Source organism: Nothobranchius furzeri, chromosome 16 (genome assembly GCF_043380555.1).
Source record: "Nothobranchius furzeri strain GRZ-AD chromosome 16, NfurGRZ-RIMD1, whole genome shotgun sequence".
Classification (NCBI taxonomy): Eukaryota; Metazoa; Chordata; class Actinopteri; order Cyprinodontiformes; family Nothobranchiidae; genus Nothobranchius; species Nothobranchius furzeri.
Window position 1 is genome coordinate 62,479,104 of NC_091756.1, and position 143,742 is coordinate 62,622,845.

The 143,742-nt window shown below is 43.4% G+C and overlaps 6 protein-coding genes and 1 long non-coding RNA gene across 15 annotated transcripts in view; 5 read left to right on the forward strand and 2 right to left on the reverse strand.

Annotated features, from left to right (window-relative positions):
- chst7 (carbohydrate (N-acetylglucosamine 6-O) sulfotransferase 7) overlaps positions 1-1,763 on the forward strand; it is a 3,681-nt gene extending 1,918 nt beyond the window's left edge. For both annotated transcript variants that reach the window (XM_015975780.3, XM_015975779.3), the window contains exon 2: positions 1,448-1,763. The gene's annotated coding sequence lies outside the window, so the exon portion shown is untranslated. The remainder of the gene's footprint in view (positions 1-1,447) is intronic.
- Positions 1,764-6,400: 4,637 nt separating this feature from the next.
- Positions 6,401-39,008, reverse strand: slc9a7 (solute carrier family 9 member 7). The gene is made up of 17 exons (XM_070545908.1): positions 38,595-39,008; positions 36,085-36,287; positions 35,937-36,014; positions 27,225-27,301; positions 27,023-27,135; positions 26,842-26,947; positions 23,114-23,255; positions 22,890-22,995; positions 22,459-22,547; positions 21,950-22,063; positions 21,070-21,181; positions 20,843-20,998; positions 17,205-17,271; positions 14,061-14,124; positions 13,192-13,274; positions 10,814-10,919; positions 6,401-6,887 (listed from the first exon to the last, which is right to left on the reverse strand). Exons 1-17 carry the CDS (start codon positions 38,860-38,862, stop codon positions 6,630-6,632), a joined length of 2,142 nt encoding a protein of 713 aa, XP_070402009.1. The 5' UTR covers positions 38,863-39,008; the 3' UTR covers positions 6,401-6,629.
- A 7,732-nt stretch (positions 39,009-46,740) lies between these two features.
- rp2 (RP2 activator of ARL3 GTPase) lies at positions 46,741-51,711 on the forward strand. The gene is made up of 5 exons (XM_015975782.3): positions 46,741-47,059; positions 47,616-48,284; positions 48,998-49,112; positions 51,236-51,321; positions 51,426-51,711. Exons 1-5 carry the CDS (start codon positions 46,904-46,906, stop codon positions 51,507-51,509), a joined length of 1,110 nt encoding a protein of 369 aa, XP_015831268.3. The 5' UTR covers positions 46,741-46,903; the 3' UTR covers positions 51,510-51,711.
- Positions 51,712-54,969: 3,258 nt separating this feature from the next.
- jade3 (jade family PHD finger 3) lies at positions 54,970-73,391 on the forward strand. The gene is made up of 12 exons (XM_015975781.3): positions 54,970-55,130; positions 58,039-58,092; positions 58,162-58,221; positions 58,290-58,372; positions 58,468-58,625; positions 58,744-58,934; positions 59,450-59,661; positions 59,793-59,960; positions 60,048-60,164; positions 64,306-64,764; positions 65,189-65,306; positions 72,378-73,391. Exons 3-12 carry the CDS (start codon positions 58,173-58,175, stop codon positions 73,166-73,168), a joined length of 2,346 nt encoding a protein of 781 aa, XP_015831267.1. The 5' UTR covers positions 54,970-55,130; positions 58,039-58,092; positions 58,162-58,172; the 3' UTR covers positions 73,169-73,391.
- Positions 73,392-76,619: 3,228 nt separating this feature from the next.
- Positions 76,620-104,775, forward strand: LOC129154720 (uncharacterized). Of its 6 annotated transcripts, XM_070545902.1 has the most exons (15): positions 76,620-76,662; positions 76,800-76,947; positions 79,025-79,167; positions 79,259-79,387; positions 80,433-80,588; positions 82,837-82,984; positions 85,052-85,194; positions 85,286-85,414; positions 86,460-86,615; positions 91,590-91,737; positions 93,805-93,947; positions 94,039-94,167; positions 95,213-95,368; positions 102,241-102,421; positions 104,319-104,775. In XM_070545902.1, exons 2-15 carry the CDS (start codon positions 76,824-76,826, stop codon positions 104,561-104,563), a joined length of 2,130 nt encoding a protein of 709 aa, XP_070402003.1. In that variant the 5' UTR covers positions 76,620-76,662; positions 76,800-76,823; the 3' UTR covers positions 104,564-104,775. The 6 variants fall into 6 exon arrangements, with proteins under 6 accessions (XP_070402003.1, XP_070402001.1, XP_070402002.1 ...); XM_070545900.1 differs by having other exon boundaries at positions 76,654-76,947; XM_070545901.1 differs by having other exon boundaries at positions 76,654-76,947; positions 104,337-104,775.
- Positions 104,776-120,361: 15,586 nt separating this feature from the next.
- Positions 120,362-128,522, forward strand: plcxd1 (phosphatidylinositol specific phospholipase C X domain containing 1). The gene is made up of 6 exons (XM_070545909.1): positions 120,362-120,581; positions 122,038-122,174; positions 126,754-126,882; positions 127,679-127,834; positions 127,913-128,096; positions 128,168-128,522. Exons 1-6 carry the CDS (start codon positions 120,497-120,499, stop codon positions 128,455-128,457), a joined length of 981 nt encoding a protein of 326 aa, XP_070402010.1. The 5' UTR covers positions 120,362-120,496; the 3' UTR covers positions 128,458-128,522.
- On the reverse strand, positions 121,345-124,726 carry LOC139063583 (uncharacterized). 3 transcript variants are annotated; one of them, XR_011516961.1, is made up of 4 exons: positions 124,635-124,726; positions 124,493-124,562; positions 124,361-124,395; positions 121,345-121,435 (listed from the first exon to the last, which is right to left on the reverse strand). It is a non-coding gene; the product is annotated as an uncharacterized lncRNA (long non-coding RNA). The 3 variants fall into 3 exon arrangements; XR_011516962.1 differs by lacking the exon at positions 121,345-121,435 and adding an exon at positions 124,079-124,168; XR_011516960.1 differs by lacking the exon at positions 121,345-121,435 and having other exon boundaries at positions 124,308-124,395.
- Positions 128,523-143,742: the final 15,220 nt, after the last annotated feature.

Consider the following 143,742-nt stretch of genomic DNA (forward strand, 5'->3'; position numbering starts at 1 on the left):
TCATCGTTAACTCCTTCCTCAGTTTGACTCGTTTGGCTCAGTTCAGAATAACGAGTCACATGTTGGGTTTGGACTGAAAACAGCGGCCGGACCAAAGGAAGAAACGTGTCTGAACCGCATTTGAACACTAGTGTTTGTACCCTCGCCTTTATTCCTGTCACATTTAAATGTTTCAGATTAAAAACATCTCATTTGAGTGTCAGACAACGATAATCTGAGTAAATACAACATGCAATTTTCAAATGATGAATTATTTATTGAGAGAAAAAAATATTTCCAAACCAATTTGGCTCAATGTGAAAACGTAATCAATCGATCCATGAAGTCAAAAACCACTCATGGCTGCAACAACTGCTACCGAGCATTTGTGCTAACTGGTAATGAGTCTCTCCCGTCACTCTGGAGAAACTTCGTCCCACTCTTCTTCACAGAAAAGTTTAATTCAGCCACATCTGAGGGGTTTCCAGGATCAATGGCCTGTTTAAGGTCAAAGGTCATACATTCTCCCTCAGGATTATCTGCCAGAGAGCAGACTTCATTGTCCCATCTTTACATTAAAGCTGCCCCAGACCATCACACTACCACCACCATGTCTAAGTGTTGCTATGATGTTCTTTTGTCTGAAGCAGTACGTTTAGATGGAACTGGACACACACCTGCTAGGAATTTCCCCTTTGACCTCATCAGCCAGTTTCCAGTCTGCTGAGGATTTTACCCTGAAATGCTCCCATGCCCAGCCCAGATGCCCCGATTTGGACCGTGCCACTTCCGTGGGATAACGGTTACAGGCTCAACAGCAGTACCCCGCCAACAGGAGCCAGTCTTTGACTCGCACCTGCCTTACTGGTCCGCCGATCTCATTTGGCTAGTTTGTGATTCTTGGATTTCTTTACAAAGACGTGTGATGTGTTGCTTTTGAGATCTTTTAGCCTTCTTCTTTTTGTCAGAGTATTTGTTCGGCTGATCTTTGATATTGGTCTGATGATAGTAATCGATAGTAATTACTAAATAAAAGCTATAAACAAAAATCTGGAAGGGCTCAAATATGTCTTCACACCACTACATAGTGATAATCATAGTGAGACTATCAGGAATGTCTCTGCCCCCCATTTGGCTGTTTCATAGAGGACTCGTTGTGTTCCTGGCATAGCCCCCCCCCCCCCCCCCCCCAGCTGGCAGCAAGTGGCTGGGCCTTAGACTGAGCTGTCATTGTTCCTGGTTGTCCGTGATGGGATCAAGCTCCTGAAGGGGGGTTACAACCAGGCTGTCACCACCAGCTTCTACGAGCAGCTGAGCAGCCTGCAAGCCGTTAACACAAAGGGAGGTGCCCACTGCCCCCACCCTGCACCACTGATAGGGTTCAACCTGCCTGCATATCTCCGTGGTTCTTCTGCTCCTGCATCATTTGAGTATTAATAAATGTTTTTCCTATTTCTCTCCCTTTTAGGGTCCTGGTATTCACTACCAAGGGCAAAAGGTGGACTAACGACGGGGGCTGCAGAAAAGCGGCCCCCTAGGAGCCCTCTACATGCCTCTGGGGTTGTTGTCTCTTCACCCGAGTCAGGTCGATGAACTGGAGAAAACCACAGAACTGAATGGTGGGAGAAGAGGGGAGAAAAAAACAAGTGGAGAGAGAGCAGCCAGTCACATGCAGAATGGTTTGAAAAGAGGAGAAGGTAGCTTGTTTTCCCAGCGCTGCCTGGTTGACACCAGCAGTGTTCGTGGAGACAGAGCAGTAGGGGAGGGGGCTTAAATCAAGAGAAGAGGCTGTTGTGTGCTGCTACACAGGCCTATCCTTCTGTCCTTTTAGTAGCACTAATCCCTCCTCAGATCCCTCAGTGAGGGCCATAAAAACCCGAGATGGGTCTTTGAATGGGACAGGAGTCCAGAGAGGCAGGTTGGTCCCACCTGTCCAGCCCGTGACTGGGAAAGGACACGTTCTGGATCTCCAGCTAAGAGCTCTGAAAGAAGAAACTGCAGTATTTTCTGAAATCCAGGCCTGGTTGAGCAGCTATTGTTCCACCCCCGTTCCCTCAGGAATCCAGACAGCTGCAGCGCCCCCCCGACAAATCCCTCACATGGGCGTGAAGTTTTCTGATAACCCACAGACCGTTGGAGATCTGTCTCTGTCCCCTGGCAGCGGACTCTCTTAGCATTCTCTAGTGGTACGGACTCCTTTAAAAAGCTATGATATCCCTCAGGACTATACTGACGGGGAGGGGCTGTTTAGTTTTACCAGCGTCCAAGTGTTTGACTTTATAAGTTGGTTTAATTTAACTTTTCTCGTTGAGATACTCGTAGATGTGTCAAAATCAGAAATAACTAAATTATTTAAGCTGACCTAGGTAAATTAAAACGTGTTTGATTTGTAGATCCCTTCATAAACTCCTTAAAGCTAATTGTTGACCTGTGGTACAGTTTGTACTGTACGAAGGTACACATACAACTGGAACATGCCTTGGTGAAATACATACAGTAATGTGTAAAAATATCCGTCAGATTTTTGCTTTTTTCCAACATAAAGCTCTTATTCACTCTTTTTTTCAATACATTTGCTGTGGTCGCTAGTATAAATGAATGCCTTGTGAGTGGATCTCTGTGGGAAAAAGCTCTAGCTCTCCTTTTCAGGAAGTAAAACTTGGCCAGAGCAGAGGTGAGCAGAACACCTCAACGGCAGGATTGGAGTCTTACTTCCTGTATTTGGACATCTCGCCTCTGATTGGCTAACAGCAATGCGACTCACTGAATATTTGCTTTGCAATGTTGATGTTTTATCTCTGCAGATCACACAAGCCTGAAGTTCGGCTGGGATGTAGAGTTGCTAATGCTAACAGTTAGCTTCTATAGCCAAAAAGTTGCCTGCCGTTTCCTGGACGCTAAACCAACAAGAGCCTTCCCCGTCACAAGGCAAGATGGGCGGGTCCATGAATGCTGATGTACATTGTGACGTAGATCTGAGTAGCTCTTTCTCACACCGGGGTTTCCATGTTCATTTACTTTTGGCGGCTAATGCAGGAAACTTCGAGTGGTTGATTGAATTTCAAAAAGAACAAGTAAAACAGTTTCTCAGTGAACTTGCTCTTTAAGTAATTGTCTTCTTTTTTCTTATCTAACACGATGTTCCTTTACCTTCGGCTCTGTTTCAGATCAGCGTTTAGAACCCAGCAAGCAAACCTGAGTCTGTGTTTGAGCAGAAGCTCTGGTCTGGTGCAGTCTCACCATGGTGCATTTCATTAATCACTTCATTTAACGGCTTTATGAGTGAGCACAGCTAGCTGACCCAGAACTGGAGGACTTCTGATTAACATGTGGACATGCACTCGAAGCATCCAGCTGTGACTAACAGGTGCACACACGGACAATCAGGCTGCCACTCAGCTTTCTCTCAGGTGAAGAGTACTTAAATACCGCCGGCGGGACAACTGATGGCACAGCAGCGTGGGGATGGACAGCGTGCTCATGAAGGTTACATAAGAGTCCCAGCAGTGTCCTCTGCTTGCAGTTAAGCGCCTGTCTCTGGTCATTTACTCGTCCTCCACAAGGTCGCTGTCCACGTGATCCCACGGTTTTAGGAAAAATGCTGGATCTGTCAGTCAGCGTTAGCTCGTATACCGCTGCTTAGAGAATAAAGCAACAGAAGGGAACGCAGCATTCAATAGACAAGTCTTTGTTTTTTCATGTTAGAAACACGTTTTTTACCTTTTTATGATCATTCTTTTAAACCAAACGTATCTCGTTAGACGGTGACAGTCGAAATAAGACCGTTCCGTTTGGCTGAACTTCTCTCCAGCAGAGTTTCAATGACCTACTCTGCATAAGGCTCGGCAACAGCTTACACGACAAGATTCAGTTCCTCTTGGAGGCCCCCAGCGGGCCGCCAGACTCGCACAAAACTCTCTGCGGTGTAAAAGCCTCAGGTCCAACTCCCTCAGTCATGTCGTTCACACCTGCCCTTATAAATGCAGTGGTCACTCACTTTGTGTTGTTGGAGAGGGAATAGAACAGGCTGCAGAGGGCGTGTAGAGAAAATAAAACAGTTAAACGGTGAAAATGTGGCCTCGGGAAACCAATCAGAACTCTGTTTCTGCTCCTTCACAAGAGCCAGGAGTGAGTTCAGTTTTTAAGTTTCAAGAAAATAGCATCTGTCCTTGCTTGAGGTCAGGCCATAGGATGAATTATTCACAGGTCAAAGAGCGATACGATGTCAAGAAATTAATACAAAATAAAACCTCAGTAGAAAAAAGTTAAATATAGACATGAGCCTCTTGTTGAAACGTCTTTAGTGTATGAGATTAAATCAGCAACATCCCAAAATCTAATATTTATAATGAATAAAATCAACACCTGAAAAAGTTACCAGGTGTATTTTTTACTTTTTAATTAGCAAAAACATTTATTAGCATAGAAGCTTGTTCTGAAACTGGATGGTTGATCAAGAGGCTCATACGTTCAAACCATTCATAGAATAATGTTAAAAGATTATCCACGATCATTTTCCCTCCTCTTTTCTGTCTATATTTGACATCTCGTGTTTCATCTATTGGATTTAAATACAAAAATGTGTTATGTGATATATTTAGACATAATATATATTTTTGGCATCTTATTCGATTTAAAGGAAACTTGACTTTTTCCTAAGTTATATTAGTTCTATGGTCCATACAGAACAGGGTTATGAAGTTCTTTGCAAAAAATCTCATGTGAAGCTATTTCAGTTTCAGTATTTTCCAGAATACGTCGCTTCAGGGCTTCTTCACCTCGAGGAAACTAGCTGGAGCTGGCCACGCCCACTGGAGGAGGGGTGGGTGTGGCTATACAATGAGCACATACGAACCGTTAAACTACACAATGACATGTTTTTTTTTTCCGTGCTTGGAGTGTTTATAAAAGCGGTAGAGACCCACGCGGCAGCACAAAAAGATGCAAAAGGTGAGTCTTGCATAATGTTCTCTTTAAATATAAAAAAAAGTCACTTTTTATGTTAATAAAACATTCCAGACTTGAGCTAAAGGCTGGTCTTAAGATGCCTTTTCACATTTGAGTGACAAGTTTGATGGGTTAGGCACGAGATGGCCTTACAGATTTCCACTCCTGCAAAGGGTTAGGGTTAAAAGGAGCCTGGTGCGTGGTCAGGATTTATGCAGGTCCGAACGTCAGACTTTCATCTGGAATTCTGACTTTGGGAGACGGATTAATTTTACTTGGAACTCCAAATGCAAACTTCTCATTCCAAATGGAACTTTCTATTGGAGATCTTATAGAAAACCAAACCAGCCAACTCCTCCCTCCTGCTAATGCTTAACTCAGCATCCACCCACTTCACTCTCGTAGGGCTGAGGGCAGCTGGTCCCCGACTCCAGAGGTCGTAAAGAGGCAGCAACACCATAGACATGTCACCTGTCTGTCACAGGGACACGTGGAGACAAACAACCAGTCACACACACTCACACACCAATTTAGAGGTTCTAATGAAGCCAACATGCATGTTTCTGGTCTGCGTGAGAAAACTCATACATGCATGAGAACATGCCGACTGCATGCTGAAAAGTTGCGCAGGCAGGATTCAAACCATTAACCTTCTTGCTCCAAGGCAATAGCAAGGCCATCTTGCCCTTTAAATCACTGTGTGAGATTTTATAAACGCTTCAAAATAGATCTAAACAATGTTAAGAAGAAAGTGTCCCCACCGACTAAATCAAGTCATTTCAACAACGATTCAAATAAAAATGTTATTTAAAGCATTCAATAATATTTTATCATTCAACTTTCAATATAAGTTGACAAAACTGAGATTTTGCACAGAAAATGCTACGAATGCCCGTTCTTTATTTCACAGTGCAGATTGTTTTATACTTGAGTTCATGTCCTCATTTGGGAAGTAGAATTTAAAGAGGCGACATTCCTGTGTGTGTTGTCAAAAGCAGTCCAACAGAAAATGATCAGGGCCAACTCAAACACAGCATGATTGAATAGTTTCTGTAAGAGGAACACGCCGACACACACAGCTCAGCCAAAGGCTAACTCCCCTCAGCAGCATCAGCAGCATCAGAGCATCCACACATACAGAAGTACCCCCGCATCTGCCTCACACACCCAGAACGGGTCTTTTAGCAGCTTCACGTACATTTCACACACACACACGTCTGAAGAATAGTTAAAGCATTTGGACAACGTTGGCAAGTGAATGGTGAGAACAAGCTGGAAACATCACATGATGGGACTCGTCCTTGTTAGCTGAAGTGGTTTTGTTCACTGATGCAGAGATTCTTGCATCTTTAACCAAATCCTCACATCCTGCTTGCATCTCTGGCTCGGCAGTGGAGGCAATCTGTGAAACAGCCTCAGTGTTTTCCCTCTCGACACTCTTGAGTTCCTTCAGAATAAACTCCTCCAACGAGAACAAAATGCTCCTGGAGCTCTGCCTCCCTCCCAGGGATCAAGGGAGCCAATAGTCACTGTGAGCTCTTCCCTCCCGTCCACCACCGTATCTCCAGTCGGTCTCATCTTTGACGGTTTGGGGTTTCGGCCAACATGGAAGTGGAGAGAGCTGACTGTGAGACGGTCTATGGGTCAGGCCAGGAAGGACGGCAGTTCAGGCGGGGGAAGGGGAAGGGAGGGGGAAGGCAGCGTCAGGCGTTTTCCTCAATGGGGAAAACCAGGCGTGTGCCTCTGCTCAGCAGCTCTTGCTCGCGGGAGTCTAGCTCACGCTCCAGCTCCTCCTCCGATGTGCTGCTGCTCCTTTTCCCATTTGCACTCCAGCCCAACCCTCCAGCAGCATCCGTCTTGCCAGCGGACGCCCCGTTGGCTGTGATGGTCGCATCGCCAAACATGAAAGTCAGGTCAGCGTCGGTGTGGATCAGGTCAGAGTCCCGGAGCTGCTCGTGGTTCTGGAAACGAAGGCAGAATGAAGCATGAAGGATGGAGACACAGTCCCAAATGAAGGACACAGCAAAAGCAAACACGAGAGTAAAAACAGAGTAAAGGCTCATCAGGGCCCCTTCATTTAGAGAAGGGAAGGGAGGAAGCGTTCGCTTACAGAATCAAGCAGAGCGAGTCGTAGAAACACAACAGGAAACCACAGCCTGTTACGCGTGACACATAAACCTGAGGTGCACAAGCGTGAGCTGACAGGTTCAGAGGAAAGAATCGGTCAGCGCTGCACACTTGATACAAAAACGTGTGTTGTACTTTGTGTGACCATGAACCCGCTCTACAGCGTGAAGTCCGCACAGCTCTGACTCGGTCATCAATAGTCAACTCGTGTCCCAAGGGAGGACAGGGACCGTCCAATGCCAGGTCAATCAAAGGATCAGTTAGATGTTGGGATGAAAATTAATAAGTTACATAACCACGGTCTTCCTGGCAACACGTCTGAAGAGAAACAGTAAAACTAACGTGAATTATTTCATTTTGTGTTTTAAAACTTAGAAAAAAGTTACATTAAAACATAAGAATGATCCAAAATGCTGCACAGCGTCCTCCCGAGTATCACATACGCACAGAGAGCTGCAGCATCTGGCAGAAATGGTCCCGTTGGAGTCCTGTTCATGGAAGCCATATATCTGTGACCCATTTTCTGATTGGCCGGAACAGCGGAGTGTCACAGATTAATCAGATTAATGTACTTTTAGTTTTACGCTTTACCAATCCTCTCACATGACTACAAAACATTTACAAACAAGTTTGTCATTCAGTTCCGGCTAAGAGGGATTTAGCCCGCTCTACGTTTCATAACATCCATAACCAGAGAGGGAGCAGGCGATGAGCTTTACTTAATCCTGCCTCTACCCAGCTGGTGAACCAGAGCTCTGGACCGGCCCGCTTAAACAAACAGCACTCTACATTCATGACTGGCGTGGCAGGCGGCGCGGCGCCGGCAACCCTACAGCTGCAAGCCAGGAAGAGACGATGTCTCTGACTGCAGACCGTAGCAGATATGTGATAGAGAGAGAAAACTTAGTTATACCGCTCAAGTCAGAGCTGTTTATCTTTCAAAGAAAGCAGACGCCTCGCGTCATGCATTCCACATGAAATTCATTTATGAAAAGGGCCCAGGCAGCGTGACTGAACCTTCAGTAGGTATTTTTGTGTTTAAATATCAGAGCGCAGCGCCGGTCGGAACAGCGGTCACCATTCAGACGGAGCTGAAAAGAGCCCTTTGTGCAATCTGAATGCACCGCTCTAGTTTTTCTCTTGAGGGCCTTAGTTCTCGGCATGTTTACTGGCAGGCCTCAAGAAGACTTTGACCATTTTAGTTTTCCTCAGTATTCACAGACTGGCTTCCTGGGGAACCGCGGAGGACTGAATGCAAGCGGGGGGAAAGGCTTGCAGAGAACAGCAACCGAGCGGTTTGTTGCAGATGGCTTCCTGACATGCTTCAGTGCTTAAAAAGTGTTCATGTCCTCCAGGACTGAGAAGCTAACGGCTAGTTGGAACACCGCCATCACATTAACTCATTAACTGCCGATGACAGCTAAAGTCGTCATTTGCATGTTTTTACTGTGTGGGCGTGGGAATGAGCCCCCGCACCGCGAGAATAAACATGCTAGCTCTAAAGCCGATCTTCATCTGCGGACGTCACGTGATCAGGAAGCAGAAAATCCACGTGTTAGATTATTTATTTTTACAGCAGCGGCCCAAAACAAATAAATAAATAAAACTAAAATAAAAAAAGTGAGGCGCGAATCGGAAAAGCTTCTGCCGATCACAATTTGACAACGGGTTATGAAAGAACGGACAACGTACGAAACGCGCGGATGCTTCCCGATGTAAGAAGCGAGTCTACTCTTTTTTGGCGTTGACATCATCCTGGAGTGCAACGTTCTGTGACCCTTAAAAAAAGTGAAAACGCTGAAAAACGCCAGCAGCGAAGGGCTTTACTGATCAGGACACGGCTGTCAGTATCCACGTTTACATGCGCATATTTAATCGGATTGAACGCCCAATCAGATCGAAAATTCTGCATGTAAACATGTCAGTCGGAATATTCTGATCCGATTCGGCCCGATCGGAGGTGGTTTATTCCGTTCTTCATTCCGATTGACGTGCATGACACAGCCAGTGAATGAGTTAACTCATGTGGGATTATTTTAGGAACATTTGCAGTGCTGTCAACTTTACACGTTTAACAACAAGCAAAGCAGCACAGTGCAACAGTCCAAGTGCATCCTGGGATCACGTCGTGTGGCGGGAGACAGCAGCAAGCTACACTCAGACTAGCCGTTAGCTTGTCGGTCCTGTCAGGTATAAACTACTGGAAGTGTTAAATCCGGTTTGAAGAAAAAACGTTGAATTTGTGACGAATATAAAATTATAATAATTAAGCATCCATGCCCAAATATCCATTCTAATCTTTGTTCACTTAATGGCCAGTGTTGGGTAATCTTTACTTTCTCCATAACCCGTTACCTGAAACAAACACACCAAATACAAAGAGGAGTTCAATTTACACCGTCTCATCAAACAGCGGAGAGGAGGCGATGCACAACTCCCTCCGGAGCCGTTTTCCATCGTCTCCCCACCCCTCTCAGCTCAACAGAGGTTTTTATTGAACAATGGGATGGAGGGCGGGCCTTCCTCGAGTTTCAGAGTTACAGACTCATCTCCTAGGAAACCATATTCCAGAGATAACAGCACAGCAGGCTTACAGAGGAATTACAGTCAAAACACACACACAACTCCTCAGCTGAGCGGGAACTTAATCAACACATATGGTTGGACCTTCATCTTGTCTCGGGAAGTTGGGTGATCACAGAGGCCATTCTTCACCACTCTAAAACGTGATCCAAGAAGATCCATGACCTTTCGTTTAAACAAATACGTATCATGTCCTGCAACGTTCTTCAGGCCTCAAAAAGGTACATTAAATAATGAAAAAGTCCTATCAGCCAGAAAGGATCCATTTTCACCCACATATCGACTTGCATACATACTGATATAATTCCATTTTAAAAGGGGATTTTCTATTCGGTCCTCTAAAGCCCAGGATGCTGCAGCGCTCGTTGGCATTCAGCCGTTGTCCCCAAACAAAGCTTTCCTCTGATAAGACTGCAGGATTCCTCCCTCTGAATGAAAAGTGAACTTTTACAACTCATAAGTTAAATAATCATTAAATAAATCATATGGTTGAACGAACCAGATGTTACATGAATAATAATAATAATAATAATGTTTGAATAATCTGTGCCTAATTCAGTGACGTTAAAATGAATATTTACTATGCATCTAATGAACATTGTGTATGAGCGTAGATAATGACTCACTTGTTAAATCAAACATTACTGATCATAACATAAATGTTTCATTGTAAATATTCATTTCAACGTCACTGAATTAGGCACAGATTATTCAAACATTATTATTATTATTATTATTATTCATGTAACATCTGTTTCATTCAACCATATGATTTATTTAATGATTATTTAACTTATGAGTTGTAAAAGTTCACTTTTCATTCAGAGGGAGGAATCCTGCAGTCACCGTTTGACCTTGCTCTACATTCGACTGTCTAAAGTACCAAATGTAGTCTTAGTTCTCACAAAATAGGTTTTCTCTGCACCCTCACTCTGCCATAAATGTCAGCAGCATGTTGCCATGGCAATCCCACCACACATGATGGCACCACAGCCAAGATCTTCAACCACTCTCTCAGACCACATCAGGATGCTGCAACAATGATGGCGTGGGTCGCAGCCTCCATTAGTGTCCGTTATGGGCACGCTGGTGCATGGGGATCTCACATCCTGGACCCAGATTCTGCCACGGTGTTAAGGCCATTCAAAGCTGTTGAAAACATTTGACCAACACTCACTTCACTTACCCGCGGACTGGTGAGACAGCTGGCCAGTGGCCCGCAGTAGCTGGGCAGGGTGGAGGTGAGCGGTGGACCGCTGTGGGTCAAGATGGGCTTCAGGTAACTGAGAAGTTGTTAAGGAGAATTCAAACTGAACAGTGAATTAAATCAGTGAAAGCATGTACCACAACCTTGAAATATTATTGTTAATAATAATAATAATAATAATAATGAGTACATCCACAGAGACGACAGGGCAGCAAGCCATGTCCACTGGAAGATCTGCAAGCATTTCCATCTACCAGCTGCAGATAAGTGGTATGACCACCAACCACCAACAGCGACTGTAAACAACAACATCACAGTGTTGTGGGACATGCCGATCAACACAGACAGAAATCATGGCTAACAGACCAGACATAATCATCAAAAACAAAGAAGAGAAGACCATCCCATCGGAAAAAAATGTCACCACCAAGGAGCTTGAAAAGCTTTCAAAGTACAAGGACCTGGAAATAGAAGTCACGAGAATGTGGGGGATGAAGACAACAGCAATACCCGTCGTAGTGGGCGCACTTGGCCTCATCGAGAAGGGACTGGAAAAGAGAAAACAGATTCCTGGAAACCCAACAGTCCAAGAAATCCAGAAGATTGTTCTTCCTGGAAGTGCCCACATCATCAGAAGGACGCTTTCCATAAACCAACCCTGAAACTGCCTTAGAAGCATGGATTGGTTCTGGCACTTCAGTGAAAGCGTACAAATACACAAAAAATATAATAATAATTATAATTATTATTATTATTATTATTTTGTTGCTATTAAACTGGCACTAAAACAACTCAATTACACTGAAACTTGTGAAATAGTTAAATGAGCTGAATTCTAACATTTGGACGAGTGACTAATGGCCTAATGGTTTAGACCAGGGGTGTCAAATATGCGGCCCGCGGGCTGGATCCGGCCCGCAAGCGGGTTAAATCCGGCCCGCGGGATGGTTGTGTAAACTTTATTTTCATACTTTACAATGTAGAGTGAAAATAAACGTATCTTTGTGAGCAAGTTTTCTCTGTAATGAGTATAAATAAAACAAAGCTGCGCTCAAGGCTCACACAAGAACTTGAGTCCCATCCTGAAGATGGCCGCCACTCAGGATGTGACTTCTGATGTTGATGTGCTGGTGAAAGCTAAAAGGTGTAAAGTAAAATGAGTCAAATATACTTTAAGTGCTGCATGAAACTGATCCAGCCATGTGATCTGTAAGCTCTTTGAATCACTAAGGAATGTTTTTTTTTATTTATTGATTTTTTCTTTTTTTCAAATTTTCGAGTACACATCAGGTGTTGTACTTGTATTATTTTGGATACACTGTCCTCAGGCTCCAGCCTTGTTTTATATTGATTGTATTAAAACAAAGAAAACAATCTGAAGTTGTTTTTAATTTACCGGTCCGGCCCACTTGGGACTAGATTTCTCGCAATGTGGCCCCTGAGCTAAAATGAGTTTGACACCCCTGGTTCAGACGTACTGATCTCTGCAGCGGTTCTGTCGGCTGCAGCTAACACATTAAACCGTGATGGCTGACAGCAGCAGAGGGAACCTGTGGCTTCCCGGGCCTTTTGTTTGCAATTATTGGCACGGAAACACTTGGCTTCATCTTACTCTGCTTTTGGGTGCGACGGTGGCACGGGAGTTAAGCGCTCGCCCCGTAATCAGAAGGTTGAAGGTTCGAGCCCCGCTCAGTCTGTCGCTGTCGTTGTGTCCTTGGGCAAGACACTTGACCCACGTTGCCTGCTGGTGGTGGTCGGAGGGACCGGTGGCGCCAGTGCTCGGCAGCCTCGTCTCTGTCAGTGCACCCCAGGGCAGCTGTGGCTACATCGTAGCTCATCACCACCAGTGGGTGAATGTGTGTGTGAATGGGTGAATGACTGTGTTGTAAAGCGCCTTGGGGGTTTCCATGACTCTAGAAGGCGCTCTATCAAATACAGGCTGTTTATTTGACATTTAGAATGATGGATGACTTGTGTCAGTCCTGAGAAATGAGCAGACTCCCCCTGCTCTGCTTGCTTCAGAGTGTTTGTCACCGGGGGGAGAGGTCCTGCTGGAAAACAGCTGCTACACTCAAAAATAGCCACACAACAAACCACCAGGGGAGATCATTACTCAGAGATAAAGAAGAAGGATGAAATGCGAGAGTGAGCTGCTAAACGTATTACGTAGCAGCAAAAACAAATATGTTGTACGTAGTTCATCTGATCCCAGAGACGGATGATCTGACAAAAAGAGAATAACCACCAGACAATCATCCCGAGACCTGCAGCGGGCACAAAAACCACACAGATGCCGACTCTGTGGTCTGATCACAGATGATGCACGACACCCACGTCTGCAAAGATACTTGTGGTCGAAGCTGTACCACAGTCTAAAGAGCCGTGCACTCTCCTGTTTGGTTTTGCTTTGTCCCTCATCCTGAGCGCCATCCTGGAGAAACACACACACAAAACACACATCTTCATATTCCATCTGCAGCAGATGAAGAAATTAAGATAAAATGACTTCAGATAATGACATTCGCCTGTGTCAGAGGACACATTTGTAATAACGGATAATCATTTCCTCTGGATAATCGTGTGATTGCACCGATGTGAGGCAGGTGTGCAGGAGAGATCCATGCAAGCACCGGTGCTGCAGCGTTGGAATAGATCTTCCACAGGGTCTATTCCCACATGCCTAGCATGTGCTACAATCAAAAAGGCATCACAAACCAACTAAAACACACCAGCGGACGCGTTTTCACTTTAGAAGTGGGGGAGGGAGGGGGCACAACCGGCATGAGGACCCGAGGGTATCTGGACATTATATGTGTCGGGTTTAAATGTATAGAATTACAGCCTAGAGGCTCTTTTATGCCGTGTCAGGAATGCAGAACTATCGAGTACACTGGTGGCAGGACCGGCCAATCACACGTTAGAACGTATCAGCAGAGCCAATAGATGAGCTTCTGGACGGTTCTAATGGGAAACCTAGTCCTAGTGCTCCACCAGGGTCTTTCATGTAGGCTAATGTTGTTCTGGGATGGTAAAAAGTGCAAGGGACAAAAACCGACTTTGGGAAAAAAATTATTCATGCCAGAAAATGATGATCATGCCAGTATTTGTTAGTAAAGTCCTTTACAACCGTTCTAACCAACTTTCCAGATGTTCAAATCTACAGACCACACACTGCATTAACATCAAACACCAGAACAATGCAAGTCATGATACTCACGCCCTGCAAGACCTGAAAACTGTCTCCAGAGGACTGCAGGTCTTGATCTGGATCCACACCAACCCTGCAACAGGAGAAGAAAGTGGAAATTAATGTTGTAAATGTAATTAGAAACAATAACTCAGCTTTACAGTAGACGGTTTAAGGGCCGAGAGGAAGCTTGTTAATGGTTTTACAGAACAGTCTGCATGCATGTCTGCAGGTTTGGAATGCGGCCCCCCAGAAACACACCAGGATGTCTGCTATGATCACAGGCCTTTTAGGGATGTGGTGCCACAGATGATTGCACCATTGCCTCGCAACAAAAAAGGTCACAGGTTCAAATCTGAACTGTGGACAGAGATAGCGGGTTTTCTCTGGGTTGCACAGTTTCCTCCCACGGGTCAAAAACATGCATGTTAGGTTCAAATCGAGTCACTTTATAAAAAAACATAAAACACAAACGTAAAGAACTAGAAGTTGCAGACTAGTTTCCATGAGAATAAATAACGCCCTTTAACCCAAAGCAGATTAAGAACCAGTCAGTGAGGAATGTGTGCTCCAAGCTTTTCGGCAGGTCACTGAAAACCTTCTACTTTGAAGTGAGACAGAATAACAGCGTTGCACAGGAGCCACCCGTGCACCTCTGACCCTTAGAAGAGACGTCACGTAGGAAATAACAGAACAAGGTCAGTCTTCACGAGTGCCGACTGACCCGACAGTACCGTTACCTTGAACTGAACCTTATTCTCCTTAACAAGAGGATTTCCCACAGCGGGATCAATGAAGTCTATTCTATTCTAATGGTTATAATCAAAACACAAAGCTTCTAGAGACTTTACTGTGGAAATGCAACCTGAAGACAACCACTAGCTTTGACGGGTTGAAACCCAAACAGCAAAAGTTTTCAGTTTTGGTCGTAAAAGCGGCCCACAAAACTGACCCGGACTGCAGCCGTCATGGTCCCTCTTCAGCTGCAGGTCTGTGGGACAACAGAGCGGTACAACTGGGGCGGAGCAGCTGCCAGCACACACCACAGTCCGTAGACTGGGGAACTGAAAAACGTCACTGCTTACAGAAAGTGTAACACACACAAGGGTGTTGCTGTTTCTATCATTTGTACACAAAAGTGAGAAGAAGCTAGCAAGTAGCATTAGCAAGGTTTGTTTAGCTTCAGAACTACAAAACATTCCTCGCCACCATCAGCCATAGCCACATATTCAGGCTCAACCCCGCCTGCCTCCAGAGAGTCCAGCTGGCAATCAAAATGCTCTCCTGAAAGTACCAACCCATCCTGACCCATGACGACCCGTCCTAGATCCTTCAGTGGAACCGAAGCTTCAAGCTTCGCTCTAGTTATGCCTTTATACCACCATTCTCCATTTGTTGTGTACACAGAATTCTGCAGTCGATGACATGAACGTCAGCTGCAGCGAGAAGTATAGCGGACTGTGAATCCAGGAGCCCAACACGAACTTCTTGATATGAGACGGAAAACAACAAAAAGCTAAATAATGTTTGTTTTTAAAACAACATTTCATGAACTGCCATGAAATTTCAGAGATTGGAGCCATTTAAGACAACACCAATGCACTTCAGTCGCGACTATGATTGGACTAGCCATTAGCTCGTCACTCCTGTTGGTGGTAAACTCTCGAAACTGTTCAAGAAGCCGTCTGCAACGGCAAAGACAGCATTTATTTATAGCTTTTACTGAGAGACAGAGAAAATGGTCAAAAATATTCCTTTGACTCATGCAAAAAGCTGAGCTCTTCGCTTGCTCAGTCATTTCAAACGTGCATATGGTCATAAAAACTAATAAAAATGAACCTAAGCACCTTAAAAACAGGGTCAGAGTAACTCATTAGTATTTAAAGGGGAAGCTAGTGCTGCTCTAGTTCCAGCTAAAACTGGTTTCCACCACTAGGTGAAACATTTTCTAGGTTTTTAATAAATAAAAACACTTTCCAGCATCTCAAACTTTACTACATCACTTATTTCAGTTAAAACCTGACATTTCAGCATAAAACTACAAACGAGTCACTTTAGTGTGATTTTCTTTTTCCAGAGCTCAGTGAAACAGCAGCTAATGCTATTGTAACGCGTGACCTACTGCTTATTTACTGAAAAGTTTGGCTGAAATCTCTTCTTAGTTCTGACTAACAAAAAAATATTTCCTCAAATATTTACATGAGCTGCCTTTAATCCCCACTGATAAAGGCAGAAGAGACGCATCACCCGTCACAGATATGGGCTCAGCTATGTTTGACATGGTCCAACTTGCAACATGCGTCATCGTCTGATTATAACAGTCGTGCAGAAGAAGCATCCTTCCGCTGTACAAGGAGTCACTGACCTCTGCGGTTCTGCTTTTAAACTCGAACGAAGAAACAAATGCACGTCTGTCTTTAAAGGAGTTCCCCTAAAAACTCACCAACAGGTTCAGTGGGTGGAAGTTTGCAAGGGGTGCCAAAAGCGCCTGCAGAAGGCATGGTGATGCAAATGCAGCAGGAAAAATCTGAGAGAATTAGATGCCCCCCCCCCAAAAGGAGCACATTTTCCATGAGGGGAAAAACAGACACACATACACCATCTCAGCTCACCCAAAAACCTCTAATCTTTAAGGCTCAAAACTTCCACTCCTCCCTTTTACTCCATCCAACATCCCTCACGAGCCGTTCTGTTGGTCCTCCAGTGATCGGGGAAGGGGGAAGGGTGCGTGGAGGCAACATTCTTTACACGGTTCAAATTTAAAGTTCTTCCTGAACATGACTTTCCTCTTTTCACACATTCTAAACGTGCACGCAAGCTTCAGCAACTAAAAAATAAAAAATAAAACGGTTTCTAGAGTTTTAGTGGAAAAGCCCACTAACCAGTCAGCTGAGACTCAAAAAGAGGAACTAACTTTTACACCACAACAAGCTAATAGGAGAATAGCATTTTACTGCATCCTGTTGAGGTCGGTAGTCAAGCAGCAACACCTCCTGAGCCTGGCTGGTGTACAACACCATCCCTCCGCATGGACGCGTTTGTTCTGAGGCCTGTTGGTGAAGGTACCCACAGCTCGCCCTTCACCAGAAGAAGGAACAAAGCAGCCAGATGCAGGAGACGGAAGGACAGATGACCCACACCAATCACTGTAGAGTTCATATTCACATACGACACCTGGAATAATTCCACTTTCCATGCCGACATTGCTCTTCCTCAAATCTTTTGATGTTTCCAAATCTATCATAAACACATACATGATGTATTAAGATGTTGTGCAAAATCCCATGAAATTATAAAGCATGGATTATAAATCAGACGTCTTTAGGTGTTAATTTCCTGTTGAGCTCAGGACAGAAGGTACATTTCTCCATGATACACCACCTTCATCGGAGGATGCTTCAAACGAGTCTAGAATGGGGGTTATGGCTGGAAACTGGCAACAGAGTAGGCTGAAAATAGTTCTGTTTGGGGACATGGAATGATCCTTTTAACACACACACACACACACACACACACACACACACACACACACACACACACACACACACACACACACACACACACAACACACAACACACAACACACAACACACACACACACACACACAACACACAACACACAACACACAACACACAACACACAACACACACACACACACACACACACACACACACACACACACACACACACACACACACACACAGTTATATAGATTTTCAACTACAGCTTTTGAGAATATGAGTTTGATTTTCATACTAATTGTGAAGCATGAAGCTTATTAAAGTTAAAGTTCCATTACTCATCATCACACACGGGTGACATCTCCACATGTGACCCACCCCCGCAGGGAGCGGTGAGCTGCAGCAGCGGCTGCACTCAGGAAATGTCTGGTGGTTTAACCCCCCCAATCCAACCCCTTAAAGCACAGTGTCAAGCAGGGAGGAATTGGGTCCCAGTATTAAAGTCTTTGGTCCCACTTGGACTTGAACCCTGACCTCCCAGTTCCAGGGCGGAGACCATCACCAGGCCACTGAGAAGGTAATATTAGAATTAAATTAAAACAAGTTATATTTACAACATTTTTTTTAGATATTCCTGACATCCTTCCTCCAAACAAAATTTTTTTTTCATAATTTTACATCTATAAATACTTTATGGTCCTCACAGCTGCAGTATTCGGTTTCTAAAAAGTTTCTAATGACGTCCCGCTCGGTAAGAAACAGAGCAGGGAACCATTTCTGTAAAAACCCGGTGTTTGAGTGTGGTCATAAATATATGTGCGTGCATTTTTATTCAGCGGTGCAAAGATCGCGGACAGCAGCTGACATTTGGATGCCACGCCAAACGTTACGGTAACCATGGCGTTGGATTGATGGGGAGGCCTTGGCAGAGCTCTAAACCTTTACCAGCAGTGGTTCTGCCCGGTCTGAGGAGGTACCCCTCACGTTAAACAGAGCTGGTCAGACTGCTCAGATATATAATCGGTCATGTGTCAGGGGTTTCAGAGTCAATGATTTAGTTCAGCAGCATAATGACAAGTTTGTTTAACAGAAGACCAGTTCTCCCAGCAGCAGCAGAGGACTCTGGCCCCACCTCCTGGCAGCCCACCAGTATATTTGGAATGAAGAGTAACTGGCAGAAATAAAGTGGTTTTCCTTCACTAATTTTAAAATTTACATCAAAAATGTACTTTAATACGACGGGAAAGAAACCTAAAACACATTAAGGCATTTTTTAACTCACAATTATTCGATGCCTCTCCAAATCAAAACTCATTTACACAAAACGAGCATTTTGAAACCGTTTCAGAAAAGGAATCCAGCCTTAATGGACTGAACCAACTGGATGATGATTCTGGTTCAGAAACCCATTTAAATGTGTGTTTTTACAGGCAGTTCTCATTATATATATATATATATTTATATTTTATTTCAGTTCAGAATCATTTGAAGCTGCTTTAGAGGTCGTCACTGAGAACTGATTAGTGACGGGAAGGGAGCAGTCGTTAGTCGGTCGCTTAACTCAAAAGCCGTTCAGAGACTGGTTCGTTTGAATAGAGCGGAGCCGGGAAAGCGGGGTGGGGGAGAAATGTCCCTCCGAAATCCGTGAGTGCAGAGGGGGGGAAGCATTCTGCTGGTGTCCATGACAGGTCGTGGTGCTACTGGAAGACCAGAGGAAAGGTTTCCACAAGGACTCGGCTCTCGTCGTTCACTTTGAAAACCTTTTTAAACGATTAGATTTGTTCACGAACGTCACATCACTCAAACTGGGCTGTGCTCGCGGGGGCGGCAGCCTGAGGCCCAGACCTCCCTCTTCCCAGCCTCTTGGGCCAGCTCTTCCGGGGGAATCCCAAGATGTTCCCTGGCCATTAGAGACATAGTCCCTCCAGCGTGTCCTGGGTCTACCTTTAGGTCTCCTCCTGGCTGGACGTGCCCGGAAAACCTCACCAGGGAGGCGTCCAGGAGGCATAACCACCTCAAGTGGCTCCTCTCAAAGTGGAGGAGCAGCGGGGTCTACTCCGAGCTCCTCCCAGATGACCACGTTTCTCACCCCATCTCGAAGGGAGAGCCCAGCCACCCTGATGAGAAAACTAAATTTGGCTGCTTGTATCCGTGACCTTGATTTTTTTTGGTCACTACCCAAAGCTCGTGACCGTAGGTTAGGGTAGGAACGTAGACTGACCGGTAAATCGAGAGCTCAGCTCTCTTCACCAGGACAGATCGGTCCAACGCCCGCATCACTGCAGATGCAGCACCAATCCGCCCATCGATCTCGCACTCCAGCTTCCCCTCACTCGTAGTGAACAAGAGACTTGAACTCCACTTTGGGCAGGACCTCATCCCTGACCTGGGGAAGGCATTCTACCCTTTTCCGTCTCGAGACCATGGTCTCTGATTTTGGGGAGCCGATTCTCATCCCAGCTGCTTCACACTCCGTTAGAACCGCTCCAGCGTAAGCTGGAGATCATGTTCTGGTGAAGCCAACAGGACCACATCATCTGCAAAATGCAGAGACCTGATTAAGCACCTTAAACACCGCCTCCCAGACTCGCCCTCTGTCCACACACAAGTGGTCTGGTTACTCACAGGTAGAGAGGCACATGAGGGGTGGGACTAGCCGGCTCACACAGTGCTGCAGACAAACATGGCGTCTGGCGACAGCGCAAACATCTGCTTTAAGACTTTTAATGCTTCTACTTGTTGTTTTGAAGACGTCTCCAAGTCATTTAGAAGAGGAAAGAGCCGCAGCAAACGCCGCTTCAGATGCAGTCTTTGTTGCTTATGAGAAACTGAGCGTTTCGGCATGTGACGCATGCTGCTCAGAGCTGATTGGCTCAGTTAGAAATTTCAGGGGGCGGGGTTATTTGAATAGGAGCGTTCCCAGCCCCGATGCTTCCCAGAAGAAGGCAAGGGCCTGGCTAACAGAGGGCAGCCTCGGCAAGGTCCAACTCTTAAACCACCAAACAGTTCCCGAGCACAGCCACTGCTGCAGCTCACCGCTCGCCATGAGGGTGGCTAGAATGTGGATTTGTAATTTCACCAGTATGTGATGAATGGGACTTTAACTTTATTTAGTTATTATTATTATTATTATTACTAATATTAGTCCTCCTCAGGAAAGAGTCACAGGGTTTAAAGGAAGCACCTTTTGTAACAACAGGCTTAGTTTGTTTGTTTTTCCAGGTTAAAGATGATTTAAAACTACGGCGGATTTAATTATCTTACATCTACGACTCATGTCTGAATCTCTGAGCTATAAATAAATCTCAATCCTACGGATTTTTCTCCCTTCAGGGTCAAAACGGTTTTGTCACCTGATGTGTAGCCAGGACAGCATGGGCGTGGTTCCCCCGCCAAAGACCCAAACAGTAAAAAAGACGATGAGCAGAGTGGTGGTGAACATCATCTGGCGAGCGTAGGTAGCGGTGTCCCGTATCGCCAAGGCAAACGCCATCGCCCCGCGCAGCCCTGCAGATAGAAAAGCATTATAGATCACCAGGCTCTTGGCCTGAAGCAGTAAAACTGCCATCTTTCATCACCTGCAAACATCATCATGTGCTGAAAGTTCCCTCTGATCTTGTCTCTTCGGCCGAGGTTGAGAAGAAAGGAGAGTGGGTAAATGTTGAGCGCTCTACCGATGAATATGGCCACCTAACGGGTCGGTCAAAGCTGTGTAACAAACTCGGAACGGTCGTAAAGTTCCCCATGACTCGAGAACGTCTGTGTGTGTGTGTGTGTGTGTGTGTGTGTGTGTGTGTCTGTGTGTGTGTGTGTGTCTGTGTCTCTGTGTGTGTCTGTGTCTGTGTCTGTGTGTGTGTGTGTCTCTGTGTCTGTGTCTGTGTCTCTGTGTGTGTGTGTCTCTGTGTGTGTGTCTCTGTCTCTGTGTGTGTGTCTCTGTGTCTGTGTCTGTGTCTCTGTGTGTGTGTGTCTCTGTGTGTGTGTCTCTGTCTCTGTGTGTGTGTCTCTGTGTGTGTGTCTCTGTCTCTGTGTGTGTCTCTGTGTGTGTGTCTCTGTCTCTGTGTGTGTCTCTGTGTGTGTGTGTGTCTCTGTGTGTCTCTGTGTCTGTGTCTGTGTCTGTGTCTGTGTGTGTGTGTGTGTGTGTCTGTGTGTGTGTGTGTGTCTGTGTGTCTGTGTGTGTCTGTGTCTCTGTGTGTGTGTGTGTGTGTGTCTGTGTCTGTCTGTGTGTGTCTGTGTGTGTGTGTGTGTCTGTGTGTGTGTGTGTCTGTGTGTGTGTGTGTCTCTGTGTGTCTCTGTGTGTGTGTGTGTGTCTCTGTGTGTCTCTGTGTGTGTGTGTGTGTCTCTGTGTGTGTGTGTGTGTGTGTGTGTGTGTGTGTGTCTCTGTGTGTGTGTGTGTGTGTGTGTGTGTGTGTGTCTCTGTGTGTGTGTGTGTGTGTCCTCCTCGGGAGACAGAAAGGATACGAAGGCTCCGATGATGAAGATGGGGCTGAATATGTGGTTCTGGAAGGTAAAAAGTGCGAGGCCCATGTAAGAAAAGATGAAATTCTCAGCCAGGAAGTGAAGAACCTCAAAGAGCTGTGGAGGAAATATTATTTTAGTCTGTGCTTTAAAAATGACAAACACACCACGAGAAGACAAGGAGCTTTAAAGGGGAGAACATGACAAAGAGAATAAAAACAGGGAAGAATGAGATTATTTGTTGTTTTAGTCTAAAGGTGAGTGCGTCAACCATGAGAGTGGTCCTTGGAAACCAACAAGAGCTCGTCTGTGGCACGTGGCACGTTGTCTACGTGCTAATCTGCAGCCTGTCGTCAAGACTGAACCCCCTCTGGGAAACGGAGCGCTCATGTCCTCAGACGGCCCCGATTAAGGTCACAGCAGGCTGATCGCACCGCCATCTGGCACCAGCGCCCGGTTCATCCAATCGGGGGGTTCAGAGTGAACAGGGCGGCAGGAGGGGGGTGCACTACCTGCTTGGTGCGCTTTGTGGACTCCTCTGAGAGGTTGTTGTAGGTGTAGTGAGCCTGTGTAATCCCACAGAACAGCACAGCCACGACACCTGTAGGGCAACAGAAACACGGTCAGGGGCTTCAGACTCGCTGCATCACAGAGGAAAACTGATAAAAATACACACGATGGCACAATTCACCCAGAAACATCAACTCTTTCATGAAATGAGCGTCTACCGTATGAGCTGCTGCCGCTTGTTACAGGTGTGTAAAATGCCAACAGTTATAGAAGTTTTCCAAGAAGGGAATGAAGGAACTGGTCGTATTTTTATCCATAAAACAACTTTCACACAGATTCACTTTTTACACAAAAACGAGAATGCAAATGTTTTTGATGTTCACAATGAAATATCAGCAATCTAATACTATCAATTACAGTTTAATAACCGGACCTGTGAACCCGCAGGCCTCAGCAAGCAGGAAGGTGCTCCAGGACATGAGGAAGAAGAGAGCCGTCTCCAGCAGAGGGAAGCAATGCAGCTTAGTAAACTTGGTGACGTGGAGCAAAGTTAAAGAACAACATTATTTTAAACATTCATTAACCACAAAAGAGAAATGCAGGATAATCAGAGCAGCGCGCGGTTAAACATCAGATGGTGCGTGCAGAGAAGGATATGAGAGCGGTGACGAATCCTGTAGCGGCACCCATCAGGAAGGAGCCACTGAAAATACCCAGGAAGACCCCCACAGACTTGAAAAAGGCGGAGGCATCAAACTTGTGTGTGTTTGCACCAGAGGGCTGGTAGGCCACAATAGACCTAAAAACACAAGGACACGCGTGAACAGTGTGTTCACCACGATAGCATGTAGACACAATTATCATCATGGTGACTGAATTTAAACTTTATATGTGAAAATAACATTAAAACTTTATATGTGAAAATAACGTTAAAACTTTATATGTGAAAATAACGTTAAAACTTTATATGTGAAAATAACGTTAAAACTTTACATGTGAAAATAACGTTAAAACTTTACATGTGAAAATAACGTTAAAACTTTATACGTGAAAATAACGTAAAACTTTATACGTGAAAATAACGTAAAACTTTATACGTGAAAATAACGTAAAACTTTATACGTGAAAATAACGTAAAACTTTATACGTGAAAATAACGTTAAAACTTTATACGTGAAAATAACGTTAAAACTTTATATGTGAAAATAACGTAAAACTTTATATGTGAAAATAACGTAAAACTTTATATGTGAAAATAACGTAAAACTTTATATGTGAAAATAACGTAAAACTTTATATGTGAAAATAACGTAAAACTTTATATGTGAAAATAACGTAAAACTTTATATGTGAAAATAACGTAAAACTTTATATGTGAAAATAACGTAAAACTTTATATGTGAAAATAACGTTAAAACTTTATATGTGAAAATAACGTTAAAACTTTATATGTGAAAATAACGTTAAAACTTTATATGTGAAAATAACGTTAAAACTTTATATGTGAAAATAACGTTAAAACTTTATATGTGAAAATAACGTTAAAACTTTATATGTGAAAATAACGTTAAAACTTTATATGTGAAAATAACGTTAAAACTTTATATGTGAAAATAACGTTAAAACTTTATATGTGAAAATAACGTTAAAACTTTATATGTGAAAATAACGTTAAAACTTTATATGTGAGAATAACGTTAAAACTTTATATGTGAAATTAACGTAAAACTTTATATGTGAAAATAACGTTAAAACTTTATATGTGAAAATAACGTTAAAACTTTATATGTGAAAATAACGTAAAACTTTATATGTGAAAATAACGTTAAAACTTTATATGTGAAAATAACGTTAAAACTTTATATGTGAAAATAACGTTAAAACTTTATATGTGAAAATAACGTTAAAACTTTATATGTGAAAATAACGTTAAAACTTTACATGTGAAAATAACGTTAAAACTTTATACGTGAAAATAACGTAAAACTTTATACGTGAAAATAACGTAAAACTTTATACGTGAAAATAACGTAAAACTTTATACGTGAAAATAACGTAAAACTTTATACGTGAAAATAACGTTAAAACTTTATACGTGAAAATAACGTTAAAACTTTATACGTGAAAATAACGTTAAAACTTTATATGTGAAAATAACGTAAAACTTTATATGTGAAAATAACGTAAAACTTTATATGTGAAAATAACGTAAAACTTTATATGTGAAAATAACGTAAAACTTTATATGTGAAAATAACGTAAAACTTTATATGTGAAAATAACGTTAAAACTTTATATGTGAAAATAACGTTAAAACTTTATATGTGAAAATAACGTTAAAACTTATATGTGAAAATAACGTTAAAACTTTATATGTGAAAATAACGTTAAAACTTTATATGTGAAAATAACGTTAAAACTTTATATGTGAAAATAACGTTAAAACTTTATATGTGAAAATAACGTTAAAACTTTATATGTGAAAATAACGTTAAAACTTTATATGTGAAAATAACGTTAAAACTTTATATGTGAAAATAACGTTAAAACTTTATATGTGAAAATAACGTTAAAACTTTATATGTGAAAATATCTTTAAAACTTTATATGTGAAAATAACGTTAAAACTTTATATGTGAAAATAACGTTAAAACTTTATATGTGAAAATAACGTTAAAACTTTATATGTGAAAATAACGTTAAAACTTTATATGTGAAAATAACGTAAAACTTTATATGTGAAAATAACGTAAAACTTTATATGTGAAAATAACGTAAAACTTTATATGTGAAAATAACGTTAAAACTTTATATGTGAAAATAACGTTAAAACTTTATATGTGAAAATAACGTTAAAACTTTATATGTGAAAATAACGTTAAAACTTTATATGTGAAAATAACGTTAAAACTTTATATGTGAAAATAACGTTAAAACTTTATATGTGAAATTAACGTAAAACTTTATATGTGAAAATAACGTTAAAACTTTATATGTGAAAATAACGTTAAAACTTTACATGTGAAAATAACGTTAAAACTTTATATGTGAAAATAACGTTAAAACTTTATATGTGAAAATAACGTAAAACTTTATATGTGAAAATAACGTTAAAACTTTACATGTGAAAATAACGTTAAAACTTTACATGTGAAAATAACGTCTTTTTGAGGTGAAAGCAATAAAAGATGAAGTAGTTGTTTTGTAGTTTTCCAGCAGGGGGCAGCAGAGATGTGTTTGTGAAGAGCAGCAGAGGTGGAAGTGGTGCTTTATGACACACACGTTATTAAATTCAACAAGGATGTGAAAACCACACAGGCAGGAACTTTCATCTGATGCAGCAGAATGAACTGAAGTAAACGTGGCTTCAAAACTGCCGGTGAAGTTCTAAAAAAGGTGGTTAAACCATTAGATCAATAATTTCATATGTATTAGTGCCCTCCACTGCCTTTGTGGGAGCCCAAGGCGCTGTACATAAGGTACCGTAAATATGCAAAAGAACAAACAAATAACTAACCAATTAGAAATTATTAAAAACAGAATAAAATTTCATAAAAGCCAAATGATCAAAGTGAGTCTTCAGGAGTCTTTAAACCCTGCAGTGATGGCGAGTCAGGGCCATAACCGAAAAGCCCCGATTGCCTCTGCACCTTTACCTGGCTGTGATTATATTCCATGACGATGCACGGAAGTGCATGCTGCTGGTTTTTGGTGCATGACCTGGATGCAGCCTGGGTCGGACCCCCGGCTGGGAGCACAGCATTACTTCCATAAACAATGACGAGACAGCAATTCACCTTGAACTTGATTCATGTATAAAAAGCAGAGAGTATAAAAACAGGCCTGGACTCCCTGGATCGCCTCCAGAAAGTAACGAGAGCTTCAGCTGACATAATCTTAGAGCGGTGTGTCAAGACAAGGGATGTGTGAGTGACAAATGCTATCCTACAAGCACCAGCTGGGAAAACCACGGGTGTCGCTGTATGTAGTCTGATTGTGGAAAGGTCAAAGTGTTCTAGCCTTGGACTGGAAAGATAGAAAATGGAGAGAAAGGACCGAGGTCACGACTCGAAGAGCAAACGAATGGTCCAACAACATAAATGTAATGAAGTAAATGCAAAATACAAAAGATCAGTGAAACAGTTCTCACCCCGTGACCTTCTGTTCAACCCACAAAACTAACTCTCAAAGTGTTTATAATCACTTTAAACTGTAAACTGTTGTTTGAAAAGACATTAAAAGTCAAAATGTTCATGCAAATGTCTTGATTTGCAAAGCAGCTGCGAACTAAATTATGAAGTGTTGAGTAACATGAAGTAATGGAGCTTTAGCCCAAATCTGCTTATTCTCATTCCCCAGCTGGATAAAGCAGAAGTGAGACTCACGAGGAAAGCACAATGGCCACGGCGTCATTCATAACACTCTCTCCAAACAGCAGAGCGTAGAGATCTCCATCAGCATGGAGCTCGTTAAAGATGGCCAGCACGGTCACTGTGCACACAGGAAAATAGATGAATTCATCCTAAAGAAAACTCACAGCAACAAACCGTTTCCTGTGATTTGTACCTGGGTCTGTGGCGGAGATGATGGCACCAAAAAACAGACAGTCTGTGTAGTAGAACTTGTCCGTCAGCTGTCCGACCACCTGCATCAGCTTCACCACACCGTACATCAGATTCCTGAGGAAACAACACATAATCTAAGGTCAAATGAGATTTTGCATTCATGGATTTTAAATGAAAATCTGATGAACAGAAAAGAGACTTGCCCAATAAAAAAGCAGGAGATGGCTGTGCCAAGAAAGGCGTAGGTTATTATGGAGCCCAGGTTCCTAAAAAAGTGTCTCTGGAAAAGGAAGGTAAAAAAAAACACAAAGAAATATTTTGCATGTGAAATTTCAACAAATAAATTAAAACCGACAATTCACATATAAAGCTGTGTGCCTGTGCTGGACTCTGAAACTTTCAGGTCAGTTACGGCCACAGCTGGGTGAGTGATGCAAAACACACATCCAGCTGTTTGACTGGTTTTAAAACAAACAGAAGCAGCAGAACACGAACGCTGCTCCAGATCACAACCAAACGGAGCGTTTCCAACTCCGCACAAAAACTGTTGACTCAGATTTCTGCAGGAAACGTGCCTTTGCCCCACATGAAGTCTGTTTTACGTTCAGAGAGAACACCGAGCGGTGACAGCTCGTCTGACACAAACCTGACCACCACAAGCTCCAGGTGCATTTTTAACTGTGTTGAATAAAAGCCTGCAAACACACTTAAGGCCAACGGGACCCTCTTCTTCATATTACCAAAGGATTGTAGTTTGAGTCATTAAGCCCCATCCTTTCACACATTTGCATAAAAAAATACTAAAGCGCGAGGTTGATTAAAATAAAAGAGAAAGGAATGCTGCTGCTGCATAGCTAAAGTTGATAATCTGCTCTCTTGTAGCTGAAACTCAAAATTCTTCACATTAGAGAAAATGTAATAAGTTTTATTTTACAAAGATATTTTTTATTTTAAAAAGCCAAAAGTAAAAGATGGAAATATAACATTTTTGCCAATGGCCATTTTTAATCTGGCTATGTTTGCTAGTTTCTGAATCACACATCAACAACATTTTATTTGGGTTGCATAAAAGGTTCATGTGATTTCATCTTAAATTTATTTTTTCTATTTGTGTTTTTGTGCAAAAGCTATAAATAATAGCATCTTACCTGTAGTACATCACATACTGCAGGACAAATGACACTTATGTCTTAAAAGATGATGAGCTAAGGGCTAGACTGAAAGCAGTCAAACGTATAAAGCTGTTCCCTTTAAACAGCCATCACACACACACACACACACACACACACACACACACACACACACACACACACACACACACACACACACACACACACACACACACACACACACACACACACACACACACACACACACACACACAATTCCTGGATATAACAGAGGAGCAGCATTTTGCAGCCAATGATATTAAACTTGTAAATAACGATGAAACTCAGTTTAATGGTAAAATGGCCGACTGGTGTTGAATTTTACAAACACTCAAATGATGTTTTCAACACTAGAGCTGATTTAAGCCATACTACACAACGTCTTCATATTTTTAAACATTTCTCGAGTAGGTGTGTGCTAAAATAACCCTCGACATGTCATGTGACTCAGACCCCACTGCCCCCTGTGGTCAGAATACCACACTTGCAACTTCTGTGTAGCGGACCGGTCCCTGTTGGACTGAAGCCTCTTAGGCTGGCTCCACTCAGCGCAGCCAGCCCCAGCCTACCCCTGCCTGGCCAGGTTGATTACACACATTCTTAGGAATGCAGATGTGGCTGAGCAAATGGTTGGTCTCCAAGATTGGCACAAGCATGTGGGCAGGGCACATGGAGGAGTCTGCAGTGTCTCCCTAAAATTAACCAAAGGCGGCCGTAAGCAGTGCTGCTTTTGGAGCCGTCCTGCTCTGCTGTGTCTGTCCTGGCGCAGCTAAAGTGGAGCAGCATGGTCTGTGTGTGAGTGCTCCTCAGAGAGAGACGCAGAAACAGACGGCTTCACTCAGAGGTGTTGTTTACGTCACAGTACCCAGCATGATAACGAGCTGCGCGTGCTGGAAGCCCCCCTGGCTGATTCCATCTGCTAATCTGATCATCCCCCTAATGGGAGGCGTGAATTAGAGCCGGCCAATCAGTCAAAAGTGGGTGTGTTGGACCAGTTCAGCCTGAAGCAGACCGCCTTGGAGAGAGGACTGAAAAATGCAGAAAAAAATCCAGGCTATGCAGATGTGAACATGCCCTACCTTATGCTGAGTGGAGCTCCTGTAGAAACTAATGAAGGCTGAGAAGACATTTCAGCAGTTATTATGGTATTAAAAGATGAACACACAGTGAGGGGATAAGTTTCACTAAGGAGGTGCTAAAAGCAAGCCACACTGCAACGTACCCCTTTAGAGATTGCAGTAATGTTTTTTTAAACCTAAGCCATTACCTCATCCGTCCATTAGGACACATTTATTTAAACAGAGGAAAACAATTTTAAATAATTCAAATATCATCATTCATACACACATTACATTATACATGTTTTAAAGTAACACACTTCCTGCTTCTCCGCTCTACTTGTTGAAAGCAGGATTACGACCCTGCCACAGTACCACCACTGTGTTTCTGGTCCATCATGGTGATGTAGTGCGGTTGATCTAAAGATGTGTTTTACTAAAGTAACATTATGTGTAAATGTATGAAATCATTGTTTTTGTGTTACTTTACAGTTAGATGGAACAAGACTTTGATCAATTATTGTATAGTTGGATGTAATAGCGTAAGCTTAAATAATTAAATAATTAGACATCGCTTTAATAAAATTCTGACATTTAAAAATCTCCAGCTTTGAATAAAATGTTTCATATTTAATGTCCGATGTAAAATAATAAGGTATGCTATCAATCTACAGTCGCAGTTACACACTCAGCCCTTGAGGTGCTTGAATTATTTGATCTTCAACAAAATGTCCGTAATCAAACACACAATCTGGGACGGACGCTCGTCTTATTCATAACTAAAGATGTAGATGCGATGAATATGGCTAAGGGTGTGGGCCTAGCGGACCCTTTCTGTGTTTGAGAGGTCCAGTTCACCTGCTACACATTACACCTCGGTTGCATCTGGGTGATCACAGTGCATCAGTTCTATAGAACGTATCAATACACCAACAAGTCTAAAATCCAGCTGTGCCGATTCAATTTTAAGTCACTTCAACTGCAAAACTCTTGAAGTCGTTGACACCATTGTACCTGAAAAGGTCAAACTTATCTCTGGCAAACTAAAAGTTCCACGGAGGTTCACTAAATCAGCTGTTAATCAGAAGAGAGAACTGAGGAAAGCGGAGCATCAGTTCAGAGAAAGTAACCTCCCAGATCACTATGAAACCTCCAAAATGCAGCTGCGCTCTCACAACTCTCAATCACAGAAGACGAGACGAACCCTTTTCTCCAAAGTCATTCGTGATGATATAAACTCCCGTTTTCGGTTTGCTACCATTGAGAGGTTAACGAACCTCCCAACACAGTTAAACCCTGATTTCATTTCCCAAACCAAGTCTAATGAGTTTGCATCCTTTTTCAAAGAGAAAATCATAAACATCAGATCAACCATTTATTTTTCCACGTCGACCAACACAAGCAGACCACTCCTACAGCCACAGCAACAACCTGGCTAGAATGCCAGCCATCAGTGTGATTAGTGCTAAAACACTGAAGAACATGGTTTAAACTCATGTACTTGCGGTCTGGACACCCTGCCAACCAGCTGCTTCAAAACTGTTTTTAGCGGTTTGAAAAGCTAATGCTTAATGTTAAGTAATTTTCCTGAATCATTGAAAACTGCTGCTGTTAGGCCTCTTCTAAAGAAAAGGAAATTAGATCCCTTAGTGTTGAATAATTACAGACCAATCTCGCTTTTATTGGAAGAATGATCGAACAAGCTGTCATGATCCAGCTGAACAACTTTCTGGAGACAAAACAACCTGCTAGATAGTTTTCAGTCAGGCATTAGACACCACCACAGCACGGAGACTGCACTTATTAAATTATTAAATAATATTAGTCTACAGATTCATGCACAACACCTGTCCTGATGATGCTCAATCTCAGTGCAGCTTTTGATACGCTGGATCACAACATCCTTATTGATAGACTCGTAACCTGGGTGCGGCTTTGAGGCACAGTTCATAGTTGGTTCTAATCTTATCTTTAAGAAAGAGGTTATGTTGTTTCTATTGGTGATCACAAATCAAAGCTGATCACCATGACATGTGGGGTCCCCCAAGGCTCAATTCTTGGACCTTTGCTCTTCAATCTCTACATGCTTCCCCGGGTCAGGTCATAAACAACATAGATGTGCAGACGACACCTAGATCTACCTAGCTCTGTCACCTAGTGACTGTGGTCCTCTAGACTCACCATCACTGTTTGGAACAAGTCAGTGACTGGATTCAATCAAACTTCTTCTTCGTCTTAGTCTTCCTCCGCTTATCCGGGTCCGGGTCGCGGGGGCAGCATCCCAACTAGGGAGCTCCAGGCCGTCCTCTCCCCGGCCTTGTCCACCAGCTCCTCCGGCAGGACCCCAAGGCGTTCCCGGACCAGATTGGAGATGTAACCTCTTCAACGTGTCCTGGGTCGACCCGGGGGCCTTCTGCCGGCAGGACATGCCCGAAACACCTCCCCGGGGAGGCGTCCAGGAGGCATCCTGACCAGATGCCCAAACCACCTCAACTGGCTCCTTTCGATCCGGAGGAGCAGCGGTTCTACTCCGAGTCCCTCCCGAATGTCCGAGCTCCTCACCCTATCTCTAAGGCTGAGCCCGGCCACTCTACGGAGGAAACTCATTTCGGCCGCTTGTATCTGCGATCTCGTTCTTTCGGTCATTACCCAAAGCTCATGACCATAGGTGAGGATTGGGACGTAGATCGACCGGTAAATCGAGAGCCTGGCTCAGCTCCCTCTTCCCCACGACAGATCGGCTCAGCGTCCGCATCACTGCAGACGCCGAACCAATCCGCCTGTCGATCTCCCGATCCCTCCTGCCCTCACTCGTGAACAAGACCCCGAGATACTTAAACTCCTCCACTTGAGGTAGGACCTCTCCCCCGACCCGGAGGTGGCAAGCCACCCTTTTCCGGTTGAGAACCATGGTCTCAGATTTGGAGGTGCTGATCCTCATCCCAGCCGCTTCACATTCGGCCGCGAACCTACCCAGCAAGAGCTGAAGGTCAGAGCTGGATGAAGCTAGGAGGACCACATCATCCGCAAAAAGCAGAGACGAGATTCTCCTGCCACCAAACTCGACACACTCAACACCACGGCTGCGTCTAGAAATTCTGTCCATAAAAGTGATGAACAGAACCGGTGACAAAGGGCAGCCCTGGCGGAGTCCAACCCTCACTGGGAACAGGTCCGACTTACTACCGGCTATGCGGACCAAACTCACGCTCCTCTGGTAAAGGGACTGAATGGCCCTTAACAGAAAGCCACCCACCCCATACTCCTGGAGCGTCCCCCACAGGGTGCCCCTGGGGACACGGTCATAAGCCTTCTCCAAATCCACAAAGCACATGTGGATTGGTTGGGCAAACTCCCATGCCCCCTCCATCACCCTTGCAAGGGTATAGAGCTGGTCCACAGTTCCACGGCCAGGACGAAAACCACATTGCTCCTCCTCTATCTGAGATTCAACTATCGATCGGACCCTCCTCTCCAGTACCTTGGCGTAGACCTTTCCAGGGAGGCTGAGGAGTGTGATCCCCCTATAGTTGGAACACACCCTCAGGTCACCCTTCTTAAAGATGTGGACCACCACCCCGGTCTGCCACTCCCTAGGAACTGCCTCCGATGACCACGCAATGTTGTAGAGACGTGTCAACCATGACAGCCCTACAACATCCATAACCTTGAGATACCCAGGACGAACCTCATCCGCCCCCGGGGCTCCGCCGCTGTGTAGTTGTTTGACTACCTCAGCAACTTCTGCCCCCGAGATCGGACAGTCCATCCCCAGGCCTCCCAGCTCTGGTTCCTCCTCGGAATGCGCATTGGTGGGATTGAGGAGCTCCTCAAAGTATTCCTTCCACCGTCCGACTATAGCCTCAGTTGACGTCAGCAGCTCCCCATCCCCACTGTAAACAGTGTGAGCGAGTTGCTGCCTTCCTCTCCTGAGGCGCCGGACAGTTTGCCAGAACCTCTTTGGAGCCGATCGATAGTCTTTCTCCATGGCCTCACCAAACTCCTCCCACGCCCGAGATTTTGCCTCGGCAACTGCCACTGCTGCACCCCGCTTGGCTATCCGGTACCTGTCTGCTGCCTCCGGAGACCCACAGACCAGCCACGCCCTGTAGGCCTCCTTCTTCAGCCTGACGGCTCCCCGAACCTCTGGTGTCCACCAGCGGGTACGGGGGTTGCCACCACGACTGGCACCGGCCACCTTACGACCACAGCTAGCAACAGCCACCTCGACAATCGCAGAGTAGAACAAGGCCCACTCGGACTCAATGTCCCCCACTGCTCTCGGGACGTGGTCAAAGCTCTGCCGGAGGTGGGAGTTGAAGACCGTCTTGACAGGTTCTTCTGCCAGGCGTTCCCAGCAGACCCTCACTATGCGTTTGGGTCTGCCAGGTCTACGCGGCATGTTCCCTTTTCAATGTTCCATGATCAATCAAACTTCCTCCAGTTAAACAAAGACACGATGAAGCTATTGTCTTTAGAAATAAGGATAGGATGGAGGTTAATGCTCAGCTTGGATCCAGAGGAGGAAAGACAAAGACTCAGGTTAGAAACCTTGATGTAATGATTGATTCTGACCTGAGCTTCACTGGTTACATTAAGGCTATAAGTAGATCAGCGTTTATCACCTGCATCAAAAAGCATGACTCAGGGGTCTCAGGTCCAGACAAGACCTAGAGAAGCATATCCATGCATTCTTCTCCAGCAGGCTGGACTACTGCAGTGGTCGTTTGACTGGTTTTCCCAAAAAAAAAAAAAAAAAAGCTGTGAAGCAACTGCAGCTAATTCAGAATGCTGCTAGAGTCTTAACAAGAACCAAGAGAACCAAACACATCACTCCTGTTCTTAATCTCTACACTGGTTACCAGTAAATCTCTACACTGGTTACCAGTAAACCACAGAATCTATTTCAAAGTGCTTTCACTAGTTTATTAATCACTCAACGGCATGGTGGCTAGAATACATGTTAGATCTCTTCAGGTATCTACACCCAGCAGGGCTCTCAGATCCTTAGGAAACAGCTACGGATCTGCTGGTAGAACCTCGGGTCAGAACCAAATCGGGTGAATCTGCTTTTAGCTACTGTGCTGCTCACAGATGGAATCAGCTTCCTCGTGACCTCAAAGTCACCCCAACTCCAGAAACTTTTGAATCAAAATTGAAAACCTTCATGTTTCATCAGCTTTGAATAAATGTTCTTAAGCAGCACCTTCTGCCCTGCGTTTGCTCACCCTCGCATTCTGTCATGTTGATTTTAATGTTCTGTTATTTCTAACAGAAAGCACATTGAATTGCCTCTGTATGACATGTGCTATATAAATAAAGCTGACTGACCTTGCCTTAAGAGGTCGCCGTCTCAAAAACAGTAGAACTGTGAGCCTGCAGTCGGCTTAAGTCTGCAGCAAGCGTGAATCTGCGGCCTCCAGGTTTGCAGCCACATAATGTTGATTTTCAGAGTTAATGTGAAGTTTTGTCTTATTTTCTCATCTTTTTCTGCCAACAGCCAGCTTTTGATCCGTCACCTCCAAGCTCCTGAGAATTTATAAGCTGCTTCTGCTGCTTGGGGCAGCCTGTTGATTAGGCGGCAGGCTCAGGCTCTGCTGCCACCTAGTGACTGGAAGCATTCCAGAGTGAAAAATATGATAAATAATGGATTCTCCTGCCTCCTGTGGTCTCCAACAGTTCCACTAATTCAGAAGCACTGGTCTAGTTCAAGCATTCATTGCTTCGGGTCCAAAGACATTACTCTCTTCCTTTTACTTCCAGGCTCTGCCATGATGCCAATAAAAATAAATAAATAAATGAAAATAAAACTTCTTGTTCTTCTTATTGATCAGCAAACTGAAAAAGCGAACTGCTAGCTTTCAAATGAGCCATCAGCACTGTAAACTCCCCCGCAGCCGTTCTCCGACTCCCACTACTGAACCTAATCGAACCACTAAGTTGTTCAGTACAGTTTCTGGCCAGCAGAGGGCAGTAGAGTGCTGTTCCAGATTAAGCTGCTCACGTTCAAAAACCACTGAAACCAGTTAGAAAGCAACAGCTTAAAATGTTAACAAATATTTAGTGACATTATAAGGAAGTGTTTAAACACAAAAGCAAACATCACAAATGGTCAAACCTTAAATATGTGCATCATTTGCCAAGTCGGTGTTTAGCCTGAAGTTTGTGCGAAGCCGAAGGACCCCTAATCACTCATCTCCTTGAGACTATTTGGGAATTAACTCATCAGCGAGAACCACGACAGCAAACCAAATCACATTTCAGAATCCTCTCTGGTGAGAATCTCGACACCAGAAAATCTTTTATTCCTGATGCCAGCTAAGGCTGTGCCTCAAAGTCACACTGTAAATACTGTAATGAGAAGCAAATCTATGAAACAAAAAGGCGACTCGCTTTGAGGCCGTCAGCAAAACATTACAAGAGTCAACAGCAGAAATGGCCCAAACCGTTGTGTCTCCTGAGTCAGCAGAAAGGAAACAAAAGACATCTCCTCCGGACGTTCCCTTAAAGGGGTCACGTATGCCGACTACTCTCAGTCTGGCCAATGAAAGTTCATCTGAGCAAACCATCCGTCCAATCAAACAGCTGCTTGTGTCAGCAGATGCTGCTCCCGCCGGAGACGACAGCACATCATGCTTCTGGTTCTTGCAACAGCCACAAGTGCTTGACTTCAAATGTAAGCTCTCACCTTCTTCAGGCTGTAGCCAGCGTGGAAAATAATGGGAGGGAGTAATATGTTGAAGAAGACCTCAGGGTCAAAGGTCACCTGCAGATGATAAATTTAAGAGTTCATACGTGTCAGAAAGGCTCAGATGAGGATTTATTCTTACAGTTACCTTGCGCAACATATCATTCTGCTCCACATTGTGGATCTCCCTGGAGTTGATCTCTCCTTTGAGGGTGTACTCAAAGAACTTGCCGCTGACGTTAAGCAGCAGGGTGCTGGAAGGTCCCTCCTTCATGGAGCAGCTCAGGGGCGTCTTATTGTGATAGCTGGTGGCAGGAATACCATAACGCAGAATAACACCAACTAACAAACCTGGCAAGAGAGATCAGAAAGAAAAATATCAATTATTAACGTCATCGGTTTCCTCACACACTCCTGGTTTACTAGCACACTGATGAGTTAGGAGCAACGGGGCAAAGAAATGCAAAATGGGAAGTTGATCTGGGAAAGAGTTCCTCAGGAATAAAGAGATGAGGCATAAATCCTGCGATCAGACCAGCGGACAAGTCAGAAAGAAGCTGCCAGCGCTGCATGGCTGATCGTCTCTGCTACCATTTTAACCATCACGGTGCGGCTTTGGCCAAGGCTCTCAAAACGCACGACCAAGTTGGCTTCATGCAGGGACAGAACTAACCTGCTGTTTCACCTCGATACTCTGGAGAACAACATTTGAGGAAACAGATTTTAGGTTCTTTCCACACTCACCAGAGGTGCAGGTGTGTTTTAGCTCATTTATACGAGCATGCGATGAACACTTCATCAGCTCTTTTTGGGTTCAATGAGTTCATTCTTCTCTAAATCTGGTATGTTCTCTAAACTAATCAGGGTTAGCGATAGCCTGGCAAGCCATCCTCGATATCTAAATATATAAACTGGACCGTGGGAAGAATCCAGTCGTGGGTCGGAATCTACGATTGACTTTTAAATCGTCTCTGCACGCAATTGGACAGATCTAGGCCCAATCAGAGCACGGACCTCAACGGCATATTCATCCCTACAGAAATCAGTCCACAGGGCAGTCTGCTGTACATCAAACAGCAAATACATCCTTTTTCAAAATAAAGCACAAACTTCTAGCTGCTCACGTCTCGGAAAAAAGCTAAATTCTTAACAGTCTAAAGTTGATACCAAAGCCATTTTAAAATAAGCGTAATTACTGAGCAGACGCCATCTTTGCAGTTTTTGGGACTGCTTTGGTTATACATGATTTTCTGTTTTCATTTCATCGTTGTTGTTTATGTTAATTATTTATGTGTGTGTATATTATTCACCTTTTGTCAAGCTTGCTATTCATGGCTATAATACACCCGTTTCTTCAGAAACTTCTGCAGTCGCTCCTAGCTCTGACACATTCATGCAGTCACTTAGTGTGTTACAGTACACCTGCGGAGGTTAAAATGAAGTGTGGCTAGACCTACCATAGTCTTGCTCCAGCTACGGTTGGTCTAGATTTCTAGGCTAGGGTGAGGGAGTTTCCAAAGACTTTGAAAAAATTCAGGAAGTTTCTTAATTTCCTTGTGCCGATTGTTGGGCCTCACTGTAGTGTTGCCAGACTTTTGAATATGTTCAGTTCAGCTGTGGCAAGCATCAAGAGCCCATGTAGAAACCCCAATGCTGCTTCTCGTTAGACTTTGAGACAGAATGTGACAAAAGTTAGACAACTTGAATGGTTGGTGTTCAAAATGCAAATCAAATCAAAGCTTTATTTATAAAGCGCCTTCCACAACCCTGTCAGGAAGCCCAAGGCGCTGTACACACAAATAAGTGTGCAAACATACTGAAACAATTACATTTTGTGTTAAGGCTGCAGAATTAGACCTGTCTGTCAGTTTTAGCCCCAAAGAGCACAAACACATTGTAAATGAAAGTGCCTCTCATCTTCCTTGGTTGCAGTTTTACTTTGGCGTCATTGACAACCTTACAATACCAACAAGGACATCTGCAGGAGTCACAGCTTGTTTGTGAATACATCATGTCCCGAGTGACCTATAGCCACATTCAAATTTCACTGCTAAAGTATCTTAGGACGATTTTAGTGCAGTTCTAACTGAAAATGTGTTTTTTCATGTGTGTGTATTCAGCGTGTTGCAAACACACACATCCAACTGTTCCAGGCCCACTGAGTCAAGCCAGAAACCAGGAACTTTTCACATTCCACATGAATCATATCATACTTTATTATTTATAATAGGCTGTGCACGTGTGCGTTATCCAACTGAACATCAGGTTTAAATAAATGAATAATTAGGCAAGTTGGCTTTTGAAAGGAAAGACCTCCCTCTCTGATGTGTGTGTGTGTGTGTGTGTGTGTGTGTGTGTGTGTGTGTGTGTGTGTGTGTGTGTGTGTGTGTGTGTGTGTGTGTGTGTGTGTGTGTGTGTGTGTGTGTGTTGCGTTCAGTGTATTGGAGCAAAGACAAATGCACCGAGATCAGCGTAAACCCGGTCGGTACTAAGCTGCGTGCGGAGGCCGAGCAGCTCAAAGCATATTCTAGAAATGAGCACGAGCCCAGCCAATTAAGAGTTATTAGAGCGCGTGCAGCTGCGGGGGTCCAGATCACCTGCGAACACACACAAGGGAAAGCATGCAGAGGAAGAAGCGCCGAACCCAGGAAGCCTCACCGTAAATCATCGCCAGTCCGGTTTCGTGGAGGAAGCGAACCCGTCTGTGCTTGAAGAGCCAGATGGTGAGGATGGTCAGCGTCAGCAGGAAGATGAATGTCAGCAGATTGACGCTGTCCTGTCGGTGACTTTCCTCTGCCTCCTTCTCGGTGACAAGTTCTTCCATTCCTCCGTTCTCCGCCTTCAGTCCGGACACCAAGATCAGCAGGATCCAACCGGGCACCAGCAGCGCCGTCCCGCGCGAGCGGCACCGCGGGAGAGCCACCATGGTCTACGAGGAGGATGGTGGGGAGGATGCTGCAGCTGAGAGCGCACACACTCGTTCTGCCATGTCACTGCCGGAGAGAACCTCTAAGCTGAGCCAAGACCCGATCCAGACCGGCGAGCTCAACCTTTTAAAGGCACACGACTTCATTCCAGTCAGGGAGAGAGAGAGGCTGCGGGATGATAACGCAACTGAGTCAGAGATTCGGATGATTGTGCATTTCTGTTTCTCTTCAACAACAGGAAACCGTGGCTGGTCTGACTGGACCGAGGAGAAGCAGAGTCAAAGACCCGGTTTGGATATGCATACATTAGCATACATTAGATTTGAAGCACTGGGTTGTGTTTTAATACAAATATAGTACATAATCCATTTGGGAACTTGGTTCCCTTGAGCTCACAGTTGAGGTCAAACCTTTTTTTAATTTCTGCCTTCTCCAACTTTTTCAGCAGCTGCTCTTTCTCGTTTTCCAGCCCTCCTGCATGCGGTGTGTATTTAAAGGGCAAACAAAGCCATTTTGCTGTGGGCATGCATATTTGGTTAACCTGTTCTACCTGGATCTTGGCTGTTTCAGAAGCAGAGAGATGCCATCAGCTAGACCACATTCTGTAGTGGGTTAGCTTCATTAACCTTTCAGCGTAAGGTGATCATGTTTCTTTGCATGTGTGTAAATCCATTCAAATCAAGTTACACCTGCTCAGTCCCTTTCAATTACAATGCCAGGATAAAAACTTATGTTGTCACCTGGATTTAAATAAGCAAACAGGTACAAGACTCCTATTGGATAATTACTGCATGAGCAATTTTCTTAAAGGGTCAGTCACAGGGTGGAGACTTTATTCATCCACACTTGTTAGAAAAAGGAGGTATCACCCAGCAGACTGAGAGAGGCACTGAGGCAGTGGTTGACAGCCGTGCAGTCCTGGAGTTTCTCAGTCGAAAAACAGGTTAACAAGCGTGCGTGCACGCACACACACACACACACACACACCGCTCAGCAGAAGAGCAAACACTAAAACTGCTACAGGCTCGAATATTTGATGTCTACTGCAATCACTTGAAGATAGAGGGGAAGAGTACGTTTAAGGGGGCGAGTGACTCCAAGATGGTAACTGGCTGAGCCAGCAGGAGGTGTGGCCAGACTGAGCTGGAGTCCAGTGCAGCCATGAAGATGGAGATCTATTAAATTTTAAGTAAGTTAGGGTTAGGATCCATGCTCACATGCTTGGGGTTAATGACTGCACATGTCTACAGCACTATTACACACTCATCCATGCAGGTTATCAGCAAAAAATAAGTTGATTTAGGTGTTACTTTTTAAGTTATTTAACCCCAACTGGAGCAATGGGTTTCTTATTCAACCATGTGGAAGACACATTTGGTGGTTGTGGAAACGATGTTAGTCTGTTAGAGAAGGGTCAGATCATTGGCATGCTTCAGAGAAAACATCTAAGGAGATGCAGAAACGACTAAAACTGGGTTAAAAACTGTCCAACTGATTAAAACCTGGAAGGATAGTGAAGACCCATCGTCTCCGGAGAGGGATGAAATCAAATGATTGTGATCAGCAATCACTTAAATGTTTGATGAAATCAAATTGAAGAAAAACAGACGTAAGGGCTATGTTCAAAGTAAGATCATTTTCTCATGCACATTGTGAAGGGAACTCAAGGGATTGGGACTGAACAGCTGTGTAACTGTAAAAAAATCACTAATCGGTGAGTCTAACTGGAGAAAAAGGCTTCAATTTGCTAGGGAGCATGACGCTTGTACTCTGGATCAATGGAAGAAGGTCTTGTGGTCTGATGAGTCCAGATGGACCCTATTCCAGAGTGATGGTGCATCAGGGTAAGAAGAGAGGCAGATGAAGTGATGCACCCATCATGCCTAGTGCCTACTGTACAAGCCTGTGGGGGCAGTGCCATGATCTGGGATTGCTGCATTTGTTCAGGTCTTGGTTCAGCAACAGGATGTGCAACTGGTGCCTATCTCCAGCTGCCTTTGGGCAAACACAGAGTGAACACCTTGGACCGATTGCCAGTCCATCACAGGGCACAACCATGCACACACACACACACCTAAAGACAATTTAGAGAGACCAGTTAACCTGACAGTCATGTTTTTGGACTGTGGGAGGAGGACGGAGTGCCCAGAGGGAACCCGTGTGAGCACAGGGTGAATATGCAAACTGTTTTCAGAAAGACCCCGGGCTGAGATGTGAAGCCAGGACCTCCTTGCTGCGAGGCAACAGCGCTAATTACAGCTAAATTGTGCAGCGGGGTGTTGGTCCTTAAATCCCAATTTAAGGTGCAGAATTGTTACTTGAACAATTGTCAGAATGTGTTGTTTTATACAGAGAGGGGTACCTGAATCCCACAGGAGTCTGTCAGTCCTGAAATGAGCATGATGTGTTTTCATCTGAAAGACGAAGCCTTAGTGGCTGATCACTGTCTGCAGTCATGAACGTTTATTTGTGATTCTTCAAGAGCTTAAACTGCATCTCTTGAACCCTGTCAGAGTATATTTTAAACCCTTACCTCACACTGCATGTTGTAAAACACTAAAATAAGATACAGGGAGTGCAGAATTATTAGGCAAGTTGTATTTTTGAGGAATAATTTTATTATTGAACAACAACCATGTTCTCAATGAACCCCAAAAACTCATTAATATCAAAGCTGAATGTTTTTGGAAGTAGTTTTTAGGTTTAGCTGTTTTAGGGGGATATCTGTGTGCAGGTGACTATTACTGTGCATAATTATTAGGCAACTTAACAAAAAACAAATATACCCATTTCAATTATTTATGTTTACCAGTGAAACCAATAGAACATCTCCACGTTCCCAAATATACATTTCTGACATTCAAAAACAAATCAGCGACCAGCATAGCCACCTTTCTTTGCAAGGACACTCAAAAGCCTGCCATCCATGGATTCTGCCAGTGTTTTGATCTGTTCACCATCAACATTGCGTGCAGCAGCAACCACAGCCTCCCAGACACGGTTCAGAGAGGTGTACCGTTGTCCCTCCTTGTAAATCTCACATGTGATGATGGACCACAGGTTCTCAATGGGGTTCAGATCAGGTGAACAAGGAGGCCATGTCATTAGTTTTTCTTCTTTTATACCCTTTCTTGCCAGCCACGCTGTGGAGTACTTGGACGCGTGTGATGGAGCGTTGTCCTGCATGAACATCATGTTTTTCTTGAAGGATGCAGACTTCTTCCTGTACCACTGCTTGAAGAAGGTGTCTTCCAGAAACTGGCAGTAGGACTGGGAGTTGAGCTTGACTCCATCCTCAACCCGAAAAGGCCCCACAAGCTCATCTTTGATGATACCAGCCCAAACCAGTACTCCACCTCCACCTTGCTGGCGTCTGAGTGGGACTGGAGCTCTCTGCCCTTTACCAGTCCAGCCACGGGCCCGTCCATCTGGCCCATCAAGACTCACGCTCATTTCATCAGTCCATAAAACCTTAGAAACATCAGTCTGGAGGTATTTCCTGGCCCAGTCTTGACGTTTCAGCTTGTGTGTCTTGTTCAGTGGTGGTCGTCTTTCAGCCTTTCTCACCTTGGCCATGTCTCTGAGTATTGCACACCTTGTGCTTTTGGGCACTCCAGTGATGCTGCAGCTCTGAAATATGGCCAAACTGGTGGCAAGTGGCATCTTGGCAGCTGCACGCTTGACTTTTCTCACTTCATGGGCAGTTATTTTGCGCCTTGGTTTGTCCACACGCTTCTTGCGACCCTGTTGACTATTTTGAATGAAACGCTTGATTGTTCGATGATCACGCTTCAGAAGCTTTGCAGTTTTAAGACTGCTGCATCCCTCTGCAAGATATCTCACTATCTTTGACCTTTCTGAGCCTGTCAAGTCCTTCTTTTGACCCATTTTGCCAAAGGAAAGGAAGTTGCCTACTAATTATTCACACCTGATATAGGGTGTTGATGTCATTAGACCACACCCCTTCTCATTACAGAGATGCACATCACCTAACATGCTTAACTGGTAGTAGGCTTTCCAGCCTATACAGCTTGGAGTAAGACAACATGCATGAAGAGGATGATGTGGACAAAACAGTCATTTGCCTAATAATTCTGCACTCCCTGTATTTGTGAAAAGCATCTTGGCTTTACTTTTATCACAACATGACAACCAACTCTTCAGACATTGTGTTACTTGTGAGCATGGATCCAGATATTTGAAGACAACTGAAGGGTTTTTATGTTACAACCTGCAGACCCAAACACAAAGGCATCCTGTGGGATGTGCTGCAGAAGAACGGGGAGTCATGGTAACTAGTGGGCTCTGTAGTGTATCTACTTGTAAAATTTACTTCTAACAATTTAATTCATTCTGAAAGAGACTTTCTGTTGCATGTGAAGTTTATTTTCTTAGCTATCAAATGCAAAAGTCTTAACCTGCTTGGGTTTGATTTTACTATCCAGGCACCTTGAAAGTAGTTCTGCTGGAAACATCTCAGTGGTGACAAGTCCCGATCCTTGACAACCAAGAGCTAATTTATCACATTTAGAGGTTTCTTTGCTTCAACTCACCTGATTTTAAACAGCGGGTGATGATGATCTGCTGAACTGGTAATTCAGCAGTTGAACCAGGTGGTTTGGTGGAGGAAAAACATTTAAATATGTTGGATAGTGACTAGGCTCGACACTTTGCTCTAAATAACTGCAGCATTTGCATTCAAATATGTCACTGCAGATTTGTATGGGACCATGTTCTCACTGACGTGAGCTAGCTTACTAAAGACTGAGCAGTTGCACATCTACCAATAAGAAGTTAAAAAGACTACAAAACTGTATGGTTAATGTTAGGTCAGGTTCAGGATGATGTGTTTTTATTGTTGCAATGCCCCCTTGTGGCCAAACATGTAACTCCATGCAATTATTTTAACAGGAAGCCTTTAGTCCAGGTGACCTTTAGTCACCCCCATCAGTGGATGGGACCATGGGTCCCCATCCATAGGTCCCCATCAGTGGATGGGACCATGGGTCCCCATCCATAGGTCCCCATCAGTGGATGGGACCATGGGTCCCCATCCATAGGTCCCCATCAGTGGATGGGACCATGGGTCCCCATCAGGTCCCCATCAGTGGATGGGACCATGGGTCCCCATCAGGTCCCCATCCACCCATATTGTCACCTGTTGTGCCAAAAAGCGGCTGGCTGCCAAATAATGACTAGCCACCGCAGGATCGCGCACGGTTAGGGCAATTGCATTTCTAGACGAAATTCCCCAGGATTTGGCCTTAAAACTCGGCATATCTAGCAATATGGACATTGAGAAAGCAGAGATAACCTCGTCCGGTTCTTAAACCATAGACTGTACATACTTAAACTGATGTTTATGGTGGATATTAGATTTCCAGTTGGGAAGTTGTTTTAATTGTTGCTATTTGTCTTAAACGTTCACAATGAGGATATATTAATCCTTTTTGCAATATTTGCGATTGAAAGATGGTTTGTGGTAAGAACTGGCTTTCTTTATGCTACAGCCTTGATACTAAAAAATAAATAATGTAAAATGGCGCCCTGTATTGAATGTAAAGTCAAACGTTGTATAAATGTAAATAAACAATTCTCCAGTGATTTGATCTCTCTCCCTCCCTTCCTTTCTTTAGTCCACTTGACATGGAGCCACAGTTAACTAGTTTGGGGCACATTTTTACTTGAACAATAGCATTTAAACTGATGAAGCTTCGGCTCTATAATGACACTGTGTAGGTTACTATCTATACATTATGTTGCTCTATTTAAAAGTAACAAGATAAAAGCACTTCAGCACATAAAATTAAGATTGTCACTTGCCAAATAGAGACTACACCCTCCTGTTTACCTATAAGAAACGCCTCAAAATATCTTTAAATTCTTTATTAATGATTTAATTGTAGACAACAAAAATGACATTATACTTGCCAAAAAGTGATCGAGTCACCCAGTTTTTCATGGAGGCTAAAATTGACCAAATAAGGGTTTTATGTATTATCTGTTGATGTTATTGCACTCATACTGCCTACTGTATCATCACAAACACTCCCAAAATGGCAAAAAATGATCATTTCCCTTGCCAAAAATTGATTAGAGTGTCCTGGTCACCTGTAAAGAGTTAAATTGACCTAAATATTACTTTATTTATTATCTCTTGATGTTATTAGTCCCATCACAGGATGCTGGACCTCTTCCACATTCATAAACAATTTTTGGCAAGGGAAATGATCTGTTGCCAGTTTTTGGGGTGTTTATGATTGTCGAAGAGACCCAGCATCCTGTGATGTGAAACTCAACATTGCTTTTCATTTAATTTGAAGAACAACAAATGTGCTATTCAGGGTGTTTGGCAAAGAAGATTAGAAAATATATTTTAAAGCCTCAGTTCAGGGACCCATGAGCCAACCGGAAGGAGAGGCTCCCCATGGTTAGTCTCCAGATACTGTGCCTTCTCTACTGAGTTCCAACAAAACAGCTTCTGGTTTCAAGCTGCTTTCCTTTTTATTTTTTATTTTTTTGAGTAACTCATTTTAAAGTGAGTCAGCCACCTATATATTGCACATTTCTTACAATTCAATGTGCTTTGAAGTATTATAAATTAAAAACAGGCATTTAAAAACCTCCAAACAGTACCCAGAAGCCTCGGTGGTGATCTGCCCAAAACCTCTCCAAGCACGCCTTTTGGCTGCACTCGTACAGACAAATGTTCCCCTAGGAATCCTCCGGAACCAAGCTAAATACCCTTAGTTCTGCTCCAATCACACCTTTGAAGCTGTAAAACAGAGTGGGAGGGTAGGAGGAAGCAATGATGGAGCACAGAGGGTAAAACCTTTTGGTCATTAGGCAAATCCACTCCAAGCAGTAACAAATAAATCAAGCAGCAAACCACCAGTGAATGATTAATTTGCAAAACATGCGACAAGCACAACTATACAGCAGCAGCAATATTACCCCTCAATAAAACATGAACAGAAATGTGATGAGCTGGCCAAAATGGGCTGTAGGATCTGTTGTTGACCCTAAACCCTGAGTTCACTTGAAAACAAAACCTACCAGAAATGAAGCAGTAGAAACTGGACGACTGGACAATCCCACAGAAATAGGAAGAAAATGAAAGAAACTGCTGAGGCTGGTGAAACAAAAAGTCAGCTTATTCTAAGTCCCATTTGCAGTGGAACTAGATGCTCTCAACCAGTGTTGTGTGATACCAAACAAGCTAACTGCTGTTAACAAGCCAGCAACCTGGCCTGTGAGGATGCAGATGGACGTGAGGCACATTAGAACTTGCTTCAGTCCATCAGGGTTCAATCTAATGTTATATCTATTACTACACCATTCCTTCCGCAATTTTTTAATCAGCTTAAATTACCACAGATGTGTTCCCAATATGTAACTGTTACTATGTACATGATAGTTGATTAGGAAATTATTTTAATTTAGCTTCTCTTTCTCTTTCAAATGATATGTCTTTACTTCCCCTATTGGCAAAACATCTTCATGGAAAAGATGCAATGTGCGAATTAAAGAAACAATTAAAGGCATTTGTTTTTCACACCACCAAATACCACATGGGGAAACTAAAAAAAAAAAAGATATAGCACTTAAATATCACGAGGCACTTCACAAAATCAATAAAATAAAAAAAGATTTTAAAAACAGTTCATGATAAAAATGTGAGAAAAAGGGAAAAACTACTTTTTTCAATTTACCGTCTGCTATCATTTATGCTTTGTGTGCCAGATGACTTCTTTTTAGCCCATTTGGAGCTAAACATAGATTTACATGATGTATTTAAACGCCCCAGAGCACGCCTCTTTTACGTTAGAGCTACGTAAGCTCATACCTCGAGTACTTCTTTCTGTCCTGGTTTTTGATTGGCTGTTGCATTTTTCACCAAGCCAATTATTGGTTGCGAAATGAAGCTGTGAAAAAGGGAAGCTTAAGAAAACAGTAGTTACGCTCGTTCTGGTCACAGTCACAGTTGTATTTTAACAGATTTGCAACGAATTCAGATCTGGTCGCTTCGAATTGAGCACCATGGGTTGCTTCTATTCGAAGAAATCTAAAAGAAAGTCTGGAGGAAAAGAGGATCCTGCGCTGACAACGAGTGTCGACGATGCAGGTAACACGGTTCCCCTTGGCAACAACGTCGACGAGGCGCCGAAGCAATACAGCTGGGATAAGAGAGAAAAGGTGAGGCAATTAAGCTGTAATAATAAAAAGAAAATCAAGAAATAACAATAAAATAAACTTATTGTGGTTAAAGTCACTAAAACACACCTGTCCTTTATCGTTTGTGGTAAGTTAGCCGCACCTTCATTGAACAGAAATCAAGAGCTTAGCTAAAGCTTCAGTTAGCTTGTTTTATTAATTAGTAATGATAATGTTTTATAAAAACATGGATTACAAAACAGATTAGTGATGGTAGAGTTGAAAGAAAACATCCCGTATCGTCTAGTCCCCCAAAGCAACTCAGGGTCAAGGTTTTTAAGTCCGGCTTCGTGTAGCTAACGTTATCTCATTATGGGATTACTACACAACATAGCCTTAAGTTAGCTTGTTGAGACATTACAGGCGTGGTCGGACTTCCGTTTAATTTGGTTACCAAGCTCAAAAATAAACAGGAACACCCACATGCTAACGAGGCCAAACGTGAAACATTAAATTATTATAGATTAGAATAGCCTAGTGTGTTTTTTTTAAATCTTCCATATTTTGTTTTGCTTTAACATGTATGTACTGATCACAGGTTGACCCAAAGGACTACATGCTGACTGGGCTCCGAGACGTCACAGCGGGTCGGCTGTCTGGAAAACTGAACGGGCAGCAGTTTGTCATCCAAGAGTGTGAGAACTGCAACATCTACGTGTTTGACCACTCAGCAGCTATCACCATTGATGACTGTGTCAACTGCCGCATTTTCCTAGGCCCTGTAAAGGGAAGTGTGTTTTTCAGAGATTGTAAAGACATCAAGTGTGTGGTGGCCTGTCAACAGTTTCGCACACGGGACTGCAAAAAGTTGGAAGTTTTCCTCTGCTGCGCCACACAGCCCATCATTGAGTCATCTACGGGGATGAAGTTTGGCTGCTTTCAGTACTTCTACCCCGAACTGGCCTTCCACTTTAAGGATGCTGGCCTGAGTATATTCAACAACAACTGGAGCAACATCCACGACTTTACGCCAGTGTCGGGGGAGAACAACTGGAGCTTGTTGCCAGAGGACTCATCAGTTCTGGATTTTGTTCCAGCACCTGACCCAGAGTCAGAATTCAAGTCTATTCGAATCTCCACTGACCCCTCGCGGAGCATTGTGCCTTTGACAAAGGGAGGGAGGCGGAAGGGCAGCGAGGAGTCTTGTCTTTTTGTTTTCTTTGCTGGAGAATACTCCACAGCAAATGCCCGCAAACTGATTGATGAGGTGATTGTCAGAGGAGGTTTTCTAAATGTGATGCTGCTGGAATGTTGTGTGAGAGTTTGCTCACTGCACAACATTCAGACATTACACAATTGCACACAAGTTGAAAACCTTTCAAGGTCTCAGTGAGCTTGAGAGTGTGATTAATCAAAATAGGAAGGAGATGATGGGTAAATGTATTAAAGACCCCAAAAAGTATTAAAACAAAACAAAAATCGACACATGCAATCACCACAGATATGTGAACCTGTTGGCTACTTGGCAATAACGCTGGTATGCTTTTATAAACATTTGCCTGGCTGCACATTGCTCTAAACCTGCTTGGTAGCTTGCTGTTTTAAACTGAGTGATGAAATGTACTACTCTTGCCCTGTTTTTATCACTTTTGCTGCTATTTTAAAAGATTTAAGCAACCTACAGCTTAAATGTTTTTAAAATCAAGGGAATAATTCTGCAGCATTTTTTGTGCTTTATTTTAATCGCCTCTGTTGTGTGTATTGTTGTAACCAAGTGCCAAGCTTTCATGCTCAGTCGAGTGGATTTCTCGGTAAAAATTCCTTTGAGATTACCTGTTGCTAAAAGGGTAATGCATCGCTGCATGAGCCAGGAGTCCCATGTGGGAAAAATTCAGAAGTGCATCTGACTTTAAGAACACCTGGATACCTTGTGATTCACTGCCAGCTGTTATACAACTTGCTTATCTCCTCTTTGCACAGGCAACTGCTAACGGTTTTGTGCTTATCCAAACGAAAGAGGTTTCTATGCGGCCAGAAGATGTGAAGCGAGTGTTTCAGAACAGCGCTGATGATCTGGTGGAGTGGATCTCCAAAGGTTAGTCGATGGTTTTAACATGTCCGCTCAATACTACTTGGTGTCTGCTTTCATCTCACTTAGATGTTTCACAAATCTAGTGAAAAGTAGCAAGCAGTAGCATGCACATAAAATCTAGGTGTATTGAAAAGAAATGCTCAGGATATGTTGGATTCCTCTAAACCCTCAACTATGAAAAAGCCCCCATGCCATCAAACACACTGCCATTAATGCGGAAGGATTTGATGAGCATTTGGTGGTCAAATGTTGTTTAGTTGGTTTTCCACATCGACATATAAAACGGATGAACACCCCCCCGCTCGTTGCTCTGTGCGGGGCAGGTTTGAAGCCAAATAGGAGGTTCCCACCATCGCCATTTTGGCCATGCCACAGGTGTCGTCACGCCCAGACAATCCAAAAATGGGAAAAAGGTGGAGCTGAGGGTGGAGCTGTTACAGTTGGAACTAAATAAACCAATGTAGCCACTAGCTAACTTAGCTCTGGGGTAGCCCACCCACGCGGCCACCTGGCTTCCATGCTAGGCTGTCATGCTGGTAGCTTGTGAAGCGTTAATATGGACCGTTAAAATACAAGCAGAGCCTCAGACCGCTGAGATCATAGCTGAGCACTCTGGCCGCTTACATGACTTCACACTCCACCTAGGTCGGAGATCAGCGGGAGATTAGCTACATGCTAACTCAGGCTGGCGGAGGTTTCTCTGGCACTATTACCAAGAGAAACGCAGTAAAGCGACTCAAAAAGCAGCGGTATATCTGTAAACGCCGTCATAGAGCTCCACAGTTGAGCAGCGCAGCTAAAACCTAGCATGGAAGCCAGACGGAGGCGCAGTGCTTCTCAGAACCCATTGGAAGACGAGAGTTTGTGGCCGCCTGCATGTAGCAGCTGTTCCTGGCTGAGGGGCTGGGTGCTCGCCTCGCTGGGCGTCCTCTGTAAGAATGAAGCAGTAGATTTGCGGATATCTGATCGCAGGACTGTTGCTGTGCTGCTATGCTGTTAAAGACACATTACCAAAACTACTCAAACCTCTGCAGCAGCAACCTCACAAATCTTTCACCACAGTGGAGCAGTGAACCCAGCTCCACAGAAGCCAAAGCCTCTGCCAACTAGCAACACGAGTTTCGGTACCTAGTCAGCCAGCCCCACCGATATGTTATATGTCATCCCATCTTTGAGCAAGCAGTATGTTTCCCCATTCAACCAGCAAAATAAAGTACAGAAATATAATTTAATTACTGATAAAAAAAGAAGCAGAAACTGCTTGGATGATTTGTTAATGCAGTCAATACCACAACTTGCCCTCTTTGTCCAAATAATTCCATGATTAACATCAAAAACGAACACAGAGGGACACAAATAAAGTGCAGAGAGTCAAAATAACCAAACATCTATTAACATGAGGCCCAGGCTGAGGCCGTTCCCTGGAGCTAACTCAGCGCTAGCTCTGGCGTGGCTCTGATGCTCATTAATTATTCACAATTTTAATAATGTTATTACACTTAAACAGAAGAGTCACAAACAATTCACTCCCCTCAGAGTTGCCCTGAGTGTAAACTAGATCTATTAAATCTAAAATATTTTTTGAACCGGGCTGTAAACATGTTTATTTCTGCTGTGAAATCTGCATTTTTAACATGGGAGTCAATGGGAACTGGCTCTGTTTTGGTGCCAGCCCCTAGTGGATGGGAGTGGAACTGCAATTTTTTACCACTTCCATGTTGGCTTCATAAAATTTGGACCAAAATGGCTCCTTGGTTCTCCCTCAACAACACAGCAAGGTTGTTCTTTGTGTACAGTTAGGGTTATTACCTCATTGTGAGGACCTAGCATTTGTTAAAGGAATGTATATCACACGCTACACGACACATTTAAGCTATTTGAATCAATACTTTTCCAACGTTTAATTAAAATTTGTTTGCTCATAAGATATTTTACAAATGATCAGACACAGAGTCACAGGTCATGGTCGTCGCTCCCATACGTTCAGTCTTTGTGTTGGTAGTTTGTAATCATTCCAGTGAAAGTGAACTGGGCAACTTAAAAGGAGAAACTAAGATATGAGATAGACTCCGTACATGCAAGGGTGGACATTTCAGTCCTGTTACCTTCATATCTCACTGCTCCAGGTCCTGTCATTGCCCTCGAGCTGAATGGTGATGGAGTTGTAGAAGCCTGCAAGAAGGTTGCAAATGAAGTCTTCAGTGGCACCAAGGTAGTCACACTGCTTATGACATTTGTGGATTGATGAGTTGAAGACAGGCGTCCAACAAACTTAATTTGTGCCATAATTATTATTATTATTGCTTTTTTTTGCAGGTTTTTGTCTCTGATAACAAAAATACATCTTCTCGGGATGTCGACAGCTTCTTCAACTTTGCTGACATGCAGATGGGCTTGTGAAAGGTTAGCCATCCCAACAAGCTGCCAGAGAAGATTGAGATGTTTTTACTACCCCCCTCTGCCACCTGTAGCTCAAGCTGAGTTCTGGTGATATGCCTCTCTTTTTGGGACTGTTTGATAATGCCTTGAATTAAACAAGCCACTTCCAAACATGAAATGTTCCAACAGGAAAAGTTGAATCTACTGTTAACCACTCAAACATTAGATGGGAAAAGTGCTGTGAATATTTATGATTTTATGAATGTTTATCGCTTTTATCTGTTGTAAATGTAGCTCCATCCTATAAATGTAATTTTTATTTAAGAAATTGATGTTAATCATGCTCTTATACAACAAAAGCAGTGGATGTAAACATGAGCACAGTGCTTGGGTACCTGTGTGTGTGGTTTAGTTTATATATTTTTCTGTTTTATGAAAAGTCTGTATTTAAAATGCTGTATAGTAGATAATTGCCATCTTCATTGATTGGGTTTAGGCCAAAGTCAGATTTAGAAAATGATTGGACTGTGCTTTCTGGTCGGATCATTTTGTTAGCTGTAAACCTGCAGAACTTAGCTGACATTTTTGATGAAGATTCTTTTTAAAAGTTTGTATTATACTTTACTGGATGTCTTTATATATAGAAGCTGTTTCATACCCAATATATATTTTTATATTTTGTACTTCTAAGAACAAAATGACTAGATGTCTAATCTGAGCCTGCAGTGTCCATCTTGGTAAAGCATGTTAGATTTAGTCACTATAACATTGGGACATTGTTTTATGCTGACAGAGACGGATGATCTGGTCATCAGGGTGAAGGGAAGCATTCTTTTCCTCTTTTTAAGCACAGCATTTTCTTTTTTCATAGCCATATATGTCACTAGCTGTTTGAAGCTGCTCGTGTGGTTGCTGCAGATTTGTAAAAATCTGCTCATCTTTAGCTGCTGTCTTTAGTAACGTGAACACACATTGTTTGTGTTGTATACCTGTTCTGTTTTTTCCATCCCCAGAAAAGTGAATTATGAATTTTCTCAAGGAGTTTCAGTGCTAAAACTGTTCACTGCCGTCAAGCCAGCCCTCGTTCGGAAACAAGTGTCAAGCCAGCCCTCCTTCGATTTTTACGGGCGCAACTACAAGAGCAATTTCGGTGTCCTCATTCGAGAGTGTCTTTCAAAAATAAAAGCGCTCTTCTAGGATGTGTGTCTGAACGTGCTAATGAACACTTTTTCTGTATGTGTTAAATTTTGTCTAAGACAAAACTGCATTTTTAATGATTTTATCTATTAAAAGAATACTTTTAAGAAAAAGAATGAAAACGATTAAAAAAAATTCTGTAACATTGTGTGCAAGATAAAACTACATTGTTAATGATTTTATCTATTTTAAAAATACATTTAATTAAAAGAACGAACACAATTTAAACGTTTTTGTGTGAAAATTTGTGTGCAAGATAAAACTGCGTTTTTAATTATTATATTTATTTAAAAATACTTTAAAAGAATAAACACAATTTAAACGTAATTTTTTTATTAAATTGTGGGCAACATAAAACAGATTGAGTGCCATATCCTCCCCAAAGTTCATAAAGATCTGATGTGGTATTTCAAAATAATGTATCAAAAGTTGGCTCTAAAAGCAATTTTGACTATTCAATGGTTAATTTCTCAAAAACTGATTGCACAACATCATTCCACATCACTCCTAAAGTACACATAAAGCTCTACATCCTCCCCGACTTTCATAAAGATCTGATATGGCACTTCAAAATAAAGTGCAATCAAAGTTGTCAATAATGACAATTTTCACCATATTCAATGGTTTCTTTCTCAAAAACTGATTGTGCAACATCATTCCACATCACTCCTAACGTACACATTGAGTACTACATCCTCTCCAACTTTCATAAAGATCTGATGTGGCATTTCAAAATAAAGTGCAATCAAATTGGTCAATAATGACAATTTTTCACCATATTCAATGGCTCTCCAAAACGGTCTGATTGCACAACATCATTCCACATCAATCCTTAAGTACACACCGAGTACTACATCCTCCCCTACTTTCATGAAGATCTGATGTGGCATGTCAAAATAAAGTGCAATCAAATTGGTCAATAATGACAATTTTCACAATATTCAATGGTTTCTTTCTCAACAACTGTCTGATTGCGTAACATCATTCCACATCAGTCCTAAAGTACACATTGAGTACTACACCCCCCCCCCCCTATTTTCATAAAGATCTGATGTGGCATTTCAAAATAAAGTGCAATCAAAGTTGTCAATAATAACAACAATTTTCACCTTATTCAATGGTTTCTTTCTCAAAAACTGTCTGATTGTGCAACATCATTCCACATCAGTCCTACATTACACATTGAGTACCATATTCTCCCCCATTTTCATTAAGATCTGATGAGGCATTTCAAAATAAAGTGCAAAGTTCTCAATAATGACAATTTTCACCATATTCAATGGTTTCTTTCTCAATAACTGTATGATTGCGCAACATAATTCTACATCACTCCTAAAGTTCACATCTAGTACTACATCCTCCCCGACTTTCATAAAGATCTGTTGTGGTATTTCAAAATAAAGTGCAATCGAAGTTTTCAACAATGACAATTTTCAGCATATTCAATGGTTTCTTTCTCAAAAACTGTCTGATTGTGCAGCATCTTTCCACATCAGTCATAAAGTACACATCGAGAACTACATAAGCCCCCATTTTCATAAAAATCTGATGTGGTATTTCAAAATAAAGTACAATCAAAGTTCTCAATAATGACAATTTTCACCATATTCAATGGTTTCTTTCTCAAAAACTGTCTGATTCCGCGACATCTATTCTACCTCAGTCTTAAAGTACACATCGAGTACTAAATCCTCTCCGAATTTCAAAAGAATCTAATGTGGCATTTCAAAATAAACTGTGATCAAAGTTGGCCATAAAAACAATTTGGTCTATTCATTGGTTAGGTTAGACCTCACGATTAATGTGTATATATGTCGATAGTTCAGACACACATCTTAGAAGTGCGCTTTTATTTTGAAAGACACTCTTGTAGTTGCGCCCGTAAAAAGCCAATGAGGGCTGGCTTGACACCATGCTTGACACTCGTTTCCGAACGAGGGCTGGCTTTTTACCGTCATTTTAAATAAAACCACCAGCTAAATTTAGACCAATGTGATTTTTAAAGCAATGTAATGAACCCACTATTGTTTTGTAGGGTTGATAACAAGAAGATGAACTTCATGTGATTAGTCCTTTGAAGTTTTTGATTTGCTGCTCTAACTTCTAAAAATGCATCTCAGCTACGGTTTCAAACCCATTAAAATCTACAGGATCTTACATTTTCCTGTCTATCCGGGTTTGTTTTAGGTTTTGCGTTTGGTAGTAATTTGTTGAAGAAATCCACGTTAACCGGTGAGGTTTAGGACCCGGAGGAACGAGCGGTACAATAGAGCTCTTGTGGCGTGTTGGTGGGTGGGCTGCTAGGGTTAGAGATTCCCACTGTGTGCTGGGATTCAAACTCGTTTTAATCTAAAGCTGGGACCACGGCCCATAAACCTGGATGTCTCTGCGGTCTGTATGACCCATTGTGTTTGGAACCAAGCGGAAAGCGAACATGAACTGAAGGTAACGCGGGAGGAATGTGAACAATATGCGCGTGTGTTCAGTGTGCCAGGATGGTTATTCAGGCCACAGGGCCTGGTCCTTTTCAGCTATCCCAGGAACATGTATGTCCCTCCACCCTACAAATCGCAATACCATTGTGTTAACTCTTGTATTGTAGCATTTAGTTATCTTCTTTTGAGAACTAAAAATGGCTGAGCTCAAAAATATTCTCTTTAATAGCTGTAGGAAGTGACATCTTTGTACGGTGGTGGCGCCATGTTTGATTTCCTCGCCTGCCTGCCGAGGGCCTGTGAGTGTTTGGCGCCAAGACTTCCCCCCAGACAAAACTAGCGTTACTTAAAGCTTGAGTACTTTGCCTGTTGGACTTGTAGCTCCATGAATCCGCCTGCGACTAAATGCATGGCATTTAGAACAACGCAGTGGTGTTATGAGAGAGAGAAGTAAACGTAGTGGAAACGATTTAATCGCTGTTTCTGATGTCACATCCGTACCGTAGCAAGCAAGCTGGAGTATTTTACTGGTGTTGTAGCGAAAAATGCACCCCTCTCGCAGCGTCTCCCCTGCCAGGGATTTGTGACTGTTATTAACAGTTTGGTGACTTTATCTCGTTCCTGCCTGAACAGCTTGCCTTTAAAACCACTCCCTATACACAACAAGTCTATATATCACAACAAAAAGTCAAATGTGTCCATGTTTTATGCTGGAGCAATAGTGGCACCCCATTAATCATTACTCCTGGCTTTGTTTCAAACAAAAACCTTCACTTCTGCTACAGGGGTTCTTTCTGCCTATGTTACCAGCTCAGTTAGCTGGTTCTACTGTGACATTGCCATCAGCTAACACAAAAATGTCCCTAACAAACCTTTAGGTCATAGTAGCTGAGAGGCATCCACGATACACTGCTCATTTTACTTTTGTATTCTTTGAATGAAAAATTCCAAACGGTGGTTATGTTATAGAGTTGACATTTAATACATGAAATACTTATTTGGACTAACAAATGCAAAAAAAAAAAAAAGATGTAGTTTGAAGCCTAATTCTCGTAACTTTTGTTTTTGTACCAGATGTTTGTAACACAAACATATATTGTGTGTCTGCTCTGTCTTCTCAATCCCCAGTGAGTTGTGGCCGATGGCTGCTTATACTGAGCCTGGGACATCAGTATCTCAATAGATAGAGCGGGTTGTCCAGTAATCTGAAGGTTGCAGGTTCAATCCCGGCTCCTACCAGAGAATGCTGCTGTTGTGTCCTTGGGCTAGACACTTAACCTAGCTTGCCTACTGGTGGTTGTTGGAGGGACCAGTGGTGCCAGTGTATGGCAGGCACTTGGCTTAATGAACTGACCTGTATAGGAATGTTTACTTTGAAGTGTCTTGAGACGACTCATGTCATGATTTGGTGCTGTATAAATGATCTCAGTTTAATTGAATATATGTACATGGTAGGGCTGGATGATATAGAAAAAAAGGAAATCAATAAAAAAAATTTATATTGATCGATATTGATAATTATGAAAAAAATATTAAAACAATTGTAGAAAATATATTTTACGTGAAGCCCTGGCCATTTTCTTCTTGGTATTTTTATTTTTCTCCACCTCTTCTGGCTGAGACATCTTGCTGCGGCTGCCTCATGCTCTGTTTTGGCTTGAGAAGGGGAGGGCCCGGTGCCTGAGTCTGTGGTTTTGATTGGTTAGGAGTAAGTAGTTAGTCTAATATGCTGCTACCCGATGGGTATAATGAAAAAAGGAAACTTTTTATCGAAGTTTTATCGACCTATTTATTTTTTTCTTATCGCATCACACGTCAATCGATAGACATATTGAACTATTGATTTATCGTTCAGCCCTAGTACATGGTATGCTTAAGATTTCATGGTAAAAAGAAGTTGTGGTTAGCGAAGCACCAATAACAAAATCCTAGTAATTGGACTCTGCCAATATCAGGGTGATTGGCTAAAATTTTAATGACCCTCCGGTCTGTGAATGTCACTTTGCTAAGCAGTGATTAAAAAAAAATCTTTCTCTGTTAATTCACCATCAGTAAAAATCCGTAGGGCAAGAATTAGTCATTTGCGTCAGCTTTCACCAACCAGGATTGGTGCATCTCCTCGTTGCTTTGTCTTTAAGCTTTAGTGTACTAAAAAAAAAATAATATTAAAAAATTACATTTAGTTGCCTAATATTTAAATAATTCTCATTGAAAGCCCATTCACAGCCTTACTCATTGGAAGTTCGCTCATGAGATCATTTTATTCTATGACTAAACACTGAATGTTTACAATCAGTAATCAATTTCCCTCTGGGATTAATAAAGTATTTTTGAATTTGAATTGAATCCCATATGTGTCGACCAGCAGCGGTTTTGGTGTTTTAGATCTCCTGGGCCATTTTGTTGCAGAGGTGGAGCATAAACAGCCATTACGTTGGTGGGAATCAGTCGATTAGGCGTTCTTCTCTGGATTCTATGTTTTACTTTACTCTGGCAGATACAGGACCTGGCCGTGTGCCTCCTCCTCCTCCTGCTGCTGCCCCTCCTGCCCTCATGGGGAATGTGAGGCATGTCCTGTCTGTTAAAGCAGCTCACTGTATGTGGGGCTACTCTGGGTCTGAGTCCCTCAGCATTTTGAAACCATAATGAGTTTACCCGTGGTCCTGTGGGCTGAAGGTAAACACCGCTGGCTCGTGGTGTTGTCTCTTTTTCACTTCCATTCATCTGAATTACGGCTGTTGCCCAAATTATGTTAGATTATTGAGAGTAATTCGGGGAGTGTTTTTTTCTCTTTATATTTTAGTAAATGTCATGAAGAGGCAATAAATCTTCATCCTGATGCAAAGTATGATGACAGAATAGATCCTTGTTTTGTATTAAAGCTATTTAACTGACTCACTTGTATTTTTCTTTTGCAGAGTTACAACAAGGTGGTTTATTATTCGTCAGAATTCATTAGAATGAGGTTTATGGTGAGTAACGTTTTGTGATGGTTACCGTTGGAATGAAAAGGCCTCCTGTAATAATTCCATTTTCTTTAGGACTTATCAGGATGAAACGTCTCAGGTCGTCCAGCAGCAGTGACAGCTCAGACAATGAGAGTGAGTCGCTGCAGGGACTGAAACTACATCTGACAGCTTCTTTTCACTTACAGTTTGTTTTCTGTCAGGTCCTTCTACCTCCTTCTGCTCATTTAACAAGTATTGCAGCAAACCTGGAACCCCCGCCTCGAACCCAAAGAAGCCGGCTGAAGTAAGATTGGTTTTTGTTTTAGTTTACTGTGTGTTAATAAAGTCAGGACCAAAGGGTTAACAGTCTGTGTTTCTGGTTTTGGCTCACTTCCACAGGTGTTCAGAAAAGACCTGATAAGTGCTATGAAGATACCCGATTCCCACCATGTCTCCCCAGAGGACTTCTACCTTCTTGCAGACACCTGGAAGCAGGAGTGGGAGAAGGGTGTCCAGGTGCCAGCGAGCCCAGAAACCATCCCAGATCCATCAGTCAGGTATGCCCGTCTCATAGCCAGAGACCTTGCCATGGATAGACTGATGTAAAACATCTTCTTTACAGCCTAAAAATACACTGTTGATTCCAAAAGATTGGTTTTGTGTCTTTTTTGTTAGGGTTATAGCAGAAAAGTCCAAAGAAGTGCTTTACACCCACCAGAGGAAGTACATCCAGTGTTCGAGCCTGGAATCAACAGAACCCGGATATGTTAACATCAAAGAGCTGGCAGAGGCCATGTGTCGCTACGATCTGGATGACATGGACCTGTACTGGCTGCAAGCACTCAATCTTGAGCTTCACCGCATGGGTACGAGGTGCATGGTGTAGAGCAGAGGCCCTTGGCTCCGCAGTAGGGCTGAACAATCTATCATTCTCCGATGGAAATTGCGGTTTTAAGTGATCGACAAAGCAGGCTGCTTTGTCGATCACTTAAAACCGCAAAAACAAAAAAAAATTAAAATAAAAAGCTGCTTTAAGCAGCATATAGATATATGTATATATTACTAGTGTTCCTGACTGACCCAGGATGTGTTTTAGACATCCGGGGATTTCCTCTGGTTTTAAAAGTGTTACGGTGGCAGTAGTGAGTAGGGATGGGGCCAGGGAGAGCCGGGGTAACGTTTTGGGCAGACAGAGCTACACACGTGGTAGTTTTTTGTTTTTGTTTGTGTGTTTCGTAGCGCTGCTACAGCCAATATTATTAATCACTGGTTGTCTGTCTCTCTGGCTCATTTTCTGTTGCTTACTCGGCACCTTCCATTTCTTAATATGTTTAATTATAAAGTTTTCTTTTTCTCAAAGTGGTTGTCCTCCGTCCTCCAGGGGAAGCACCCTTAGATGAGCTGACGATGGAGCGAGCCATGGAGGCTCTGGAGAGGCATTGCCATGACAACATGAAGCACGCCATTGAAACAGTGGAAGGCCTGGGCATTGAGTACGACGAGGATGTCATCTGCGATGTGTGCCGCTCTCCGGACAGTGAGGAAGGGAACGACATGGTGTTCTGTGACAAGTGCAACATCTGCGTACACCAGGTAGGCTCCACCTGTCTGCATTTCTCAGCTTTCAGAATAAACTTTGGCTTACGTTTCCATCATTTCAGCATGTTTTGTGTTAATATGAAATCAATAATCAGTTCCACTCTTATTTATTTATTTTTCTCCAGGCTTGTTACGGAATCGTGAAGGTGCCTGTTGGAAACTGGCTTTGTAGGACGTGTGTCCTCAGCATCGACCCTCAGTGCCTTCTGTGTCCCAAGAAGGGTGGTGCCATGAAGGCCACACGTGCTGGTACCAAGTGGGCTCATGTGAGCTGTGCACTGTGGATACCAGAGGTCTTTACCACCCCCCGTTGCTCCTCAACTCCCTACATCAGGAGGACTTTATAACACTCATCCTGCTCTTCTGTTTCTGTTGTGTAGGTGAGCATCGCGTGTCCCGAGCGAATGGAGCCCATTACTAAAGTCTCCCACATCCCACCCAGCCGCTGGTCTCTCATCTGCAGTCTGTGTAAACTCAAGACCGGCGCGTGTATTCAGGTGGGCGTGGAATCCAAGGATAAGCACACTAATGTTAACAGTCACCTTCCTGCTATCTGTTACTTACTGTAGTCTGGCTCCAGGTTATTTTATTCACTAGTGTCCTTGGATTATGATGCACACCTTGGTATTCGTGTCTTTAATTCCTTTCTGTGTGTTTTTTCTAAAAACCAAACTTCTGGATAATTCTCAGTTACACATAATCATAATCCCCTTTAGATTTTAAAGTGAGATTACCAAATCAAACTGTTGATATCAGGTAGAAAGTCACACTTCTCAGGCACTTTGTGAATTAGGAAGAGAATTAATGTGGTAATCTGTGGCTACCCCCATCTCTGCTGTATATTAGTTTCCTGGCCTTATCGTGTCTTTCCAGCACCTCCAAGCTGTTTTTCACAGGAGTCTGTTGGTCTTCTGGACTTTGTCATGACCTTGACGTCTTTGTTTTCCAACACATTTCCTACTTACACGAGAGTGAATCTCTATCAGTAATCATGCTTAGAGCTGAAATAATTCATCAGTGACTTGAATCACTGATATAAAACAAAACATGAGTGTTTCTTTGAATCGACGTGGCAGCAGACTGTTCAGAAATCACATTAGGAAACTGTTAGACAACATGCTGACACCACAAATTAACTAATACCTTTGTTGTTGAGTCACATTACGCAAAATTAAATGCAGTATATACACACGTGTATATTTCACGCATAGGATCAATTTTACCCATTGTGGTATTTACCATTTTGCACTTGTGCAAAGAAATGTTCCTGAATATAAGAGCAGCTCTGACCATGTGTAAGAGCAGCATCTAGTGGTAGAACGCAGGACCTGCAACCTTAAGCCCAGAACACACCAGACGCGGAAGCGCGACGATGTGCTGTGAAGCGCCGTGGAACGACGAGCGCTTCTACTTGCCAAATCCGACCCCTTATCCATAAATTATCCTATTTCATTGGAGCAACATGTAACATCAATAACTCCCCACCCCGTCTCTGCCCAACATCCGACTACTGACACGTTTCTGATTAAATCAGAAACGTGTCAGTAGTCGATAAAGGAATACTGTTTTAATCTGATTGATACGGTGTTCCTTCAACACTTAATTGATCTCTACCTTGGAGCCAAGTACTTGCAGTATATTAGGGATGGAAAGCTGTTAAGTGCAGAATGTGTCAAATTATCCAAACAGTGCAGCAACAGACACGGTACCATACGCTGACTCAGTATTATATTAAGGCCACAAGTCTTGGGTACAAGCATAAAGCCTCAGTGGGAAGAGATTAGAAACAGGAAAGAATATTATTTCCCCTTGTATGTTTGAGGGCCTGGAGGGTCACTATCCAGCGTGTTTTGTTTGTTTCTCTGCTCCAACATTCCTGATTTAGGCCCTGTCCACACGTAGCCGGGGATCTGCCAAAACGTAGATATTTTTCTACATTTTGGCCTGTCATCCACACGAAAACGGAGTTTTTTCACACGAAAACGGATCTTTTTAAAAACTCCGGCCAAAGTGAAGATCTGCGTTTTCTCCGTTTTGGGTGTCTGCGTGTGGACGGACAAAACCGGAGTTTTAAGGTCCGCAACGTCACTTTCCGCGACAGAAAAATGCTGACATCACGTGTGCGACCTGTGTTTACACTAGCCGACAGCATGGATGCCCTCAGAGCTGCGCTCGCTTTATCAATCGTCCAATCGCTTTCTGCTCGTTTGTTTTTGCAAGCGGAATTACTGCTCCTTGTGGAAGACCACAGACGAAGGACGAGGTTAAGAACGGGGGAAGTACTGCCACCTACAGGTCTGGCATGTCCTTAACAACGTATTTATCCGGGTACGTGTGGACAGAGTTTGTTTTTAAAACGCGTTGGTGTGATGCAAGTTTTTGTAGGGGCGGATATTCGTTTTAAAAAAAACCCGGCTACGTGTGCACTCGGCCTAAGTGTTTCTTCAGGCTCTGCAGAAGCCTGTTAATCACCTGCTGATTGAAATCAGGTGTGTTGAAGCAGGGTTAAAAATAAAACCTGAGTTTGTTCCATCACAACTGGATTCTTGTAGTTCAGTCTGTGCGGGTTTGTCTCAGGCTGACTTACACATTCCAGCTGGTGGGAGCACACATCCCCCATATTAGATGATTTGCAGTGGATGTCAGTGAAGCACTCTATAGCTATGAAGGTACTGGTCTTAGTATTTGAGGCTTTGGCAGGGACTGCACCATCCCAAATGACTGAACTGTTAATAAAGTACGTGCCCTGCACTCCTCCGATAAGCACATGCTGGTTGTCCCCATTTGTGATTTTAGCAGTGAAATTGTGAAACCAACTTCCGTTTGAGGTTGAAAGCTCAACTATAGTATGGAACGCTAAAGCCACGGTAACTTGCCGTCGTAGGACAAACTAACCTGCGTTAGATGCTTTTGTTTTGGTAGACCTGTGGGCACTCACCTGGTCTACTTTTTACTATATTTCGTGGACTAGTTGACGTGCCACTGTACCACAGCTCGGTTTATCGTTCTTTTATTATTTGGTCGTTTTTGGACTGTGTCTAGTACTTAGAAACATCCTGATTAGTGGTGGTAAAGCACTTTTAAGGTTACATGAATGAAAATGAAAGTGCATGCCGGGCCTCCAGGACCAGGATTGAGAACCACTGAGAAAATACATTTTTCAAAAGTTATCAGGAGTTGCTGGACTTCAGTGTTCCCAGTTAAAAGGACCTGGAGCCTCATTCATCATTCGTACTTAAACACAAATCTGCGTAGGAACAAACTTACGCACGGTGTGGTATTCATCATTTTGTACTCGTGCATAGAAATGTTCCTAATCATAAGAAATCCTCGGACCGTGCACACACATAGCATCTAGGTAGAACGAGGGAACCGCAACACTGAAGGTCTCAATCATCCACAAAATATTTTACCATTAAATTATTATTTCGATGGAAAACAGCTGTCACATAATTGTTGAGTCTGACATTGTAGAGTGGATTTTGTGTTTTTACAACCACAACTTTTACTCTTCCCATTTTTACGATGTTTTTAATCGTTTTTAATTAATATATTTTATTTTAGTTCTTGTGAAGCGCCTCGGGATTTTGCTTGAGATGTGCTAGATTAAAGATTGTTTCTTATTAATATTATTAAGGATTTGTCAGTGTGTGCTCTCTACAGTAAATGTGTTTCTGTGAGTGCTCTGGAAGGAGCTCCTTCTGAAGCTATGCTGTGATTTGGGACCGTTTGTGGAGTGACAGACAAACCGTCTGAATCCGATACCAGTCCATTATCTATGTTACAACAAGAACCACCGCAGAATCTCTGCTGCCCTGTCATACACGCGTTGTCAAGGTCACCAGCCTGAATGACAGCTCAGAAGAGGCTGCGCTCAGACATGTCCAAATAAAACTCATTCTAAACAGAACAACGCCTTAAAGTTTTGTGTTTTCATATATTTATATTTTAAAGACTTTTCCATGAAAACGATGCGCTAACAGCGACCAAAGTCTTACTAAATAACCTAAGAATTAAAAAGATCCATACTGTTGGACAAAAAATATTACCCACAAGTCCAGTAGCAACAAAGCCAGGTCACCATCAGTCTGTAATTTCATAGCCTCCTTCAGCTTCCTCAAACTAGTGAAGGACACACCGATATTCACTCTGGCTTTAGCTCTTTGCTTTACCTCCAAACACCATTCCCTTACTTTTACTTCCAGGTTCTACCATGAGGCTAACAAAAAAGCAAACTTTTTCTACTTCTTGTGTTTTTATTGACAGTCGGCAAACTGAAAAAGCTAACTGCTAGCTTTTTATTAGCTAACCACACAGAAAATAGCTAACAGCTGTTAAGCAGGTAAAGGGCGCCCCCTGGGGCAACTTCCCGCTCCATCAAACGATGAAGTGCTGTTTTTGGTGAGCAGAGGGCTGCAGAGTGTTGAAGCATGTGAAGTTGGTAAAGATGCTACCGCTCAACTCCACTTTTTAAAGAATTGGTTAAAGTGTAAAAAACTGTGTTGTGTCGCTTTAAAAGGCCCAAATGAGTTAATTTAGACAGACCAGAGTTCTGGGTGTTCTCTCATTCAGCTTCACAGAGACAGATCACTTTCCTGCCACCAACAATGTGTGTGTGTGTGTCAACTCTGCCCACAGTGTTCAGTGAAGAACTGCACTATTCCCTTCCACGTGACGTGTGCCTTTGAGCACAGCCTGGAGATGAAGACCATCCTGGACGAAGGGGATGAAGTCAAGTTCAAGTCTTTCTGCCTCAAACACAGCAAGTCCAAGTCTGGGGAGGCTGGCCTGAGTCCGGCTCGTTGTAAACCCCCCGGAGAGGCGGCTAAGGTGGGTCTGAGAGCCCAGAGACTGCAGGAGCTGGAGGAAGAGTTTTACACTCTGATCCGAATGGAGGCGATTGGGAAGGAGCTTGGTCTCTCAGAGCGCCTGGTGGACTTTATTTATCAGTACTGGAAGCTGAAGAGGAAATCCAGCTTTAATAAAGCACTGCTGCCCCCTAAAGAGGAGGAGGAGAACATGGTGCTGCAGCCTCAGGAGGACAGCATCCACACACGCATGCGGATGTTCATGCACCTGCGTCAGGATTTGGAACGGGTGGGTGTTTTCTTTTTTCCACTGCAGTGATGAGAGCCTTACTGCTGAGTCTCTGTGTCAGCCTCAAGACCAAAAGAGGGTTTCTGAGAGGCACAGGACTCGTTAAACACGTTCATTTATCAGATACACAATAAGACTTTCTTGATCATTTATAAAGCAGTCTTTGTTCATTAGGGGGCTTTACAGCAAACTAAAACAAAACAAGAGAGAGAAAACTGCAATTACAAAATGATGAGCTAGAACAACATTAAGGGGATTACAAAAGGTGCTCTAGAAATAATCTTGTGTTACACGTTTCCAAGCAAGAAAACAGGAGGTCGAATGCAGCCATCGAAATAAGATTCAGTTGGATTTGTGTTTGACGCAAAATTAAATGTAACACTTTACAATAATGGGTTACAGTATATTCATTTCTCTTTTGCAGGTGAGGAATTTGTGTTACATGGTGAGTCGGCGGGAAAAGCTGAAGCTGTTGCAGAGTAAATCTCAGGAGCAGATGTTCAACCTGCACGTGAAGCTCCTGAACCAAGAATTGTCTGCTGGTGAGCGCACGTGTAAAATGTTAAAGTACAAGTAACTTTAAGTCTAGCCACTGGATCTTAAAGGAGAATCAAGGATTCAAAACGTCATTGGGGTGTCTCATTTAGCACATGGAAAAGCTTCTGCTGTCTCTGGCCTGCTTTCATATGTAGATTACTAATGTTGTGTTGGCCGCTAAGAAATGGTCCATTCTGAGAAAAGCTAGTTTAACACGCCATAAACAAGACCGTCTCTTTGTATTTGCATGTCCCAACCCACCTCACCGTCAGCTGATATATTTTTATATATATCAGCGCCTGCCAATATACGTCTTTAGTAGAGCTGATTAAAAGTTAGGCACACATGTGGGCACTGCAGTGCTGCTGGCAACTTGTATTTAAATGAAAATTTATGTTCTTGAAAAACACCTGATTAATAAGTGCTTGAAAACTAGGGCTGCACGATATTAGGAAAACCTACGATATTCGATAACGGTGCTTAATATTGCGATATCGATATTACTCACGATAAATGAACAAATACTAAAGTATGCAGTGTTGATGTCGTCTGGCGTGTGACGTCTGCTCTGGGTTCAAAGCAAACAACAACTAATGCATGAATTTCATTACAACATAACATTTTTATTGCAAAAACATGCAGCTACACCTGCTACTGTATTAGCAGCTGCTTCTGCTACTGTATTAGCAGCCGCACCTGCTACTGTATTAGCAGCCGCACCTGCTACTGTATTAGCAGCCGCACCTGCTACTGTATTAGCAGCCGCACCTGCTACTGTATTAACAGCCGCACCTGCTACTGTATTAGCAGCTGTACCTGCTACTGTATTAGCAGCAGCACCTGCTACTGTATTAGCAGCTGCACCTGCTGCTGTATTAGCAGCTGCTCCTGCTGCTGTATTAGCAGCTGCTTCTGCTACTGTATTAGCAGAAGCACCTGCTACTGTATTAGCAGCTGCACCTGCTACTGTATTAGCAGCTGCACCTGCTACTGTATTAGCAGCCGCACCTGCTACTGTATTAGCAGCAGCACCTGCTACTGTATTAGCAGCTGCACCCGCTGCTGTATTAGCAGCTGCACCCGCTGCTGTATTAGCAGCAGCACCCGCTACTGTATTAGCAGCTGCACCCGCTACTGTATTAGCAGCTGCACCCGCTACTGTATTAGCAGCTGCACCTGCTACTGTATTAGCAGCCGCACCCGCTGCTGTATTAGCAGCAACACCTGCTACTGTATTAGCAGCCGCACCTGCTACTGTATTAGCGGCTGCACCCGCTGCTGCATTAGCAGCCGCACCCGCTACTGTATTAGCAGCCGCACCTGCTACTGTATTAGCAGCCGCACCTGCTACTGTATTAGCAGCTGCACCTGCTGCTGTATTAGCAGCAGCACCTGCTACTGTATTAGCGGCTGCACCTGCTACTGTATTAGCGGCCGCACCCGCTACTGTATTAGCGGCTGCACCCGCTGCTGTATTAGCAGCTGCACCTGCTACTGTATTAGCAGCTGCACATGCTACTGTATTAGCAGCTGCACCTGCTACTGTATTAGCAGCTGCACCTGCTACTGTATTAGCAGCTGCACATGCTACTGTATTAGCAGCTGCACCTGCTACTGTATTAGCAGCTGCACCTGCTACTGTATTAGCAGCCGCACCTGCTACTGCATTAGCGGCTGCACCCGCTGCTGCATTAGCAGCTGCACCTGCTACTGTATTAGCAGCAACACCCGCTACTGTATTAGCAGCCGCACCCGCTGCTGTATTAGCAGCAAAACCTTCTACTGTATTAGCAGCCGCACCTGCTACTGTATTAGCAGCTGCACCTGCTACTGTATTAGCAGCTGCACCTGCTACTGTATTAGCAGCTGCACATGCTACTGTATTAGCAGCTGCACCTGCTACTGTATTAGCAGCTGCACCTGCTACTGTATTAGCAGCCGCACCCGCTGCTGTATTAGCAGCAACACCTGCTACTGTATTAGCAGCCGCACCTGCTACTGTATTAGCAGCCGCACCTGCTACTGTATTAGCAGCCGCACCTGCTACTGTATTAGCAGCCGCACCTGCTACTGTATTAGCAGCCGCACCTGCTACTGTATTAGCAGCTGCACCTGCTACTGTATTAGCGGCTGCACCTGCTACTGTATTAGCAGCCGCACCTGCTACTGTATTAGCAGCCGCACCTGCTACTGTATTAGCAGCCGCACCTGCTACTGTATTAGCAGCCGCACCTGCTACTGTATTAGCAGCCGCACCTGCTACTGTATTAGCAGCTGCACCTGCTACTGTATTAGCGGCTGCACCTGCTACTGTATTAGCGGCTGCACCTGCTACTGTATTAGCGGCTGCACCCGCTGCTGTATTAGCAGCTGCACCCGCTGCTGTATTAGCAGCTGCACCTGCTACTGTATTAGCAGCTGCACATGCTACTGTATTAGCAGCTGCACCTGCTACTGTATTAGCAGCCGCACCTGCTACTGCATTAGCGGCTGCACCCGCTGCTGCATTAGCAGCTGCACCTGCTACTGTATTAGCAGCCGCACCTGCTACTGTATTAGCAGCTGCACCTGCTACTGTATTAGCAGCAGCACCTGCTACTGTATTAGCAGCTGCTCCTGCTACTGTATTAGCAGCTGCACCCGCTACCGTATTAGCAGCTGCACCCGCTACTGTATTAGCAGCTGCTCCTGCTACTGTATTAGCAGCTGCACCTGCTACTGTATTAGCAGCTGCACCTGCTACTGTATTAGCAGCTGCACCTGCTACTGTATTAGCAGCTGCACCCGCTACTGTATTAGCAGCTGCACCCGCTACCGTATTAGCAGCTGCACCCGCTACCGTATTAGCAGCTGCTCCTGCTACTGTATTAGCAGCTGCACATGCTACTGTATTAGCAGCTGCACCCGCTACTGTATTAGCAGCTGCACCTGCTACTGTATTAGCAGCTGCACCCGCTACCGTATTAGCAGCTGCACCTGCTACTGTATTAGCAGCTGCTCCTGCTACTGTATTAGCAGCTGCACCTGCTACTGTATTAGCAGCAAAACAACAAACTGCATGCAGGCAGTTTCTCAGTGACTTTAAAACATCACCTCCACCATAAAACTTTTTCTGATGCTCCAAATACAGAAAAACATCCCTTACCAGGGTTTTTTGAATAAATAAAAATATCAGAAAATAAGTTTAAATGTTAAATAATAGTTAACATCACTTAAATGCAACAGCAAAGTCTCTCATTGCTACTGAGCATTTTCTCCACTTATGTGGTTATGATATAAGGCTGTTGCTGTAACTGGGAAGTGAACTGTGCTGGGCCAAACTAGGAGAATATTAAGATTTTCTGAGGGAAAGAGAAAATCAATTGTCTACCTTTCAGAAGAGGAACTGGCAAAAAAAACTACATGGAAAATATGTGAAAACGTTTGTTTTTAACCCCAAATTGAACGAGTTTACCTAGATCTTAAAAAGCAGCTCAGATGATGAAACTGCAACTATGATTCTGATAACAAGCTAACAAACTGAACTAGCTCCTCTAAGATAAGCGGCTAGCAGAGCTTCTGACTGACAGTTTATGTGCAGCAGCAAATCAACTATCCTGATTAACAAGGTTATAAAAGCTCATAAATGAAAAATCACTTTGATGTGTAGGGGAACTTTTCCAGGCCCTCTTTAGCAGGGTGGGACTGGGAGGAGAGTGCTGTAGCCTCTTAGCTGGAAGCTAACCGGAGCCTGGGGCTAACATCACCACCCGGTGGAACACTAGCAACATTGGAGGTGGGTTGGTTCACCGGCACGTGTCGGAGTCAGCCCGGTTATTATCAGCTGCTTAACGACACCGAGCGGACTCACGCTCACGTTTGAAAGCAGCGCTGATTCCAGAAACCTCAGCACAAAGTGCGTTCGTTAATCTGAGCCAGCATGACGAACAAGGGAACGACGCCGCTAATGTTCGGCTGTTGCATTCCAAAAGGGTCTACGTGGGGGGCGGGTGTATTACGTGAACGGACCCATCTGATTGGCCGCATATCATTAGGGCTTCATTTGATTGGTCAAATAATACTTCCGCGTAAAAAACAGAGCTGGTTTACAAAAAGCTGATGTATGACACGGATGGAAATGTTTGAACCAAACATTTATCGCCGTTTTTGACGTGCTTTGCGATGGGCCTATCGCACGTCCTGTTATCGCGATGACGATAATTTTTCGATATATTGTGCAGCCCTAATGTTGGTTAATTAATGTTAGTTAAAGAGAGTGACTCATGACATTGTGTTATGAAGCCTAACTGCTGTTGGAATGATCTGCGAAAGCGCTCCTTCCTGCAGAGGTGATGTATCAGTCTCTGACTGAAGGAGCTGCTCGGCGCACCCAACGACTCGGATTCAACACTTGGTTAAATTCAGAGTTCAGTAGCTGGTTCAGGTTCAGGTGCATCTACAGTTGTTATTAGGGACATTTAACACACAGATATGGCAGAAAACGTTCATGTCGGTCGATCTCTAGTCAACATCATATAAATTATAAATGTTGGTTGTGCTTATGCTAACTGCAGAAAATTGCTAGCCTCAGCTACTGCTAATGCTAGCCTAAGCTACAACTAATGTCCTTGTTGAATGAGAGGAAAACGGCAAAAAAGAATGTTGGAGCACACACGTAACATTCCTGGATGCTGATAGATCTGTAGCTTGTTTATGGAGTTATCAAGATACTGTAAACAAAGTTTATTGCTTCAGGCAACGTCATGGAGCCACTGGGATAAACTGGCCAATCAGCATGCAGCTCATTTAATATTCTTGTCCCAGGGTAGGGCTGGGCGATATGGCAAAAATAGAATATCACGATTTTTCCAATATTTTATCACAATTTCGATTTTATCACGATTTTTTTATCCATGAATAGCATAACTTCAATTGCGTATTAAAGAAGAGAAACATTGAATAAATAAACATTTATTCATATTAGGGATAATCAGCACAGTGCTAACACACTTATATTTTAAACTCACACCAGAGATGATAAAAGCCCTGAGAGAAACAATTACAAACATCAGTTTTTCTCGTTTTTCAAGTAACTTAACATAAATTAAAATCGTAAACATATTTAAAGAGCAAACATGTCAATTGCAAACGTATTGTGCAAACATGAACTTGTTCAAAATACTATGTAGCTCCCAGTTGCTCATGTAGTGGATAGTTAAGCTCAAATACGGCTCTGATGTGCGGCTGGACCAGAGATCGCTTGTGGTAGCAAATAACTGCGCATTCTGAATATTTTCTGCAACGCTCACTTTGCATTCAGCGTACATGTGTGGAATGGCGGTGCTCGAAAAATACTTGCGGCTGGAAAACTCGTAGCGCGGATCCAATGTTTTTATCATGTTCTTAAATCCCGCTCCTACTGTTCACACGGGACACAAACCCTAACCCTCTTTAACCAAGTGGTACGTCACTGCATCTGTCACGCTGTTCCACCGTCTGCTGTCTCTGTCGTAGGGAGTGAGTTTTGTGTGTTTCTGTTAGCGTTTGCTGCCTGGAAGAAGCGCTAGCCGCTGCAGCCGCAGGCTTTTTAGCTTTAGCTGCCAGCTGGCTCTCGTTGTATTGTTTGGGATGGCTTCTTTTCAAGTGATTAAACAAGTTTGTGGTGTTGCCATCACTTGCCTTGACGCTCTCCTTGTAAATGACGTTTCGCTGCTCTTTGTCATCTGGTGAAAAACCAAACCAGTTCCATATAATGGACAGGGATGGGTACCCATCACATTTAGTGAGGTGGACCCAAGCGTTAGCGTGCGTTCTTCTTTCTACCATGCTGCTCTGTTTACAACTCGCTCGCAGGGACCGACGACATAACGCTCTTGCGTATGCGCAGCTTTCTTGGCAAGTTCTCGTTATGAAGGACGGGTACCGAAACGAGGCACCGTTTGAAATGACGTGAATCGATGCTCAGTCGGTACTATAGAAAAGGCGTTCCTCTTCGGAACGAAAACCTCGTTGTCGCTCTCAGCCGCGGCCGAAGCCATGTTTGTTCACACACAGGTGAAAACAAGCGGGGCACTAATATACTACTATGACTCACTCTGATTGGTTAAGGGTCAAACAAAGGTGTGTCATTTGCCTGAGGTAAGTTCCCTTTTCATTCGGAGGCAGAAATTCAACAGCAGAGCTGTGAATCGTGATAAAAAGGTCTCTCAAAAATGACAGACCGTCAGATGTGTAGATCGTAAAACGGTCTAAAATCATCATATCGCCCAGCTCTATCCCAGGGTTTCCCTTACATAGGCGTAGCCGTGGCGGGCCGCCACGGCTGAAATCCCACCGCCGCACCTACAAGATCCCAAGTTTCTTTTTTTTATGTCTGACTTTAACCGCATCTAATACTGTATTACGGCGTGAGCGCAACGACAACTTAAGATCGATGTGTGAGCAGCCTGAGAGGTCGGGTGTTTCATCTGAACCCTTAAAACCTCCAGCAGGCTACGCTGCACTATTGACGTGTTAGCGCGCGGCGCTAACAACTTAGCGACGTGACATGTCTCGGAGAAAGCGTAAAAACACGTTGGACGCTTCTTCTGAAGCGGGAAAACAACACCTCTTCTTAAGCAGAGCACGACGTCGCCTCGGCTCGTTCACCCTCTGCCGAGCCGGACTGAGCTCGATAACTGACCCAGCACAGCCACTGGGTCGTTGGAGCTGCCCCGTGACTGCCTGATGGAAAACCAGCGGGGTTCATCCAGCTGCAGTAAATGTAGCTTCCAAATAATAAATAAGAGGTGCATTCATCTGTGTATCTCCTTCGATCCGCATTAGTGATATTTTCAGCACCAGAACAGTGAAGCAAAGAAAGATTCCTGAGTTTGTTAGTAATTTTATTTATTAGGTGCATCTGACCTGTTCTTTTTTTCTCTGAAATGAGATCAAATCAGTGGTTCTATGGGTTGTTATTCCTAGGGGAAACACTGCATGTCCTGACCAAGTGGGCGGGGCAAACTAGTCTTCATGTTAGGGCTTTATTATGGGTTTGTGTTTGGCCATTTGTCAGGGCTCCTATCCTAAAAAGTCTTGTTTCTCTCTTCCTAAAGGTCTTCCTGCTCCCTTCGCAGTGGAAAATTTGCTGTTTCGCCCTCCTCCAAGGATCACACTTAAACTGAAGATGCCCAAAGCTTCAACTCTTGGAAATGGAAACTCGAGTTCCAAATCTGGGCCGCTCTGCCCAGACAATAGTGGGAATGTCACTGAATATGCTGAAGGACTGGGCCTAGGCAAGCCTCAGCTGCGCACCTTAGGTGGCAAAGAGGAACGCTCCAATGGCAGACTGTCCTCCTCCAGCACCATGCCGTTGGGCGGCAAACCAACCGGCAAACATTTGGCTTTACAAGCAGCTCTCCACGGCCACTCCTCCAACAGTAACGGCAAGCTGAGCCAAGACCGAACATATTTGCCCAAGTCCAATGGTGTCTTAGAGAAGGGGGTGCAGAATGACAGTTCCTGCCAGACACCCAAAGACCGGGACACATCTAAAGAAGATTTAAATAAAAACAACTTTCGTAAGTCTGCCATGGAACATTTTGGCAGGTCCTTCAAAGAGGCAACCATTAACTTGGTACGGACAACAGAGGATCTGCGCGTCTCTGACAAACTGTCCCAAAAGAGCGTGCCTAAGGAGAGGCTGTGGGCCAAACCGGTATTAGAACATAAAGTAAAAAGCAGACGATCTTACCAGGATAGTGATGGATACTGTCCTGATCTGGAGCTGAGTGATTCAGAGCCGGAGACCAAAGGTCAGGGCAGGCAGCAGGCTGGGTTGTCAAAGCCACATGCTCCAAGAAAAGGGAAGCAGTCACTGGGCTCCAGACGCACCCTGCAAAGGTGACGGCTGTGGGTTTAGTTCCTCCCACTGCTTCCAGTGCATCAGGTACATCGCCTCAGCTAACAGGTGCTCTCCACCAGTCAGGCGGCAGTCACCGCACAGAAACAACGGCTTAACGGTATTTCACTAACATTAGCAGGAATAACCCAGAAGCAAACTGAGATGAACAAACGTTTGTCTCCTGAGACAGTTTATTTGTTTGTTGCAACGTTCTACACAGCTTGTTCCCACACAGTTTTGGTTCAAACTGCTGTATTTAGGGTCATTTGTTTACTGACTGGTAAATAATGTGCAACTTTGACTAAATCTTCCCCCTTTTTTTGACATTTCATTGAGGGTGTGTCCTATAATTTCAGTTTACTGGATGAAACTTTTACTTTAAACCTCAAACAGCTGCTGCACTTCTATCCCGCTGACTTGTTGCGTGGTGATGTCAGGTGCAACACGACTGCCTTTTGTAAGTGAGAGTGCCATTCAGCTCCTTCGTTGTGCTGGTTTCAGTGTGTTGGGTCTCAGAAAACGATGTAAACACTAAACACGAAGAGATCTGGAAGAAATGTCTTACATTCCAAAAGGTTTCCTTCAGTAGCGAGAGAAGGAGATGCAAACGTAAACGCTGTGTGGAAACATGATGGTCACTGCCTTTTATGTCTGGCCTCAGACCATCATGTGAACAGCCATTGTTTTTGCAGACTCTGAGTTGTGAAAACTATGAAACGAGCATCACTTTGATCATGTTCCTGTTTGTACAAATAAACAAGCCAGCACGACTGGTTCATATCGGCTCAGTGAGTTTTTATGTTGATGCAAGAACTTTTGACTTGAGACTCACTTTCGTTGTATTTTTCCTGCAAAAGTTTTGTTAGATAAAAAAAGCTGAACCTATTTATCTGAGGTTAAAACGGGAAAAGCAGAGACGAGTGTATCCTCAGCTCTCACCGTTTGAAAATAAGAGCCTTCTTGGCATCAGGATGTCTTAAAAGTTCATCAGCATCATATGTGATCCATGGCACATAAACTGGATTAGAAAACAGTTTTACAACCCTACTGACTAGCATTCTTTTTCCCCCCCATGGTGTGGAAGTATATGGGCGTGACTTAGGCTCCCTATCAGTGCATCCTTCCATTTTCGTCCACTTATCCGGAGTTGGGTCGCAGGACAGTAGCCTGAGCAGCCTCTCACCAGCCACTTGAGCCAGATCTTCTGAGGGAATCCCAAGGTGTTCCCTGGCCAGCAGAGAGACATTGTCCCTCCAACACGTCCTGGGTCTTCCTTTAGGTCTCCTCCTGGCTGGATGTGCCCGGAAAAGCTCACCAGTGAGGCGTCCATGAGATAACCGGATGCCCAAGTCACCTCAACTGGCTCTTCTCGATGTGGAGGAGCAGCGGATCTTCTCTGAGCTTCTGGATAGCCAAGCTTCTCAGCCCATCTCTAACAACTCAGACACCCTGTGGAGAAAGATCTATTTGGCCGCTTGTATCTGCAATCTCATTCTTTTGGTCACAAAGCTCATGACCATATGAGGGTAGGAAGTGGAATGTAGATCAACTAAATTAAAAGCTTTCATATTAGCTTTTAGTTCAAAGACCAATAAATACCCAACTTCATCTAATAAAAATTCTCAGAGTTTAACAGATTTTTTTAAACGTCTATTTTGTTTTAAACAGGAAACACATTGTAATGCATCTGGATCCCAAAATGAATCTTTAAACTACTCAAATAAAATGAAACATTAACATGTGCCTTAATATCACCTTGTTTTTGTCTCTGCCAGATAAGTGTGTAATTTTGCAAAACACACACACAATTTGAAATAAATAAAATCTCACTCCAAGACTTTAAAAGTTGGCTGTCCTGAATTATTTGTACTAAATGAGCAGCTTGGTTGGTCATTTCTTCTGGTAAAAAAGGGTAATTGGTCCAAACTGATATTTTATTCTTATCCTATTTTATTTTTATTTGACCAGAGCAGCCAGAGGAAGAAAGCCCTGAGCTGAATCAGGAGCATAGTGTACCTCTGATCTGGCCACACCTCATCACAAGGCTCATTAAACGCATTAACTTTAGCAGCCGCCGTGGATCAGGCGGGATTCTGTCTGGTTGGGAGTTTCCAGACACAGACGGAGCTCTCACTCTTTGTTTCTGCTTTTGAAAGCGACAAAAGCCAGTCCGACAGCCATCCAGAGGGCTCTTTAAGATAACAACTTCCGTCTGTCTGCTGATCTGTCAGCAGGTGTCATGTCGAGAACAGCCTGCCTGCCGAGAATTGCATCCCCTGCCGCGGGAGCGCGCATTGTAAATTCGCTGATAACGATGAGGAAACCGCTTAAAATATCAGCAACGCGACGGCTGTAAGATATAAAATACTGTTTTAATGTAAGGAACCTCAATAACATCCCCCCCCCCCCCCCCCACACACACACACACACGCAGTTTTCCCTGAAGACTTTTATTTAAGAATTAATAGATTAACCGATCATGGTGCAGTCTGCCATTAAAAGTATATACAACGTTTTTTACTACTTTTGACAAACTCATACGGTGTCCTGTTTGTGTCGGAATCAGACCTTTAATCAATACTTTAAAAGGTTTAGATGTCATAAAATGTTTTACCTAACAGCAGAGAATATGACGCATAAAATAGCAGAGCACCGAAAATACATCTGGGACACAGTAAAGATTCAATTAACAATAACGTAAAAATCTCTCTCTCTCTCTCTCTCTCTCTCTCTCTCTCTCTCTCTCTCTCTCTCTCTCTCTCTCTCTCTCTCTCTCTCTCTCTCTCTCTCTCTCTCTCTCTCTCTCTCTCTCTCTCTCTCTCTCTCTCTCTCTCTCTCTCTCTCTCTCTCTCTCTCTCTCTCTCTCTCTCTCTCTCTCTCTCTCTCTCTCTCTCTCTCTCTCTCTCTCTCTCTCTCTCTCTCTCTCTCTCTCTCTCTCTCTCTCTCTCTCTATATATACATACATACATACATACATACATACACACATTCAACTGTGACAACATATTAAGTAACAAGGTAACATGCATAAGTAACATGGTAATAGTACGAGTATATCTTATAGCCGTCGTAATGCGCGCTCCCGCGGCAGGGGATGCAATTTTCTGCTGGCAGGCTGTTCTCGACATAACACCGGCGCGCTGCCGTCCGTGCGACGCGCATCCTGCTGCCGCAGCTCACCCCGGCACGGCGGGATGCCGCTGCTGCTGCACCTGACCCGCTCAGCGCCATCGATGAGCTAAAATGCTCCGGGTTCGCCCCGTTCACGGATTCAGCCGGCCCGGTGTACAACGGTAACGGGACTGAGCTGACGAGGAGAGAGCCGCCTCGGTTTTATCGCGTCATGTATTTTTTATGTGATGGCCGAACTGAAATGACTCTCTTTGGGATGGGCCGCTTCTTCTGGTGCACACGCTTTATAGCAAAACACCGGCTGTCTGTCTGCTCGGCGGTCTCTGCTGGTGGATTAAAGGAACCAGCCGCTGCAGTTTGATCAAGTAAGTGCGGGACAAGGACTGCAGCTCTCACGGATACAGCACACCGCAGAAGTTTATCCTTACAATAAACCAGCAGCTCCAAGACAAGTCCTCCCTTTTCACACATGTAATAAATGTTTTATAAAACTTTTATTAAGGGGATCCAGAGTCCAAAGTGCAACATGTCTTCAGTGGCAGCGTCCAAACAGAGTGGTGTGAGCTTCAGGGGGCTCCCCATGGAGAGCTGGATGTCTCACCTGCCATGCGCTCTGTGGGACACCCCCCTGTTCCACCTGGCCATCCCAGGTAGGCAGCCATGCATCAGTGGGTTTGAGCTAAATGTGTGACACTGATCAGCTTAATCTAACTAGAACTTAGATAATAACAGTGGTCACCACACCAAGTCTAACTAAATACTAGTTATTTTAAATCATCATGAAAATTGTTTTTGTGTTCAAATGATAAAAAGATGATATCAGCATAATTAAACGGAAAAGTCTTGTTTTCATTGTGAATTTTTATCACGGCAAAATTTTCAATGAATAGTTTGTACACCTGATTTTACTGTATTCATACAAAAATCAACTAAATCTATGTGTGTGACACCTGCGTCATAAACGTGATCAACATGTTCTTGTGCTTCAACAAGAACATCTACTCAGTGAATATAAAATTTCAAATCAAACAGTGCAAGGCCCAGCCCTTGTTGGGCTGGTTTGCTTTATTTACTTAAATTATTGCTGTCACATATAGATGGCACAGTTCTGCAGTTTTACTCTTTCATAGCTAAAGGACAAGACATGACATGTTTACATGAGCCAGCTAACCACAGGTCCTACTGGATGAAATAATCTTAACTTCAACATGAATTTTAACTCTATGAACAACAACATCACCTTCATTTGGACACAAACATGTTTTGGAGACAAAAGAAAAAGACTTGCAGCACAACCAGCGTGTTTGTTTCTGACCACGACCAAAGTGTGGAAGCAGCCTCTGGGATGAGAGGCTAAATGTCTCCATCACCTGCTGCAGAAGCTGCTGCGTTCAAAGCTGACAGAAACGGGGATCTGTGCGCTGCAACCCCCGCAATAAACCTGCGCACTTCCAGTACAGATGTGAACATGTTTGTCGAGTGATTGGTGCAATAATCAATTTTTATTTTACTTCCACAAAATACAAGTTCTGAATTAAATATTACTGAAACGGGACGGCTTGTCGTGGGATTTAAAAGCCGCCGCTCGTTCATTACGCCGTCGTTTTTGAAGTCAGGCAGTCCAAATGACCGCGGAGAGGCCCGCTGGCTGTTGCACACATGCGCAGTGGGCTTTATTTTACCCCAACAATCCGAATGGCCGTGTACGTGCACGTCAATCGGAATGATGAACGGAATAAACCACCTCTCTCAATCAATCGGATTGAAATCTCTATCCGATCGGGCCGAATCGGATCAGAATATTCTGATGGACATGTTTACATGCAGAATTTTCTATCTGATTGGGCATTCAATCCGATTGAATATGCGCATGTAAACGTGGCTAATGACTCGATTGAAGCTATTTGTTAGCATTAGCAACTCCACCACACTGCGAAACTCCTTCAGGCTTGTGTTATTTGTGGAGATAAAACATCCTTTCTGACAAAGACCTAGAATGGCTCATTCTGGAAGGTACTGGAACTGTCAAGAATAAAACAGCCTAAATTGCTTAATGTCAGAATAATTTAGTGCAAATAACTTCATAAATATGCTCTGCATTGACCATGGGACTAATAAAACTTCATTATGCATCTGTTGAGATGGCAGCAATCCACTTTGGTGTTGGCCAAGCTGTTACCTTATAAGTCTTACTAAAAACAAACTACAAACAGGCGGTTCGGATAGTCATTACTTGTGACTTTTACACAGAAACATCTAAAAGGAGACATTTTCCTTTCAGTCTCTGAAGAAAAACAGAGCATTGTGTAAAATGGATTGTTCTCACATGAGGTCACTTAGATTAATTAGACAGAATAGTTTTAAAAGTTAAACATCTGCAGTGTAATCCTCCTCCAGCTTCACAGAAAACTGAACCAGGATCAGCAGGGTTAGGGTTAGGGTTAACTAGTGTGCTCATCTCTGGGCTTGAGCTCAGGTCTGCTGGTTTCCAGTGCTCATCGCCTCACCAGAGAGCTCATTAGCAACAGGTTGTTCCAGCATTCAAGTCACGTCTGACAACATCAGACTGGGTCCGATAGCATCTGATTTATTAATGAGCTTGCAGACCCCTGGCTTATGATCAGTACTGTACTCGGTTTTTAGTAATTACAGTATGTTTATAGCTCATAACTAGCATCAACATGGAACATTTACAGTGTACTCTGATGATTTATTTGCTCTTTCCAGGCAGCCACAACGCAATAACCTACTGCCTGGACACGAACAACAGATCTCCTGTTGACCCCATGCAGCCAGACATGCTTCAGCAGCTGGACAAATTCATGAAGCCCTTCATTCGCCCCTTTGTCTACAAGTGGGCCATAACACAAGTAATGGATCTTCAGTAACCAGTCAGTACGAAGCACTTCTGAACCTGAACCTCACTACGATATTTAAATGTGTAAATCCCTCGTTGTGCAGGAGTTTTCCGTAAAGCAGCAGCTGGACTGCGGAGTCAGATACTATGACCTGAGAATCGCTCACAGACCCAACGACAGCTCCACCGACCTCTACTTCTACCACGGAGTTTACACAACACTCACTGTTGAGGTAAAGGTCTTACACACCAACACCAGTCAGGTTTTCACTGAATGTCTTGTGAGCCATTTGCTATGGGGAAAAAAAGCTCTGGTGCTTCTATTTCAGGGGGTAGAAGTTTGCTAGAGTTGGGGTTGAAAACGACAGGACTTACTCGTTAATATTCATATATGCAAATGCATCACCACTAACTCATTTGCTCCTATTTCTTGGGTAAAAAAATACAACATTGATGTTTTATTGCCACAAATAACAAAAGCCTGAACTTGTGTTATGTTGTGGAGTTGCTAATGCTAACGTTTAGCTTCCACTAGCGCAGCTGGGCTCTGCTCTCTCCTGGCTGCTAATGGTGCGTTCCAGTTGTCCTCGGTCAAGATAAGTTCGCCGGAAATGACCCAATGAACTCGAAATTCCGAGCTGCGAGCTCGTAGGTTTCAGAGGACCCCGAGATCCCAAATTTAAAGATGGCTGAGCCCCGTGCTACCAGGAAGTAATCATCTTTATTTTTTTCTCATTTATATGTTCAGTTTTCTTTCTTTCTGCTATTTAACAGCACCAGTAATTTGTTTGTTGTTGTTATCAATAATTACACTGTTGACAAATTTAACATTACCATCAAAATTGACTGGTGTTTATGGTTTTTACTTTTTCTGGCAGTTATATTTTTACATTTGATTTGTAATGTTTTTCTAGTTGTCTGTGGCAACTGTCAAAGGGCGTGTGTGTCACTATCATTTAGAAGCGGAGACAAGCCAAGTTAGGCGAGGCCACGGATACTAATTTCCTCTGTCACGTAGAAGAAACTAGCTTTTTCTGACCCAGGCATTTTCCCGTCTATTTACTTCCTGTGACGAATGGAGGCGATCGATCCAACATACCATTTTTATGTTCTGCATGCATTTGAAACTCAGAGTGACCGATCGAACTTCAAAACGAAGTATTATGCGTTTTTTAATGAACCTGACCTTTGAAAGGCTAACATCTAAACGACAAACCGAGGATTGATCAAAAACTTTTGAACTCAAACTTTAAATATTATTTTGTGTTTCTTTGACAGACAGTTTTGAAGGAGATAAATGATTGGCTGGATGCTCATCCCAAAGAGGTGGTGATTCTGTCCTTCAGCCACTTCCTCGGCCTGAACCAGGACCTCCATGTCCTGCTGCTCATGACCATTCGCACCATATTCACCTCCAAACTCTGTCCCAAAACGGTACAGCTCTGCCTTGTGTGCTCTATTAAATAATTCATTCTTTTCATAAACTTTTCCCGATGTAAAACTATGTGAGGATCAGCTACTCTAAATAACTCTATCAATACAAATAATCTGTTTAATTTAACTGAAAATGGTCTTCAAATCAATGTGCAAGTAGCATTTGTTAAAAAATAGCACCCAATAATAAAACCATAAATCCAGAAAACATATTTCTTCAATTATCCAATACATTTTTGTTTAATTAAAGGCATTGTATCTTTTAAAAATCATTCATTCCTGAGAATTTTATTTAACCCTTACACAACTATTAAATTTTATAACCTTAAAGTCATTAGAGCACAAAAATGCACTTAGAAAGCTTCCCATAGAAATATTATATAATATTTCATAAGTCCCAAATTTTTTACATGAATTTCATCCTTGGCCTCAGCCCTAACAAAGTATAATAAAATATGTGTGTGTTTCTCAGATTTAACCCCTTCATTGCCAGGTTTATTATCAAAACCAGAAGTTTGAAAACTGTAGAAAAAATGAAAAAAATCAAATAATTTTTGTGTGTTATGTCCAGATGACCTTTTTTGTGGGTAAGTTGTCACAGCCTTGGAGTGTCACAAATGGGCATAAAAATATTTTTGCTCACTTTTTAGTTTTTGTGTGATGCCACATTTTCTAAAATACGCACTGTTAAAGTCCTTTGAGCACAAAAAAATGCACTTACAAAGATAACCAGATGAACACTTTATTAAAGCACACGAACAAAGAAAAAGTGTGTGTGTGTGTGTGTGTGTGTGTGTGTGTGTGTGTGTGTGTGTGTGTGTGTGTGTGTGTGTGTGAGAGAGAGAGAGAGAGAGAAACAGAGGGGAGTGAGCTAACAGCTGCAGGTGAAGCACACAACTGATGAGTGCTCCTCGTGCACTGCCTGTCCACATTTTCTGCAAAAGCGTGCACGAAAGCCTGCGCTTTGGTACGTAGCTCACCGCGGTGGTGGTGGAGGTGAAGGCGAAGAGGGAGGACAGAACCGCTCTGCTTCTCATCTGCAGCAGCTGTGGGGGCAGCTCTGGCTTGTTGCGCCTATCTGTTCCCACAAGACACATTTTATTTTGGAGCAGCTCTTCTCCAAGGGCTAGTGATGTGAAAAAATTGTCCGTGGTGACAGTGCGGCCGCTCAGTCCCTCGGTGAGCTCCAGCACCACAAGCCTCCCTTGCTTCCTTTCTGCCGGGGCGTCTCGCGTCATCTTGCCCAAGTAGGGAATAAGGCATAAGAGGCCACATCGCACACCACTCTCAGCTTCAATCCATAGTTTGCCTGCTTTGAGGGCATATACTAGTTGGTAGTTGCAGCAACCTCTGAATCCAACGAGCTGTTCATCCACACACACACATCTTCACCGGGGTTGTAGGCGAGAGGGAGCCGGCCCACCTGGAAGTTCCTCACCTCCCAGAGGGGAGCGAGCTTGTACTGTATAGCGTTTGAAGCGTGCCACAACCCGTGCACGTGGATTGGGTCCATAGCGCGCGTGTGAACGGGACTCGCGAGCGAAAATATACATGGCGAGAGGTCATTTGTGCACTGAGAGGGAGCAAACTGTGTCTGTGAGCGCACAAGGATGTGCACAAGTGACAAACCTGCGTGCGCGCGTTGTCAACGAGCACAGTATATCTTATAGCCGTCGTAATGCGCGCTCCCGCGGCAGGGGATGCAATTTTCTGCTGGCAGGCTGTTCTCGACATAACACCGGCGCGCTGCCGTCCGTGCGACGCGCATCCTGCTGCCGCAGCTCACCCCGGCACGGCGGGATGCCGCTGCTGCTGCACCTGACCCGCTCAGCGCCATCGATGAGCTAAAATGCTCCGGGTTCGCCCCGTTCACGGATTCAGCCGGCCCGGTGTACAACGGTAACGGGACTGAGCTGACGAGGAGAGAGCCGCCTCGGTTTTATCGCGTCATGTATTTTTTATGTGATGGCCGAACTGAAATGACTCTCTTTGGGATGGGCCGCTTCTTCTGGTGCACACGCTTTATAGCAAAACACCGGCTGTCTGTCTGCTCGGCGGTCTGTCTGCTTCTGCTGGTGGATTAAAGGAACCAGCCGCTGCAGTTTGATCAAGTAAGTGCGGGACAAGGACTGCAGCTCTCACGGATACAGCACACCGCAGAAGTTTATCCTTACAATAAACCAGCAGCTCCAAGACAAGTCCTCCCTTTTCACACATGTAATAAATGTTTTATAAAACTTTTATTAAGGGGATCCAGAGTCCAAAGTGCAACATGTCTTCAGTGGCAGCGTCCAAACAGAGTGGTGTGAGCTTCAGGGGGCTCCCCATGGAGAGCTGGATGTCTCACCTGCCATGCGCTCTGTGGGACACCCCCCTGTTCCACCTGGCCATCCCAGGTAGGCAGCCATGCATCAGTGGGTTTGAGCTAAATGTGTGACACTGATCAGCTTAATCTAACTAGAACTTAGATAATAACAGTGGTCACCACACCAAGTCTAACTAAATACTAGTTATTTTAAATCATCATGAAAATTGTTTTTGTGTTCAAATGATAAAAAGATGATATCAGCATAATTAAACGGAAAAGTCTTGTTTTCATTGTGAATTTTTATCACGGCAAAATTTTCAATGAATAGTTTGTACACCTGATTTTACTGTATTCATACAAAAATCAACTAAATCTATGTGTGTGACACCTGCGTCATAAACGTGATCAACATGTTCTTGTGCTTCAACAAGAACATCTACTCAGTGAATATAATATTTCAAATCAAACAGTGCAAGGCCCAGCCCTTGTTGGGCTGGTTTGCTTTATTTACTTAAATTATTGCCGTCACATATAGATGGCACAGTTCTGCAGTTTTACTCTTTCATAGCTAAAGGACAAGACATGACATGTTTACATGAGCCAGCTAACCACAGGTCCTACTGGATGAAATAATCTTAACTTCAACATGAATTTTATGAACAACAACATCACCTTCATTTAGACACAAACATGTTTTGGAGACAAAAGAAAAAGACTTGCAGCACAACCAGCGTGTTTGTTTCTGACCACGACCAAAGTGTGGAAGCAGCCTCTGGGATGAGAGGCTAAATGTCTCCATCACCTGCTGCAGAAGCTGCTGCGTTCAAAGCTGACAGAAACGGGGATCTGTGCGCTGCAACCCCCGCAATAAACCTGCGCACTTCCAGTACAGATGTGAACATGTTTGTCGAGTGATTGGTGCAATAATCAATTTTTATTTTACTTCCACAAAATACAAGTTCTGAATTAAATATTACTGAAACGGGACGGCTTGTCGTGGGATTTAAAAGCCGCCGCTCGTTCATTACGCCGTCGTTTTTGAAGTCAGGCAGTCCAAATGACCGCGGAGAGGCCCGCTGGCTGTTGCACACATGCGCAGTGGGCTTTATTTTACCCCAACAATCCGAATGGCTGTGTACGTGCACGTCAATCGGAATGATGAACGGAATAAACCACCTCTCTCAATCGGATTGAAATCTCTATCCGATCGGGCCGAATCGGATCAGAATATTCTGATGGACGTGTTTACATGCAGAATTTTCTATCTGATTGGGCGTTCAATCCGATTGAATATGCGCATGTAAACGTGGCTAATGACTCGATTGAAGCTATTTGTTAGCATTAGCAACTCCACCACACTGCGAAACTCCTTCAGGCTTGTGTTATTTGTGGAGATAAAACATCCTTTCTGACAAAGACCTAGAATGGCTCATTCTGGAAGGTACTGGAACTGTCAAGAATAAAACAGCCTAAATTGCTTAATGTCAGAATAATTTAGTGCAAATAACTTCATAAATATGCTCTGCATTGACCATGGGACTAATACAACTTCATTATGCATCTGTTGAGATGGCAGCAATCCACTTTGGTGTTGGCCAAGCTGTTACCTTATAAGTCTTACTAAAAACAAACTACAAACAGGCGGTTCGGATAGTCATTACTTGTGACTTTTACACAGAAACATCTAAAAGGAGACATTTTCCTTTCAGTCTCTGAAGAAAAACAGAGCATTGTGTAAAATGGATTGTTCTCACATGAGGTCACTTAGATTAATTAGACAGAATAGTTTTAAAAGTTAAACATCTGCAGTGTAATCCTCCTCCAGCTTCACAGAAAACTGAACCAGGATCAGCAGGGTTAGGGTTAGGGTTAACTAGTGTGCTCATCTCTGGGCTTGAGCTCAGGTCTGCTGGTTTCCAGTGCTCATCGCCTCACCAGAGAGCTCATTAGCAACAGGTTGTTCCAGCATTCACGTCACGTCTGACAACATCAGACTGGGTCCGATAGCATCTGATTTATTAATGAGCTTGCAGACCCCTGGCTTATGATCAGTACTGTACTCGGTTTTTAGTAATTACAGTATGTTTATAGCTCATAACTAGCATCAACATGGAACATTTACAGTGTACTCTGATGATTTATTTGCTCTTTCCAGGCAGCCACAATGCAATAACCTACTGCCTGGACACGAACAACAGATCTCCTGTTGACCCCATGCAGCCAGACATGCTTCAGCAGCTGGACAAATTCATGAAGCCCTTCATTCGCCCCTTTGTCTACAAGTGGGCCATAACACAAGTAATGGATCTTCAGTAACCAGTCAGTACGAAGCACTTCTGAACCTGAACCTCACTACGATATTTAAATGTGTAAATCCCTCGTTGTGCAGGAGTTTTCCGTAAAGCAGCAGCTGGACTGCGGAGTCAGATACTATGACCTGAGAATCGCTCACAGACCCAACGACAGCTCCACCGACCTCTACTTCTACCACGGAGTTTACACAACACTCACTGTTGAGGTAAAGGTCTTACACACCAACACCAGTCAGGTTTTCACTGAATGTCTTGTGAGCCATTTGCTATGGGGAAAAAAAGCTCTGGTGCTTCTATTTCAGGGGGTAGAAGTTTGCTAGAGTTGGGGTTGAAAACGACAGGACTTACTCGTTAATATTCATATATGCAAATGCATCACCACTAACTCATTTGCTCCTATTTCTTGGGTAAAAAAATACAACATTGATGTTTTATTGCCACAAATAACAAAAGCCTGAACTTGTGTTATGTTGTGGAGTTGCTAATGCTAACGTTTAGCTTCCACTAGCGCAGCTGGGCTCTGCTCTCTCCTGGCTGCTAATGGTGCGTTCCAGTTGTCCTCGGTCAAGATAAGTTCGCCGGAAATGACCCAATGAACTCGAAATTCCGAGCTGCGAGCTCGTAGGTTTCAGAGGACCCCGAGATCCCAAATTTAAAGATGGCTGAGCCCCGTGCTACCAGGAAGTAATCATCTTTATTTTTTTCTCATTTATATGTTCAGTTTTCTTTCTTTCTGCTATTTAACAGCACCAGTAATTTGTTTGTTGTTGTTATCAATAATTACACTGTTGACAAATTTAACATTACCATCAAAATTGACTGGTGTTTATGGTTTTTACTTTTTCTGGCAGTTATATTTTTACATTTGATTTGTAATGTTTTTCTAGTTGTCTGTGGCAACTGTCAAAGGGCGTGTGTGTCACTATCATTTAGAAGCGGAGACAAGCCAAGTTAGGCGAGGCCACGGATACTAATTTCCTCTGTCACGTAGAAGAAACTAGCTTTTTCTGACCCAGGCATTTTCCCGTCTATTTACTTCCTGTGACGAATGGAGGCGATCGATCCAACATACCATTTTTATGTTCTGCATGCATTTGAAACTCAGAGTGACCGATCGAACTTCAAAACGAAGTATTATGCGTTTTTTAATGAACCTGACCTTTGAAAGGCTAACATCTAAACGACAAACCGAGGATTGATCAAAAACTTTTGAACTCAAACTTTAAATATTATTTTGTGTTTCTTTGACAGACAGTTTTGAAGGAGATAAATGATTGGCTGGATGCTCATCCCAAAGAGGTGGTGATTCTGTCCTTCAGCCACTTCCTCGGCCTGAACCAGGACCTCCATGTCCTGCTGCTCATGACCATTCGCACCATATTCACCTCCAAACTCTGTCCCAAAACGGTACAGCTCTGCCTTGTGTGCTCTATTAAATAATTCATTCTTTTCATAAACTTTTCCCGATGTAAAACTATGTGAGGATCAGCTACTCTAAATAACTCTATCAATACAAATAATCTGTTTAATTTAACTGAAAATGGTCTTCAAATCAATGTGCAAGTAGCATTTGTTAAAAAATAGCACCCAATAATAAAACCATAAATCCAGAAAACATATTTCTTCAATTATCCAATACATTTTTGTTTAATTAAAGGCATTGTATCTTTTAAAAATCATTCATTCCTGAGAATTTTATTTAACCCTTACACAACTTTTAAATTTTCTAACCTTAAAGTCATTAGAGCACAAAAATGCACTTAGAAAGCTTCCCATAGAAATATTATATAATATTTCATAAGTCCCAAATTTTTTACATGAATTTCATCCTTGGCCTCAGCCCTAACAAAGTATAATAAAATATGTGTGTGTTTCTCAGATTTAACCCCTTCATTGCCAGGTTTATTATCAAAACCAGAAGTTTGAAAACTGTAGAAAAAATGAAAAAAATCAAATAATTTTTGTGTGTTATGTCCAGATGACCTTTTTTGTGGGTAAGTTGTCACAGCCTTGGAGTGTCACAAATGGGCATAAAAATATTTTTGCTCACTTTTTAGTTTTTGTGTGATGCCACATTTTCTAAAATACGCACTGTTAAAGTCCTTTGAGCACAAAAAAATGCACTTACAAAGATAACCAGATGAACACTTTATTAAAGCACACGAACAAAGAAAAAGTGTGTGTGTGTGTGTGTGTGTGTGTGTGTGAGAGAGAGAGAGAGAGAGAGAGAAACAGAGGGGAGTGAGCTAACAGCTGCAGGTGAAGCACACAACTGATGAGTGCTCCTCGTGCACTGCCTGTCCACATTTTCTGCAAAAGCGTGCACGAAAGCCTGCGCTTTGGTACGTAGCTCACCGCGGTGGTGGTGGAGGTGAAGGCGAAGAGGGAGGACAGAACCGCTCTGCTTCTCATCTGCAGCAGCTGTGGGGGCAGCTCTGGCTTGTTGCGCCTATCTGTTCCCACAAGACACATTTTATTTTGGAGCAGCTCTTCTCCAAGGGCTAGTGATGTGAAAAAATTGTCCGTGGTGACAGTGCGGCCGCTCAGTCCCTCGGTGAGCTCCAGCACCACAAGCCTCCCTTGCTTCCTTTCTGCCGGGGCGTCTCGCGTCATCTTGCCCAAGTAGGGAATAAGGCATAAGAGGCCACATCGCACACCACTCTCAGCTTCAATCCATAGTTTGCCTGCTTTGAGGGCATATACTAGTTGGTAGTTGCAGCAACCTCTGAATCCAACGAGCTGTCCATCCACACACACACATCTTCACCGGGGTTGTAGGCGAGAGGGAGCCGGCCCACCTGGAAGTTCCACACCTCCCAGAGGGGAGCGAGCTTGTACTGTATAGCGTTTGAAGCGTGCCACAACCCGTGCACGTGGATTGGGTCCATAGCGCACGTGTGAACGGGACTCGCGAGCGAAAATATACATGGCGAGAGGTCATTTGTGCACTGAGAGGGAGCAAACTGTGTCTGTGAGCGCACAAGGATGTGCACAAGTGACAAACCTGCGTGCGCGCGTTATCAACGAGCACACGGCAGAGGAAAACGTGCGCGCGCGGCAGCCTCTGTGCGCGCTCGGCAGCCTCTCTGCATGCTCGGTTTCTGACTCCTGCTTGCTCGGCTGTAAGGGCTTTTGGCACTCTGGAGGCGTGGCCTGTGACAGATCTTCTCTGTCCTCTGATTGGTTAGTTTACCCCGCACTTTACCCTCTACCTATCTATATAAAAATGTCTGATGTTCAGTAGATGCTGCCATAGCTCAGCTGGGAGAGCGGGTGACTCTCGCCCCGGAGGATCCAGGTTCGAGTCCAAGCAAGGAAAATGCAGTAGATGTCATGTTAATTTTTATTAATTCCAGGTATTTTACAGTTGTGACCGTTCAACTGTCATTAAACGTCCGAATGTTTGCTGGGCAGTGTTTTAAAAAGTGCACATAAGCTAGATGGTTTTAACCATATAAAATTACATTTTTTGTGATACTGGAAAAATACATACTGAAATAAAACTACTGATTGAAAACTTTATGACTGTGGTTGTACAATATATGACTCACTAATACACTGCAAACTCCCAGAGAGAGAGAGAGAGAGAGAGAGAGAGAGAGAGAGAGAGAAGTTCTTGCCTCATTAATGAATTGTTTATTTTTTTCAGTATTTAATTGACAAATTATCCTTTCAAATAATTAATTGATGAGTTACATAATTGTCCATTTAGAATTGTTGAATGGACTGAGTCAAGTTTGGTGCACTTTATATATTTCAAAACATGTTTTTTTTATTTTAATGATGCATATAAATAATTTAAATGTTAATTTAATGAAATATTTCTATTTTTTCATTACCTCACCCTTGTTTTGACAAAAACGGGACCTTGCTGGATAATATCATGGAGAAACTATTTGTTCACAGTACTTGGCTCAGTGAGGATCTGTGTAAAGGAGGAGATACTCAGAAATCTGTCTGCAGATTGTTACAACCCAGACTGGAAGTGGCGGGCTGTAATAAGAAAGGAGACCAAACAGAGGAGTGGGGGTTCAACAACTGATTTATTTAACAAAAGTAAGGATTTACTAAAGCAAGTTAGTGAACAGAAAATGGCCATCTCAAGGTTTTACTCGGATGTCCCTCAGCAGGGTGCAGCACTGTTGAAGGTCATCTGAATGAAAGCTTGATATGCAGTTTCTTTATGAAAGTGTGTAAATATACAGTGTGGTTGCCATACATATGTTGAGGTTCTCAGACATCAGGCTCCTTTGCCCAGGCCTTCACTAGTGGGCTATTTTAAAAGTTGGTAAGGAGAAAAACCACAGCATATAGCTGATTGTTTACAAATGCAAGGAGGGGAATAACAATCAAAAAGCTTGTGTTCTTGGACCAGATGAATGGAGCGCTCCACATGCACTCAGAGATGTTATGGCTTCTGTTTCTATAACTTTACATGCAGACATTTGAGGTTTGCCAGAAAGGAAAGCTGGCCTGTACACTTTGCAGGGCACAATGTCATCAATGAAGAAACCCCTGTCTACCAAGATGACCATCTCTAGTTGTAGCATTTTCATCACACCAGATTCCCAGGTTGGTCGCTGATAGTTCCAGCATACAGTGCTGAGACAAAGGTCACTGGCCTATGTGGCACAATCCAAATGAGCCTCTTCAGAGTGCAGTTGAACTTGAGGAAAATATATGACTCTGGAAGAGAGGGGAATATGGCCATTGACACCTCAGATCAGTGCAGTCAAGAATTACTGGTGTTTGGGTAGTCCTGAACGTGTTGTGATGCCCCCACCATCTCATTGGGTTTTCATTTGTGTTTAATTGTGTTTTTCTTCTGTTGTAGGCAGCTGGTTAAGCAGCCTTGGAGGCACCTGGGCTCAGGGTGTGGTGCTGCCTACAAAGCCTACTGTTTTTCTGCTTTCACTGGGTCTCTCCTGTGTGGTGGAGAGTCCTCACTGGCCATTTTCTGTTCACTAACTTGCTTTAGTAAATCCTTACTTTTGTTAAATAAATCAGTTGTTGAACCCCCCACTCCTCTGTTTGGTCTCCTTTCTTATTACAGCCCACCACTTCCAGTCTGGGTTGTAACAATCTGCAGACAGATTTCTGAGTATCTCCTCCTTTGGTACACAGATCCTCACTGAGCCATGTACTGTGAACAAATAGTTTCTCCATGATATTATCCAGCAAGGTCCCGTTTTTGTCAAAACAAGGGTGAGGTAATGAAAAAATAGAAATATTTCATTAAATTAACATTTAAATGATTTATATGCATCATTAAAAAAAAAAAAAAAACATGTTTTGAAATATATAAAGTGCACCAAACTTGACTCAGTCCATTCAACAATTCTAAATGGACAATTATGTAACTCATCAATTAATTATTTGAAAGGATAATTTGTCAATTAAATACTGAAAAAAATAAACAATACATTAATGAGGCAAGAATCTCTCTCTCTCTCTCTCTCTCTCTCTCTCTCTCTCTCTCTCTCTCTCTCTCTCTCTCTCTCTCTCTCTCTCTCTCTCTCTCTCTCTCTCTCTCTCTCTCTCTCTCTCTCTCTCTCTCTCTCTCTCTCTCTCTCTCTCTCTCTCTCTCTCTCTCTCTCTCTCTCTCTCTCTCTCTCTCTCTCTCTCTCTCTCTCTCTCTCTCTCTCTCTCTCTCTCTCTCTCTCTCTCTCTCTCTCTCTCTCTCTCTCTCTACATATACATACATACATACATACATACATACACACATTCAACTGTGACAACATATTAAGTAACAAGGTAACATGCATAAGTAACATGGTAATAGTACGAGTATATCTTATAGCCGTCGTAATGCGCGCTCCCGCGGCAGGGGATGCAATTTTCTGCTGGCAGGCTGTTCTCGACATAACACCGGCGCGCTGCCGTCCGTGCGACGCGCATCCTGCTGCCGCAGCTCACCCCGGCACGGCGGGATGCCGCTGCTGCTGCACCTGACCCGCTCAGCGCCATCGATGAGCTAAAATGCTCCGGGTTCGCCCCGTTCACGGATTCAGCCGGCCCGGTGTACAACGGTAACGGGACTGAGCTGACGAGGAGAGAGCCGCCTCGGTTTTATCGCGTCATGTATTTTTTATGTGATGGCCGAACTGAAATGACTCTCTTTGGGATGGGCCGCTTCTTCTGGTGCACACGCTTTATAGCAAAACACCGGCTGTCTGTCTGCTCGGCGGTCTGTCTGCTTCTGCTGGTGGATTAAAGGAACCAGCCGCTGCAGTTTGATCAAGTAAGTGCGGGACAAGGACTGCAGCTCTCACGGATACAGCACACCGCAGAAGTTTATCCTTACAATAAACCAGCAGCTCCAAGACAAGTCCTCCCTTTTCACACATGTAATAAATGTTTTATAAAACTTTTATTAAGGGGATCCAGAGTCCAAAGTGCAACATGTCTTCAGTGGCAGCGTCCAAACAGAGTGGTGTGAGCTTCAGGGGGCTCCCCATGGAGAGCTGGATGTCTCACCTGCCATGCGCTCTGTGGGACACCCCCCTGTTCCACCTGGCCATCCCAGGTAGGCAGCCATGCATCAGTGGGTTTGAGCTAAATGTGTGACACTGATCAGCTTAATCTAACTAGAACTTAGATAATAACAGTGGTCACCACACCAAGTCTAACTAAATACTAGTTATTTTAAATCATCATGAAAATTGTTTTTGTGTTCAAATGATAAAAAGATGATATCAGCATAATTAAACGGAAAAGTCTTGTTTTCATTGTGAATTTTTATCACGGCAAAATTTTCAATGAATAGTTTGTACACCTGATTTTACTGTATTCATACAAAAATCAACTAAATCTATGTGTGTGACACCTGCGTCATAAACGTGATCAACATGTTCTTGTGCTTCAACAAGAACATCTACTCAGTGAATATAATATTTCAAATCAAACAGTGCAAGGCCCAGCCCTTGTTGGGCTGGTTTGCTTTATTTACTTAAATTATTGCTGTCACATATAGATGGCACAGTTCTGCAGTTTTACTCTTTCATAGCTAAAGGACAAGACATGACATGTTTACATGAGCCAGCTAACCACAGGTCCTACTGGATGAAATAATCTTAACTTCAACATGAATTTTATGAACAACAACATCACCTTCATTTAGACACAAACATGTTTTGGAGACAAAAGAAAAAGACTTGCAGCACAACCAGCGTGTTTGTTTCTGACCACGACCAAAGTGTGGAAGCAGCCTCTGGGATGAGAGGCTAAATGTCTCCATCACCTGCTGCAGAAGCTGCTGCGTTCAAAGCTGACAGAAACGGGGATCTGTGCGCTGCAACCCCCGCAATAAACCTGCGCACTTCCAGTACAGATGTGAACATGTTTGTCGAGTGATTGGTGCAATAATCAATTTTTATTTTACTTCCACAAAATACAAGTTCTGAATTAAATATTACTGAAACGGGACGGCTTGTCGTGGGATTTAAAAGCCGCCGCTCGTTCATTACGCCGTCGTTTTTGAAGTCAGGCAGTCCAAATGACCGCGGAGAGGCCCGCTGGCTGTTGCACACATGCGCAGTGGGCTTTATTTTACCCCAACAATCCGAATGGCTGTGTACGTGCACGTCAATCGGAATGATGAACGGAATAAACCACCTCTCTCAATCGGATTGAAATCTCTATCCGATCGGGCCGAATCGGATCAGAATATTCTGATGGACGTGTTTACATGCAGAATTTTCTATCTGATTGGGCGTTCAATCCGATTGAATATGCGCATGTAAACGTGGCTAATGACTCGATTGAAGCTATTTGTTAGCATTAGCAACTCCACCACACTGCGAAACTCCTTCAGGCTTGTGTTATTTGTGGAGATAAAACATCCTTTCTGACAAAGACCTAGAATGGCTCATTCTGGAAGGTACTGGAACTGTCAAGAATAAAACAGCCTAAATTGCTTAATGTCAGAATAATTTAGTGCAAATAACTTCATAAATATGCTCTGCATTGACCATGGGACTAATACAACTTCATTATGCATCTGTTGAGATGGCAGCAATCCACTTTGGTGTTGGCCAAGCTGTTACCTTATAAGTCTTACTAAAAACAAACTACAAACAGGCGGTTCGGATAGTCATTACTTGTGACTTTTACACAGAAACATCTAAAAGGAGACATTTTCCTTTCAGTCTCTGAAGAAAAACAGAGCATTGTGTAAAATGGATTGTTCTCACATGAGGTCACTTAGATTAATTAGACAGAATAGTTTTAAAAGTTAAACATCTGCAGTGTAATCCTCCTCCAGCTTCACAGAAAACTGAACCAGGATCAGCAGGGTTAGGGTTAGGGTTAACTAGTGTGCTCATCTCTGGGCTTGAGCTCAGGTCTGCTGGTTTCCAGTGCTCATCGCCTCACCAGAGAGCTCATTAGCAACAGGTTGTTCCAGCATTCACGTCACGTCTGACAACATCAGACTGGGTCCGATAGCATCTGATTTATTAATGAGCTTGCAGACCCCTGGCTTATGATCAGTACTGTACTCGGTTTTTAGTAATTACAGTATGTTTATAGCTCATAACTAGCATCAACATGGAACATTTACAGTGTACTCTGATGATTTATTTGCTCTTTCCAGGCAGCCACAATGCAATAACCTACTGCCTGGACACGAACAACAGATCTCCTGTTGACCCCATGCAGCCAGACATGCTTCAGCAGCTGGACAAATTCATGAAGCCCTTCATTCGCCCCTTTGTCTACAAGTGGGCCATAACACAAGTAATGGATCTTCAGTAACCAGTCAGTACGAAGCACTTCTGAACCTGAACCTCACTACGATATTTAAATGTGTAAATCCCTCGTTGTGCAGGAGTTTTCCGTAAAGCAGCAGCTGGACTGCGGAGTCAGATACTATGACCTGAGAATCGCTCACAGACCCAACGACAGCTCCACCGACCTCTACTTCTACCACGGAGTTTACACAACACTCACTGTTGAGGTAAAGGTCTTACACACCAACACCAGTCAGGTTTTCACTGAATGTCTTGTGAGCCATTTGCTATGGGGAAAAAAAGCTCTGGTGCTTCTATTTCAGGGGGTAGAAGTTTGCTAGAGTTGGGGTTGAAAACGACAGGACTTACTCGTTAATATTCATATATGCAAATGCATCACCACTAACTCATTTGCTCCTATTTCTTGGGTAAAAAAATACAACATTGATGTTTTATTGCCACAAATAACAAAAGCCTGAACTTGTGTTATGTTGTGGAGTTGCTAATGCTAACGTTTAGCTTCCACTAGCGCAGCTGGGCTCTGCTCTCTCCTGGCTGCTAATGGTGCGTTCCAGTTGTCCTCGGTCAAGATAAGTTCGCCGGAAATGACCCAATGAACTCGAAATTCCGAGCTGCGAGCTCGTAGGTTTCAGAGGACCCCGAGATCCCAAATTTAAAGATGGCTGAGCCCCGTGCTACCAGGAAGTAATCATCTTTATTTTTTTCTCATTTATATGTTCAGTTTTCTTTCTTTCTGCTATTTAACAGCACCAGTAATTTGTTTGTTGTTGTTATCAATAATTACATTGTTGACAAATTTAACATTACCATCAAAATTGACTGGTGTTTATGGTTTTTACTTTTTCTGGCAGTTATATTTTTACATTTGATTTGTAATGTTTTTCTAGTTGTCTGTGGCAACTGTCAAAGGGCGTGTGTGTCACTATCATTTAGAAGCGGAGACAAGCCAAGTTAGGCGAGGCCACGGATACTAATTTCCTCTGTCACGTAGAAGAAACTAGCTTTTTCTGACCCAGGCATTTTCCCGTCTATTTACTTCCTGTGACGAATGGAGGCGATCGATCCAACATACCATTTTTATGTTCTGCATGCATTTGAAACTCAGAGTGACCGATCGAACTTCAAAACGAAGTATTATGCGTTTTTTAATGAACCTGACCTTTGAAAGGCTAACATCTAAACGACAAACCGAGGATTGATCAAAAACTTTTGAACTCAAACTTTAAATATTATTTTGTGTTTCTTTGACAGACAGTTTTGAAGGAGATAAATGATTGGCTGGATGCTCATCCCAAAGAGGTGGTGATTCTGTCCTTCAGCCACTTCCTCGGCCTGAACCAGGACCTCCATGTCCTGCTGCTCATGACCATTCGCACCATATTCACCTCCAAACTCTGTCCCAAAACGGTACAGCTCTGCCTTGTGTGCTCTATTAAATAATTCATTCTTTTCATAAACTTTTCCCGATGTAAAACTATGTGAGGATCAGCTACTCTAAATAACTCTATCAATACAAATAATCTGTTTAATTTAACTGAAAATGGTCTTCAAATCAATGTGCAAGTAGCATTTGTTAAAAAATAGCACCCAATAATAAAACCATAAATCCAGAAAACATATTTCTTCAATTATCCAATACATTTTTGTTTAATTAAAGGCATTGTATCTTTTAAAAATCATTCATTCCTGAGAATTTTATTTAACCCTTACACAACTTTTAAATTTTCTAACCTTAAAGTCATTAGAGCACAAAAATGCACTTAGAAAGCTTCCCATAGAAATATTATATAATATTTCATAAGTCCCAAATTTTTTACATGAATTTCATCCTTGGCCTCAGCCCTAACAAAGTATAATAAAATATGTGTGTGTTTCTCAGATTTAACCCCTTCATTGCCAGGTTTATTATCAAAACCAGAAGTTTGAAAACTGTAGAAAAAATGAAAAAAATCAAATAATTTTTGTGTGTTATGTCCAGATGACCTTTTTTGTGGGTAAGTTGTCACAGCCTTGGAGTGTCACAAATGGGCATAAAAATATTTTTGCTCACTTTTTAGTTTTTGTGTGATGCCACATTTTCTAAAATACGCACTGTTAAAGTCCTTTGAGCACAAAAAAATGCACTTACAAAGATAACCAGATGAACACTTTATTAAAGCACACGAACAAAGAAAAAGTGTGTGTGTGTGTGTGTGTGTGTGTGTGTGTGAGAGAGAGAGAGAGAGAAACAGAGGGGAGTGAGCTAACAGCTGCAGGTGAAGCACACAACTGATGAGTGCTCCTCGTGCACTGCCTGTCCACATTTTCTGCAAAAGCGTGCACGAAAGCCTGCGCTTTGGTACGTAGCTCACCGCGGTGGTGGTGGAGGTGAAGGCGAAGAGGGAGGACAGAACCGCTCTGCTTCTCATCTGCAGCAGCTGTGGGGGCAGCTCTGGCTTGTTGCGCCTATCTGTTCCCACAAGACACATTTTATTTTGGAGCAGCTCTTCTCCAAGGGCTAGTGATGTGAAAAAATTGTCCGTGGTGACAGTGCGGCCGCTCAGTCCCTCGGTGAGCTCCAGCACCACAAGCCTCCCTTGCTTCCTTTCTGCCGGGGCGTCTCGCGTCATCTTGCCCAAGTAGGGAATAAGGCATAAGAGGCCACATCGCACACCACTCTCAGCTTCAATCCATAGTTTGCCTGCTTTGAGGGCATATACTAGTTGGTAGTTGCAGCAACCTCTGAATCCAACGAGCTGTCCATCCACACACACACATCTTCACCGGGGTTGTAGGCGAGAGGGAGCCGGCCCACCTGGAAGTTCCTCACCTCCCAGAGGGGAGCGAGCTTGTACTGTATAGCGTTTGAAGCGTGCCACAACCCGTGCACGTGGATTGGGTCCATAGCGCACGTGTGAACGGGACTCGCGAGCGAAAATATACATGGCGAGAGGTCATTTGTGCACTGAGAGGGAGCAAACTGTGTCTGTGAGCGCACAAGGATGTGCACAAGTGACAAACCTGCGTGCGCGCGTTATCAACGAGCACACGGCAGAGGAAAACGTGCGCGCGCGGCAGCCTCTGTGCGCGCTCGGCAGCCTCTCTGCATGCTCGGTTTCTGACTCCTGCTTGCTCGGCTGTAAGGGCTTTTGGCACTCTGGAGGCGTGGCCTGTGACAGATCTTCTCTGTCCTCTGATTGGTTAGTTTACCCCGCACTTTACCCTCTACCTATCTATATAAAAATGTCTGATGTTCAGTAGATGCTGCCATAGCTCAGCTGGGAGAGCGGGTGACTCTCGCCCCGGAGGATCCAGGTTCGAGTCCAAGCAAGGAAAATGCAGTAGATGTCATGTTAATTTTTATTAATTCCAGGTATTTTACAGTTGTGACCGTTCAACTGTCATTAAACGTCCGAATGTTTGCTGGGCAGTGTTTTAAAAAGTGCACATAAGCTAGATGGTTTTAACCATATAAAATTACATTTTTTGTGATACTGGAAAAATACATACTGAAATAAAACTACTGATTGAAAACTTTATGACTGTGGTTGTACAATATATGACTCACTAATACACTGCAAACTCCCAGAGAGAGAGAGAGAGAGAGAGAGAGAGAGAGAAGTTCTTGCCTCATTAATGAATTGTTTATTTTTTTCAGTATTTAATTGACAAATTATCCTTTCAAATAATTAATTGATGAGTTACATAATTGTCCATTTAGAATTGTTGAATGGACTGAGTCAAGTTTGGTGCACTTTATATATTTCAAAACATGTTTTTTTTATTTTAATGATGCATATAAATAATTTAAATGTTAATTTAATGAAATATTTCTATTTTTTCATTACCTCACCCTTGTTTTGACAAAAACGGGACCTTGCTGGATAATATCATGGAGAAACTATTTGTTCACAGTACTTGGCTCAGTGAGGATCTGTGTAAAGGAGGAGATACTCAGAAATCTGTCTGCAGATTGTTACAACCCAGACTGGAAGTGGCGGGCTGTAATAAGAAAGGAGACCAAACAGAGGAGTGGGGGTTCAACAACTGATTTATTTAACAAAAGTAAGGATTTACTAAAGCAAGTTAGTGAACAGAAAATGGCCATCTCAAGGTTTTACTCGGATGTCCCTCAGCAGGGTGCAGCACTGTTGAAGGTCATCTGAATGAAAGCTTGATATGCAGTTTCTTTATGAAAGTGTGTAAATATACAGTGTGGTTGCCATACATATGTTGAGGTTCTCAGACATCAGGCTCCTTTGCCCAGGCCTTCACTAGTGGGCTATTTTAAACGTTGGTAAGGAGACAAACCACAGCATATAGCTGATTGTTTACAAATGCAAGGAGGGGAATAACAATCAAAAAGCTTGTGTTCTTGGACCAGATGAATGGAGCGCTCCACATGCACTCAGAGATGTTATGGCTTCTGTTTCTATAACTTTACATGCAGACATTTGAGGTTTGCCAGAAAGAAAAGCTGGCCTGTACACTTTGCAGGGCACAATGTCATCAATGAAGAAACCCCTGTCTACCAAGATGACCATCTCTAGTTGTAGCATTTTCATCACACCAGATTCCCAGGTTGGTCGCTGATAGTTCCAGCATACAGTGCTGAGACAAAGGTCACTGGCCTATGTGGCACAATCCAAATGAGCCTCTTCAGAGTGCAGTTGAACTTGAGGAAAATATATGACTCTGGAAGAGAGGGGAATATGGCCATTGACACCTCAGATCAGTGCAGTCAGGAATTACTGGTGTTTGGGTAGTCCTGAACGTGTTGTGATGCCCCCACCATCTCATTGGGTTTTCATTTGTGTTTAATTGTGTTTTTCTTCTGTTGTAGGCAGCTGGTTAAGCAGCCTTGGAGGCACCTGGGCTCAGGGTGTGGTGCTGCCTACAAAGCCTACTGTTTTTCTGCTTTCACTGGGTCTCTCCTGTGTGGTGGAGAGTCCTCACTGGCCATTTTCTGTTCACTAACTTGCTTTAGTAAATCCTTACTTTTGTTAAATAAATCAGTTGTTGAACCCCCCACTCCTCTGTTTGGTCTCCTTTCTTATTACAGCCCACCACTTCCAGTCTGGGTTGTAACAATCTGCAGACAGATTTCTGAGTATCTCCTCCTTTGGTACACAGATCCTCACTGAGCCATGTACTGTGAACAAATAGTTTCTCCATGATATTATCCAGCAAGGTCCCGTTTTTGTCAAAACAAGGGTGAGGTAATGAAAAAATAGAAATATTTCATTAAATTAACATTTAAATGATTTATATGCATCATTAAAAAAAAAAAAAAACATGTTTTGAAATATATAAAGTGCACCAAACTTGACTCAGTCCATTCACCAATTCTAAATGGACAATTATGTAACTCATCAATTAATTATTTGAAAGGATAATTTGTCAATTAAATACTGAAAAAAATAAACAATTCATTAATGAGGCAAGAATCTCTCTCTCTCTCTCTCTCTCTCTCTCTCTCTCTCTCTCTCTCTCTCTCTCTCTCTCTCTCTCTCTCTCTCTCTCTCTCTCTCTCTCTCTCTCTCTCTCTCTCTCTCTCTCTCTCTCTCTCTCTCTCTCTCTCTCTCTCTCTCTCTCTCTCTCTCTCTCTCTCTCTCTCTCTCTCTCTCTCTCTCTCTCTCTCTCTCTCTCTCTCTCTCTCTCTCTCTCTCTCTCTCTCTCTCTCTCTCTCTCTCTCTCTCTCTCTCTCTCTCTCTCTCTCTCTCTCTCTCTCTCTCTCTCTCTCTCTCTCTCTCTCTCTCTCTCTCTCTCTCTCTCTCTCGAAGCCCCACTCTAAGGGAGTTTGCAGTGTATTAGTGAGTCATATATTGTACAACCACAGTCATAAAGTTTTCAATCAGTAGTTTTATCTCAGTATGTATTTTTCCAGTATCACAAAAAATGTAATTTTATATGGTTAAAACCATCTAGCTTATGTGCACTTTTTAAAACACTGCCCAGCAAACATTCGGACGTTTAATGACAGTTGAACGGTCACAACTGTAAAATACCTGGAATTAATAAAAATTAACATGACATCTACTGCATTTTCCTTGCCCGGACTCAAACCTGGATCCTCCGGGGGGAGAGTCACCCGCTCTCCCAGCTGAGCTATGCCAGCATCTACTGAACATCAGACATTTTTATATAGATAGGTAGAGGGTAAAGTGCGGCGTAAACTAACCAATCAGAGGACAGAGAAGATCTGTCACAGGCCACGCCTCCAGAGTGCCAAAAGCCCTTACAGCCAAGTGAGCAGGAGTCAGAAACCGAGCGCGCAGAGAGGCTGCCGAGCGCGCACAGAGGCAGCCGCGCGCGCACGTTTTCCTCTGCCGTGTGCTCGTTGACAACGCGCGAACGCAGGTTTGTCACTTGTGCACATCCTTGTGCGCTCACAGACACAGTTTGCTCCCTCTCAGTGCACAAATGACCTCTCGCCATGTATATTTTCGCTCGCGAGTCCCGTTCACACGCGCGCTGTGGCCCCAATCCGCGTGCACGGGTTGTGGCATGCTTCAAACGCCATAGTACTGCTGCACCAACCGGCGTGCTGCCCTCAAGCGGTCATCAAACCGCACTGTTGCCGTCAGCAAATGGAACTTTCGCAGGCTCATTTTGGCTCTGAAAATTGGCCTCCCGGTTTCCTCCCCCCCAGAGGTTTGCAGTGGATTCCCCAGGAACGGAGCACCCCCAGCGGGGACGAGCAGCCCAAGGAATGCGCGGAGTTCCACGTCGTCAACATCCGTCCAGTTGTTGTCATACTTTCTCCTCCCCTCTATATTAGTGTGTTTAATTATTATATCAAGGATTGTTATTGTTAAAAAAAAATCGAAGCTGTCCGCGAAGTGGGAGATCCCTCGACGGTGGAAGTGTGAGGCCAACAGAGAATCCTGATGTCAGGTGTTGATCTGCGTTCAAACTTCTTCGCTTGTGGCAGAGAAATTAATCCAGATCTGAGTCTCATATACATATAGTCTCATGTACTTTTAGTCAATTGGTGCGCCTGTGTAAACTGACCCCAACTCCATGTAAACAAACTCAGCTCTGCAGGAATTTGTTTTGCAAAACAAATGTACGTCTTTGAAGTTTTTCAGCCTTCATCTTAATTTTCATCCATGCAAATGCTTTGTGCTTGTTGAAATAACAGTTTGCAAAAGTTAAATTGTGAGTGAGTATCTGAAATTTTGCAGAAAATCCTTTGTTTTTTATATATAGCATGCCTTTGATGAATATTCATGATTTCAACATTGTAGATGATAACCCCCCCCCCCACACACACACACACACACACTCCCCTTGCCCACACATGCACAACCACTCCAAATAATGATCACAGATCTGTCTTTTGAAGATTTGTAAAGTGCTTTGATCCCTGCATGCACTCATGCCTGCACAAGCACACACAGAGTGACACATGTCAAAATGCCATTTTGAGAATGAGCAGATTTTCTACTTTCAGTAAAGGCTTATTTTTTAAGGCACACTGTAAAAACACAATTACCAAAAATTCAGAACACACACATGCAAATTATTGTATGTAATCTCTAAATAACACACAAACCATTTTTTTTTGTAAAATATGTATTATAATGGACAGTCAGAGGTAAAGAAATACAGCAGAATCACTTCATTCAAATGTCATTGCCCTGCTATATATGGAGAAAATTCACCATCTAGTGGAAAACGGTAAAAACTAAACACTGAATGTGTGACTGGTCTGGGAACACAGACAGAATAATATTTTTCAAAAATTATGCTAATATTTATGCTTATTATAAAAATATGATTTACATGGAAGTCAATGGCGCAAAAAAATGCAGAAAGATGCTTAACGCTACAAAAAATATTCTGCGTTATAATAAAGGGAGTTGAAGATTTTTTCTAACTATTTTTAGTAATTCCTTCAAAAATACACATCCTCCCCAAAACTTAGATAAATTGCATTAACATAGCAGAAGTTATTCACAAAAATACACGTGTCAGCACAACAAAATGCTTTAATGTTGGGTACGGGTTAAATCTGTTCACCGTTTCATGACATATTTTGATAACCCTCATGGTAAATGTTAATTATGGTAGCCATCCGGAATGGGGTTTGTTTTAAAAGCCAATTAGGTGTAGAGTACGCACGCGCACACACGCACACACACACACGCACACACGCACACACACACACACACACACACACACACACACACACACACACACACACACACACACACACACACACACACACACACACGTTGGATGTTTTCTGAAACAATCTAAAAGTAGAAAAAATAATTTATTTTTCTTTATTTCAGGAAGTTCTAACCCTTCAGAACCTGTGGGCTCTGGGCTACCAAGTGATTGTGTCCTATGAACACAACATAGTGAGCTCTCACAGCGACTTGTGGCCTCATATTCCTTACTGGTGGGCCAATAAGTGCAAAGCTGAAGCTCTCATTGAGGAGTTTGAACGTCGGAAACAACACGACAGACCAGGTAATTCTTTTTTTTTTCTTTCTTGTGTGTGTGTGTGTGTGTGTGTGTGTCCTGTCTGGCTGTGAAGCAAACAGAATTGATGTCTGAAACAGAATTGATGTCTGAATGCTGGTAACAAGCCTTACAGATTTACTCTCAGGTGGAGCATCAAAGCGTCTGCTTCTAATGCCACGCCTGATACTTAAAACTTTATTGTTGTTTTTGAATGCTTGTAATTCTGACCAGACACGGAGTCAGAGGTGAAAGAGAAAGGAAGAGACAAAAGATGGGGGGGGGAGGGTGTGTGTGTGTGTCTGTGTGTGTGTGTGTGGGGGGGGGGGTTCCACAAAAATAAACAATAATGAACAAGAATCTGCTTCTAGACCTGCAGAAAGAGAGAAGGAAAAAGCAAAAAAAAAAAAAAAAAAAAAAAAGGGACAATACAACAAGATCTAGCTATCACTGCTTCAACTTGATGATGAAATATAAAATCAACATTGTTTAACTGAACAATCACACGTTAATAAATCACAGTGCATTAAGTGCCCACCACAGCCTTAAGACATGTGTTGAACGTGCCCAAGTCCATACTTATGAGAGCACCATGTGAGCACCTGTGTGTGTACACGCGCTTGTTTATGTAAGGTTTCTCTATAGGAGCGTCCAGTAGAGAGTGTGAGGGGCCACAGATCCGCCCCCTAAAGATGTGCAGGAGACGGAGGGAGCTCCAAGTCCCAGAGATCCTGGAGCTGCCCCAGAACACAGGAACTCCAGGAAGACTGCGACCAGAAAAGCCCCCGCTCCCCTCGAGAGGCGCAGAGGATCGCCCCGGGGGGCCACAACCAGCAGCCGGCAGAGTCCCGGGATCGGCGGCAAGCCCACAGGCCCGCCTGCAGCCTCCCACCCCCTAGCCGGCCGAGCCCGGGACCCAGGGGTGACCACCCCCGCCGGGGACCCAGCAGAGCCCAGGGACCCAGACCCCACCAGGCAGCCACCGGGATTGGTCAGGCAGACATCAATAATCTTAAACCCCCTGACCCGGGAGCCACGACCCAGGCAGACCAAGGCACCGCACCTCACACCAGGTGTGGCAGGGGGAGGGGAGACGAAGATCTATATCATCACAAGAAGTCCCAGGAGAAGGGAGGAGTCAAAGGCCCCACCTGACATATACGGTCATACACAAACACAGTCACACACTCCCTCCCTCATGCTCACACATGCACATACAACCAAAGACTTACAAAAATGCACGCCGGACCCCCACTCATGCTCCCCATACACACCCTATTCACTCTGGTCCCGGTACTGCTGCACATGGGGTACAACCATCACCGATTACCAGAGTTTGACCCTTTCTGCTGGGGTGCTGATGAGCAGGCTCCCCCGGCCAACGCTGAGCACAGCAACCCACCACCCCAGACCCCAACCAGACGGCCGGATCTCCCTCCTAGCCTCCAGCCCCAGGAAGCCAAGCGACAACAGAGGTGTGCTAAGACCCCTAGTCTCCCTCCACCTGCTCCAATATAATGTTAGTGAGTGTTGATGAGGTGTATTCCATGGCTGTGGTGAGCGGGCAGTGCGGGCATCATCCAGCCTGTGCCAGCTGATGCCACCGCACCACCCCACTTGCACACACAGCCCTCAGTGTCTAAGTGCAGTTTAAAATTGGGAGTGGGCACCGGCACCCGGGAGGAGGCTGAAAAATCCCCCTGCCAAATGCCGTTGGATGTGCTCACTCCCAAGGCCCTAAGTGTGTGTTTGTGTGGAATGTCGTTGGTGGAAGTGTTTAAGGTGCAAATAAAATTGGGGGGCAGTTAGACCAGACCAGGTAATTCACTCATGCTGTACAGGATTGGAGTCAAATATTAATACCACCTGTGAAATTGTTTAACCTTGAGTGATCATTGTGTTTCAGGAGGTTTTTTTGTCACAGGGATTAATCTGACCGAGGACCTGAAGTACATCTGCACGCACCCTACGGAGTCCCTGAAGGACCTGGTGATGTCCACGTACCCGACGCTGCTTGGCTGGGTCAAAGAGCAGACGCCTGGCTCCAGGGTGGGCTCGCTCAATATCATTGCTGGAGACTTCATCACAGAGAGCCACTTTGCAGCAACTGTCGTCTCCCTTAATGAGAAGCTGCTGGAAGGGCCCTCTTGACTTCTGGCCAATAAACATTGTTAATCCACATTAAAACGTGAATCACAGCATGAAATTCACACAAGCTAGTTTAGTTCAGAGTGATGAGGAAGAAAACTTGAATTATTCATTTGAACATAGATGCATTTTGTGGAAGCAGCGATCTGTACATTTCACTCTCAAAGCTGTTGAAACAGACTTTCTGAGTATTTCTGACCTGCACTTGTTTGTTTACATCCAGTTTATGCAATGTACTGTATCACTTTTCACCAGTCAGCAGTGCTGAACACTTTTATTCTGCACTGACTAAAGCAATAACAAACTAATATCTCCTTCACCTAGGCACTTCAGATGCATCTAAGCACAATTATTGCATTAAGTAAGCACACATTGTTGTAATGTAGAAGATCAAATTTGTACAATTATTGTGTTTGCAGTAATTTTAAGGTGTGGCTGAACTCTGTTGTCTACAGTTCATGTGAGGACTCTTAGAGACTGTGGTGGCTAGACGGAAGACTTATGCATAATGCATGTAAAAACTTGTTTGCATGAACCCAGTACAGCATTAGCTAAGGCCTTGAGTTTAAGACTAATGCTACACCACTGTGCCTGTGGAAATGAGCTTTTTCAATAAACACGTCTGTTGGAGTGAATCCAACTGAATGAAGTTTTGTTTCCAAAAGAGAACATCATGCTCTTGGAACTGAATAAAGATGAGCAGAACAAGAGCAGGAGCGGTCATGTTCGGTGTCTCTTTGTGTTCCTCATGTGTCTCCTGTTTGCAGCTCTCCAGCGAGGTGTGTGTGTGTGTGTGTGTGTGTGTGTGTGTGTGTGTGTGTGTGTGTGTGTGTGTGATGTCCTTCTTCTTGTTTAATGGCGGGTGGCAACCAACTTTCAGGTGCATTTCCGCCACCTACTGAATGGGAGTGTGAGTCAAAGTGGGGAGTATCCTACTTAAAAAACAAAACAAAAATAAATAAATAAAATAAAAATAAAAAACTAAATTCTAACAAGTAATCCACTGTCCCTTAAAAAGTCTATGACTAACTTATACACCACTAGTCCCCCATTTAACAGAATACCCAACTCAAATTCCTTATATCCTTTAACTTTTAATTTTTGAACCAATAGTGGATGTCCTTCCCCAGTCAGGTCTGGTGTCCTTCCTGCTCCTCCTTCCTGATTAGTTATTGCTTTCACCTGTTCTCTCCCCTCACACCTGCAGCTTATCTGCCTCCCATCATGCCCCAGTGTATTTAAGCCCTGTCTGTGTCTCAGTGTCTTGTCGGTCCATTGTTTGTGTGTCAGCGTTGTTTTGTGCTGCAAGTGAGCTTTTGTTACCTCGCCTCTAGGTGTCGTGCTCTGTGTGAGCATTCGTTCTCCTGTACTCAGGATTTTGTTTTTGGCTTCCTGCCATTTTGGATTTTGGTTCATCTCCTTAATAAAAAGGATTTTACTTTTAAACGCTCCTGCTTCGTGCCATCTGGGGTATCTGCATCTTGAGTCCTAACCATCCTCCTCGTTCTCAACGTGACAGGAGGATGCCATCTGCTGTCAGGAAGCATTACAGTCCCACTTTTTAGGTCTGTCAGCAGAATCAGTTTGCCTCTGAGCCATGGACGTCACTAGGATTGAGATATAGCGGGGGCTTAGCCCCAGGAGGTTGACCTTGAACATTTTTTTCACACCCTGCAAAAACTTTGTCAATTAATTCATTACATGAAGAACATTTAACAAAACCTACTTTTTTACCACTTTCTTTTCCTTTCCTACCTTTGTGCATTTTCTCTCTTCTTTTGATAAAAAAACACTTCATCAGTTCATTAGTGGGGTCTATGTTGAAGAAAGATTTTATATAAGTCCATTAAAAATTAGATTTGTTATATTTCCAAATAAAGCTATTCATTTCAGTCTACTGCACTTAACAGGGGGAAATGTTGCAGTCATTTGTTTAATTTGTTTAATTACAACTTGCTTGATTATAAATGTTACTGAAATATGGCAAAGAACAAATGAATAATTGTCAAACTTTTATTCTGCCAAATGAGTGTGCAGTTGACAGTTTTAATATATGAATAACACTGATATGATATGGAATAAAGGAGTATGTAATTAACAATTACAAGACAAAATAACAGTATATATGAAAATTAGGCCTGGGACTTAATTAAAATTTTTAATCTAATTAATTAGAGGCTTTGTAATTAATTAATCTAAATTAATTGCATTTTAATTGTTCAGGAAAATGTGCTCTCAAAGCAAAACTTAATTAAAATTATGAGACAGAGAATTAAACATTAGACATAGTTATTACTGTAAAACTAAAGCTTTTAATAAAAAATGCATTTTAATTAATCAAATGTCACTGTGTGATATGAAACAAGACCCAAATCAACTAAAATTTATAATTACAAATAGAAAACGCCTGCAAAGGGTTCCTGAGCCTTTAAATAGTCTCTATCTAGTTGAATGACTGAAATAAATTTGACTTTGCACCAGATTATAATTTTTCCAGTTTTACTTGTTTGTATAATTGGGAGTTTTTATTAGCATTTCTACTCATAATGTAGTAAAAACACATAAATAATAATCCTTCAAAATGACAGTAGAACAGGCACAAATATGATCTAGTGCAGGGGTGTCAAACTCATTTTAGCTCAGGGGCCACATTGAGGGAAATCTAGTCCCAAGTTGGTTGGACCGGTAAATTAAAAACAACTTCAGATTGTTTTCTTTGTTTTAATACAATCAATATGAAACAAGGCTGGAGCCTGAGGACAATGTATCCAAAATAGTACAAGTACAACACCTGAAGTGTACTTGAAAATTTGAAAAGTAAATAAAAATAAAAAACATTCCTTAGTGATTCAAAGAGCTTACAGATCAATGCAGCACTTAAAGTATATTTGACTCATTTTACTTTACATCTTTTAGCTTTCACCAGCACATCAACATCAGAAGTCACATCCTGAGTGGCGGCCAACTTCAGGATGGGATTCAAGTTCTTGTGTGAGCCTTGAGCGCAGCTTTGTTTTATTTATACTCATTACAGAGAAAACTTGCTCACAAAGATACGTTTATTTTCACTCTACATTGTAAAGTATGAAAATAAAGTTTACACAACCATCTCGCGGGCCACATGTTTGACACCCCTGACTAGAACTTAAATGTACTAACTTTTAACACCAGAGCAGGCGTGGCATATTCTGAGAATGATCAGAAACACCAACTGGTTCCAGTTGGATGACTGGAGGATGATGGGATGATAAAAGATCATGGCGAGGAAATAATGATCTGACGAACAGGTGAGCGGACCTTCCTTACATGGGAAGTTCTGCTGTCACGTTAATACGGGGATACTGCAGACCCGCAGATTCACGCCTGCAGCAGCGAATCTGGTGTGATCTCCAGCCTGATCACAACTTCCTCGTTCCTCGCTGCCCCTGATGCACTTAAGCATCCGCCCCTTAGCTGATGACAGCTTCAACACACCTGCTGCTTTATGATAGTAATGCATGCGATGTTTAGACAGAGACTCGTCTCAGAAACGTATAACTCCCCGACAGCATTGTTTAGAAAATCATCAGAAAAGTTTTAGAGTGTTTCTGTTTTAACTTAAACTTCTGTGTTCAACTTTAACTTTCACGTTGTTTGTGATTGTTTACAGAGTAGTGAGAACACGGAGCGTTCTCCCAGCGGCAGCCTCTCGTTTGTCTGACTACTTTCATAAACTACTGTTAGGGCACAGAATTATTCTGTCTGGTGCTTTCAGCGCTGCACAGATGTTACGTAAATGTTAAAAATATAGCTTACTGCTACTTTTGTAAAGTTTCCGGTGCCACCGGGCAGCCGAAGAAGAGACGATCTCTGAAAAATGTCCGCGACACGGACTCCGTTGTTGTCTGGAAGTTTTTTTTTTCCAAGTTAAGAAAAGAGGCGGACGTGTTTCCTAAATCCTGCATCAGTCCAAGCAAGGCAACTATTCCGTTTTAGTAGCCATTAGCACTGTGCATTGTTGTGTGCGTCAGTGATATTCTGTCTACGAGGAAGTCGTGCAATGACAAAGGTTCCGCCGTGCTCGAAATGCAAGCTGCGATTAAATGCGTGAAATTTTTTTAGTGTCGTTTTTTTTTTCTAATTAATCAAAATAACGCGTTAAGGTCCCAGCCCTAAAAAACTCAAAGATAGGGGGGCTTGTGATTATTTTAGGGGGGCTGAAGCCCCCCTAAAACGGACCTAACGACGTCAGCGCTCTGAGCTCTGGTAGCACAAATAACCTGATGTTTGTCGCACTGAGCTCAAAACTATAAAGCAAGTGTGTCCATACAGTGGCACGGGGCCATTTGCAGCCCTCTTTGCTATTTTATGCGGCTCCAATGACATTTCTAAAATGATTATTTTTTTCTCTACAGCAGGATGATGATGTGAATTGACACTTTTTAAGAAAATGTTTGATTTTGTCCTTTAGTTTTTTTTATTAAGAAGTTTCAAACAACAACATTCAACAACAAACTTCCTATTTGTAACATTATCAACTCAAAACCTTCCCTTCCCAGTCACCATGTCCCACTCTTGTCAACAAGTAGTCCCTCAAGCCTAATTTATACGTCTCCATCTGCGTTGATGTGGAGACACGAAACGCCATTAAGCATTGGCGCAAGAGCTTTCCGACGAGCTCACAGAGGGTGACGGAGACATGCCCCAATGTTTAACTAAGTGACAGAGACCATGAGAGATTGCATGTGATTGTTCAGGACGCCCCTTCCTGCAAATTTGTCAACAGCGCTGCCCTTGCCTCCCCAAAAAATAAAGATATTTAGCAGCAGACATGGAGAAGATTGAAGGGAGCATCGTGGGAAAAGTCTGAAAGTATGAACATTTATTCTCCTGTGACTGAAGGAGTACAAAATATGAAGCAAGCGTTTTATTCGGGGATGGAAAAGACGAGAAACGTGAGTTTAGAGGTGCTGATTGCATGAAGAGGTGGACGGGGGACAAATTTGTCTGTGTTCTCTGAAATACATTAAAACAACGTAAACACAATAGTGGAAACACGATCATGGACCGGATATGTGACTGTAATGGTGGCAGGATACCGCAGAATAGCACTACGCCCTATGATGTCCTGGCGGGAAATTGTTTTGCAACAATCCCCAGCTGACGAAGTCTGAAGCCAATGCGTGTGCGTCTACCTTGTGGAGCTAACGGAGATGTACAAAATTAGGCTCAAAGGTTACCCATCAAGTCCATCCAAGATCCTGTGGTCACTGCCTTACTGATCCTTGCTGATGAGAGTCCCACAGGCGATGCCGAAGCCAGCGCACAGAAGACAAGCTGTTTGGCAGTTTCAAGAGTTAAAATATTTTTTCATTGCAGTCAGTTCTGCAAGCCAGATGCTACAGGCTTCCTCTGTATGTGATAGCCGTTAGCACGTGGACAACAGGATCCAAGGGGAGAGGGACACCACTTAAGCCAGTAGGGCAACAAAGTACTTGAACCCAGAGGTTAAAGATGATTGGAGTTTTTAGAGGCCCTCTCAACATTACGTCAAAATATCAGGTTTAAGGGCCTGGGTGGACAAATCACCTTCCAGGTGTCCAGGTGTGACACTCTAACAGGTTGTTATCAATATATGAAACTTTCTGTTTGGACACATCTTGTAATTAGCTGAACACTGGGCGGTCCCTCAGTCCCGATCCACAGGTGACTTCATTGGCATTACAAGCAGACATTTTCTAATACTTTTATATTTAGAGTTTTAGCCATCCATCCATTTTCCGCTGCTTACCCAGAGTCGGGTCGAGGGGGCAGCAGCCTAAGCAGAGAGGCCCAGACTTCCCTCTCCCCAGCCACTTGGGCCAGCTCTTCCAGGGGAATCCCAAGGCGTTCCCTGGCCAGCCATGAGATATACAGTGGGGCAAAAATGTATTTAGTCAGCCACCGATTGTGCAAGTTCTCCCACTTAAAATGATGACAGAGGTCAGTAATTTTCATCATAGGTACACTTCAACTGTGAGAGACAGAATGTGGAAAAAAAATCCATGAATTCACATGGCAGGATTTTTAAAGAATTTATTTGTAAATCAGGGTGGAAAATAAGTATTTGGTCACTTCAAACAAGGAAAATCTCTGGCTCTCACAGACCTGTAACGTCTTCTTTAAGAAGCTTTTCTGTCCTCCACTCGTTACCTGCATTAATGGCACCTGTTTGACCACATTATCTGTATAAAAGACACCTGTCCACAGCCTCAAACAGTCAGACTCCAAACTCCACTATGGCCAAGACCAAAGAGCTTTCGAAGGACACCAGGACAAGAATTGTAGACCTGCACCAGACTGGGAAGAGTGAATCTACAATAGGCAAGCAGCTTGGTGTGAAAAAAATCAACTGTGGGAGCAATTATCAGAAAATGGAAGACATACAAGACCACTGATAATCTCCCTCGATCTGGGGCTCCACGCAAGATCTCATCCCGTGGGGTCAAAATGATCATGAGAACGGTGAGCAAGAATCCCAGAACCACACGGGGGGACCTGGTGAATGACCTGCAGAGAGCTGGGACCACAGTAACAAAGGCCACCATCAGTAACACACTACAACGGCAGGGAATCAAATCCTGCAGTGCCAGACGTGTTCCGCTGCTGAAGCCAGTGCATGTCCAGGCCCGTCTGAAGTTTGCCAGAGAGCACATGGATGATACAGCAGAGGATTGGGAGAATGTCATGTGGTCAGATGAAACCAAAGTAGAACTTTTTGGTATAAACTCAACTCGTCGTGTTTGGAGGAAGAAGAATACTGAGTTGAATCCCAAGAACACCATACCTACTGTGAAGCATGGGGGTGGGAACATCATGCTTTGGGGCTGTTTTTCTGCTAAAGGGACAGGACGACTGATCCGTGTTGAGGACAGAATGAATGGGGCCATGTATTGTGAGATTCTGAGCCAAAACCTCCTTCCATCAGTGAGAGCTTTGAAGATGAAACGTGGCTGGGTCTTCCAACACGACAATGATCCCAAACACACCGCCCGGGCAACAAAGGAGTGGCTCCATAAGAAGCATTTGAAAGTCCTGGAGTGGCCTAGCCAGTCTCCAGACCTCAACCCCATAGAAAATCTGTCCAAAACATCACTGCTCTCGAGAAGATCTGCATGGAGGAATGGGCCAAAATACCAGCTACTGTGTGTGCAAACCTGGTAAAGACCTACAGTAATCGTTTGACCTCTGTTATTGCCAACAAAGGTTATGTTACAAAGTATTGAGTTGAATTTTTGTTATTCACCAAATACTTATTTTCCACCCTGATTTACAAATAAATTCTTTAAAAATCCTGCCATGTGAATTCATGGATCTTTTTCACATTCTGTCTCTCACAGTTGAAGTGTACCTATGATGAAAATTACTGACCTCTGTCATCATTTTAAGTGGGAGAACTTGCACAATCGGTGGCTGACTAAATACTTGTTTGCCCCACTGTAGTCCCTCCAGCATGTCCTGGGTCTTCCTTTAGGTCTCCTCCCAGTTAGACCTCTCTGGAAAACCTCACCAAGGAGGCGTACAGGAGGCATCCTGACCAGATGCCCGGGCCACCTCAACTGGCTCCTCTCGATGTGGAAGAGCAGCAGGACTTGTATCTGGGATCTCGTTCTTTCGGTCACTACCCAAAGCTCGTGACCAGGTGAGGGTAGGAACGTAGATTGACCGGTAAATTGAGTTTCGCCTTCCAGCTCAGCTCTCTCTTCACCACAAGAGACTGGTACAATGCCTGAGTTTTACTAATGGGCCATTCCCATCTGTACCGGGTCGGCCCGGGCCGGGTAGCGTAGGTTGTTTACATATCTGGGTGGCCTGGTATATTTCCGGGCCAACCAAGGCTCATTCTCAGCCCTCTTCTCGAGGGGTTCTGCTTCAGGCCGACCAGGGCCAACACACCCACTGCTGACAGCAAATTCACACCTTCCATTAGAGCAAGCCTCTGATTGGTGGGTAGAATCAGCCCACGTGGGCTTAAGGCAAGGATGTGTGGAATCAACCGGGCCAGGCTGGGGCTGACTGGGGCTACCCGGCCCGGGCCGACCCGGTACAGATGGGAATGGCCCATTATATTCTTATTTTGAACTTCTTGAGGAGTACAAATAAAAAGACAACGCACAATGAAATAAGTTTAGCATTTTACCAGTGAAGAGGTCTGATTTTTGTGACCCGGAAGGACTTTAATTCACAATTTTGTATGACATCTTGAAAAGTCCACTCATGCTTTTAATGTTCTGCAAGAATACAATTACAAGTTTCTTTACATGTTTTATGTGGTCAGTGAAGACCTAAAATATGATGTTTGTCACATTCGTGCACATTCAGTAAAAATTGAAGCAAATGAAAAAAATTGTCAACTGCAGTTTTGGATTTCATGAAAAAGTACAAATTTTTTTCTCAAAATTGAGAATTTTGGGATTTAAAAAATATATATTTTTCAATAATTTTTGTTAATTTCAGGCTATTATAATGAGAATTCCTAAACACCCGTTTACTGGATGGAAAGTTTGTAATGATCCAGAGTTTGATTTTGTTCACACAAATGAATAAATTATGTTTAGACTCATTTGATGAAATATTTTAGACATATAAACAAATAGTAATTATAAATTGAAGAACTGGAGCAATCATACAGAATATTTAACGTCACAAATAAAAAACCCTGACAACAAGTTAGACGCTAGTCAGCTACAGATTTATTGAATCTGCATAAGATCCTTTTTTACCAATATCCAGAAATAAATTTAAAAAAATCACTTTTAATCATAAAAAATTTAAACTTCCTCTTTTGTTTTATAAAAATGTTTCTGTTGAATGATTGATGTTATTTAAAGAAATAATGCAATTCCAGATTTCCATTTTCAACTTCAGTCTACACATTCTGCTGTTCTCTGTTTCAGCTCTCCCATGCTTCCACCTCCTGAGTGCAGTAGCGGTTTTAGGCACGGGCAGACAGGGCAGTTGCCCGGGGCGGCATTTTTTCATGACACAAAAGGGGCGCACAAGCGCTGAGTAAAAAAAAAAAAAAAAAGGGGAAGTCTGCGCCACACCGAGGTTTTCTATTATCTGTCATATGACAGTGTCTGGATCGGAAACTGCAAGTTGGCGCCCCCTGCAGCTGCAGGCGCTCCTGCTGACTGAGAGGGTTCACGTGCTCCGTGTGTCTATGAAGAACAGGAAGGGGAGGGGTGCGGCGGGGGATTCATCTCTGCGTCTTTCCCAAATGAAATGAGCGTGCAGGGGCTGAATCAACTGTATTAACATGGCTAAAGTCAATCACATCTTAACGTTCTTCCATATTTCATTCATAATATCATATGATATCAAGGTCAAATTGTTTAGTCCTGACTAAAGGAAACTTATTGAGTCAAGAGCCAAACAGAAGAGATGAACATAAAAAGGCTAAAACCACCAGGTGCCCCATTCAGGGGAAAAAAAGAAAAAAGAGGAGAAAGATAAAGGTATGTAGCTCTCATGATGCATGTTTTCAATTTTTTTAACCAGTTAACTGGGATTTTAACGGTTAAATTCGGTCAACTAATTGCTAACAGAGCTAATAGGGCTGAAATATTGAAACGAATATTCAAATGGTTAAAAAAATCCTTGAATCGTTTTTTACTGATTCAAACTAGGATTTGTTAAATGCTCGCTGCAGCCTGTGGCCTGCCTGAACAACAACAAACACATGTTGATCATGCTCACATAATAATAAATAAAACAACTCTACAAGCAGAAGGAAACTCCCCAGTCACCACTAACTATCCTGTTTATTTATTGCAGATGGCTGCACTGATTATTTTTTACATGATTTGTTCTGTAAAAGTTGGCATTTTTGGTAGTCTACAGTTTTTTATGTCAGTTTAAATTACAATTTCAGAGGCAATTCTAAAATATTATGGATCATGAGATCTATTGGAGATCTACCCCAACTTTTGGACTGCTCTGCCAGTCACTGTGGCTCAAGCTGAGAGGAGCTTTTCAAAACTTGATCAAGTCATACCTGAGGTCACCTGTGTTTCAGGGGCGGCTCACTCACCTGGCTCTGATTAGTATCAATCACTCAGTAGGGGAGCAGATTTCATGTGATGACATTATTGATGACTTTGCATCAAGGTTAGGTTTTAATTTTAGTTTGTGTTTTCTGTTCTAAGTGCAGTGCTGTAGTGATTATCTTTAGTTTGTTATGTGTGAAACATTTTTGCCATTTAGAATATTTATTATATATTATGTTCATATATTCTTAATATTTAGTTATTGTTTGTTTTTGTATATTTGATTCTATATATTTTGATACAGTATATGATGTATTTTGCTTTACATTCTTACAACTTCATAGTAATTAATGTAAATATGTGCAACTTAGAAAAATGAATGTTCAATAGTCGTTCTAATAAAACCTGCCTGTTTGTAGAAAACATGTGTGTGTTCATGCAGGTGGGGTGGTGCTGTGGTGGTGGTGGTGGTGGTGGGGGGGGGGGCGGTTGGGGGGGGGTGCGCTCAAAGGGGTCCTCGCCCGGGGAGTAATTCGATGTAGAACCGCCACTGCCTGAGTGAGTCTGAGCTGTGGACGGTTGTAAACCTTTTCTGTGTAATTTAAAACCTGTCTGAAAGTTAAAGAAACAAGAGCCGTCACTGGCTGTGAACCATTTCCAGAAACGGAGGCAAAAGGGGGCTTTTCTGAGCGAGCACCAGCACTTAGCAAAATAAGCAAAGAAGTATTTCTTTTGTCTTTTTTTAGTCACACCTATGTTTTTCAGAACAGCCACTCAAAGATGAGAAAAATAATTAATGAAGTGATTTCATTCATCAATGGAAAAAAGCTGTCAAAACCAACTTGGTCTTCTATTAAAATGTAATTGCCTCCCCATTTTAAATCATGAATTCACATTAGCTCCTGCAGGATCTTACATTTAATAAATTACATCTTGATCATACCCCGATCGTATATATGTCGATGTCGTACCCACTGTTATATTTTTGAACCATGTGCCTACCGTTGCTCTGGAAGGTGTAAAATAGCATGATGCAGGTCCTTTTAATACTAATAGTTTACAGGTGCTGGCCAGTAAATTAGAATATCATCAAAAGGTTGAAAATATTTCAGTAATTCCATTCAAAACGTGAAACTTGTACATTATATTCATGCAATGCACACAGACCAATGTATTTCCAATGTTCATTACATTTAAATTTGATATTCATAAGTGACAACTAATGAAAACTCCAAATTTGGTATCTCAAAAAATTAGAATATTCTGAAAAGGCTGAATATAGAAGACACCTGCTGCCACTCTAATCAGCTGATTTACTCAAAACACCTGCAAAGGCCTTTAAAAGGTCCCTCAGTCTTGTTTTGAAGGCACCACAATCATGGGGAAGACTTCTGACTTAACAGCTGTCCAAAAGACAATCATTGACACCTTGCACAAGGAGGGCAAGACACAAAAGGTGATTGCTAAAGAAGCTGGCTGTTCGCAGAGCTCTGTGTCCAAGCACATTAACAGACAGGCGAAGGGACGGAAAAAATGTGGTAGAAAAAAGTGTACAAGCTCTAGGGATAACCGCACCCTGCAGAGAATTGTGACGACAAACCCATTCAAAAATGTGGGGGAGATCCACAAAGAGTGGACTGCAGCTGGAGTCAGCGCTTCAAGAACCACCACGAGGAGACTCATGAAAGACATGGGATTCAGGTGTCGCATTCCGTGTGTCAAGCCACTCTTGAACAAGAAACAGCGCAAGAAGCGTCTCGCCTGGGCCAAGGACAAAAAGGACTGGACTGATGCTGAGTGGTCCAAAGTTATGTTTTCTGATGAAAGCAAGTTCTGCATTTCCTTTGGAAATCAAGGACCCAGAGTCTGGAGGAAGAGCGGAGAAGCACAGAATCCACGTTGCATGAGGTCCAGTGTAAAGTTTCCACCGTCAGTGATGGTGTGGGGTGCCATGTCATCTGCCGGTGTTGGCCCACTCTGTTTCCTGAGGTCCAGGGTCAATGCAGCCGTCTACCAGGAAGTTTTAGAGCACTTCATGCTTCCTGCTGCTGACCAACTTTATGGGGATGCAGACTTCACCTTTCAACAGGACTTGGCACCTGCACACAGTGCCAAAACCACCAGCACCTGGTTCAAGGACCATGGTATCCCTGTCCTTGATTGGCCAGCAAACTCGCCTGACCTTAACCCCATAGAAAATCTATGGGGTATTGTGAAGCGGAGGATGCAATACGCTAGACCCAACAATGCAGAGGAGCTGAAGACGACTATCAGAGCAACCTGGGCTCTCATAACACCTGAGCAGTGCCACAGACTGATCGAGTCCATGCCACGCCGCATTACTGCAGTTATTGAGGCAAAAGGAGCCCCGACTAAGTATTGAGTGCTATACATGCACATTCTTTTCATGTTCATTCTTTTCAGTTGGCCAACATTAGAGAAACAAACATTTTTTCATTGGCCTTTAGAATATTCTAATTTTCTGAGATACCAGATTTGATGTTTTCATTGGTTGTCACCTATAAATATCAAAATTAAACGTAATAAACATCGGAAATACATTTGTCTGTGTGCATTGCATGAATATAATGTACAAGTTTCACGTTTTGAATGGAATTACTGAAATATTTTCAACCTTTTGATGATATTCTAATTTACTGGCCAGCACCTGTATTTTACACGTGTAGTTCCTTTACTGTTCCAGATAAGTACTGCTAGCTTATCCCTCGTGTATAACATCTAAATAATATTAGTACTACCCAAATTTCTTTTAACGCATGGAAAACTAGAAGTCAAACCAAAAACAGACCAGTAGATTGTATCCATCCCAGTACTGGAAATGACTTTGCTGTAGACAGAGTCAAATACAAAACCAACATGGCAACAGATTCAAAAATATGCAAAAACCAAGAACATTCTGGTCTGTAGCTGGAAGGAGTTCCTGGACTGGTTCTCACAGCAGCCGTGCTGAAAGTAAGCTCTACCGTCTAACCAGTGTTTGATGATTGTTTCTTATGGTCAGCTAGGTCTCCACCTGTGGTTGAAACGAGTCCAGCCTGCAGCCAGTCACAGAGCCAGCCTACGTGATGCTCTGATTCTGGAGGTTTTACCCCGGGTTTCCACGGGAGCCGTCAGCAGCACGTTACTGCAGCAGCACGTCTTGCTCGCGTAAGCTGCTGCTTGGCCCTTCCCACGAGAAGCGAATCAGCAGGGGAGCAGCTGTCACCGACAGAGCACGAAGTCACACGAGTGACTTCGTCAGTAAACACAACAACAAGCAGGAGAAAACTACAACATGGCTCCAAAATGTTTGTGTTTTTATGTTCTGTCCGTTTTATAATCGCCAATACGGACCTGAAAAACAAAGGAGACGCTAGCTAGGTGATAACTTCTCACGGGGACGCACAGTTAGTAACCTTTTTTAAAGTAAAGCGACCGGAAGGCAGTACGTTCTTTATTCTGAAAATCTCGGGAGCTTCTCTCCATTTCCGCGTCCGATTTCCTGTCTTTCCTTCCCCAAAAATGTCGAACTTGACCCGTTTCAGAGGCGTCGCGCGTAGGAAATAGAACCGGCGCGTAAAGGCCGCGACATGCTGCTCCTGAGACGCGGCCGACTCGCGCTGCCGACGGCTCCGGTGGAAAAGGTTCTGTTGACCACAGCGGTTCCTATCAGCAGCTATGACGTGCTGCTGCAGTAACGCGCTGCTGACGGCTGCTGTGGAAAGCCGGGGTTACGGTTCCATCCACCCATTCTGAACCGCTCATCTGTGGCTGGGTCACGGGGGCAGCAGCCTAAGCAGAAAGTCTCAGACTTCCCTCTCCTCAGCCACTTGGGCTAGCTCCTCCATGGGAATCTTAAAGCGTTCCCTGGCCAAGCAAGTAAAAAATTGTCTCTCCAACACGTCCTGGGTCCTAGTCTTCCTATGGACATCCTTCTGGTCAGATGTGCCCGGAAAACCTCACCAGGGAGGCGTCCAGGAGGCATCCCAACTAAATGCCCGAGCCACATGGGTCTTCTTGATGTGGAGATGCAGCGGATCTATTCTTAGCCCCTCCAGATAACCTGGAAAATATTTGGCTACTTTTTCAATTACCAACAACTCAACATTGCAGTAAAATGTATTTATCTACTTATTAAATTACTGTGAATGACTCATCTTTGCCTGTCATTTATAATCTTCTGTGTTACGTCCTCTATTGGTGGATATGGAGAAGGACGGGGAGTAACACAGAGGCATGTGCTTCAGGTGCGGAAATTGTAAACATTGATTTTATTAAAAGGATCTTAAAATGACAAAAAGCTCCAAATCTAAAAGTACTTAAGCACTTTGTTAAAATGGCCAAGGGTTTACGTTTAAAACAGACATCCAAATGCTCCCAAACATTCACACACAGTCCACTGACTTACACACAAGTTTGGGAGCCAAGAGGTAACCAGCACTCTGGTCCCTCGTCTGTTAAAAACCTCTAAAAGCTCTTAAGCTTCTCTAAGCTTAAATAACTAAAACCCATTTAAAAGTCATTAAAACACCAATAAATGGAGCACATGAGAGAACTGGCACAGATGCAGTCTCCCCCTTCCTCCTGGCAGTCTCCCCCTTCTGCTGCTCAGGAGGAGATCAGCCCAAGTGAGTGCAGCTGTGCAGGTAGGAGAAGGAGGCAATGCACTGATTGTCCTCTGCAGCATCTGATTTCTGAGGTAAACAGCAACAGCTGTAACCCCGGGTTTCCACGGGAGCCGTCAGCAGCACGTCTTGCTCGCGTAAGCTGCTGCTTGGCCCTTCCCACACGACGCGAAGCAGCAGGAGAGCAGCTGTCAACGACCGAGCACGAAGTCACACGAGTGACTTCGTCAGTAAACACAACAACAAGCAGGAGAAAATTGCAACATGGTTTGTGTTTTATGTTCTGTCCGTTTTATAATAGCCAATACGGACCTGAAAAACAAAGGAGACGCTAGCTAGGTGATAACTTCTCACGGGGACGCACAGTTAGTAACCTTTTTTAAAGTAAAGCAACCGGAAGGCAGTACGTTATTTATTCTGAAAATCTCGGGAGCTTCTCTCCATTTCCGCGTCCGATTTCCTGTCTTTCCTTCCCCAAAAATGTCGAACTTGACCCGTTTCAGAGGCGTCGCGCGTAGAAAATAGAACCGGCGCGTAAAGGCCGCGCCATGCTGCTCCTGAGACGCGGCCGACTCGCGCTGCTGACGGCTCCGGTGGAAAAGGTTCTGTTGACCACAGCGGTTCCTATCAGCAGCTATGACGTGCTGCTGCAGTAACGTGCTGCTGACGGCTCCCGTGGAAAGCCGGGGTAACATTCTGGCACAAATCCGTGTGTGGAAACGGGATGGGGTCTTAGAGCAGACTTTTTGTTTTGATACGCAAAATTGACCAGATGATGTAATTCTGGCATCATGCACCTTTAACATTAGCCAGTTAGTAGTTTTTTTCTGAATATGTAGATATATTTTCTATTTATTTTTATTAAATCAACAGGAGAGAGAGAGAGAGAGAGAGAGAGAGAGAGAGAGAGAGAGAGAGAGAGAGAGAGAGAGAGAGAGACTCCCCATCAACCAGCTTTCACCACGTTTGAGTTTCTGAGTGTTGTAATCACTCGTTGTGCCTGTAACTATTCCTGCATGACAGCAGCAGTGGTTATCTCTCAGTTTTGATCAGCTGTGTGTGTTTTGTTCTCGGTCTTTACCTCCGGTATCTGTGTTTAGTTCCTCCCATAGCCGCTCCTTCTGTCTCAGTTTAGTTGTCAGTCAACACCTCAGTAGAAACCAGGAAACTTAGATCCACCCTCCCCTCTCAGTTTGTGGTCGCCCGATTAAAGGACTCAGAAAAAAGAAGGAAGCGAGATAGATCATGTGACCCTTGAGAAGAGCCTCTAGGTCCAGGGTGCAGTGAGGTTTTAGTGAGTCTCCATGATGGATCTGGCCTACCAGGACTGGATGTCAGCTTTACCGGAGGAGCTGTGGGACATTCCTCTGACAGACCTGGCCATACCAGGTACATTCCTTCTCTTTCTCAGTCTGACTCTTCTCATTTGAGCTTTTCCAAAAACAGCCAAGCATTAAAAGGCATTAAATCAGCTGATTTAATGTTGACAACAGCAGATTAGCTTAGATTATAACTCAGTATCCTAACCCTAACCCTACAGAAACACTCAGTTGAATTTGAGCTGAAAAGCGATACGTTTACATCCTGAACTCAGGTATCTGTGCAGCTTTACAGTGTAAAGGAACCGTTCAGATACGGTTCTGTGGAAAGGGTATGATCTTACCTGTTACAGATTGATCTATGAACAGCATCAGTTTGGAGAAACAGAGATTAGCTCCGACGGGACAGGTGAACTAACAACTTTCTGGTATCTGGTCTGCCATTCATTGATGCCCTTCCTAATCCTTAAATCCAACTGAAGTTAAATTAATTTAGCAGAAACAAATCAACTACAATATAAAAATTCTGAATGATTATTTTGTTTTATTATCACTATGTTAATGTTACATTTTATTACAACTCTCATAGACCCTGATACAATTTTCTAAGAGCATGTATATTACTTTTTTAATAGTGGACATTTAAAGGGTTTATGTTAATTATATTTTTATAAACTTTTACTTCTATTTTTTTACATTTCATGGTTGTTGAGACTAATTGCTGTGAGAAAGGGGTAGGTTTGGAGATAAAGGTGAGGGACAGCATCATATTTCATTCTTGCTTACCAACTCCAAACTGAAGCCATCCATAGAACAGGTACAGCAGGTAGAGGGTACAAATCTTGAGCCTCATCACCGTTCTCATGTAGAAATCATCTCTTGTTCTGTACTTCAGAGATATCACTCTGACATGTCTTCACATATCTGGACAAGAGGAAGAAAACTGACTGAACCAGGTTCTGAATGAAGCTTTTATCAGAGATAAAGTCTTGGTTCTGCTGCAGAAGCAGGGGCGACTTTTCACCACCCCACCTCAGATGGTGTAAAAACCTAAACCAGGCAGATTAAACATCAAAGTTGGTTTGGATAACCCCACTCACTTCCTTCTAGCATCTCCTACTTAAAATTTTACCCAACAAAAACAATTGTTTAGAACCTTTATATGGGACCCTACTTCTCTGTTTACGGCCTCTTTAGGCGAGGTCTGCCATGATTTATTTACTCGTTTAATGACACATCTATTGGTGAAATTTATGACACTTAACTTTAGATTTGTGTACATTTAAACCTTTAGTTTTATTACGGGTTTATTACATACCTGTCGGACTTGTCCAACACAAGAACATGATCCTACACTAATGCCTTCAGTAGCTCACACAGGATCACCCACTTCATGCTGGAGCTGGTGGGAGGGTTAGGGCTAGGGAGAACTGTACTGTTTAGCATGCCAGTCTCTTTGTTAGGGGAGACCAGTTTTCTATGTTTAGATGCATTAATGTTTTATTCTTTACATTATACTCACACAGGCAGCCATGACGCTATGAGTTACTGCCTGGATATAAACTCCCCTCTGCTCAGGTCTGAGTCAGACTACTTCCGGCTCCTGGATGGACTCTTTTACTGCATCACAAGGCCTTTAATTTTAAAATGGGCCACCACACAGGTACGAGATGAATTTAAAGGGAGACATTGCAGTTTTGGCTTGCTTTTAGCAATCTCTAGTGACCCGTTAGTTTCAACAAAAGTGAAACTGTCCTCTTTGCTGTGCATTGGTCTTTTTTAACACCTTAAAGGTGCAGTATGTAAGAATAGAGAGAGAATTTCACAGTGAGAAAATCCCAATGGTCTAATGTTTCAGTCATGTTGGAAGGAAGGTTATACTGAAACATTTTTCATATCTAGCTGGCTGCGGGGATTCTCACTTCTTCTACTTTCAGAACAAAGGAAGGAGGGACGTTACTACTGTTTACCATCAGTGAGTGAGGGATTGTTGTGTCCCCCGCGAGCTAATACTGCAGCGCCAACAACCGTAATTTGACGATTCCGGCAAAAAGCTACAGAGTTGTTTAAAATTGTTGCAGTAACCAAATTTTACCACAGGATGACTTTTTACTTACTTTCTACATAATGCACCTTTAATCTCACAGCTGAAATTTCTCTTCAGCATTCATTGATTTCAACAGGAGTGACTCATCACTAAATTAAACAAATCATCTGTGGTCATGATCTAAAACATGCGGGAAATGTGCCGGAAGCAGACTCGAGCACCAGCCATGCCAGCTCCACTTTGCTACGCCCAACAGGAGGTGGCCTGCACTCTCAAGTTGCAAGTGCAATATTCTGGTCACAATTGTGTGGTGGGGTTTGAGTGACATTTCATTAACCCCATAAAGGGTCATTTTAGCACATACTGGCTCAAGAAAATGTCAGCAGCCTGCTTCTTTCCTGTGCTTTTTTATTGCTGGAATTTCAGAATTAAAAGTGTTTTTTCTTTGACTGTCAATGAGAAGCTGGACTCAACTCAGGTTCTGGTCTTGGTTGCTACTGCAGCATATTTCATGCAGAATGATCATCTTCTGAAAACCACTGGGCATATTTTAAGTCCCCTGCTCCGGCGTGGGTTGACTGATTCCACACATTCCAGTAAATCAGGAAACTCCTGTTTGTAAACTATGCTGATGAAAACCCCCACTGAAGGTGTTTCCAACAGGAAGCCTCAGTCACGCCCGCACCATGGTCCCCAGAAGAATGAAAAAATGAATGAAGGTCAACGGGGCTAAAAATGCTATTTTCTAATTCTGCTAGTTTTGTGCCATGGATTTCACACATGATGCCTATGAACGAACGGAGGAAGCATTTTGATACCACAAACGCGCTTATTTTCGAACGGGGGGGGGGGGGGGGGGGGAACGTTATTTTAGGTTTTGTGTGAAAATAAGTCCAGGACTACAAATGTGCTTCACGAAAGTGACATCATCGACCCAGACATGGAGAAAAACGGAGGGAAAATGGCTGCAAGTTCAGCAAACTTCAAATCCTTCCTTCAGGAGGAAAGAACCACCATGAATCTGGCCATGTGGTGAGTAGCAGCTACGCTAGGGGAGAGGACATTCTGTGGTGACGTCATATATGCGACGTACCGATGTCTGATTTGTAGTCATGCTAATTATGAACTTTTACAAGCTGATAAATGTCAAAGTACGTGACTGGCGTTGTGGAAACGCCCATCATTAGTTTTCATTTAAATATAAGTACAACATATGTGTGATCCAGGGCGTAAGGTAAAGTGGATTAGAAAATAAGTCTTTTAGCCCCGTTGACTTGCATTCATTTTTTCGTTCTTCCGGGTACCCAAGAGCCAATTGGAAAGGGAACAGATTTAGACTCCTCCTCCTCATCCAGCCATTAGCTAAAAGGGGCATTTTGATTTGTAAACGGGAAAGCCCTCTTCTTATTTGCTCCTGAATTGTTACTTCACATCTGGTCTCAATTGACCTTTCAAAATAAGATAGTGATCATTTTGATTATTTAAAAAAAATTGTAAACATCCTTTTGCTGTTGGTGGAAATCTCAGCTGATAAGGATGGTTCACTAGCGTTTTGTTGCAGAGGAACAGAGGAAGCTCCACTCCATGACAGCGGGTGTGATGTCACGCAGCTGCAGAGTAAACACAGAATTCACAGCAAAACTTTAGATATGGGAGCGATCCGTGACAGATCGTAACTTTTCTGCAGTTTAGTGAGTTTTTAGTAGGATTGCTGCCCCTTGGCATCCAAGAAAAAAAAAGGAGGAGAGCTTCGACTTTTGCAACTTTTTATTTGCGTCAGGCTGTAGATGCATCATACATACATCACTCCAACGACCAATCACCAAGCTCCGAGCACCTGGTGCCAAACACAGTGAAAACGGAAAATACATAATTTATAAATGAATTACTGACGACCGTCTGGAGCAACAAACAAAGAAAAGAAAAACGGATACCTTGCTCCTCTTGCCACAGGGTGCAATCAAGGAAACGCCATGCAAAGGCTTGGCACAGGAAGGCCGTAGACTAAACGTACAAAGCATTTGTTAAGGTGACACGTTCTGATTAATTGATTATGAGCAATATACCTTAACTTACATGGAAGTTTGGTCTGCTGCAACACGCCAAGCCAGGTAAAATGCCAACGCCACATCCACATCCGGGTTAACGCCCACTTATATACAATTTGGTGAATGACGTTGACAATCCACCTGCTTGCAGCCATTTACAAGGAGGATGAGCAGGGTGCATGTCCAGCAGACAGCTCAGCTGTTTAGCTGCAAGACAGGAAAAAGAGGCCCACAGCCAGAGACTGAGGCCAAAGCAGTTTTGAAAATGATTCTTCCTCTTTGAGGAAGATGATGGGTCATGAGCTGACTCTAAAAACAAACGTTAACAGCAGCGCTTTATTTGATCTTTTTAGCATAGTTTTGGTTAGCTGTTGAAGCTACTTAGTTTATTATAGGCTTAAGTTACAGCCTAGTTTAGCTTCTTTATTTTATGCTAAAGGTAGTTTGTTTGTTTTGCATTATGTTTTTTATTTATTATTTTGGCTAATCAGTTTATTGTTTATTGGTCAGGTGTGGGTGATTATTGTATACATAGGTCAAGGTGGGTGGAGCAGCCAGGGCTGCGAGGGAATGGTTTTTTACCACACACACACACGCGCACACACGCGCACACACACACACACGCACACGCACACACCCACACCCACACACACACACACACACGCACACACGCACGCACACCCACACCCACACCCACACCCACACCCACACACACACCCACACACACACCCACACACACACACACACACACACACACACACACACACACACACACACACACACACACACACACACACACACACACACACACACACACACACACACACACACACACACACACACACACACACACACACACACACACACACACACACACACACACACACACACACACACACGAAAATCTGTGCTCTTGCTGCTCGAGTGAATAAACCACCAAACGTAATTTCGACATGCACATTGCTTTGAAGCCTTTTTTTTTACCCGTGCGTAAAGCCTAACGCTTGACGTAGCCCAGTGGCCATTTGAAAGTATTTGATTACTTTTTGTTAAAGTTGTATGGACAAATAGCCACTACATTAGCGCTCTGCCTAGTGACGTACGTGTTCAGGTGGTGTGCTCATGACGTAGCGCGTCCTGCTGGAGCGACACGTTGTGCAGTCTGCCTCACTGAAATCTTGCACCAGACAGTGTGCCGCATTTCTGGAGTTCTCACAGCGTGACACGAACAATCCTGTGCGACGGCCAAAAATCAGACCGTGTGATGCCAGCATTATGGACATATTATGTAGATTTTTAATTGGACAGATGTCCAGCAACAAAAGTTACGTGTTTTGATGCCCATCCTGATTGGTTGGTGACATGCTACAGAAACCCCCCACTAAGGCGTTTTTGTAGATCAAACAGAAACGCCCCACAGCTAGCCCAACCCTTCTCAGTGTTTCAGGCATCTGATCAGGATCTCTTCTGGTCACTTCCCTCTGGAGGTTTTCTGGTAGCAGACACTTAAACCCAGAACTCACAGAGATCATAGATCTTCTCGCTGGGCAGACGAAAGTCTGGATCTGTTATCTTTGCAAACCAGCCTTCGATAAGCAGAATATTTATGCTGTTTTAAGGTGGTCTTTGCTGTGCTTGGACTAGCCGTTAGCTTATCAGCTCTGTTTTTTCGAACAGAGGCTGTTCAAGAATCCATCCACCATGAATGTGATATGCAAATCTTTACCAACCTTATAAAAAACAGACTTGAAAAGGGCCAAAAATCCTTTAGTCTCCCGACTCTCGAAAAAGGTCACCACTGAGATTGTCCAAAGTATAAAGGGACAAAAACAAAGGGGGTTGTGTTTGTTTATCCGACATTCTGTGAGAACAGCTGCTAGTCGTAGCAGAACACATAAGTGAGCAGGTCAGAGTTCAGAGACTGGGGGAGAAATAAGGGAAATACTAATTGGACTCACTGATATTTGCTGACTCATTCAAACTTGGTGGTTGTGATGCCAAATATTTCTATATGTACCAATTATGATCAAAAAGTAAAAGGAAGGGTTTTGAAATGTGATCAAACTGCTTTTCCATTATTCCGCTGTTTCTTTGTGATTCCCCGAACCTCCGAGTTTACTGATCAGATGTTTGCCTCTGACCTTTAGAACAAAACCATTGAGGAGCAGCTTTCCATGGGTATCCGATACTTTGACCTCAGAGTTGCTCACAAACCCAACGACCCATCCAGCGATCTCTACTTCACACATGTCATATACACACATCTGACTGTTTTGGTGAGTTCGGGTCACTATTGGTGCGTACACATTAGCGTCAGCACGGTCAGGGTTTGGTTGGGCTGGATGGTGTGAGTTCGGTCTCAAACGGGCGATGTAGTGTTCACACATAAATCCAAGGGACTTCTCAGGAATGCGGAAATTCATGAGCCTGGGGGGGGGGGGGGGGGGGGGTTAATATGCGTGGAAAAGTCCGCTCCATAAGGTAAACAAAAGGCGGACATGAGCTTTTGGAGACTCTGAGCCACATTATTCTATTAATTTGCTATGTGTGTCCTCATAATCTTGTGACACACACACACACACACACACACACACACACACACACACACACACACACACACACACACACACACACACACACACACACACACACACACACACACACACACACACACACACACACACACACACACACACACACACACACACACACACACACACACACACCTTTTCTCTTCTCCCGTTCCCACACGTAATGACAGACAGACGTTTACTCGATAGCATCCAGCATGAAAATGAATCACGCACGTGGGAACCCCACTGGCTCATTCTTCTCGCAGAACGGAGGCGGTCGGCGTAATTTCAGCCGGCCAATCAGTCCGTAGTGTCTCCTTGGTCCCAGTCTGACCACTGGGGAGAAGGTACAAATCTGACCTGTGTGTGAAACCAAACTCCAGTGCCGTTTGATACCTCTTGGGGCCGTGCCGACGCTAATGCATAAGCACCATTTGTTCCGCTCCTTACTTTCTGTACTGCACAGTATTTATGAAAATAAAATGTCTCTCCCGAGCAGGAAACTCTGGTATCTGTTCTCAACTGGCTGAATTCTCACCCAAAGGAGATTGTGATCTTGGTTTGCAGTCATTTGGAGGGAATGGATGACAAATGTCACGAATCGTTCATTTTCTGCTTGAAGAGGTTGTTTGGTTCAAAGCTGTGTCCCCGGAAGGTGAGTTGTCTCTTTCACAGGTGATATAAAACCCAGAAACAAGTCATTGTCTCACTGTGGCTGTCCCGTCTTCTACAGGAACCAAACCTGAGCCTCAGGAGTCTGTGGGCGTCTGGTCACCAGGTCATTCTATCCTACGACTCACAAATCACAGCCAGACATCCAGAGCTGTGGCCAGCCATCCCCTACTGGTGGGCCAACAAGTCAACAGCACAGGATGTTATCAGCTACCTGGACTGGCACAAAGACTTGGGACGTCCAGGTGAGTTTCCTTTGGGACTGCACATGTTGATTGGTGTACTATAGATGCTATTCAGCGTTTTGTTTCCACAGAGGGGTTCTTCATCGCCGGTCTGAATCTCACAGCTGACAGAAGTTACATCGCCAAGAACCCAAAGGAGTCCCTGCAAATGATGACCTACAAAAACTGGGAGTGTTTGAGGAAATGGGTGGAGCAGCAGATACCTGGATCAGACCCCAAGAGCTTCAACATTATAGCAGGAGACTTTGTAGGGTCACTTCCGCTCTGCTCTGTGGTGATCCCACTCAACCACAGACTGTTGCAGAGGAGCTCCGGCCAGATGAAAAAACTATTTAAGTTTATAAAACCTGATTCTAATTAGCACGCACACACACACACACACACACACACACACACACACACACACACACACACACACACACACACACACACACACACACACACACACACACACACACACACACACACACACACACACACACACACACACACACACACACACACACACACACACACACACACACACACACACACACACACACACACACACACACAGTAAACAGTATTTTCTTGGAAAATCCACTTTTTGGAGCTTTGTACCGTGTGATATTGTTATTTCCTCATAAAAATACCCTCAAATGAGTTTCTGGCTGCATTCATGCATTCTCCTCTCTCAGCTGCATTCATGCATTCTCCTCACATATGCACGTATTCTTATACGTACACATTCCACCCGCACACACACACTGTTACGCCCCTTCCTCAAGTCCAGGAGTGGTAGAGGGGTCTAACACAAAGGCTGTCTAACGATGTAACCAAAAACCATAAAAGTAAGTAGTAACACAAGAAAGTTGGACAAGAGGATTTATTCCATTTACCATAAACAAACAAACAAAAACAACCTACAGAAACTAAAGACGACTCTCTTAAAACTGAATCGAGGACGAGGGTGCTTAATGAGTAATTTGAGAACGTCGTTGTTGTTTTGTTAGAGGTCACAAACTTTCAATGATATATGAAAGGTATTCAACAAGATGTAATGTTCAATAAAAATATGAATCATTAATATTATCGAGCCTTTAACCAAACTTTACAGTTTTTGCCCATTGCTTGAACACTATAGACTAGAGCCCTGCACTGAAGCCCGACGGCCCTCGGGTCGGGCTTCGGGCCAACGACTGTGTAATTACCTCGGACACGGGCCGGGCGCCTTTATTTTTAATCAAATTCATTAAAAAAATTTGAAACACTTAAACCAGGGGTCGGCAAACTGTTCCCATCAAAGAGCCATTATTACCCATTTCCCACAGTAAAGAAAACACTGGGAGCTACAGCAGCCGCGGCGTTGTGGGCGGGGCCTACCCTCAGACAGCAGAGCGCTGCTCACAACAGGTGACAGCAGCCGGTACCGGTCACTCGTGTACGTCCAAGCTATCTTTCACAAGACGATAATCAATAAAACGATTTATATAAAGTGGATCCAGAAGTTGTAGCCCGTCTCTGCCGACAATATTTAGATATTTTTCACCCTGTGGTGGTTTTACTGAGCAGGTGCCACTTTTCTCATACGTTTCTTTTTAAAACATGTTTAGACTGTTCAGAATACAAATCCAGGCTCTGTCACGTTTGATTGTTGTAATTAAACTTTGTAGGTGGGGAAGGTCAGAATAGGATCCGATCAATTTGTTTTTCCCTCATTTACAGCGACGGAGATACCGGCGCGGTGCGCCTGGCTCTGGTGTTAATCAAGTTTAATTTGATCTCTTTGCAACAATTTTCACAAGAAAACAGAACAGTTAAAAGCAGGGCTTGTGCTGACCGGACAGTTCCCGTATTTGACCGTTTATTTTAACGGAGAAAGAATAGAAAGAACTACCCCGACGCATGCAGACGAACTGACATTTTATTCTACGCACATTGCAGATGTAGCTAAATCACTCAAGAAATGATTTCCATCTGAGCTGGACACCGCTCAGCGCAGCTTGCTGTCAGCGCATACATGCACAGCGAGCTGAAGATGTGGAGAGGGGCTTGGAGCGCGTCGCAGAACCAGAGCGCATGCAGGAAGATTCCTCCGACTGAATTCAGTCAGAGGAATCTTCCCGCTGATCTGAATCTGATGCGGCTCTCTGTGCTTGTAAAATAATGAATGGATATTTAAATAAAAAGCTTTATATTTTACTGAATTCATTTTGTATCTGTAAGTCAATTTTATGTGCTCCAAGCCCCTCTCCATAACTTCAGCTCGCTGTGCACGTATGCGCTGAGAGCGAGCTGCGCTGAGCGGTGTCCAGCTCAGATGGAAATCATTTCTTGAGTGATTTAGCTACATTTGCAATGTGCGTAGAATAAAATGTCAGTTCGTCTGCATGCGTCGGAGTAATTCTTTCTATTCTTTCTCCGTCAAAATAAACGGTCAAATACGGGAAATATCCGGTCAACACAAGCCCTGCTTTTAACTGTTCTGTTTTCTTGTGAAAATTGTTGAAAAGAGATCAAATTTAACTTGATTACCACCAGAGCCAGTGAGCCGTTATCTCTGTGACGGTAAATGAGGGAAAACCAAATTGATCAGATCCTGCACGTCTTTTAACACATCGGTCAGGATTGACGCACTTTGTTTTCATTTAGTTGGTTAAAAAAAAGTCGGGCTCGGGTCGGGCCAGAGAATCCTGAAAACCTTTTCGGGCCGGGTCGGGGCTCCACCCCCTCGGGCCGGACACGGGCTCAGATTTTAGGCCCGTGCAGGGCTCTACTATAGACACACGCTTAGACCAAAGTAACAAAACCTGAAGCTTTTGTGCAATACCTTAAACACAGTGCAACCATTCCTTAAACAACAGTGCTGCTTTGCACTTTAGTTCCATTTCTGCAACACACTTCCTCCTGCACACTACGCACTATTTCATGCATAAGACACTTCGTTCATAAATGAAATCTCATGGTGCCATTGGGACAACACATCTCTTCCAAAGACTCAGGATCAGCATGTCCCGGCCCTTACCCCAAGATTCCACTACCTCCACTCCGCTCCGCCCCCGCCTTCCGCAGCCGCTCGCTTCCGAACTCAATTTTTACTGGTACCCGCTCTACAACGGCTCCGCTCCGGTGCGGAGACCTGAGGGGGGCAAACAAGCATGCGCGGGATTTTTGAGATCTTGCGATACAGTCCGAGCAATAAACGCGGAAGTTAGATCCAAACACCCGTTGTGTGGGAGAAGCATCGGCATGAACTGTTTAATCTGCCCATCATTTGTGTTGAGAGATCAGCAGTGTTTGGATCAACAAAGTGTGACTACTTTGATAGTGGAAACTGTATTTATGGCTTACTTTTGTGCATTTAAAGTTCAGCCACCATTGATAGTTGTTAAAAGTTGTTAAACCTGTGCATATGAAACAAAAAACGCCTTTTGTTTATCGATTTATTGTGAAGTAACGGAAGCTGTGCTTGCTCCTTTTCCTGTTGGGCGGTTGTGATTTCTGTCCATCGACTGCGGCGGTGCTCCGGCGTCCGGCAAAAATAGGATCGATTCTATTTTTGCCGGATGCCGGAACAGAGGGCGGCGCACTGCCGCAGTAGTGGAATAGCTGATTGACTACAACAGGACCGATTTTGCTGCGGAGTTCGTGCCGGAGCGGAGCAGAGGTAGTGGAATTTGGGGGTTAGACACAACAAAAGAAAGATGTCAGAGAGAAGACTACTCGCCGGTTCTATTTTGTACGCGCGGCGCCTCTGAAAAGGGTCGAGTTCGACATTTTTGGGAAAGGAAAGACAGGAAAGCGGACGCAGAAACGGAGCGAAGCTTCCCGAGATTTTCAGAATAAAGAACGTACTGCCCTTCGGTTGCTTTACTTTAAAAAAGTTAGTAAATGTGCGTCCCCGTGAGAAGTTATCACCTAGCTAGCGGTCTCCTTTGTTTTTCAGGTCCGTATTGGCGATTATAAAACAGACAGAACATAAAACACAAACATTTTGGAGCCATGTTGTAGTTTTCTCCTGCTTGTTTTTGTGTTTACTGACGAAGTCACTCGTGTGACTTCGTGCTCGGTCGGTGACAGCTGCTGCCCTGCTGCTTCGCGTCTCTGGTGGGAAGGGCCAAGCAGCAGCTTATTACACGAGCAAGACGTGCTGCTGACGGCTCCGGTGGAAAGAAGGGTGTACTCATCATAGGCGTCATTTTAACCGGGGACGCCGGGGACATGTCCCCGGCAAAATTTGTGATTGGCAGCTGTGTCCCCCCCCCCCCCCCCACTTTCAAAAACGCCTGCTGATGAGGATTTTTGTTTTACCAGCTCAGATCTTATCCAGGGGTCGGCAACCTGTTCCCATCAAAGAGCCATTATTACCCGTTTCCCACAGTAATTCTGGACGGACCTTAATAAGCAGTGACTTAAGTGAAGCAGGCAGGTCGCGCTAGAAAATTTCGTTTAAAAAGACGTCATAAATGTTTTCCCCCGTCATTTTTATTTCTAAAATATGAAGTAAAAACTCCCAATTTAATTTTCATTCATTTGTCATTAATATGTAGTCTACACCCGTGCGTTAAGTGGACCATCTTCCAGTAAAAGCACAGCATCCAGCCCACCTCTCCAAATGCGTAAAATGTGCATCAGCCGCTAGTTAGGCGCACCATCAGCTGATCAGCCCAGACAAGAGCAGAGCAAATAGAGACAGAATAGAGGATGATTCTGTCTGGATGTGGATGGAGATTACATTTTACAGCAGCCTGATCATCATTTAAATACGTAAACCATCACCTGTCTTCTAGTCCACGCTATCAGCATATATTTTAATTGGTGTGTGTGTGTTTTCCACTTCAAACACTGGTCTAACCAACCAGACCAGCGTGTCCAGTAACATATTAATGTTACAGTTAAACAGTTTCCCTTCATGTAGGCTAGGAACATTTCACCTGCGTGGCCCGACCGCTTCTGCTCCACATAAACTTTGTGCGTGATCAAATGTCTCTACGCGTCATGCGTCTCCATATTAGAGAAGGGAACAAGCGCTGTTCAGCCAATGTTTCATAATTTCATAAAAAGAACATTTTTCCAAGTGACACATCCCTCAGAGAGACCGGGTTTCCAGACCGCTTCAGTGGGAGGAAATCATTGCATGCACCATGGTTCTGCGCTGCGCTGCGAACCCCTCAGATCTTCAGCTCACTGTCCACCGTGGGCGCTCCGAGCCGCGCTGAACACAGTGTCCAGTATAAAGCTCTGATGTTCTGATGGGAATCTTTTACCTCCGCGATGTGCGTTAACGATTAAAATGTCAGCTCATCCATGCGCATCAGTGTGCGTCGGGGTAATTCTTTCAAACCAAGCAACATCCTTGAGTTCATCTGTCAAAATACAGTCAAATGGAAATATCTGTAACCTGCCGTTTAACTGTTTTGCCTTCCTGTGAAGATTGTTGCAAAGAGAAACAACTAAACTTGATTAACCCCAGAGCCACCCAGAGAACCAGAGCGCATGCGGGAAGGTTCCTCCCACTGAAGCGAGTGTTTTCCAAACCCGGTCTCTCAGAGAGACTTGTCACTTAGAAAATGTTCCCTGATTATGAAACTTTGGCTGAATAGCGCTTGTTCCTGTCTCCAATGTGGCGACGCATCCAGGAGCCGTCTGAGGAGAATCCCAGAATCTCACATCCTCTTCAGCTCATAAAGCGCCTATATGATTACGCACAAGCGTGACCCGTCAACCCGGTCTCACAGTAAGACCGGGTTGGACCTGTTCAGGTTTACGCAGACAATCTTTACATTTAGAATTGGCATACAGATGTAAAATTAATGCAGTAAAATATAAAGCATTTTATTTAAATATCCATTCATTATTTTACAAACACAGAGCCGCATCAGATGGATGGAAGAGCCGCATGCGGCTACAGAGCCGCTGACCCCTGTGCTAGCCTACTTTATTGTCCCCAGCAATTTTTAAACCCCACTCAAGTGTATGGTTATTGTCCCCAGCTATTCTGAAAACAAACTGACGCCCTTGGTACTCATACACTCTGTAGTGACTATCAAGTCCCACTTTTAGTCACCCTCGGGTGCGGGTGGAGGCAATGACTCGCTTCAACAATATTGTCCAGGCAGAAAGCGTGTTTGGGTTTATTGTCCCATTTATTGAATATGTTGACGATCACAAGCTGGGTCCACAATGGCTATTTCTTGTCCAGGTTTATGTAAATGATGAAAGTTATAACGGCAAATTAGACGTGGCATATGAAACCAAACGAAGCGGTAAAAACCGTGTGACCTCCCGTCACCCCCAAAACGCCAGTGCACTGCAGCCTCAACACCTGTATAGGCTCCGCAGTGCCACCAGTGGTCAAAGGAAATACAAACCATAGTGCAATAAACTGAAATGTACATAAAACATTATCAAAATAAACTTAGACCATAATATAATCTAAACCAAAACAATAATGGCTCCTACACACCGGCCCCAATTGTGTAGACAGCACAATCAAATAATAACAAAATAAGGAGCCAAAAAATGTCCCAAGTAGTCCCATGCAGGATCTTCTCTCCAGCTTATACAGCTGCTTGAAGAAGGCAGATCTTCGAGATGGGCCTCTCCAGCTGTCCGGTCTTCGTTTTCAGCTGAACTGCTCTAACAAGTCCATTTTTGTCAGGATAAGTGTTGATTATTCTTCCAAGAATCCAAGATCCACGAGGCGCAGAAGTTTTCAGCTTTCTCCAACTTTGACTTCTGGATCCTCTAAAGAAACAGGCTTAGGGGTAAAAACCTCTGGCCAGTCCTTTTCTGGCTTCTGAAGAAAGGCTGGACCTGCGATCCACCTTTGACAGGCCATGAAGTTATGTGCGGTAAGTCCTCTGGATGCTTCATCGGCTGGATTAAGCTGAGAAGCAACGTATCTCCACTGCCATACATCTGTAGCTTCCCTTATTGCAGCCACCCCATTTGCAACGAAGGTGTAAAATCGTTTGTTCTCATTGTGTATGTATTTCAGCAACGTCTGACTGTCCGTCCAGAAGCATGAGTATGTTAAGTCAAGTGACAGTTCCTTTCTTAACATTCTGTCAACTTTCACAGCAAGCACAGCAGCGGTAGGTTCAAGGCGGGGAATTGTTGTTTTAATGGAGCAACTCTAGCCGTGCCCAGCATAAAGGCCAGATGCACATTTCCTTTCTCATCCTGCAGTCGTAGGTAAGACACCGTACCATAACCATGTTCACTGGCATCCGCAAAATGATGCAGTTGAGCTTGTGGTGGTTCTTCAAAGTTTTTTGGTTTAATACAGCGACTCACTTTAAACTATTATTTTTTGCAGATCTTGAAGTCATGAAGTCCATTGCTGTGACATTGTCTGGGAGACAGGCTCATCCCAAGACATTTTTCTCCTGCAGCAATAACTTTGGTAACAAAGTGAACGGTGCCAGGAAACCCAGTGGATCATACATGGAACTGACCAATGAGAGAATGCCACGTCTGGTGTGAGGTCTGTCTTCCATCACTGGTTGAAAGATAAAAGTGTCACTCTCTGCACACCAGCTTAGGCCAAGAGCCTTTTCTACAGGCAGACTATCCCGTTCCAGATGTAGTTGTCTTGTTGAATTGGAACGTTTCTGTTCAGGAATGGACGGTAGCACAGCACGACTTGTGCTTGTCCACTTTGAAAGCTCAAATTCTCCTTTAGAACAATTCAGTAAGATCTTCCGCCGGCTTTACTGCAGTTTCTTCCAAGGCAACAGATTCAAATTCAATTTTATTTGTCACATACACATTCATACACAGTACGAAATGCAGTGAAATGCCTTACACAACTGCTCGTGACCTAAGAGTTGAAAATAAAATAACTGCACCACGGATTAAAATGAAGGGTAAATTTAACTGGGAAAGAGTACGGTAAAATATATCTGAATTAAAGTTGAATAATAGAATAGCTTTACAACAAAATACACAATACAATACAAATTAGAATAAAAGGTAAATTTAGCTGGGAAGGAATAAGATAAAATATATATAAGTTTAAGTTGAGAATAAAGTAACTGTACAACAAAATACACAGTATGTAAATGTATAAGAATGTAAGAAGAAATAAAATATCTATACAAAACAGCGGCTGAACAAGTATTAAATGGAAATGAAAATATATATATATAATGGATTTTAGACAATCATCCACATAAGTCATTATAGACAGTGTCAGTCACTTCTTTATGATAACATTAAACGTTGTCCGTAGCAGTTTGCCTCAGAGCATAATTGGCGCAACTTGGCGATGATACAGCTCCGAAGAGGTGAACGGTCATCCGGTATTCCATTGGGCTGACAGACGTGTCTCCTGATGGCCACCACAGAAAGCGCAGAAAGTCCAGATGCTTTTCTGACACTTTTACTTGATGGAAAATGGCCTGGACATCTGTCAGAGCAATGTTTTCTTGCCTGAATCTGGTTAGAACACCGAAGAGAGTGTTGGTAAGGTCCGGCCCCTGTAAAAGCTGGCCATTCAAAGAAGAGCCTTTGTAGCTTGCTCCACAGTCAAAACCCACTCTCAAAGTCTTTTTCCTTGGGCGATAGACACCGAGGTGTGGAAGATACCAGACTTTTCCTTCTATGGGTTCAATCTGGTCAAGAGGTACATTTTCTGCATAGCGTTTGTCGATAAGATCCATCATGAATGCTGTATATTCCTTTTTGTAGACTTTGTTCCTCTCAAACTTTCTTTCGAGGGTCTGAAGGCGTTGTGCCATAACACACCGGTTGTTGGGCATGATGATGTCATCCTTTTTGAAGGGCAAGTCCAAACAATAATGTCCATCCAGCATACAAGCTGAATTTTCCATTATTTCCATACATTTCTTGTCTTCGATCGACATTTCATGTTTTTCTTCCAGTGTTCTTTCATCTAAGTCTTGATTGTATTGAGATATCAACAGCTCCTCCAGTTTGGCAACAGAAATCCTGTTTGCATAAACAGTTGTACAGCCTTTCTGGGTAGTTACACTGCTTTTCAGGGGACCATTAATGACCCATCCCAGTGGGGTTCTGACAGCGTATGGTCCGTTGCCTTGACTGTTGATTATCTCCCATTGCTCCATGAGGTTTGATGCATTCATTCCAATCAAAAGCTCGACATCAGCATCCAGTTCTGGAATCCTGATGGTGCCGAGATAGTCCCATTTTTCCACGTCTCTCTGAAGAGGAACGTTGTTCCGAGAGACTGGAATGGCTTCTTGTGTGTAAACTTCAGGAAGTTCTACAAAGCTGTTACTTTGTAGCCCCGAAATTCCCAGTCCAGTGGCACAACAGCTGCTCACCAGCCTTTCATGGCCCATAGTACGCAGCAAGATGTTAATCTTTGGGCCTTGCACGTTTAGTTTCTTCTTTAATTCGTTGGTAATGAAAGTTGCTGTGCTTCCAGGATCCAAGAAGGCATAAGTTTGAAACACTTGATCTCCTTTCTTAGATTTTATTTTGACGGGAACAATTGAAAGAGTACAGTCCTCTCCTCCATCAGTACAAACATCAGCCTTATGGGACACGAGGGCACTGCTGACAGGTGTTTCTTGGGCTTTAGCTTGTTCTTTGTCAGAATGTAGGATTGTAGGATGCTTCCGGTTGCATTTATCACAAGTGAGGCGATCTTTACATTCCTTACTCATGTGGCCAACCTTAAAACATCCAAAGCATATTCCTTTTCCTTTCAGAAATTCAATTTTATCCTTTTGAGGAATCCTGGTTAGCTTTGGACATTTCAATAAGGAATGAGATTGATCACAATATGGACAGACTTCAGGAGCTGGACTTCGTGTAGCTACTGGCTGCCCTTGTGGCTTTGGTAGCACAGATGGGGAAGATATAGCACAGTCACCGGGTGCTATAGCAGTAACAAAGGTGCTTCCTTTGATGTTGGTCTTTATTGAGCCTTTGTTTCTCGGTACTTCCTTTACTGCAAGACTTGGTCTTGTTTCAGAAATGTCTCCAAATAAAGGATGAGACAATATTTTTACTTGATGCTCAAGGAAGGTGACCATGTCAGTAAATGTTGCCCTGAAACCTCGCCGTTCCTGTAGTTCACAGGCTGCGGTTCTCCATTTTCACGTAGCTTGTAGGGCCATTTCAGGATCACTTGCCTCATGTAGGATGGTAGATTAAGTTCTTCCATATAATGTATGTCAGACATGGCGTTACAGCATCCTCGTAAAAACAAAGCAAAGTCTTGCAAAGCTTGAATTTCTTCTGTTTTAATTGCTGGCCAACCAATGACTTTGTCCATATATGCTGTTGCTATTTTATGTTCACTGCCAAAGTGCTCCATTAGAAGACCTTTTGCCTTTTGGTAACCTTGCTGTGATGGCATATGCATGCAGCTCCTCACAAGCTCTCTTGGCTGTCCCCTGGTGTACTGTTCGAGAAAGTACAAACACTCTTGATAGCTGCTGGTTTTTCCCTCCACACAATGCTCAAAGGCTTTAAGAAATGAAATACATTGTAGTGGATTACCATCAAAAACTGGAATTTCTCGCTGGGGCAACGTAGCTGATAATTGGTGCTGAACAAGCATTGCTGTGATTTCATTTTGCTTTTGCATAATAGCACAAATTATCTACAGGTGAAAACTTTTGCACAGGGTCCTGCTGCTGGTTTTGGGAAGATTGTGGTTGTAGTGATTCACTTTGAATGGACATCTTTAACTTTTGTTGCTTGAATTGAGTCTCTGCACTTGACTTGAGTGTGACAGAGCATCTGGTTCAGACACTAGGGGCGCTGTTGAGCTCAGCTGAAAGACGGCGCCTTTTGGCACAAATTCCTTTGCTTGAGGATTAAACTCGGCTTGCTTTTGTTCTCTGAGTCCTTTGCTCACATAAGAGTTCATGCCATTTGAGCAGGATCGTCTTCCCACATCACTTCCTTCCAAAACAGAGTTTATTGATGCAGCAGCTATTTGTGCCTCCAACTCCATTTGTTCCTTTTGCTTTCTTAGTTTCTCCGCTTCCAGTCTGTGTTTTTCCTCTTGCTCTTCCAGCTCGTGTCTCCTCTTCAGAGCAGCAGCTTTCTCAATCAATGCTGCTTTCTCTGCCATGACCAATTTACAAGCGGATGAAGTGATCCGGACGCACGGCTGCTTTTGCGCGACCGTTTGGATACATTTGACGCACTATCTTCAGGTTTAACACAGTCAAAATGTTCATCATCTTTCACCCCAACCTTCGCGTCGGGCTCATCATTTAACCAACTGCACACTTCATTCACGAACGCTTCATTTGCAGCACTTTTATCTTTAAACCATGCATTTTGTCTCTGTTGTTCATCTTCAGGTAAAGAAAACTCCTTTAATAAAGTGTCATGAAGTGAAGATGCATTTTTACATAATGCACTAAACCCTTTAAGATGTTTGATGGCAATAAAATTGGCAGATGATGACCAAAGGTCTTTTATGTTTGCCTTTATTTTATTGGCTTGTTAAAATAGATAAGACCTCTCCTTTTGCAGTTTTTCGATCTCAAAAGCCAAACCTTTAACAGAAAACTTCATTTGTCTTTTTCATTGTCTCTAGAATTGGTTTCATCATTATCCAGATCCATTTCATCCATAAAACACCATTCAGCAAACACGGATGATTGTGGCGCTCTTCCTCGCGCTATTTTACGCACTGCTGCGCTTTAATTTGCCACAAAGCACGAGTATTGACACGGTCACGTTTGTGTTTTCCAGACATCAGCACATGAATGAACAGTTTAATGAGTGGAAGCCATCAATATCCCTAGCAGTTCTTATGCAGGCATTCAGCTCATGTCAGGCCGCAGCGCATCAAAACTCCACTCCAGCGTCTTTAACCCAAAAGAATGACTGCACTCACCGGAGATGTCTTGAATGTTTTGCTTGTGCCTCAAACCTTTTAGATGGCTTTGATGTGGAGTCACAACAAAAGATCGATGTGTGCTGCGTCTCAGTCCAACCAGGTAAACTGTGCCGCGGGCGTGGCACCTGCCAAACTTTTCCTGATGAGCTCCAGCTGATGCGACTTCCTCCGATTCCAGACAGGTCCGGGTTTTTACTTGTAGTGACTATCAAGTCCCACTTTTAGTCACCCTCGGGTGCGGGTGGAGGCAATGACTCGCTTCAACAATATTGTCCAGGCGGAAAGCGGGTTTGGGTTTATTGTCCCATTTATTGAATATGTTGACGATCACAAGCTGGGTCCACAATGGCTATTTCTTGTCCAGGTTTATGTAAATGATGAAAGTTATAACGGCAAATTAGACGTGGCATATGAAACCAAACGAAGCGGTAAAAACCGTGTGACCTCCCGTCACCCCCAAAACGCCAGTGCACTGCAGCCTCAACACCTGTATAGGCTCCGCAGTGCCACCAGTGGTCAAAGGAAATACAAACCATAGTGCAATAAACTGAAATGTACATAAAACATTATCAAAATAAACTTAGACCATAATATAATCTAAACCAAAACAATAATGGCTCCTACAGAGGGGTTAGACTGTATGTCTTCATTTCTCTACTCAGACTGTATCTACGATATTTACAGTACTGTATCGCATTACCGTATCACATGTACTAGGGATGAGTGAGTACACCACTATCTGTATCTGTTCAACCATTTAAATTACCTGTATCTGTACTCAGAGTGGGCGTGGTCTAACCCGGAAATGGGTGTGGTTTACATCAATACATTATTTTAAGTCTGAAATTGATATGGATTGATCAGAAGTTGCTATGTGTATTGTTTATTTGAAAACTATTTACAGAGCAGCCTCAGAATAGAGATTAAATATTTTTGATCACATTAGTAAAGGAACTATTACAGAACATGTTTTTAAATAAAATCAGAACATTAATATTTAAGCGTCTGAATTAATACATCTGTAATGTCCAGAAAAGGTCAGCTTTCACCTACATATTGACCTACACAATGTCCAGTAATCTACAGACCTAATTTCACTATCTGAGTGGAGTTTCTATCCTGTGTCATGTCCCTGGGAAGGTGTTTAACCCACGACATGAAGAGTCATCACAAAACAAGGGTAGAAAGTTCAAACAATGATTTATTAAACCTAACTAAAAGTGTCCTGAGATATCCAAGTTCAATGAAGCCAGAAAGAGTCCAGAAGTCAGTAGGGAGGGCAGATGGTGTGACGGGGTGCGTCCAGGAGAGGGAGCCAGACGATGGCGGCAGAGGATAGGAGGAACAGGAGGAGAGGCGAACCCGTGACAGTTGTTGTCCAGGCGGGTTATGGTGAGTTCCAGGTAGGTATATTCCATCAATGGTTCAGCGTTTCCAAGTATCCTGAAGAGGAATACAAACTTGAGTCCAAAATGGTCCAAACACAAAAATCCAAGAAAAAATCCAAATACTGCGACAGCAAAAATGTCTGAGCAGAGACCAAGCATAACCGAAGACTTTGAGTGGCAAGATACTACCATGAGTAGCTAATCATCCAGCGATGTGAAGTAGTTCCCTCTCCTCTTAAATAGAGCTCTGCTGCGGTTGATCTGAGGAGCTGCAGCTGCCGCTGATTGGTAATGCCCCGCAGCTGGTGAGTGCCCTCTCCTGGAATGAAGATCTCACAAAGATGTTGTAGAGAAGGAGGAGTACTCACCCGACACACAGCATCCTGTCTTCTAAAGCAGGAGATTCTGCAGTCCTTGTTGAATTTCAGGGGGAACAAGATGTCTGCCTATGTTCCCAAACAGAGCCTTCTTTTGATAAGACTGCAGGATTGCACACTCTCAAGAAAGAAGAACTTTTACAACTCATAAGTTAAATAATTACATACTGTATTGCAAGTTGGCTAGTGATCCTTTTGAAACAAAAATGGTAGTTTTGTGAAACATACAGTACACAGTACTGTACCATTGAGATGTCACATTACTGTGTACTGTATACAGTACTGTAAAAAAGAACTAAACCAAATGTAATTTATGGTTGCCTTTTCCTACTAAATGACCAGAAGACCTTCTCGAGGTGGTGGCAACGCCTGTTCACCCAACAGCAGGAACTTGCCATTGTGGAAATAGTCCGTGCAAACAATGCTATTCGTCTCCACCAGCTACGGCGACAAATGCTTGCAGACAGGAACGTATTCATAAACATCAATCGAGTGAGCATGTGATGGACCAAGCAGTCAAGGACAGTCAGGCACAGGCTTAAAGTTGGGCAAAAACAGGTTTTTTTATTTAACCCAAAATTAACATTGAATAGATTACACAAAAATGTTCGCTGGCCATATAAGAGGTCAACGTAACAGAACTCTACTCAAACAGCAAAACAGGACTTAAGCCTGATTCATGCTTCTGCGTCTGCGTCACTGCGGAGACACGCAACGCCATTATCCGTCCTTGCGGGCCTGCTGGAGAGCCCCGCAAGGATGTATGGAGTCAAGCTCTCTTTTCTAAACATCCGTGCGTCGAGACGGAGAACGCAAGCTTGTGATTGGTCAGGATGCCGCTGTCGTCTACACCTCCACCATTGCGCCCTCAAAAACATAAAGAGAGCAGAGAATAACTAGCGGCAGACACGGAGAAGCTTGAAGAACACCTTGCGAAAAAACTCAAAAAATATGAACGTTTAGTTCCCCCGTGACTGGAGGAGTGAAAAGATGCACAGCAGACATTTTATTTGTGGACGGAAATCCTGGTAGCGCCTCCATGCTAGACACAGCAAACCTTCTTGCCACTGCTCGCATGTGCCATCCTGGATGAGCTGCACTGCCTGACACTTGTGTGGGTTGTAGACTCCGTCTCGTGCTACCACTAGAGTTAAAGCAATGCCAACATTCATGAGTGACCAAAACATCAGCCAGAAAGCAGAGGAACTGAGAAGTGCTCTGTGGTCACCACCTGTAGAACCACTCCTTTATTGGGATGGCTTGGTAACTGCTAATAATTTCCACCTGCTGTCAGTCAGTTTTGCTTCGTAAGTGGACAGTTTGATATCACAGAAATGTGACTGACTTGGAGTTACATAGTGTGGTGTTTGGAGCAGTGTAGTATTAGCCTGGCAAGCCAGACTAAGTAAATGTGTTTGCAAACTTTGCAAGGCAAGAAATTGGTCTAGTTCACTATAGTGTAGGATGGCTTTCCTGGCTATTAGGATGTCAGTTAACCCCGGGTTTCCACGGGAGCCGTCAGCAGCACGTTACTGCAGCAGCACGTCTTGCTCGCGTAAGCTGCTGCTTGGCCCTTCCCACGAGAAGCGAATCAGCAGGGGAGCAGCTGTCACCGACCGAGCACGAAGTCCCACGAGTGACTTCGTCAGTAAACACAACAACAAGCAGGAGAAAACTACAACATGGTTTGTGTTTTATGTTCTGCCCGTTTTATAATCGCCAATACGGACCTGAAAAACAAAGGAGACCGCTAGCTAGGTGATAACTTCTCACGGGGACTCACAGTTAGTAACTGTTTTTAAAAGTAAAGCAACCGGAAGGCAGTACGTTCTTTATTCTGAAAATCTCGGGAGCTTCCCTCCGTTTCTGCGTCCGATTTCCTGTCTTTCCTTCCCCAAAAATGTCGAACTTGACCCGTTTCAGAGGCGTCGCGCGTAGGAAATAGAACTGGCGCGTAAAGGCCGCGCCATGCTGCTCCTGAGACGCGGCCGACTCGCGCTGCTGACGGCTCCGGTGGAAAAGGTTCTGTTGACCACGGCGGTTCC

What these genes read in the sequence shown, in the direction of transcription:
- LOC129154720 (XM_070545900.1), top strand. Translation starts at nt 76,776, where the DNA reads ATGTTTTATAAAACTTTTATTAAGGGGATCCAGAGTCCAAAGTGCAAC. An exon ending in GTTCCACCTGGCCATCCCAG is followed by an intron (nt 82,985 to 85,051) that starts GTAGGCAGCCAT and finishes TGCTCTTTCCAG; the next exon opens with GCAGCCACAATGCAATAACC. An exon ending in CCAAACTCTGTCCCAAAACG is followed by an intron (nt 86,616 to 91,589) that starts GTACAGCTCTGC and finishes ACTTTTATTAAG; the next exon opens with GGGATCCAGAGTCCAAAGTG.
- jade3 (XM_015975781.3), top strand. Translation starts at nt 58,173, where the DNA reads ATGAAACGTCTCAGGTCGTCCAGCAGCAGTGACAGCTCAGACAATGAG. An exon ending in ACCCAAAGAAGCCGGCTGAA is followed by an intron (nt 58,373 to 58,467) that starts GTAAGATTGGTT and finishes TCACTTCCACAG; the next exon opens with GTGTTCAGAAAAGACCTGAT. An exon ending in TGCGTCAGGATTTGGAACGG is followed by an intron (nt 64,765 to 65,188) that starts GTGGGTGTTTTC and finishes TCTCTTTTGCAG; the next exon opens with GTGAGGAATTTGTGTTACAT.
- rp2 (XM_015975782.3), top strand. Translation starts at nt 46,904, where the DNA reads ATGGGTTGCTTCTATTCGAAGAAATCTAAAAGAAAGTCTGGAGGAAAA. An exon ending in GCTGGGATAAGAGAGAAAAG is followed by an intron (nt 47,060 to 47,615) that starts GTGAGGCAATTA and finishes TACTGATCACAG; the next exon opens with GTTGACCCAAAGGACTACAT. An exon ending in AAGTCTTCAGTGGCACCAAG is followed by an intron (nt 51,322 to 51,425) that starts GTAGTCACACTG and finishes TTTTTTTTGCAG; the next exon opens with GTTTTTGTCTCTGATAACAA.
- slc9a7 (XM_070545908.1), bottom strand. Translation starts at nt 38,862, where the DNA reads ATGGTGGCTCTCCCGCGGTGCCGCTCGCGCGGGACGGCGCTGCTGGTG. An exon ending in TGAGGCCTGCGGGTTCACAG is followed by an intron (nt 22,548 to 22,889) that starts GTCCGGTTATTA and finishes GTTGCCCTACAG; the next exon opens with GTGTCGTGGCTGTGCTGTTC. An exon ending in GGAAAGTGGAATTATTCCAG is followed by an intron (nt 14,125 to 17,204) that starts GTGTCGTATGTG and finishes CTCCTGTTGCAG; the next exon opens with GGTTGGTGTGGATCCAGATC.
- plcxd1 (XM_070545909.1), top strand. Translation starts at nt 120,497, where the DNA reads ATGATGGATCTGGCCTACCAGGACTGGATGTCAGCTTTACCGGAGGAG. An exon ending in TAAAATGGGCCACCACACAG is followed by an intron (nt 122,175 to 126,753) that starts GTACGAGATGAA and finishes TCTGACCTTTAG; the next exon opens with AACAAAACCATTGAGGAGCA. An exon ending in ACACACATCTGACTGTTTTG is followed by an intron (nt 126,883 to 127,678) that starts GTGAGTTCGGGT and finishes TCTCCCGAGCAG; the next exon opens with GAAACTCTGGTATCTGTTCT.